Raw genomic sequence first — 124,868 nt, 5'->3', positions numbered from 1 at the left:
CTGGGATGCACACCTGCCTGGGGGGGCTTTGGTCTCTGTGCACCCCAGCCAGGCAGCAGGGATGTGGTCTCCTGTCCTGCCCTGCCAGAGCACCCCGACCCCACGTGTCCCATGCACTCCGCTGGGATGCTCGTGCTGCCCCCAAGCCCATCCTTGCTCTGGGGATGCCTGTGCCACCCCCTGGCACATCATTGTCCCATGGGTGCCCCTGCTGTCCCCACAGCACATCCCTGTGCCAGGGGTGTCTGTGCTGTCCCCGCAGCACATCCCTGCCCTGGTGTGCGCTGCCATCCCGGCAGCCGCTGCCCGGGGGTGCCTGCCACCCTGCTGACCTCTCGCCCCCCCCAGGAACGACAAGCTGAAGATCCACATGCGCAAGCACACGGGCGAGCGGCCCTACTCCTGCCAGCACTGCAGCGCCCGCTTCCTGCACAGCTACGACCTGAAGAACCACATGCACCTGCACACGGGCGCCCGGCCCTACGAGTGCAACGTCTGCCACAAGGCCTTCGCCAAGGACGACCACCTCCAGCGGCACCTCAAGGGCCAGAACTGCCTGGAGGTGCGGACGCGCCGCCGCCGCCGCGACGAGCCCCCGCCACCGCCCGCCGGGCCCCCGGGGCTCGACCTCTCCAACGGGCGCCTGGACGGGCTGCGCCTCTCCCTCGCCCATTACTGGGGGCCGGCGAGGCCCGACGAGGAGGAGGAAGAGCCCGAGCCCGAGCCCGAGCCCGAGCCGGAGCCCGACGAGGGGCCGCAGCCGGACGGCGCCGTGCCCGTGGAGTCGGCGTAGGAGCCGCCGCGGCCGCCCCGACGGAGCGCGCCGGGGGGCGGCGGGCCGAGCCGAGCCGAGCCGTGCCGAGCCGGACCGGGCCGGGCCGGGCCGGGCCGTAGCGAGCCGAGCCGAGCCGGGCCGGGCCGTACCGGGCCGGGCCGTGCCCGCCGGGCGGGGGGGGAGGCGCGGCGCCGGCCCGCCTGGGTCCCCCGGGCAGCCCCGGGCGCGCTGCCCCGCCGCCGCCGCGCCCCGCCGCGCCTCCCGACGGGGTTTCTGTTCCTGTTTTTCCCGTCACGGTTTGTTCTGAATTATGCAAAAGGGGGAAACTCCCCCCCTGGCGGATTTGCACAATGGGGCGGGGGGGGGGCCCCCTCGTCGCCGCCCCCCTCCGACCCGGGGCGCCCCCGCCGCCGCGCCCCCCTCCGAACCCCGACTTCCCGGGGCGCCCCCGCCGCCGTTCCCGGGACGCCGGAGCCGCCGGGAAGGGACCGGCCCCGGGCCGGGAGGGGCCGCACCGCCCTCCCCGGGGCCGCCCCCCCCGTCCCCAGTAACCGGGAGCGCGGCCGGGGGCGGGACCCGGCCGGCGGGGGGGCGCCCCCTGGCGGCCCCCCCCCCCCCTCTCCGCGGCACCGGCCGGGGGGGGTCTCCCCGCCCGCTCGGCCCGCGCTGTACATAGCTTGTCCCCGGAGCCCCCCCAGCCCACCCCCGCAGGCCCCCGGCCCGAGCAGCCCCCCCCTCCCCGGCGAGCCCCCTCGCCCCTGCACTCCCGGCTGCTTTCTCTGGTTGCACTATTCCGGGTGAGCCCCCCCCGGCCCCCCTCCCGCCTTCCTCTCCCCCCCCCCCCGCGACGCCCCGGCCCTGTGGGACCCCTTCCCCGGGGTGGCCGGGCTCCCGCGGTCACCCCTCTGCCCTTTGCACATGCCCCCAGGGCGCAGACCCCCCCGGCACGCCCGGGGGGCAGGGGACCGGCACTATTTGCCTAAAATAAGAGTTTATCTATATTTAAAAAGATGATGTAATATATTCCCCCCCCTTCCACCCCCCCCTCCCCATGCCCCTCCGCTGCTGCCCGCCAGCGCTGCCTGGCCTCTGCGTGTCTGTCCCTTGCCATGGGGTGACGGGAGGGGTGATGGGGACGGGGGGGGGGGTTGGCTCCTGTCATGGCTTTAAAGTGCCTTATGGTGAACTTGAAATCTTCGGCTACTTGAACCTCTCTGGTGTAAGAAACCAAATGAAATAATCCGCGGGCGGCCGCGCCCCCCGCGCCGCCGGGTCGCGTCTTTTTGTTGTTTGTTTGTTTGTTTGTTTTTTTAAACGAAGGCTGCTTGATAATAAACAGAGAAGCAGGGATCCCGTGCGCCCCGTCTGTCTGTCCAGTCCCCCCCCACACACACCAGTACAGCTCTGCATGGGGTTGGGGACACCACGGGGCACAGTGGGGCTGGAGACATCACCGTGATAGGGCTGGGGACATCACGGTGATGGGGCTGGGGACATTACAGTGATGGGGCTGGGGACATCATGGTGATGGGGCTGGGGACACCACGGTGATGGGGCTGGGTTCACTGCAGGGATGGAGATGGAGCCATGATAGGGCTGGGGACACTGGGGGGACACAGAGGGGGCAGGGGGCACTGCTGGGATGGAGGTGGAGGCACGATGGGGTTGGGAATAGCGTGGGGACAGGGGCACCGTGCGGCTGGGGACATCACGGGGACAGAGGTGGGAGAGCCACCAGGATGGAGGAGGGGGAGCAACAAAGTTGGGGACAGGGATGGGGCTGGGGGCACCATGGGGACAGGGCTGGGGGCACCGTGAGGGATGGGGACGGGGTTACAGCAGGGCTGGGGACAGCGCAGGGCTGGGGCTCGGAGCTGGGGGTGCAGTGAGGGGGGAGGACGGGGCCACTGCAGCGGTGCCAGACACCAGCTCAGGGCATGAGGACACCGGTGGCTTGAAGACCGGGTGCTTTATTCACCAACCCCTCCCCATCTGCCTCGGCAGCTCACGGCTTCCACTGCACTGCTGGGGCTCCGGCCACATCCCCAGAGCCTTGCGCCGTGTCCCCGCAGCCCCCGAGCCGTCTGTGCGGCACCGTCCTGCTGTCACCCGGCCCTGCCCTCGCTGCTGGGCGGCTGCAGGACCCTCACCTCCTCCAGCTCGCTGCCGCTGCCCTCAGGCTGCTCCTGGTAGCTGAAATCAAGGCTGGGAGGGGATGGGGGTGGCAGAGCAGCATCAGGGACCCGCACCCCCGTGCCCCCAAGGCCACCTCTCCCAGTCCTCACCTGGAGAAGGAGCTGTCCTCACCAGGCACGCCGTAGCTGTCCCCATCGCTCTCCTCGCTCGCCTCCTCCTTCAGCCGGGCTCGCAGCTGGGCCAACAACTCAGGGGGCAGGCGGCGGGCTCCCCCCCGGCCCCCCGCCACCTCCTGGATGCGCTGCCTCAGCAGCCGCCCTTGCTCCCGCAGCTCCTCCTGCTCGTGGCCCCGCAGCGTCTGCAGCGCTCCCAACCACAGCCCCACCGTCTCCTCGTCGCTGGAGTCCCTGTGGGGAGAGGGCAGAGAAAGCCCCCCCCATCCCACAAGCCCATGGGATGTCCCCAGCTCCGCGCCTCCCCCCGTGTCCCCCCCCCCAGCCTGCTCACATCTCCTCGTCCCCCATGTCCTTGTAGCTCAGGGGACCCATGCAGATGGAGCAGACGTTGTTCAGGGTCTGGTGGCACTCTCTGCAGTACAGCCCTGGAGGGACATCGAGCAGGGTGGGGTAGGTGTGTGTGCGTGGGGGGGCTCCTGCCCCTCCTCCCACTGCCCACCTTTGCAGTCGGGTGTGATGCACGCGATGAAGTCCTTCTGCTCCGCCATCCCGCAGGCCAGGCAGTGTTTCCGCTGGATGCCCAGGAGCTGAACCAGCCGGGCAAAGGCGGGCACCCTGCAGGAAGGAACGGGGACAGCTCAGCGGGGACAGGGAAAAGCCACCCTGGGGGTTGTCACCGAGCTCCAGCAGTGCCCAGCAAGGTGCGTAATGGGGACACTTGCCTGGAGGTGAGGAAGAGGAGCAGATTGCCTTGCGCAGCATCCCCTGAGTTCATCCTCACCGCCTCGCGCAGGGCACACACCAGCCCTGCCCGCCGTGCCAGGATGGTGTTGTAGAGGAAGGACGTCCGCTCCTGGGCACGAAGGTGACAGGAGGGTGAGGGCGAGCGGCTGCTGGGGTGGGAGCGCCTTGGTGGGGGCTTCTCACCTGCTCACGAGCTGGGTAGTAAGCGGCACACACCACCCGCCGCAGGCGTCCCACGTGGTTGCCGAAGATGGCAACGAAGAGGCAGATGCCGTACAGGATGCCTGCAAAGAAGGGATGGGTCATGCCGTGGTGACCCCCCCCCACCTCCGTACACCCTGCACGGGGTGCGGGCACTCCCTGCCCGGCCCCTCGGTCACCCATGCTGATGTAGGCGCCGTAGTCGGGCTCCACGGGCTGCAGGAGGCACCGCTGGGAGAGCACCGAGACGTTGCCCTGCTGCAGCACGTCGAAGGCAGACACCAGGTCCTGGAAGATCTCGCTGGTGTAGCCCGTCCCGTCCACGCTGATGGCCAGCATCGCCGGGGCTGTGGGGTGGCTGAGTCAGGGGCACGGAGGGACCCCAAAACCTCATCCCCGAGCCAGCAAAGCAGAAAGGGGGAGGGGGGGGGGGCAGGGAAGGGCTCAGGCCAGGGACACCCACTCACCTCTCGCAACGATCTCACCCTGCATCTGGTGCCGCACCAGGTCGAGCAGCCAGAAGAGGCTGTAGTCGGCCAGCACCAGGCTCAGCCCCAGCAGCACGTGCCGCAGCACCCCCGTCAGCTCCAGCACATAGCGGCGCCGCTCCTGCTGCGAGAGCCACGGCATCCCTGGGCAGGCACGGGAGCACCGTGAGGCTGTGCCATGCCGGGACCCCCCTGGCTCCACGGCACAGGGGGACCCTCCCCACCTTAGGGCTCACCGGGGTGGATGTAGCGGTCGCTCTCCCAGAAGTTCAGGGGCAGCACGGTGGGTTTGCCCTGCTCAGCTCGCTGCACGTCCATGTCCATGAAGCGCTGCGTGATGTAGACGTTGTCGAAGGTGTCGTCCCGCAGGTACCGGTGGCGGTACCGCAGTGCCCTGGGGAGGGTGTGGGGTGCTGGGCACGGCTCGCTGGGCTCCCCGAGCCCCCGGAGCAGAGCCCCAGCACCCTCACTTCAGGTACAGGTAGAGGATGGCGCAGGAGGAGGCGTATGCAAAGAGACCCACGACCTGGCGGGTGGGCTCCAGGCGCTGGCTCACGCCCTCCATGATGTCCAGGGCCACATCAGCCAGGGTCTTGCTGGAGTTGAGGCTGATGTCGAAGTGGTGCACGGCCGAGATGTTGAACTCGAACTCCCTGCGCACGCGGTCCAGCGCTCTGCTGAGGGCTGCGGGGGTGGCAAGGAGCGGGGCGGTGCTGGGGGTCAGGGTGAGAGAGACAGAAAAGGGGAAATGGGGGGCACTGGGGGGTCCCCAGCCCCCCGGCAGTGCTGGGATGCTCACGGGCTGCGATCGTCTTCTTGAGGAAGGACTGGATGTACTGGGGGATGATGCAGAAGAGGAGGCCAACTGCGGAAAGGAGAGGCTTTGCCAGGGTGGGGCCACAGGCAGCGGTTGTGGCTCTGCCCTGCTGTGCCCCCCTCACCACAGAGGGGCTGGGGGGGGATGTACGCACCGTTGGCCAGGCCACAGAGCGGCCTGAAGGTGATGATGATGTAGCAGAGGAAGAAGAGGAAGGAGAGCGCGCGCTCGCAGTTGTCCTTGGCCTCCTCGAAGAGGCGCAGGCAGCGGCGGAACGGCGTGCCCAGCTCCTGGTTGCACAGCTCGCCCACGCTGGCCAGCCAGCGCCACACGTTGCGCAGGGCTCGGGCTGCGGGCAGGGAGAGGACAATGGGGACGGGGACCGGGGGCTCGGGGGGTGATGAGGCTGGGGGCAGCCCGGGAGCCCCCACGCACCGACGTGGCTCACGGAGTCCATGATGGAGCGGAAGAACTTGCGCACGCGGTCGCCCACCACCTTGGCTTTCTGGGCAATGTCCTTGATTTTGGCCAGCACTTCTGCGGAGAGCAGGGCCCTGAGCGCACCTCGAGGGTTGTGGGCAGCCCAGGACCGGCCAGCACTGCCCACCTCCTCCCACACCCTGGGGAAAGCCCCCCCCGTTCCCCCAATCCCCCTCCCATCTCACTCAGCAGTGGCTCCCGGGCACGTTGCAGCCTCTCGGCCGTCTGGTTGAGGGCGAGCTCAGCACCGCACGACAGGGACTCGGCGGCCCGGGAGAAGTTGTGCAGGATGTTGGTGCAGGGCCCCTGCACAGCCATGCCCAGCGCCAGCAGCAGCAGCAGCATCTTGCCCTCCCCTGTGGGGACAGGGTGGCCCTGGGGCTCTGCGGGGGGCCGGCACCTCCCGTGCCCCCAGCTGCGGGACCCCGGCTGCTTACTGGTGAAGATGTGGGGCAGCGTGAGCAGCACGGAGACGCGCACCTTGATGGAGAAGGCCATGCCCAGCCCCAGCGCCGTGCCCAGGCTGATGGTGGTGACCAGGCAGTACCAGAGGTTGCCGCTCTGCGCCAGCAGGACCAGGGCCCCGTACAGGCTGGCCAGGGCCATGCCCAGCGCGAAGCCGGCGGAGCTGCGGGCCACCTCCCGCACCTTGCTGTCCTCCTCCAGCCAGCGCTTCTGCCGCGGCTTCCTGCCCCAGGCCCTCTTTGCCCAGCCCCGGAGCCTCTTCAGCCCCGTGACTGGCTCCATGCTCGGGTCTCTGAGGCTCCTGGTGCGGTTCCTGCAACCGATGCTGCCGGTGGAACGGCAACGGGCGGCTCACAACACAGCGGTTCCATGGGAGCACCCGCCCGTTGCTGGGACGAGCACCGAGCCACGGAGCTGGAGAGCATGGCTGGCACGGAGGCACACGGGAGGCAGAAGCCACCCAACACGAGTGAGGGCCTCTCCTGCCCGGCTCCTGGCCCCACGGGATGCGGGCGAGGGCAGGGCTGATGCTTCCCTCCCCACCCAGCCCTGAAGCGAGCAGCGGTCACGCTGCTGCCCACCTCGTGCAGCCAGTTCCTCTGGAGCCGGCCAGACCAGCACCGCGGCACCAAATTCTTCCTTGGTGCCAGCATCGGGAGCCTCCTTGGCCTTGGTGAGTGTGTCCTGGTGCAGGGCACAGAGGGGTTTTTGGCACTGGGGACTCAGGGCACTGTGCGGGTGTTTCAGGGCTCTGCCAACTCCTCATTGTCCCCATGAACCTCTCGGAGACGCGCAAGGTGCAGCTGACGTGCGGGCTGGCAGGTGAGGATGGAGCTGGGGGGAGGCACGGGACAATGGGCGCTGTTGGTCCCCCGTGGGGCCGTGGGGACAGCTCTCTGCTCCCCGCAGGGGTGACTGCACTGGGCTGGGCCACGTCCCCACACATCCGCTGTGCCAGCCTGCTGGTGGCCCCCAAGTTCCTGGGCAAGGAGGGTCGGGTCTTCGTCCTCTCCTTCGTCCTTGCTGCTATCTACAACGGTAGGGGCCCCCACCCGCTGCCCTCACGGGGTCCCTGGTTTTTGGGGGGGGGGGTGTCTGAGCCAGCCCTGCCTGCACCAGGGCCCGTGGCCAACGTGTGGCACAACCTGGACGAGGTGATCCGCGCGGTGGGCTGCGTGACGGAGCTGCAGGTCAACCACAGCCGCCACCTCTGGCGGGTGTCCACGGTGCCGCTGCGCATGGTGATGGAGGACATGGTGGTGAGGCTGCGGGGCGGGGGGCGGCGGGAGGGGGCCGGGGGGCACGGGGCCGAGCTGCTCCCCCCTCCTGCAGCGTGGTGGGCAGAAGCTGGATGCCGAGACGCAGAACATCTCGCGTGCCTTCGTGGAGCTCAACGAGGAGGTGGCCAGCGAGGAGGGGTACGACCTGAAGCAGGGCGAGCACACGGACTCGCAGGCCGGGCTCAGCACCCAGAAGCTGTACGAAATGAAAACCAAACTGCGCTGCACCTGTGAGTGGAGCCCGGTGCTCACCCCCACAAGCCCTGGGTGGTTCACGGCTGCAAGTGAGCACGGGTCGGGGTGCAGGGGAGCCGTGCTCTGAGCTGAGCCCCCCATATCTGCCCCCCCAGATGTGGTGGACCAGGCCATGCAGCGGTGCCGGGACTGGTTTGACAAGAAGCACAAGGCTTGCATGGCGCTTATCGTCGTGCCCCTCATCAGCCACCTCCTCTGCTTGCCCATGAAGTTCAAGTTCCTCTGCCACATCGTCAAGGGTGGGTGACGGGGGGGGCCCAGCCCCGGCCTCCCACGGAGGAACTGCTCTGGGAGCTCAGCCCCCTTTGCCAGACCCCTTGGATGTGAGCCCCAGCCCGTGCCGGGGAGGCGCCAGGGGGATCCCCCACTGATGCCAGCGCTGTCCCCTCCGTGCCCCCCCAGTCATGCACAGCTGGTGCTGGGACAGGATCCCTGTCGAGGGCAACTTTGGGCAGATGTACGACATGCTGAACAACTCCGTCAACAACCTCAGCCAGCACTTCAGTGCCAAAGTGGTTGTACAGGTGGGCGCCCGCCCCATCCACCCGGTGCTGGGGCCGGGGCAGGATGGTGCCTGACCCCATGGCCCCCTCCCTGCCGCAGGAGGAGCACCACGAGATGCTGGTGGGCATCAACGTGTCCGGGGAGCAGATCGTGGAGGAGGTGACCTCGCAGATCCGGCAGCACAGCGCCCGCCTGGGCCAGGCCTTCTCCTTCTTCCGCCTGCTGCTCTCCTTCACCTTCCTCCTCGTCTTCATCTCGTGAGCCGTGGGCTGGGCTGGCTGAGCCCTGGGGCTGGGGGCTGGGAGGGCTCCGGCTGTGCCAGCCGCAGGGCACAGAGGGATGGGAACCTCCTTTAAGGACAGGAATGGTGGGTTGTGAACACAAAGGGGGTGCTGGGGGAGGGGTCCAGCTGCCCCCTGCCTCCCTCGGGACCCCCTCTCTTCCCAGGGCGTTCTCCTACACCAAGAAGTACTGCCAGGACATCTGCTTTGACAACCTCTACATCACCACCTATTTCCGCCAGATCGATGCCCGTCGCAAAAAGCAGGTGAGGGGGAAGATGGGGCAGGGGGTCCCCCCCGAAGATGGGGCAGGGGGTCCCCCCCACCCAGGGGTCCCCGCCACCCCCTGGTCCTCCCACACCCCCCTAGGGCTGTACTGAGCCCCCCTGCTCTCCCCTCTCCCAGAACAAGCGGACGCTGCTGCCGCTGCGCCGGGCGGAGATCCCCACCGTGATCTTTCCGTGCCGCCTGGCCATGCAGCCCCGCGAGCTGCAGAGCGTGGTGAGGGGCTGGGGGGGGGGCTGGGGGAGTGGGGTTGGGGTGCCAGGGGCAGGTCGTGGAGGACCCCGCTCCCCACAGGTGCTGGAGCTGCTGGAGTGCATCCCGCCCCTGCTCCTGCTGCTGCTCGCCTGGGGCCTGGACCACACGCTCTACACCATGCTGAGCATCATCCACCAGCACTCCTTCGTGCAGTACTCCTTCCGCAGTGAGACCCGGCCCCACAGCCCCCAGGGGGCAGCTCCCAGCCCCACAGCCCCATGGCAAAGCCTTTACCCCCCCCCCACCTGCCTCCCCAGCCCCCAGCCTTGCCACACAGCCCCCACGTGCCCCCGTTCCCCCGCAGGCAGCCACCACTTGTCCGTGCACGTGACGGGCACGTCCCTGATGGCTCGGCTCCTGCGGAGCACCATCGGGTCCCTGAACACCTCCTCCGACACGGAGCTGGAGACGTCCAACTTCGGTGAGGCCCCCCCGGGGATTTATCCCTGGAGATGGGGCGGGGATGGGAGCCCCCCTAGGCTCCCTGGCCTGGCTGCTCCTGCCCACGAGAGCTGCTCAGTGCCACTGTCGGTCTCCAGTCTGCCTGCCGCAGCCCCGGGGCATGACGCAGCAGCAGTACATAGACAGCTGCCTGCCCCTGGCCGTGCTGGTGCTGCTGTGCCTGCTCCAGGTCTACATGTACCGCCTGCGCCGCGCCATCGCTGCCTTCTACTTCCCCAAGGTGAGCGGTGGCACCGACCCCAGAACCCCAGACCCCGCTCATCCCCAGGGGCTCCAGTTTTTTTGGGGGGACTCACAGCCTGTGCCCAGCACAGCGGGAGAAGAGCCGCGTGCTCTACCTCTACAACAAGCTGCTCCGGCAGCGGCACTGCTTCGTCCGCCTGCAGAGGAAGCGCATCGCCCGGCGGGCACGCCACTACCCAGCCCTGGTGAGCGGGGACGGGGGCACAGGGCTGGCACCACACCAGGGAGCTGGGCCCCCCCTGCCTACGCCAGGATGGGCAGCGCAGGGTGTCCCCCGCTCCCCGGGTCCATCCTATTTGCCCCATTGGGGTGGCTGGTCCTCCCCACGGGGCAGCTGGAGCCCCACGTGTCCCCGTCCCTGCTGCAGGGGACGTCCCTGCTGGAGTGGTGCTGCCGGCGCTGGCCGCGACTGCGCCGCTGGGTGCGCCGGCCGTGCACGGTGTGCGGGGAGCCCGAGTCCCCCCAGGACCACCAGGCCTGCCCCTCGTCTGCCTGTGGTGCCACGTACTGTGGGCCCTGCTGGAGGGACGTGGGCCGTGTGTGCCCCGCCTGCACCCCCGGGGACCACGGCCTCTCCGAGGACAGCAGCGAGGAGCAGGAGGGGTACGCAGCCTGAGGGCGCCCGGCACCCTGCAATAAACACTGAGTGTCCCCCCCCCAAAGCGAGTGGTGAGGTCTGTGGGGTGACGTGCTCTGAGGGTGGGGGGCCTTGGTGTAGGGGGTGGTGAAAGCGGGGGTCTCTGCTGTGCAGGGTGACAAAGGTGGGGGGCTCTGGGGTATGGGGTGGGGTGGTTGGGAGCCCACAGTGCATGAGGTGGTAAAGGTGGGGGTCTCCAGTGTACAGGGTGATGAAGGTGAGGGTCTCCAGCATGTGAAGTGATGAAGGTGAGGGTCTTCGGTGTACGGGGTGATGAAGGTGGGGGCCTCTGCTGTACGGGGTGATGAAGGTGGGGGTCTCCAGCACACGGGACGGTGAAGCCGGGGGTCCCAGCCCACGGCACGCTGCAGGCGGAGACCCTGCTGCGCACCGGCACCGAAAGCGAGGGGCTCTCCGGAACACCGGGCAGCCGCACCGAGCTCCCCGGCGCGCCCGCTGCCGCCGCTGCGCGGAGCCCCGGAGCCGCGAGCCGAGGCGGAGCCGCCGCCGTCCCCCAGGCACCGGCCGGGGCTGGGCGTCGCCGGCGGAGCGGCGGCGGCGGGCGGAGCCGGGCGGCGGCGGGCAGGAAGTTCCTCCTCCCGGGCCGGGCCGGGCCGCTGCCGGTGGAGGCGGTGGCGGTGCAATGCGCACCGGGAGCACCGGCGGGGGCGGCCGCGCCGGCTCAGTTCGGGAGCCGCCAGCCCGGGGCCGCGGCAGCCCGCACCGGCTCCGGGACGGGCCCCGGTGCCGGCAGGGCGATGGCACGGGCGCTGCTCCTCGCCCTGGGGGTGCTGCTCGCCGCCGCTACCGGGGCGCACGGGAGAGGCGCAGGTGAGCGGGGACCGGGAACCGGGGACTGGGACCGGGCGCGGCGGGGTCCGGCGGCGGGCACCGGGCTCTCTGCCTCCTCTTCATCATCATCATCATCTTCCTCCTCCTTCTCCTCATCTTCCTCCTCCCCCTCCTCCTCCCGGTACCCGGGAGCTGCCGTACGCAGGGGGCTCGGCGTTGTCCGTGCCGGGCGGGGGGGCTCGTCCCGGTTGGGACCGGCTGCCGCGTCACCTCCTCGGCCGTGTGTCACCAGCCGGGGCCGGGCCGGCCGTCTGTCCGGCCGTCTGTCTGTCCCGCCCCCGCCAACCCCTCCCGGGGGGGCTCCCCGAGGTCTCCGCTCGGTGCCAGCGGGCACTCGGCATCACTCGGGGACCACCAGCTCCCGGGGGCGAGAGGGGCTGCGGCAAAAGGGAGAGGCTCCCGTGGGACCGGGACGTGGGGAAGGCTGTCACAGCCTTGGGAGATTTTGGGGACAACGCCACGGCCCGGGCGTGGAGGGGTCCAGCCCTTGCCCGGAGTGTCAGGGCGGTGGGGATGGGGGCGTGCAGGTGTCCTGCCGTGGCCCCGGGCTGTGCCCAGAGCCCTCTCGGAGGGTGGGGAAGCGTCGTGGGGAGCTGCAGGGGCGAGGGACACTGAGTCAGCTGGGGCCAGGCCTCCCCGGTCCCCAGGCGGGTTGTACGGGGCGGCTCGGTGCCGGCAGTTGACGTAAGAGCTGGCAGGAGACCCCAGGAAACCCATCCCACCCGGCCCGGGGCGTGCTGCGATGTGGGGCCACAGCCTCCTTCGTGACCCCACGTGCCACGTCCCGGCTGCAGGTGCCACGTCCAGGCACCTCCAAGGCTCAGTGCCCTGGTCCCTCAGGACCGGTGACACTCGGGGGCTGCACCCAGTGGCAAACTGGGAGCTGCTGGGGTGAGCCTGGCAGCCCCGGCTCCTGTTCCCCACCCTCCTGCCCATGCTGGGGGGGTGGGACACGGACTGTGCTGGGTGACCGAGCTGTGACAGTGGCTCTGGGCCCTGCACAGGTGACAGCTGGCAGCAGCACCCTGCAGAGCTGGGACACTACTGGCACGTGATGCCGCGGGTCCTGCGGGGTGAGCGGCCGCTCCGCCTGGAGGAGGCGATGCAGGTGAGCCCCCACCGCCTCCCTGGGGTGCCCGTGCCACGTGGGTGCTTGCCTGGCTCGTGACAGTGGGATTGCGGTGGGGTGGGGGCTGCCCGTGGCCTCGCCACATCCCCCTGCACCCTTCCTGGTGCAGGAAACCCAGCATCCGAGTGCCCCCGACCCCAAATCCCCCAAGGGATCGAGCACCCGGAGCCTCCGGGCGCAGCTGCTCAGCCCCGAGGTCAGCGGGGAAGGGTCCGGTGGGGTGTGGGAGGGGGTTTGCTGTCCCCTTCTCCTCTCCTCTCCCGGTGCTGGGAGGGACCCTAGCAGGTCCTGGCACCCACCGTGCGCCCAGCACCCCTCCTGGCCGGGGCGGAAGGGCCCAGCCCACCCCATGGCCGTTGGGAGTCTCTCCAGCGTTTCCGCCGCCGCACCAGGCAGGAAGCGAGGGGGGCGGCCGGGGGGGGGGCTGGGGGTGGTGGCGGCGGCTCCGTCCGACACCCCCGTCCCCGCACAATGCGCTGCCGAGGGAGGGACGCTTCCTGCGCGGCGTGAGGGCGGGGGCCGGGGAGCACGGGGGGATCCCTTCCGCCCCTCCCTGGTGGGCACGCGCCAGGCTCAGGCGGGTCCCCGGCCCTGCTGGCACCCAGCTGGGGGACGAGGCATTTCGGAGGGCACGTAGAGATGGGGTGGGATGGGTGGGGATGGGTCCTTGGGGTGGGGGTCCCGCTGTGACCGCTGCCTGTCGCAGGGGGGGTTCCCCAGCCGGCTGCAGGTGATGCTGGAGCTGGAGGGAGCGCAGCTGGTGCTGGAGCTGGAGCAAAACTGGTGAGGGGGGGGCTGGCGGGGGCATGGCGGGGGTGGGAGGAGTGGGGTGGAGGTCCCACGGGCCCTGTCTCCATTTGTGGTTTGTGTGGGGTGGGGGTCCTGTATCCCCCGAGGAGGGTGCAGGGTGGGGGATTCAAGGGCCCTGTCCCCACCCGTGACGCATGTGGGTGAGGGTCCCGCCTACTTCCATGGTGTGTGCAGGGTGGGGGTCCCATGAGCCCCGTCCCCATCTGTGATCCACGTGGGGTGGGGGGCTGGGGTTGTTGTCTCCATCCACAGACACGGAGCAGGATTGGGGGGGGGGATGCCGGGGGCCCTGTTTCTGTCTGCAGTGTGCTCAGAGCAGGGCGAGCTGGGGGACCCTGGCTTGGGGCTGACACACTCCTCCGGCAGGGATCTGGTGCTGGGCACCGGGGCGCTGCTCTACTACCTGCCCAACGGCACGCGGGTGGTGCAGGAGGCCAGCAGGCAGGTAGGACCTGGGTGCCCTGTGCCCCCGAGCCCTCCCCGTCCCCAGAGGGCCCCCAGCATGGGGCCAGCCCCTAAACCTCTCTCTGCTGCAGGAGCACTGCTGCTACCGGGGGAACGTGCGGGGTTTCCCCAGCTCCTGGGCCAGCCTCTGTGCCTGCTCCGGACTCAGGTGAGCCCCCAGCCCCGGTGGTCCCCGAGCCCGGGTCATGCTGTGCCGCTGACGCCTGGTCCCCTCCTGGTCCCCTCTTTGCAGTGGCCATTTCCGAGTGGCAGAGAACAGGAGCTACGGGCTGGAGCCGGACACCAGCGGTCCCCCAGGGAGCCACATCTTGTACCGGCTGCGGGAGGTCCGGCTGGCACCGAGGGCCTGTGGGCAGGGCCCCCCGGAGCCTCCCCCGGTGGAGGTGGAGACGGAGCCGCCCCGGCTGCAGAGGGTAAGGTGGCCCTGGGGACCTCCCCCACCAGATCAGGGTCCCCTCGCTGCTGCCCTGACCCATTTTTGTCCCCCAGGGCAAGCGGTCGGTGGCGGAGCCGCGGTTTGTGGAGCTGGTGATGGTGCTGGACCACGCTGCAGTGAGTGCAGGATGGGTGGGCGCCCGGTGCCAGGGGCTGCCCCCTCCCCTGCTGATGCCCTTCCCTGCGCCCGCAGTTCCAGAACTACCCCGACCTGAAACGTGCCCGCACCCGGACCCTGGAAATCGCCAACCAGGTGGACACGGTGAGTCGAGCTGGGCCCCTGCCATGCTGTCTGTCCGTCCTCGTGTCATCCCCTTGCTGCTGCAGGGGTCCCTGACCCCCCCCCCCCCTCTGTGCACGCCAGTTCTTCCAGCCGCTGGGCATGCGCGTGGCCTTGGTGGCGGTGGAGGTGTGGAGCGAGGGCGACAGGTTCGAGGTGGGGCGCAGTGCCCGGGCCACGCTGGAGCGGTTCCTGCGGTGGCGCCAGGAGGAGCTGCTGCCCCGGCTGCCCCACGACAACGCGCAGCTCCTCACGTGAGTGACGGGGACGGGGACAAGGGGACGGGGATGGACGGGGCAGGGCGTGCAGGCGGTGTCAGCCCTGCTGAGGCTCGTGCTCTCTCCCCAGGGGCTCCAGCTTTGACGACGTCGCGGTGGGGATGTCGGTCCAAGCCTCCATGTGCTCACCCACGCGCTCTGGGGGGGTCAGCATGGTCAGTACCCCCGTGTCCCTCTGTCCCCCTGCTGCTGCCCCGCCCTGAGCCCCTCCTGTCCCACAGGACTACTCGGTCAGCGTCCTCGTCATCGCCTCCACTGTGGCCCATCAGCTGGGGCACAGCCTGGGCATGGGCCACGATGGCGTCGGGCGCTTCTGCGAGTGCAGCAACCTCTACCACGACCACGGCTGCATCATGGACTTGCCCACGGGGTGAGAGCCGCAAGGGGGGCTCTGGGAGAGGGTGGGAGGGTGGTAGGTGCCCCCCTGCCTTCCTCACTGTCCCCTCTGCGTCCCTGCAGGCTCACACCCGGCTTGAGCTTCAGCAACTGCAGCCAGCAGGACCTGGAGCGCAGCCTGGGGCAGGGGCTGGGCTGGTGCCTCTTCAACGTGCCCGAGCCCCAGCAGCTGGCCGAGAGCCCCCGCTGCGGGAACCGCTTCCTGGAGCCGGGCGAGGGCTGCGACTGCGGCCTCAGCCTGGTACGGGAGAGCGGGGGGCACCGGCTGAGCCCCAGCTGCCCTTGCCCTGGCTTAAATCTGTACCCAGGAGCTGCACGTCCCGGTCCCGCTGTGGGGTTGGGGTGGCAGCGGGGGGTCCCACCGTGTGCTCAGCGCAGTCCCTGTGCCCGCAGGAGTGCACCGACCCCTGCTGCAACAGCAGCACCTGCCAGCTGGTGCCTGGAGCGCAGTGTGCCACGGGGGACACCTGCTGCCAAGACTGCCAGGTACCTGGGGAGGGGTCTGGGACCACCACCCGCCTCCCAGCCCCTCCGCAGGGATGGTTTTTCTTGGGGTGCCACCCCTGGGGATGCAGTGGGATCCCTGCCTGTCTGACTTTGCCCCTCTGCAGCTGCGCCGTGCGGGACATCTGTGCCGGGAGCCTCTGGGGGAGTGCGACCTGCCCGAGTTCTGCGACGGGGTCTCACCTCACTGCCCACCCAACGCCTTCCTGCAGGACGGGCAGCCCTGCGCTGGGGGGCGGGCACGCTGCTACGGCGGCGCCTGTGCCACCTATGAGGGGCAGTGCCAGCAGCTCCTGGGGCCAGGTATGGCGGGGACGGCGTGGGGACAGTGGCCTGGTGTGGGGGGCTTGGGCTCACTTCTTCCTGCCGCAGGTGCCAGCCCTGTCTCCAGCTCCTGCATGGCCTCTCTGAACGCGAAAGGGGACGAACGTGGGCACTGCGGGCAGCTCGCCAATGGCTCCTACGTCGCCTGTGCCCAGCAGTGAGTGCTGGCCCCATTTTCACTGTCCCCATCCTCGCTGTCCACACCCCTGACCCTTGGTCTCCGCAGGGATGCCGGCTGCGGGAGGCTGCAGTGCCGGCGTGGTGGTGCCCGTGGGGGCCGAGCGGAGGGCTCGTGCCAGGGAACCACGCTGCCCGGGGTCGAGGACGTGAGCGACGCAGCCATGGTGCTGCCCGGCACAGCCTGCGGCCCCGGGAAGGTGAACGTGAGGGTTGCGGGGGGTGCCGGGGGTGTTCTCCGTGCCCACGGGTCCTGACGCCGTGTCCCACCGCAGGTGTGCCTCCAGCACCAGTGCCAGGATGTCTCGGTGCTGGGCGACCAGCAGTGCCGGAGCAAGTGCCACGGGCACGGGGTGAGCTGTGGGACTGCAGGGGACGCGGGGGCTGCCAGCAGCTGGGGGCTGAGGCTCGGTGTCACCCACCCAGGTGTGCAACAACCACGGGCACTGCCACTGCGAGCCAGGCTGGGCGCCCCCCACCTGCGAGAGCCCCGGAGCAGGGGGCAGCCAGGACAGCGGCCCCGCCGCCACGCTGGAGCGAGGTGAGGGCACGAGCTTTGGGGGGTGAGCAGCGGGGAAGAGAATGGGGCTTTGTGCTGCCCGAGGCGGCGCGGGGCACAGCCGGGCACTGACGTGTGGCTCTCGGCAGGGGGGAGCGCCCTGCCCACCGCCCTGCTGCTGAGCGCGCTGCTGGGGCTGGCGCTGGTGCTGGGGCTGTGCTGCGCGCGCCGCGCTGGGCTGCACAAGCACCTCTGCCAGCTGGGCAAGGGGACGTCGTGCCAGTACAGGTGAGCGCCAGGGGTAAGCACCGGGGGCGGCCACCCAGCCATGGTCGTGCACACGCCTGTGGCTGCATGTCACGGGGCTGCCTGCATGTACGTGGGCACGTGCGCGTGGCCGCGGCGGGGACCGGGGCGTGTGGGCTTGCATGAGCGTGTCCGTGAGCAGGTGACCGAGCCGTGTCTGTGCACGTCCCCCCCGGCAAAAGTAGCGGACCCCGTTGCACTTCGTCGTCCCATGTCACTGCGGTTCCCCCGCCTGCCCTCCCCACCTCTCCACCGCGCTGCAGGCGAGCCCCAGCCCCCCGGGCTGAGCCCCCCGGTCTGAGCCCCGACTCTTCTCCCCACAGCGCTGAGACCCGGGTCCGATTCCTGGGTCCAGAAGCCCCAGACGGCTGGAGCGGGTAACGTCACTGCCGGAGCCTGGGTCTGGGGGCTGTCCCTGAGCCGTCCTGCTTCGCAAGGCGTCCGGTGCTGCGATCTTCCCTTGGCAGTGCCCTTGGGGTGTGGGGACGGCCCCGGGCTCGGGGGCGCAGGGTGTCGCATCCTCCGGTGCCGAGGGGTTCGTTTTTCTTCGGCTTCTGCTTGGTGTTGGTGTCGCTTGGTTGTCGTGTGGGGTCCAACCCAAGGGCCAGGAGCGAGCGGGGCCTGATCCTGCCTCTCCCCTGCAGGATCTCGCAGCCGGAGCCCCCCTTGGCCGGGCAGGGCCCCCCGCAGCGCCCCCGGCCCCCGCAGTGGCGCCAGGCCACGGAGCTGCAGGTCATGCACAGCAGCAAGGTGAGAGGCGGGGGGGGATTGGGGACGTCACCCCGACGGGCACCGGCCTCCCTGGGGAGGGGGCTGCCGTTGCCGTGGTTATGGGCTGTGCCGCCAGCCTGCGGTGCGGTTGCCTTGGGTACGGGGGTTTTGTGCGGCTGTTGCTGAGGAGATGCCCGGCAGGGAGCAGCTCGGAGCGTCCCCGCTGCCCGCAGCCTCCTGGGGCTTCGTGCTTCGGCTCCGTGACTCCCTGAGCCTGGCACCGCCCGGCACAGCCCCCGGCCGCTGTCCTGGTGTCCCCGTGCCCGGCACGCTGTCCCTGTGCCCATGGGGGCTGCAGGCAGGGCCCCCGTGCACGGTCCCGCAGCCTGGGCTCCATGCCTGGCCGGGGGCTGCGGTGGCCACCGTGGAGCGGGGCTGAGCCCCGGATCCCCCTGCTTGTAGGGTGGGGTGGGGGGGGTCTCTGCTTTGCTGGGTCGGGGGGGGGTCTCCGCATGCTGCACGGCTTGCACCAGCCCCGTGCACGGCTGCATGGCGTGCCTGCCCTCCGCCGCCTCTCTCTTTCTGCAGCCGGCTGTCCCGGCGCGGCCCGATCCTCCTGCGCGGCCTCTCCCGCCCGACCCTCTAACCAAGGCCTCCCAGGTAACGCCCTGCCTGGGGTGGGGGTCCCCGGGCCCCCCCTTTCTCTCTGCCCTCCTCTGCCACTGCTGCATGCGTCTGTGCATGACCTCAGGGGCTCAGCCTCCAGGGCAGAGGCTGGGGCTCAGCACCCAGGCGAGCTGCGCCCCCCACCCCGCACCCACCGCCCCTGGGGGCTGGCACCCCCCCGTGCCACAAGCCCCGACACCCCCCCCCAACCTCTACACCCACCCTTCCCATACCTCAGAGCCCTGCCCTGGGAGGCTCTGCCCTGTGCCCCCCCCCTGCTCGCCAGGCTGCGCTCACCGTCCCTGCTCTTTCTGCCCAGGCCCCCCCCTCGGACAGGCCGCCCCCCCCCACCCGCCCGCTGCCTGCGGACCCCGTGGCGCCAGGCACTCAGGTAACGGCAGCACGGCGGCACCCGGCAGGACAGCGGCCCCCTGCTCCCCCCGGGGCAGGGGAGGTGGTTGGGGCCCCCCCAGCCTCCTGGGGGGGTCGCTCCATACCGCAGCGTTGACGCCCCCGTTCCCCCGCAGCCCCCAGGTCCTGCCAAGCCCCCCCCGCCTCGCCGGCCCCTGCCCTCGGACCCCCCGGGGCCTTCACTGCCGTGCAGCGAGAGCCCCCCCGGCCACCCCCACGTCACCGTCATCCCTTCCAGGTGAGTGGGGGGGGCAGGATTTTTTTTTTTTTGGGGTGGGGAGAGGGTAAACTGAGGGGCTGCAGGCAGTTTTGGGGGGGGTAGTAGGGATTGTAGTAGTGGGGGGGGTGGGCATAGGGACTGTAGTGGGGGGGCTGTAGGGACTGGGGGGAGCTGCAGGCAGTTTTGGGGGGGCTGTAGGGACTGTAGTGCTGGGGGGGGCTGCAGGGACTTGGGGGGGGCTGTAGGAGTTACAGTGGGGGGGCTGCAGGGGCTACAGTGGGGGGGGCTATAGGAGGGGCTGCAGGAACTGGGGGAGGACTTGGGGGCCTGTAGGGACTATATGGGGGGGCTGTAGGGACTAGATGGGGGGGGCTTCAGGGGCTTTTTGGGGGGCTGTTGGGGGGCTATAGGGACTATGGGGGGGCTGCAAGGGCTGTAAGGGGGGGCTCAGAGGCTGACGGCGGTGAGGTGGGGCTGGGGGCTGCAGAGGGGCACAAGGGGTGCTCGGGGGGGGCCCCTCGCCGCACTCCCCCCCCCCTCACCGCCCCTTTCCCCTCCCCAGGCCGGCGCCGCCGCCCCCCGCGGGCGCCCCCCGGGAGGCCTGAGCGGGGCCGGGACCGCCGCTGGAGCCGCCGGGCCGGGGGGGTGGGGAGGGTGGGGGGGGGCCTCGCCGCCCGCTTGTCGCCACCGGGCCAATAAAGGGGCCGTGAGCCTGCCTCCGTGCTGCCTCCGGGGCACCGGGGGGGGGGCGGGACGGGGAACGGCACCGGGGGGGTCCGGGACTACAACTCCCGGCAGCGCTCGCGGCCCCCCCCCCCCGGAGCGGCCGCGTTACCGGAAAGGGCGCCGGGGGCCGCCAGCGCCGCCTGGTGGGGGGGGGCACCGGGGGGCGGCCGCAGCGGGGGGGGGGCCCCGGTGCTCCTCTGGGTCCCCCCGCGCTTCTGGGGGGCTGTGGGGGGGGGTGAAGGGGCGGGGGGGGGGGCGGGCAGGGCCCCGAAAGGGCCTCGGGGGTCTGCACTGTGGGGGGGTCGGGGGGCGCCCCCGGACACTCGGCCCTGAGGCTTTGTGCCCCCGGGGGAGGGGGGGTGCAGCAGGAGGGACCCCCTGAAGCTCGAGGGGGTCACCCTGCCCCCCCCCCCCGGGCTGTAGCCCCAAAACCCGACTGCACCCACCGAGGGAGGGGGCGTCCCCCTCTCCTGAGCCCCCCCCCGCAGCGCCACGTCCAGCTCTGGGCCCCCAGCACGAGGTGGGTGTGGGGCTGGGGGCTGCAGCCCCTCTGCTGGGGGGGGTCGGCCTGGGGAAGGCTCCGGAGAGGCCCCCCCTGCAGCCTTCCCGTACACAAAGGGGGCTGTGAGCAACCAGGGGGGCCTTGAGGTCCCCCCCACCCCAACCCAGGGGTCTGCGGGATGCCCTGGGCACGCAGCCACAGGCGTGAGCAGGAGCTGACCCCTGTGTGCAAACACACGGACAGGAGCTGGCCCTGGGGTGCACACGTGCAGGAGCTGCAACGTGCACAGACACACGTGTGCAGGAGCAGCCCCCGTGCAAGCACACGCGTGTGCAGGAGCAGCCCATGTGCAGACACGTGTGTAAATACGTGTGTAAGAGCAGCCCGTGTGCAGACACACCTGTGTGCAGGAGCAGCCCATATGTAGACACACATGTGTAAGAGCAGCCCATGTGCAGACAAGCATATGTAGAAGCAGCCCATGTGCAGATACATGTGTGTGCAAGACCAGCCCATGTGCAGACATGTGCACAGGACCAGCCCGTGTGCAGATATGCGTGTGCAGGACCAGCCCGTGTGCAGACACACGCCTGTGCAGGAGCAGCCGATGTGAAGACACAAGTGTGCAAGACCAGCCTATGTACAGACACATGCGTGTGCAAGACCAGCCCATGTGTGAACACACACATGTAACACCAGCCCATGTGCAGACTCACATGCACAGGAGCAGCCCACATGCAGACACACACGTGTGCAGGAGCTGCCCTGGGTGCAGGACCAGCACCGGACCCCTCTGGGTGAGCAGCACCGGGTGCTGGTGGCCCCCAGCTCCCACTGCACTTGGCTGCAGCCGGGGTGCCCCAGGCCACTGGTACCAGTGCAGGGTGGGGACCAGTTCTGGGCCCTTCCGGTCAGTACTGATCTCAGTGCAGTCAGTACTGGGAGCACTGGGAGAGTCCGCTGGGGCTGGGGGTGGGGATGCCAAGTCAGTACAGGAGGGGGCAGGCCCAGTCCCAGTCGGTACTGGGGATATTGGGCCAGTGCCAGTCGGTACCAGGGATGCTGGGCCAGTGCCGGGGGCAGCAGTCCCAGTCCCAGCTGGTACTGGGGATGCTGAACCAGTGCTGGGGATGGTGGTCCCAGTCCTGATCAGTACTGGGGATGCCAGGGGTGGTGGTCCCAGTCCTGGTCGGTACCGGGGATGATGCCAGGCTGGTGCCGGGGCAGTGGTTCCAGTCCCGATTGGTACCGTGGATGCCAGGTCAGTGCCGTCTGGTTCTGGGGATGCTGGGGGTGGTGGTCCCAGTCCCAATCAGTACCGGGGATGCTGGGCCAGTACTGGGGGCAGCAGTCCCAGTCCCAGCTAGTACTGGGGATGCTGGGCTGGTGCCAGTTGGTACTGGGGACAGTGGTCCCAGTCCTGATCAGTACTGGGGATGGCAGGGGTGACGGTCCCAGTCCTGGTCGGTACTGGGGATGCTGGACTGGTGCCAGTCGGAACTGGGGATGCCGGGGGCGGTGGTCCCAGTCCTGATTGGTACCAGGGATGCCAGATCAGTGCTGCCTGGTTCCAGGGATGCTGGGGGCGGTAGTCCCAGTCCCAGACGGTACTGGGGATGCTGGGCCAGTACCAAGCGGTACCAGGGATGCCAGGTTGGTGCCAGGGGCAGTGGTCCCAGTCCCGATTGGTACTGGGGACACTGGGGGCGACAGTCCCAGTCCTGATCGGTACTGGGGATGCTGTGCCGGTGTTGGGGACGGTGGTCCCAGTTCCAATCGGTACCGGGGGTGCTGGGCCAGTGCCAGGCGGTACCGGGGATGCCGTGCCGGTGCTAGGGGCGGTGGTCCCAGTCCCGGTCGGTACCGGGGGTGCCGGGGGCGGTGGTCCCAGTCCCGATCGGTTCCGGGGATGCCGTGCCGGTGCCGGTCGGTACCGGGGACGCCGTGCCGGTGGCGGGGTGCCGGTGCCGCCCCCCCCTCTTCAAAGGGTTAATGGCACTCGGGGAAGTTGCCGGGCGGCGGCGCAGCGCGGATTGGCCCGAAGTTGTCGGGGCGGGGCGGGCCTGGCCGGGCCGGGCCGTGCCGTGCCGGGCCGCCCCCGGCCCCCGCCCCCGGCCGCCGCCGCCGCCGCCGCCCCCCGCCCGCCGCCGGCGGAGCCATGCGCCCCGCGCCGCTGCTCGGGCTCCTGCTCTGGGCGCCGCTGCTCTGGGCACCGCCGCCGCCGGTGCGCGGCCTCCGACACGGCGTCCACTGGAACGGGAGCAACCCCAGGTAGCGCCGCCGCACCGGGGCGGCCCGGGCCGCCCGCCTTTGTGTGCGCCGGGCAGCGCGGCCGAGCCCGGGCGAGGCACCGGGAGCGGCACCGGGAGCGGCACCGGCCCCGAGCCCGCGCGGCGCCGCCGCTGCTCAGCACCTGGGCGCGGGGCCGCGCCGACGGGAGGGGCGCGGGACCGGGGCGGCGGGACCCCAGGGCGAGGCGGAGCCGGTGGGCACCGAGCCACACCGGGCATCCCCACTGGGCGCCGAGCCCCGGCTGGCACCGAGCCGCTCAGTCCTTCGGGCGGCACCGAGCCACCGGGCACCTCGGGGTGCCACCGAGCCCCGGGCACCTCCAGTGCCACCAAGACCCAGGTGGCACCGAGCCATCGGGCACCTCTGGTGGCACCGGGCACTCCCAGGTGACAGCAAGCCTTTGGGCACCACCGGCTGACACCGAGCCCTGGGTGCTACCAAGCCTGTGGGCACCCCTGGGTGGCACCGTGCCCCTGGTGGCGTTGGGCATCCTTTGCTGGCACCGAGCCCCTGGTGGCAGCGAGCCCTGGGTGTCCCCAGCCTGCCAGCCACCCCTGGGCAGCACCAAGCCCCCCACCCTCGGTGGGGCATCCTCAGGTGGCACCAAACTGGTCACCAGCTCTGGGCATCGTGCTGGTGGGCGCAGAGCCCAGCATCGCCCCCCTGGCCGGGGGTGCCGCCCGCGTCTCTGCCATCATCCCTGGGCTGGGGTCCAGCCCCGCGCTCGCCTCAAACCCATCTCCCCCTCCCGGCCTCCTCCATTTTAGGCAGTTCCAGGCTCGGGGCTGCTCTGGGCACTGGAGGAGGGGAGAGTGCAGGGGGCAGGGTCAGAGCGCTGCGCGGGGGGCCCTGGGGCCGCGCTGCCCCGTGGGGGGCTCCAGCCTGTGGAGCCAGGTTGAGGCAGGTGGGCGCACACCCGGGCAGGGTTTGGGGCACCAATTTGGGTGTGGGGAGCCGTGGATGCAGGAGGTGGGCACCAAAGCCCACAGGCACCCCATGATGGAGGAGGGGGGTTGCTCAGCACAGGGCTGGGGTGCTGAGCGCCCATCTGCAGGGTCAGGGTGTGTGCCCTGGCCCCCGGGAGCCCTCAGCCCTGCCTGGGCTCGTCCTGGCCAGCGTAGCCCAGCGGGAGCAGCCTGGCTGATGCTCTGAGTCAGCTGGGAGCCCACGCCTGGTCCTGTCCTCGAAGAGCCCCCGGCTTGGGGGGGTGCTCACAGAGGCCTGAGCCTCCCAGCCCCGACAGCGCTGCCGGCCCGGTGATTAATGCGCCGGGCTCTGCCACAGCTGCCAAAAATCTGAGCCTGGTGTAAACACTGCCCCGGCCGGGCACTGGGGCAGGAGGAGGGGGGCTCTGCTGGCCGGGGGGGCTCCCCGCTGGCCCTGCTGGGCTAGAAGTGGCCCCAGAGATGGGGCAGCACCACTGGGTTGGCCGCAGCAAGCGGGCAATGGGAGCCCTGGGCTGTGCTGGTCCCAACATCCATCCCACCCCATCAGGCTGGTAAAGGGTGCGGGGCAGCACCCGGTCCCAGGTGCCGGCTCCACGTCCCCATCCTTGTCCCCAGGAGTCCCCCGTCCCACCACGGCTCTGCCAGCACGGCCAGGGCTCTGCCTGCTGCCAGCTCGACGCCCAGCCCTGGGCTTGCCCTGCTTGCAGCAGGATCTGGCTGGGGGGAGACGTGGGCGCAGGGTGGGGGCTGCCACCCTGCTGGGGTGGGGATGGGGAGAGGGGCTCCTGCTGCATCTCCCGCCCTGGGCTGGCAGGACCGAGCGTGTGCACACGTGTGTGCGTGTCTGCGTGTGTGTGTGCACACGTGTGTGTGTCTGCAGAGGTGTCTGCTCCACCCTGGCCTGGCTGCACAAGCTGTTTGCACAGGCGTGAGCTCATGCCGCGTCGCTGCGTGCCTGCCTGCGCAGGTACCTGGGCTGTGCCCCCTCCCCTGCCCGTCCCCGGGCTGGGTTTGCACAGCTGGGGGAGCCTCTCTTTGGGGCCAGAGCCCCCCCACCAACCCCGCCAGCTGCCCCGTTGCAGGGCCAGCAGCACTCGGGGCCACCCCCCGTCGGGGTGTCACCGCTGATCAGCGCTGGGGGTCGTGAGGCTGCTGCCTGGGGCGAGGGGCTTTGTGCCCTGGCCCCTGGCCCCGGCCCGCGTGGTCGGGCTCCTGCGGGCCAGCCCCGGCCCCCCAGCTGCAGCCGCTGAGCCCATTCAGCTCCATCGGGCTGCAGCTAATCGGAGCTGATGCCTGTTTGTTTGGAGAGGCCGGGTGCCCGGTAGCTGTTTCAACAAAAGCCTGGCCACCCGCTCTGCCGGGGCGAGGAGTGGGGCCGAGCGGAGCAGCACGGGGTGGGGGGCGTCTCTCCCGGCCCCCTGGCGCCCACTCCCCAGCTCCCCCCTCCTGCCCGGCAGGTTCCTGCGGGACGACTACACCATCCAGGTGTCCATCAATGACTACCTGGACATCTACTGCCCGCACTACGAGGGGGCTGTGCCCGCCGGCCGGGCAGAGACGTTCACGCTCTTCATGGTGGACCGGGAGGGGTACCGCGGCTGCTACGAGACCCCCGGGGCCTTCAAACGCTGGGAGTGCAACCAGCCCCAAGCACCCTTCGGGCCTGTCCGCTTCTCGGAGAAGATCCAGCGCTTCACCCCCTTCTCGCTCGGCTTCGAGTTCCAGCCGGGGGAGACCTACTACTACATCTGTGAGTGCCCGTGACGGGGGCTGCGGGCACCCCCAGGGCTCTGGGGGCACCCGGGTTGGGGTGCGTGGGGGCTGGTGTGCGCTGGGGGCTGCATGCGGTTGTAGCGGGGTGCAGCCGGGCTTGGGGTACACTGGGGGTCTGGCTGCCCCCCAGGGCCGGGGTGCCTGGGGGGGTCCCAGCTGTACCTGGGGTCTGGGTGCAAATGGGGTTGTGGCGCATGGGGTTGGGGTGCACTGGGGGTCTGGGTGCAGTGGGTGGGGGTCTGGCTGCACCCATACAACCAGGATCGGGGCACATGGGGAGGTTGGGGTGTAGCAGTGGTCTGCATGGAACTGGGGTTGGATCATGCTGGGGGGGCAGGATGCAATCAGGGTTGGGGAGAAATTTTGGGGGAGGGGGTGTCTGAATGCGCCCGGGGTCTGGATGCGATCAGGACTGGGGCACACGGGAGGGTGCAGCGATTGCATCTGGGGGTGTGCATGCAACCGGGGCTGGGGGGGCTCCGGCTGTACCCAGAGCTCTGGCTGCGTGAGGTCTCAGGGCACGGGGGCGGGGGGGGTCTGGGTGCCCCCAGGGTGGGGGTGCACCATGACTTCGGATGCAGCCAGAGGTGCGGGAGGGGTGTGGGAGGCGTCTGGGCACCCCGGGGGCGAGGCGCACGGAGAAGCGGGGCTGTGCGCGGGGGTCTGGATGGGGGGGGGGGGAATTCACGCCCCTCATTCCGCCGGGAGGGGGCGCGCCAGGCCCGGCTCTGGCCCGGCCCGGCCCGTCGGGGAGCCCCGGGGCTCCCGTCCAGGGCGGCGGTGCCGGTGCCGGTGCCCGCGGCAGCTGCTGACCCCCCCTCTGCCCAGCCGTGCCCAGCCCCGAGAGCGCCGGGCGCTGCCTGAAGCTGCGCGTCTCCGTCTGCTGCAGAGCCACCAGTGAGTCCGCGGGGGGGGGGGGGGGCTGCTGGGGGGCACTGGTTTGCACTGGGGCTCGGGGAGGCGCGCACTGGTGCCGGGGGGCACCGGCTCTCTGACACCCTCTGGGTTTATTCCAGCGCCAGAGCCGGTGACGGAGGTTCCCAACTCCCAGCCCCGCGGGCGAGGGGCCCCCGACGGTGAGTACGAGGTGGGGTTGGGGTGGGGGCCCCTCCGGGCCGCCTCACGCTGACCTCTGCTCCTGCTCCTGCCCCTGCAGACGCGGGGACGCCCCGGGACACCGCGGCCCCGGCCCTGCCGCAGCACCGTGCCCAGTGCCTGGCTCTTACGCTCCTCGCCCTGCTCTGGATCTGACCCTGCGGCGCTGCCTGCGGCGGGGACACGGGCTCCTCCGCCACGCTGGCTGCTTGCGAACGTTTTTCTCCTGCCACTGTCCCACCGAGCCCGTGGGGCAGCCCTGGGTCACAACTCTCCTGCCAACCCCCTGCCGAGCTGAGCTGGGGGCCAGGGGCTCCCGGCTGGAAGGTGAGGGGGTCCCGGGGGTCTCCCCGGGCCAGGCAGCTCTGCAGCCCCTGGAGCTGCGCCCCTTGGCCGTGCCGCGGCGTCTCCTGACGGCGCTTTCTCCTTCCTAGGGGCATTGCTTCCCTGCCAGCATCCCCGCGCGCCGGCCCCGACAGCCGCCCTGCCCCGGCGCTGTGGGCTCCCTGCAGCTCCTTGGACGCCTGCTCTGCCCCAGCGCCGTCTCCTCATCTTGTGCCTTCCCCCATGGACCCCCTGCTGCGGGGGGCCGGGGACCCCCAAGCCCTGGAGCAGGGCGACAGCTCCTCCGGGCGCTGGATGGAGGCAGGCGCCCGGCCCCTCCGCTCGCCTTGTCCTCCAGCGAGGACACCGATCTGTCTTCTGCGAAGACGCCCTCCTCCTCCGTGCGGTTCCAGTCCGTACGGTTTGGTTTTAACCCCTGGTAGTGACTGAGCCGAGTAATACAGTATTTGCAAGACCGCCGTGCCCTCGGGCTCTGCGCCGCGGTCCCTGTCCCCGCAGGGTGCTGGGGTGTCCGCCTCGCAGCCTTTGCCGCAACCTTTCAGGCTGGGGGGGGGGGGGCTTTAATTGCAGCGATTGATATTGAGACATCAGCTCATGTGACAGGGAGAGCTTTAATTACAGATCAGCCGCCTGCAATTAGTGCCGGGTGGCAGGGCCCGGCGCCGGCACCTGCAGAGGGGCAGGGGCAAGGGGGTGGCAGAGCGGGGGTCGCTCACCCACAGCTCCAGCCTGAGCGCACTGGTCCTGATCCCTGCTCTTAGCCGAGCTCAGACGCTGGTCCTTGGCCTGTCCGTACCCATCCTGCACCCCCCCCAGCCCTGCAGCAGCACCTGGGAGGCCAGCACGCTGCTGCCATCCGCTCCCTGCAGCGCCCAGGCAGGAGCAGCGCTCACGTATGCCCTGCAAAAAGCCCATGAAATGGATTTATCCCCGGGAGCCGGCGCCCTCCTCGCAGCGCAGCTCTACCCGGCATTAACGGGGGGCCCCCCCTCGCCCTGCATTAAATGAGGCAATTAGGCTCTGCTGTGCGAGGCGGGGGGCTGCGTGTGGCTGCGGAGCCCTGCAGCAGCCCCTCCACACAGCCGTGGAGCCCTCCCCACCCTGCTCTGGGGGTGCCACCCCTCTCTGCCGGAGCACCCGTGGGGGATTTCTTGGCACGGCGGGGCCCAGCACCAGACCAGCAGCATCCTGGGCGAGCGGCACTCGTGGAGGCAGCGGGATGCAGCTCCTGCGCCCCCCCCTAATGTGGGGCTGAACCCAAGGCTGGGGGGTGCCTGGGGGCAGCCGGGCCCCGCCACCCCCCTTCCCGGCGCAGGCGTTGCGTTGCGGCCGCCTGCCGCAGTGGTGCCGGGCACGTCAGACAGGTTTTATGGCTTCTGGAGAGAAACTGCTGGGCGAGAGGCTGAGCGAAAGCAGCGGCCGCCGCCGCGCCCCTCCCTGCAGCCGCTGCGCCCGCCGCACCCTGCGCCAGGGGGGCCCCCGCGCCCCCACCCCGAGGCTCGGTGGGGCAATGGGGCCCGGCCTCCGTGCCATGGGGACGGGGGGGCTGGAGGGGGGGCGTGCGCTGAAGGACCCCCCCCATGTGGGGATGCTGGGGGGCCTGTGCCCTGTGGGAATCCCCTTGCAGAGGTGCTGCGGGGGGGGGTGTCCCAAGAGACCCCCCCCAGTGTGGGGGTGGTGGGGAGGGGGATGCCCCAAGGACCCCCTGTTTGGGGATGTGCCAGGGGCTCTGTGCCCTAAGCCCCCTCCCCCTGTGGTTGCTGGAGGATTCGTACTTTAAGGCACCCAATGTGGTGGTGCTGGGAGGGGGGGCTGTACCCCAAGGGACCCAAAATGGGGATGCTGGTCAGGGAAATGCCCCAAGACACCCCCCCCCATGAGGGCATGCTGGGGGTACTCTGCCCTGTGGGACCCCCATGCGGGGGTGCCATGTCCCGGGGGACCCCGTGCGGGGATGCTGGGGGGATCTGTGCCCTACAGCACCCTGATGTGGGATGGTGGTGCCTGTGCCCCAAAGGACCCCTGCGCAGGGATGCTGGGGTCTGTGCCCCCCCCCATCTCCAACCCAGCACCCCAACCCCAACCCGCTGGGACTTCCCTGGGCGATGCCAGGGGGTCCTTGTGGCCCCAGGGGGACACCCCCCGGTGGGTCCCATGCCCCACACCCCTGAGTGGTGGGGCCCTGTCCTTGAGCAGGGGTTGCTTGGTATGCTGGAGCCACCGCCGGCTTCAAATCCCATCGACTTCCAATGAGCAATGCCATCAATAAAAGCTAATTGATGGCACGGCCGCTCCAAATCAGATTCCCCGTCCCCTGAATCGAATTGATGGCTCCGCGCCCCGCAGCCAGCCGCGGCAGAAATTGAATCTATTAAAGGAATAGGCTCCATTATCCCTTCCCTTCCGTCTCGCAACCCCCCCGCCCCAGGGCTCCCTCCAAATGCCAGCCCCCCCCTGCCACCCACACCCGTGCCAGCCGGGATATTTGGGTGCCAGGGTCCCACGTGGGGAGGGTGAGCACGGCTGTGGGGTGAGGGTGCCCCACGGGCTGCCTGGGTCCTGCTCCCCCTGCTCCAGCCCATGGGGTACCGGGGCTGGTGCTTGGGGTGGATCTGCACCCCCTGAGGCCCATAGGACAGGGGATGCGGGGTGTGCATCGGGATGGCTCCAGGACCACCCTTGGGGCCCTGTGGTGCTCCCTGGCTGGGCGGCAGTGCCACAGCCCCGCTGCGAGGAACTTGGCTCCGGGGGGGCAGCGTCCTGGGTGCTCCCACCCGGCCTCCAGGACAGGAGACCCCACGCACCCCTCGCCAGCCTGGGAGGGGGCTGAGAACCGCAGCTATCTGGGGGGGACAGCAGCAGGGCACAAAGGGCTGGAAGTGGGGCCAGGCAGCACCCCAAAGGCATCAAAGGGAAGAGCATGCTCCCCCCCCCCCCAAGCATACAGGGGGCTCATCCCTGCCAGTCTCCCATGGGCGCAGGGCAGTGGCTGCAGACCCCACCCCGGGAGCTGCTGAGAGCATCCTGGAGATGGGAAATGGCTCCGTGTCACCATGGAAACGGGGCCACCGGCTTGCCATGCCGAGGGGACGGGCACGTGCAGAGCCCCGTGGAGCGCAGCACCGGGGCAAGCCAGGCACTGAGCACCGGGCACCAGAACCGTGCCCCCAGCTGCCACCTCCCCAGCACCCTTTGGCCACGCCACAGAGCCCATCTCCTGCTCCTACATCACCCGCCCCAGCAGGATGCCACCCCAGCAGGACGTCACCCCAGTAGGATGCCACCCGGGCAGGACGTCCCCCTGGCACGACGCTGCTCCAGCTGGGCAGCCCGGCACCGCTGCAGCCGGGTGCTCAGCGCTGGGCGCGCGGGGCTGGAGCCGGCTGTTCCCCGAGCAGCCGAATGATGATGCGCATCGTCAAGGTTATAATTTAGCAAAACACTCAGCAGGGGCTTTGGAGGGAGCCGGCCCGCGCCAGCTAATTATCCAGAGCCGCACGCACCGAGCCCACGCCTGTCATAGCAATGAGGGTGTGTGTGCACCGGGCTGGCAGGTGTGCACGCCGCTTTGCACCAGCACAGTGCACACGTTGCACGGGGCAGGGGCTGCTGCGTCCCAGCCTGCATCCTGTGGGAGCAGGGCAAGGTGCTGGGTGGGCAGCATGGCCACGCAGGGCTTGGGCAGGCTCAGCGTTCCCCTGTCCCCATTTTTCCTTGCTTTCTCCTTGCTTGGAACAGCTGAGCCCCCACTGGGCGATGCACGGTGCTGTCTCTGACCCACACACACACACACACGCTGCTGCCCCCCCCCAGCTCCATCCTGGGCCCAGCACGCCGGGGCGGACACTTCGTCCTGCACCCGCTGGGGAGCTTCTCTCCGCGTCTCCTCCAGCCGATTCCTGCTGACGGGGTCGGAGCAGAGGGCACCGCTGCTTATCTCCGCTGGCCCGCCGCCAGGGCAGCAGCCAGCACAGCGGGGAGAGCGCGCGTGAGCTCGGGGCGTGCTCTCACCATCCCATGCACCCGCCGGGTTTGCACACCCAGGCGAACGCCGCCGGCACGTGCCTCTGCTCCGTGCTGCTGCCAGACATCCGTCTCCATCTGCCCGTGTCCTGTCCTGGCCGCCCCCCAGCCCGCTGTAATCCCAGCAGACGATAATCCTGCTGTGCCCGAGCAGGATGGGCAGGAGCTGCCCTTGCAGCGCGCTTCAGCTGCCAGCTTTGTCGGTGCCTGCCATCACCTGCTGCATACTAAGGGCCCTCGGTGCTGGAGCTGCCTCTGCCACACCTGGGGTCCCCACAGCAGGGACCCCTGCCCAGCTCCCCAGGGATGGGGCTGGTGGCTCGCAGTGGTGCCAGGGAGCACAGGCACAGCCTGCAGGGGGGGATTTGCCCCATCGAGATCTGAGCAGGGCACGGGGCAGGGCTCCCCCCCAGGTTTTAAGCATCCCATCCTCTGGCTCCTAATTGGTTTTAAATGGAGCCGAGTCCATCCTGGGAATCTCCAGCTGGCGCCCGCCCAGCTGGCAGGGGGACAGCGGAGCCGCAGCTCACCCAGCACTCAGCAACGTGGCTGGGAGGAAGATCAGGGAAATAACGGGTTGGTACAAATGATACAGCATCAGCCCCCGGCGTGCTGCATCCCCAGGGACAGCTGGAAGGGGCATCCAGGGCTGGGCTGGGGCTCAAGCTCCTGCACCAAGGGCAGTATTGCCCATGGGTGCACTGTGCCTGGGGTGGGTGCTGCCATGGTTGTGGGGCCAGCTGCCCGGACACCTGGGGTTCACTGCGGTGCTAGCAAGGATAGGTCATGCACAGCCTCACTGCCCCATCCTGCACCTCCTTGCTGCCCCATCCACCCCCTCCACGCACGCATCTGGCTGCTGCCGGGTGCTGGTCCTTCGTGGAAAGCGGGGCCTGCACAGAGCCCCTGGCGAGGCTGGAGGGGGACCCCTGGAGCTGGTGGCGAGGCAGGGTGGGGAGGAGATTCTGCCCATCCCATTACCCCGAGCCCCCTGCCCATCTGGGAGGGATGGGGGCCCTGTGCTGAGGGCTGAGCTGCACAAACGATGCCCGGGCACAGGATGGAGGTGCTGGAGCTGGCAGGCTCCTCTCCATGGCTCCCTGCCAGCCTGCGCAGGGGTCCCTTGTCGTGCCAAAGGCCCCGGCGCAGGAGCCCTGCAGTGCCTCTGTGCCTGTTCCCCGTGTTCATTGATCCGCTCCATGCTCCTTTGATCGTCAAGCTGCTAACGAGCTTCCCTGGCAAAGACCTCATCAGCTGTGTGAGAGCCCTGTGCTGCCCAGCCAGCACTGCTGGGCACAGAGCTGATGCGCCCGGCCCCGCTCCAGCAGCCCAGCACCCGCAGTGCGTGGGGTGGCTTCCGGAGGCTCCCCAGCTCCATGCAGAGCCCCAGCCAAAGACGGGGATGAGGACAGGGATGGGGACAGGCTGGTCCCCCTGTCTGGCAGGAGCGTGCCTTGGCCGGCCCGTGGCCAGGAGCACTTGCAGCAGGAAGCGGATCGATGCGCTGAATTATTTAGCGAGCGAGCGCGTGGTGCTTGTGCGACGGCAACACCCCGTGCGGCGGCGGGGGCGCAGGGCCAGGCTCGCACCCAGAGCACCGGAGCCCAAACACACACATGGGCTGGAGGGGGCAGACAGACACCCTGCTGGGGTGCTCTGGGCTCCCCCGGGTGGCACTGGGCACCCCGCTCCCCAGCAGCTCTCTGTGCGGTGCCAGGCGGTCCCCAGGCGGTGCCACCAGCACCCCAGGGGTGTCCCCAGCTGCTGGGCTGGGCAGGGCTCGCAGCACCCAGCAGAGGGGCCATTGGGGCCGTCCCTTTTCCTCGGGGACCCAGCTGGGCTGCCACAGTCGGTAGGCGAGCACTGATCTATCGCCACCCTCGCCCTGCGTGGCGCTCAGCCCCTCTCAGAGCCTTTTATAAGCGATGCATTATTAAAAATACCCCGCGCCATCACTCACGGCCAGCGTGTCTCTGAATGCGGCACGGGCGCCGCATCAAACCTGATAAATATTTCAGGCCCTGAAATCTCCCCGTGCCTTTATTTTTTCTCCCAAGCACCCCCCACCACTCCCCGGATTTATTAGCTTGTTTGCTTCCCTGCGATTCGGCACCGAGGGTGCGGCAGAGGCAGGGTCACTGCGTGCGTGGTGAGGCTGAGACCAGGCAGTGGGGCTGGGACGGCCCCGCTCGTGTCCTTCCCCCGTGCCTCAGTTTCCCTCCCTGTTTGCAGGGGTGCCTGCTCCCCCGAGGCCGGGAGGATTAAGGCAGCCCTAGAGCAGCTCTTTGAAGGAGGAAGCAGCCCCGTGACCGCAGCACATTTCCATCACAATGCCGGCTCCTGCTCCTGCTGCACCCTGCTCGGCCCCTCGCCTGACCCCTCGCCCCGACCCCTTGCCCCCATCCAGGCCTGGGGGGTCGGCGGCTGCCAAGCCACAGCTCCAGCCGAGCAGCCTGTGCTGCTTGGGCACCTGGCAGTCCCCGAGGCGCAGAGAAGTGACTGAGGGCAGCGGTGGAGCTGGCTGCACATCCCCTGTGCCGATAGAGCCAGAACAGCCCCACTAATCCAAGCTTGGGGCCAGCTGAGGGTCCAGGGGCACTTCCCGTGTCCCCTGGGACCCTCACACACCTCCCCAACCCTCTTCTGGCACCAAGGAGCTGCGGTCCCCCTGGCACCACCAGCCGTGAGAGCAGGCTGGGAGCACGGGGACAGCCCTGGGCACGGACCCCATCCTGGTCACCCCCCCACACCCCTTCCTGCAGCCGCCTGAGCTCCTGGTCCTGGCAACTGCAGCTGCTAATTGTGGCGTGATCTATGTACGGCGGGAGTGGGTTATTGATGCCAGCTGTCACCCCTCTATCGGATTAATGTCACTTAGGCACCGGTAATGGGTGGCTCAGAGCTCTCTGCTGCTGGGCTGGGAGGGGGGCTGGCAGCGGCTCAGGCACCACCGCCCTGCCCCAGCACACAATCCGGGTGCCTCTCGCCACCCCCCCAGGTCCCGTTCCTCGCTCAGTCCCCGCGGCTGCTCTGCTGGTGGCTCCGTCACCCCTCTGCACCCAGGGCACTGCCGGGGCCATGGTGGGGTGCACACGGCTGCCTGTGCCGGGATGCAGCGGGCGGCCCCTGTGCACACCGACGGTGCCGGCACTCGTGCTCCTGCACACACCCACACACGCTCACCCTCAGGGTGCACACGGGGCCCCGGACACGGGCAGAAACCGTGGAGCTGGCAAAGGCCAGGTGTAGGCAGCATTCGGGGAAGGTGAGACGCCCGTCGCCCCCGCGCTGCTGCCAGCCCTGAAGGCAGCCTGGGAGTGTCGAAGTGGGACTGCGGGACAGCACGGCCCTAAAAAAGGCTGAGCTGAGCCCAGACCCCAGTGATGCTGTGAGGCCAAAAGGGAGCTGAGCACCAGGGCAGGCAGCTGCAGGCCCAGCTCTGTGTCCTTGGCCCTTCTGTGGGGAGCAAGGGCTGCTGTGCTGCAGTGGGGGCAGGTGCCAGCCCCCGCCGTGCTCACCCTGGTCCAGCTCCCTCCCGGCACAGCCCTCGCAGCCCCTGGAGCATCCTTGCCATGGCTGTGCTGGAGCAGGAGGGGCTGGGCACAGGCCAGCGGGGCTGGGGCTGCAGCTGGCAGATGATATTGGAGTGATCTTGAGGCCAGGAAGGGAGGTGTGCCACGCAGAGGAGAGGAGAGGAGAGGAGAGGAGAGGAGCTGGCTGAGCCGCTCAGTGCTGGCTGCTGACGCAGGCGCTTCTTGCCAGGTAGCCCCTGCTGCGGGCACGGGGGCTGTGGGGCCGAGGGGTGTGGGGAGAGGGGGCAGGACGACCCCAGCACCCCCCCAGCACCTGGCTGCCACCTGCACCCGCGGTGCTGCCTCGCATTGAGGTCCGAGGCGTGCGCACCGGTGTCAGCAGCGCCCCGGGACACGGAGCCCGGTATTGGGCTGTGATCAACCGCGGCAGCTCCGCCGCGCCGGGGAGCAGCGTGGGGTGACAGTGGCTGTGGCTGCCGGGCCGTGGGAACCCCGGGGACCTGGCCACCACCGTGTGCTTGCTACGTGTGTGCGCACACGGGCGACCCCGGCGCCTCCTGCCCAGCACCTCCGGGTGCCCAAACCGCCGGGTGCTGGTGGGATTTGGCATCGAGGAGCCCGTGTGCTGCCCCGCCGGAGCCAGGCTTCCTGCGAGCAGGCGCCTGGCGCCCAGGGCAGGGATCCTGCGGCTTCCTCTCTCCCAGGGGAGCAGGAGCAGCCGGGCCCCGTGAGAAACCTCGGGGCTGGCAGCGGCGGAGCCAGGAAGGTATGCATGACTTAATCCTGGCGACTTCGTGAGGAAGCTGATTTCCTCCGACAGCCTGGCTCTGCGCTGCCACCGCCACCCAGCACAGGCGCCTGCTCTTGTGGCCGCTGCGAGCGTGGTGGGGCTGCTGGTGGCTGTTTCTGCATCGGTAATTAACCCTCCTCTGCGAGCCTGTGCCATCAAGTTCCCCGTCAATTAACTCAAGCCATCGAGGTGATAATTAACAAATCGCCCCCATGTTCATCTCCCTAGCGGAGCTCACCTCCAGCCCCCCAGCCCCTGCCACGCACGGCATGAGACCACCAGCGAGGTGGCCCCATGGCCCTGCACCCCTCTTCCTTCCTTGGTGCCACCTCCCTGCCCTCGGATGACGCTGCCTGGACCAGCGGCACCTCCACCATCCCAGCTCAGTCGTGGGGCTGCAGTGCCAGCAAGCCACAGGGGGTCCCGTGGGAGGCTCCCAGGCCGGGGGTCCCCCTTCTCCCCAGCATGGGTGTCCCACCCAGCACCTGGCACTGCCACGGGGGCAGCCGGAGCCCGGCGCTCACAGAGATGCTGACGCAGCGCGACCATCCGTGAGGCCTTCATTCAAATTTAAAGACCGACACGTGGACAAAAAAAGGAAGCGGGGAGCAGGGCGCAGGGGGACCGTGCTGTGGCGAGACCGTGCCCCAAGAACACCAGCCGTGTGCACTCCCCGGCGGGCCAACAGCACACACGAGCTGCGGCATGGGGCTGGACGTGGCTGTGCCATTTGTAGGTCTGAGCATGGGGCTGGACGTGGCCGTGCCATTTGTAGGTCTGAGCGCTGCCCAGAGGAGCTGGCAGGAGCTCAGCTCCGTGCAGAGGTGCCCGAACCTTTGGCCACCTGCTCTGCAATCCGGGGGCTGCAGCCGTGGCCCCGCCGCCTGCACTGCGTGTGATTAGCATGTTCTTGCCGTGTCCGCTTGGACACGCGCTGGCGCCTGGCTCCTCCCCAGCAGGTCGGGAGCCCTGAGCTCAGCGTGTTCGGGGACGTGTAGGTGTGGCTGGTGAATATTTCATGCCCGCGTTCACCGAGCCCTTTCTTGGTTACACTCCTGCCTCCTCCCCGCGTTCTCGCCATGTTTATTTATTTAATGAATTATTTATCGGCTCCCCCTCTCGCTTGGCTGGTCGCTGCTCCGCTGCTGCCCCCCCCAACCCCCCCCGCTCCAACCCCCCCGGCGCCCAGCCCAGCGCGATGATTTATTGAATGCTGGCTCTGCTTTGCGGTTGCGACATGCTGTCACAGGAAGCCGTGGTTAAATATTAACCAGAGCAGGCGACGCGGGTCCCCCTGCCCCGCCGGGCACACACGGCCCACAAGAACCCCGTGCCCACCCCAGCCCAGGCACCGCGGGCTCGTGGTGCCCCCCCCAGGGATAGGGCTGTCCAAGGACAGGGTGAGCCCTGCATGGGGCAGGAGCTGCAGTGCCGGTGCCCACATCCACCTGCTGCTCTGTTCCGACCCCCCCCCCGTGCCCCCTGTGTTAACGCACAAATCTGCTGGTCCTCACCGCGACGGGTGCAGGGGGTGGAAGAGCCGGGGGGGCTGTGCAAATGGAAGGGGAGGGGGGACCCCCGGCTGCTTCGTGCCATGGCGCTCCTGGAGCTGCTGGGAGAGCTCGAGGCCTCTCGCATCCTCCCGAGAGCGCAGCCGCCCGGCTGGAAGTGTCCCCAGGCTGTCCCCGCTGCAGCCGCCGTCCCCTGCTGCTGGCAGCAAAATGGAGCCGAGCCCCTCCGCGTGCAGGTCTGGGGGGGGACGGGGGGGTCTGCAGGGTGCAGGGGGTGCTGCCAGGTGGGTGCCGACACCCACCAGTGGGTGCACGGAGAGGGCAGGGTTCACTCGGCCATCCAAGCCCCTCCATCCCCGCACCTGGGCATGACGGTGCCGTGCCCCCCCCTCCCGTAGCGGGGGGGGTAACGGGGTGCGCGGCCGTGCACGGGGTGCTTCCAGACGGGCGAGCGCGTTGCCATGTGCGGGGTGTCTCCATGTGGAGGTGTGTGTTGCCATGGGTTTGCCGAACGATGGCGTTTCCATGGCTGCAGGCGCGTTGTTGGTCGCGGTCCCTTCCAGAGGTGCGCACCCCCCCCCAGCATCGCCCCCCCCCCCAATCCTCCCAGCACCGTGCCCCAGCCCTGGGACAGCGCAGGGATGGAGCCACCGCTGCTGTACGGGGGGACCCGGGTGCCTCGATCCCCCCTGCAGCCCCCGGCCCCCTCCTGTGCCCCCCAGCTCTCCGCCCACCTCCCCCCCATTCTTCCCCCCCCCCCCCCCAGGCCAGCCGGGGCCCTTTCTCACGTGTTGTATTTTCTTCACTTCACTTCTCCAGATGAATAATTAATGGATGCTTTTTTGGTCCTCCCGGTTGTTCCACCAGCACCCTCCCCCTTCCCGGCAGGACTCCACTGGGGGCTTGGCCCCCCAGAGCTGATGGTGTGGGTGGGGGCCACCGGGCTGCGGCACAGCCCTGCTGAGGGCACCACTGGTGGGAACAGGGACCAGGGAAGGACGCAGCACGTGCTAACTGGAAGCGAAACCTGGCAGAAAGTGGGACCAAGTGACCTGCCCTACCCCAGGCACCGCTGCCCTCACCCCCCTCCACGGTCTGGGGCAGCATCCACTCATCTGGAGGGTGCTGGGGAGCCCAAAAAAGGGGCCCCAAGGGGGATGAGGCTCTGCTCCCACTGGGAGGTCCTCATCATCTGGCAGCAGAGCCCCCCAGGTTACACCACGTCCCCCTGCCAGCCCCAGGAGCAGCCGTGCTCGGGCACAGGGGGCATGGGGAATGGGCGCTTGGCCCCGCAGTGCCGCGGCCACGCTCACTGCCTCCACGAGGCACTGGGCCCGGCAGCACGGACGCCAGCGGCAGCACCCAGGGCTGGCTCAGCAAGCTCGGCGGTGGTTTCGATAGCCTCCCGGTTTCGCTTGCAAGCTCCTCGAGCCGCCGAATCCCCAGGTCATGTGCAACGCAGAAGCAAGGGCTTGGGTCAGTGCCGGCAGCGGGCACGCGCACACGCTCGGCCACGCGCCCATGTGCAAGCTCGCAGCGAGCCGGCTGTGTGCGTGCCAGTGCCTGCACTGGTGTGAGTGTGCTCGTGTGTGCACACGTGTGCCGGGGCGTGGAGCGCCTGGCACATGGGACCTCTGGGCGGTGCCGCACCAGCAGTTGCTAAGGGAACTTGCTGAGGACGGGCAGCTCGGAGCTGGCACCCAGCTCGATCCCTTCCCGCACGGCCCCCGGGGGGGACTGGTGCCCAGGGAGCACCTGTGTCCCCCCCCCCAGCTGCGACGGGTGCCCTGGGCACCTCTGCCCTCCACGGACATTTGGGGGAATCGAGCCACGAGCGTGGGGAGGGCGAGGGGATAGGGCCAGCGGGTGGGTGCTCAGCCAGACGGGCTCCTCGGGGCAGGACGGGGCAGAGCCTGGCGCTGTGACCGTCCTCCCCCGGCATCCGGGGTGCCCTGGCTGGGTGCCCTCCTGCTCTCTCCGGTTGCCCAATGGCCCCCGGGCGGCCAAATCTGCCAAACCCCGGCCCCCCCGTGGTGCCAGCAGCACGCCGACACACAGCTCTCCCAGCCACGTGAACTTCTAGGGGCTGGGGTGCTCAGCCCCGGCACCCCCCCCAATTGAGGGGCTGGGATTCAGACCCGGTGCCCCCACCCGTGTGGGTCCCGGTGAGCCCCCCCCCGGCAGGACACGCTCCCGGTGAGCCCCCGGTCCCGGTGGGAACCGAGCCCAGCGCTTCCACCTGCGGGGGTCCCGGTGGGACCCGAGCCCCTTTCTCCCCCCCTTCCACCTCCGCGACCCCCATCCCCGCCGCCCGGTGCCGGTGCAGGCGGGCCCCGGGGAGGCGGCGGGCGCGCGCGCGCGCGGGGGCGCGGCGGCGGCGGCGGGCGCGCGCGGGGCGGAGCTGGGCGCCGGGGGCGCGGGGCGCGGGCGGCTCCGGCTCGGTTCTTCCATTCATTGGGATCGCGGCGGGCTCCGCGGCGGCGGCAGGATGGCTGCTCGGCTGCTGCCCCTGCTCCCGCTGCTGCTCTTGCTGGGCCGGGGGCCCCCGGGGGCCCTGGGCAACCGGCACGCCGTGCACTGGAACAGCTCCAACCTGCAGTGAGTGCGGGGCGGGGGCGGGAGTCCGCCGGTACCGGTACGGCGGGGGCAGTCCGCCGGTACCGGCGTGGTGGTGGGGGGGCGATGTGGGGGGCGGTGGTGGCGGCGGGGGGGTCCCCGGCGCCGGTTTGGGCGGGGGGCGCCGCCGGGAAGGACGCGGCGGGGGCGCGCTGAGGATCGCGCTGAAGGATGCGCGCCCCGGGGGCGGCGGAGGAGGGGTGGGGGGGGTCTGCACCGGGCCGGGGGCGCGTGCATCGGGACCGAGCCGTTCCCCCTCCCACCCCACCCCCGGTACCGGTGCCGGTGCACGCGCGACGCCCCCGTGCGGGCGGGGCTGCCGGGGCACGGCCCCCACCGGCCGCTCCGCTGCCCCTCCCGGGCCGCCGCACCTCGCCCTTCCCGCGGGGGCGGGGGCCGCTCCGTCCCGGTGCACCGATTTTTGTGTGTTTTTTTTTTTTTGGGGGGGGAGGGCAGGTACCCGGGCCGCCCTGACCCGGAGCTGAGCCCCCGGTGCCACGGTGCGAGGCGGCGGGGTTGGGGGGGGCGCGGGCACCGCCAGGGTCGGAGCCCTCCGGCTGCGGACGGGGCTCGCCGCCGCACCGGGGCTCGGCGGCACCCGGTGAACCGGGGCGCAGGGCGGCGGTGCGGGCGGGGGTCGCTCGGTGACACCGGGGCCGAGCCCTCCCCGACGGCGCGGGAGCTGCCGGCGGTGGGGGTCTCGCGGACCCCTCCCGGGGCGCCGTACCGGGCACCGGGGTCCCGCAGCGCCGCCGTTCCCGTGGCCGCGCCGCCAGACGCCCCCCCCCCCCGCCTGTCTGGGCGCGGGAGCGACACCGGCGGTGCGGCGCGGGGGGGGGCTGAGAGGAGAGGGCGGCGGGACCCCGCTGCCCCCCGCACCGGCGGGTGGCGACGCAGCCCCGACACGGTGACATCCCGGCCAAGGTGGATGCGTGTGGCGGGCAGCCCCCCCACATTCCCCCCCCGTCCTACCGGGGCTGCCGGCTCCCCCGGCGGGGGCTGCGGGGGCGAGTGGATGGGATTTGGAAGCGAAGCTGTGGAAATTGCCGTCGCGCCCACGGCTGCTGTCAGCGGAGCTGCAGGGAGCCCGGGGCGATCGATGGCCACGAGCGGAGCCAGACCCACGGCGTGGCCCCCACGCCTCGTTGGGGGGGGGTCTGTGCACTGCCCTCGTCGGCGAGGGGGGGCCGGGTGGGCACGTGGCACCGCTGCATGGGGTGGGCACGGCTGTGCGGGGGGGGCACCGTGTGGGCTATGGGCACAGATTGATCGGGCTCCTCCCTGGCGTGGCAAAAGGGGTTTTGGGGACCCCAGGGGTTTTTGGGGACCCCCTCCATGGGAAGCGGGGGCCTCAGCCTGTTGGGATGGCCCCTCTCCCTCACCCATTCTATGGTGCGAGTGCTCAGAGTTGTGGCTGGGGGCTGCGCCCAGCCAGCGGGACCCCCGCCACCCGTCCGTGCTGGGGCTCCCCCAGGCTCCCCATGACCCCGCACCCCTTTGTGCGGGGAGGGAGCGTTTGCTGGGCAGCTCCTTCCCCTCTCATTGATGCTGTGTCTCCAGGCGGAAGCCCAGGCCCCATAAATCGTGCGTGTGTAAGACGTGCCGTGCCGAGGCGCAGCACAATGGCAGGGCGCTCGGCTCGTCCCACTGCTCTTGGGCACCTTCCCACACCCCGCTCCTCCGGCCAGACCCCGCTGACACCCCCATCCCCGCTCCGTGACATTGCCAGGACCCCTGCGGATGGGCGATTCCTGCGCCCACCCTCGTCCTGCTGCTCCCGAGGGGCTGCCTCTCCCCACCCCATCACCCGCAGCCGGCGCTGTGACCCTGCGCTGCCCTCGCCTCCTCCTGGGGGACGGGGTGGGGGGGTGCCGGGGGTGCCCCCGCCGTGCCGTGCCACGGGCGTCGCAGCCAGCTGCCTGTGCCCACCGCGCACGCGTCTCTGGCGCGGCTGCGAGCGTCCAGCTCAGGGCACGGGCGGCGCGGTGGGGGCGGCTGCGGCAGAGACGTGTCCCAGGGACTCCGGAGCGAGGATATTTATTGTTAGGCAGTGCGGCAGCTCGGCCGCAATTATAGCCGCACGGCAAAGTGTCTGGATTAGATAAATTATGGGGGGAATTAGGCTCCCTGGGCCGCAGCCTGCAAATCCCAGCAACCCCAGTGCAATCAGAGCAATAAACAAGCCCTGCACAGCACCCGCGGGGCTCTCCGGGGAGCAGGGCGTGCGCTGCCAGGCTCGGCTGCAGATCTGTCCTCCAGAGGTGCCAGCTGCGGCAGGAACCCCACAAATGTATCGCAGCTCTGCACTGCTCCGGCCACCGTGGCCGCTCCCCTCGCTGGGAGGATGTCGCTTGTTGCTTGCTGGCGCGCTGCTCTGCTGCTCCACGTCCCCTTGCCACCATGGGAGACAACAGGTTGTGCATGGAGGACAAGGGAGGCAGAGAGGGCAGGGCACCCCTTTATGCAGCGGTTTTGGGGTGCCTGGTTGTGAAGCCTGGGGTGGGGGCGAAGGCAGGAATTGAGGCTCGAAGGCAGCGGAGGCTTCTGGCCGTGCTCTGCGTGCCGTTTGTCTGGGTGTGCTTTCTGTCTGTCACGCTGTTTCTGCTGGTGGCAGCGCGAGGGGTGCGGGACGATCCTTGGTCCCTGCCCTCCGTTCCCAAGTCCTGCCAGGAACGGGCGCGGTGGCACGGGGCAAAGGTGCGGGGTGGCCGTGTCCCACCCAGCGCTGCCATTCGGGGCCACGGCTGCCTCCCAGTGGCACCCTGCGGCCAGGGGCTGGGAGCTCTGCAGGGTGACCCCCAGGGTGCCACCTCCCTGCTGGGTGCCCCATGTGCGAGGGATGGGGACAGCGACACGGGGTTTGTCCCCACACATGGGCACGGACATGGCCAGCTGCCCCCAGCGAGCCCCCAAAACCATCTCTGGGGTCTGCCCCGCTGGCTGTTCCTGCAGATCCGCGTCCCCTAAACCCACGTGCCCTAGGAGGTGGCAGCAGACACATTGCCCCATGCCGGGGGGACACCGCAGGGCCCAAGGGCTCGGCTCGGTGTGCTCAGCACCACGGCTGGAGCTGTGAGGAAGGGGTACGGGAGGTGCCGGTGGCCGGCCAAGGCAGGGGGGTCAGAGCCCACCTGCGTGCAGGGAGCGCCCAGCATCGTGCAGCCCCCCCCAGCCGCCACCGCCACCGCTGCACTCACCACTTCAAGGCGGCTTTTATCTGCCTGACTTTGTATTTCAGGCGGCGAGAGCTGGAGCAGGCTCTTGAGAGAGCCCTCGTGAGGAGCAGCCTCTCCTGGGAGCATCTCACGCAGGAGAGCGGCCGCAGCCCCGCCGTGGGGCAGGGGGGGCGGCACACCCGGGCCCCCCGAGGGTGCTGGGTGCCGGTGCTGCGGCTCCATCCCTCGTCACCTGTGGTGTTTTGGGGTCCCCCCGTCCCCCGCGGGCATCCAGGAGGGGGGATGCTGCAGGTGTGGGGCAGTTACGCCATGCAGGGTGTGGATGGGGGGGGTCACTTCCCACCCCCAGCGTGGGTTTGGAGATGGGGAAAGTGGAGATTGCACCTCTCCGGCTGGTGATGGCCAAGTCCCGGCTGCCAGCACCCATACCATGGCATCCCCATGTGGGCTGGGGGCAGCGGGGGGGGTCAGCCACCCCCACCCGCAGCCGTTCCCCCCACCCATGGAGATCTCCCTGGGGTGCAAAGCCCCGGCTGCCCGTGCAGTGCGGGGTGCTGGCTGTGTAGTAGGAGGCGCTGCCCGGGGGCAAAGGGTGTTGTGCCCCGTGAGTCACCGTGCGGGGCGGCTCCGAGCCCAGGGGATCGCAGGGGCCGTGGCCGGTGCCCCGCGGGGTTCCCATGCCGAGGGAGGGCCCCGTGGGGGCAGGAGCTGTGGCATCGGGGCGCAGGGGCTGAACCGAGGGTGCAACAGGGCTGGGGCCACCCGCTCCTGCCCAGGCTGGTAATTGAGTCACCGGTTGCAGATTGATGGTTTAATTAAAACCCAATTAAAAACCTCATTGATCTTGTTAGCAAAGCAGGAAGGTACGGGCTTTAGCAGGGATTAAAGGGATCGTGCAGCCATCGATACGGACGGGGGGGGCGTGCAGGGGCACCTGTAAGGCAATGCTGGGGACACCGTCCAGGGGCTGCGGCTGTGCCTGCCACCCTGGCATGGATGCGGCCCCATCCGCCCGCTCCCCAATCCCTTCTCCTACTGCCACATCCCCGGGAGATTTATGGCAGCGCTGGGGAGCAGCCCACGGCCCCCCAGGAGCTCCGATCCTCCCCCACGCACGCCCCCGGGGTGCGAGCCGGGGAGGTGGCCCCAGGGACAGGGACGCCGTGTGCTAGCGATGCCTTTTGTGCCTGCACCTTGCGGCTGCGCCAGGCGTGAGCCAGGCGTGCCGGGGAGGGGGGGAGCACGGGGGGGCCGCCGTGGCACCGTGCCACCCGTGCGCGTGGGCTGTGTCGCAGGCGCTGTCTGCCGAGCGAGCGCGCGTGTGCGCGGCCGTCTGGGTGCCGTGACTTTGCAGCGCTGCCTGCGTGGGGAGGGGGATGTCCGAGTCTGTCCCTCTGTCCGTCCGTCTGTCCATTGGGTGGGGGGACCGGCCGCAGCGATCGATGCGCCTTCACCTCTCGCTGTCGCGCGGAGTGACTGGAAGGGGAAAGCATAAATCAATGGCACTTTTTTTGTTCGCCGGCTGATCGATGGGCCCCGGATGTGCCGAAAGGGCAAAGCTCCCAGAGCCAAACAAAGGGCTGGGGGAGGGGATCCGCCGTGGCCCCCCGCACTGTCACCCGCACTGGGGGACGCCCCACATCGCCCCAGTCCCCGGCACTGCCCTCAGCACTGTGGGCCGCCAAGCCCGGATCTGTCCCCAAACGCTCCGGGCCTTTCCTGGGACGGGTCCCGTGGCACGGGGGTCGCCGTGGGGGTCTGGTCCCCCCTCGTGCTGCTCCTGCCAGGGGTGGCCCAGGCGTGCTGCAGTGCACCAGGCGCTCCGTAGCAGCGCGTTAGCGAGCGTGCAGCGCTCAGCCCAGATTTATCGCAGCAGATGGGAGCGGAGCAGCCGCCCAGCTCGCCAGTGGCTGCGGCGTGCCAGGTAGCCGGGGTCCTGCCGGTGCAGGGCCCACGGGCGCCGAGCCCAGCCTGTGCTCGGGATGGTTCTGCCAGGGGAAATCCATCTGCCCAGCTCCGACAGGATGCTGGAAGGTACCACTGCTTTGCGAAAGCCCTGCTCTAAAAATGCAGTCGTGCAGAAGTGATGCTGCCCGTTCTGCTCCTGCGCTTAACCCTTCGGGCCCTGCCGGAGCCCAACGTGTCCCGCCAGCCACAGCAGGGCTGTCTGCACCCAGAAGAGCTGCGGGATCTGTCCCGGACGGGGTCGCCTCTCCCTGGGGCTTCCCGATAACCATGTGGGCCGCCAGGAACCTGGCACCCTGCGCGCTCTCTAGGGTGGGTTTTGGTGGGGAAAGGAGGCTTGGGACGTCATGTTGGGGTCTGTCCCATTCTTCTGCCTGAAAGCAGGGGCTGTGGGTGCTCTGGTGGTGGCACCAGGACTGCTGGGATTCAGGGGCATTGAGCCATGCCCCGCCGTGTCGCTCCTCACCCTGCAGATGGGTCATGGGGGGCTCACACGGTGCAGGAGCCGAGGATGCAGCATCGCAGCCAGATCTGCTGCAGCCCCGGGAAGGGGTGAGGACACCCTGGGGCTGCTCTTCCCCTGGCACCAGGGAGCTGGCAGCTCTCTGGGTGGGGTGAAGCAGCTCGTGTCCCTCCAGAGCCCCTTGCCATGCCCCAGGCCATCACGGCACCCCAGCTCTGCTGCTCTCGGGGTGTTCCCCAGCCCCTTCTGGCTGGGGACGGTGCCCTAATGCCTGTGAGCTCCTCGTGCACAGTGGCCATGGGGCTTGTTGCTGGCCATGGGGCTCGCTGCCATGGGGCACGGAGCCCCTGCAGCACCTCCTGGGCTCCCCTGCACCCCTCTGCTGCAGTGCTGGCATGCCCCAGCCCCATCCCTGCCTGGGGAGCAGGGCCCTTGGTGCCCCAGGGGGAGCGCTTGTTAATTAGCGAGGCTGTTTATCAGGAGCCGTGTTTCCTAATGGGCCCCGGGGGGGGTCCCAGGTGGGGGCTCCCTCAGCGCTGGGTGCACCGGGGAAAAGGAGGGCTTCCAGCCCCGCTGCTCCCCGGCACAACATTTCCCTCGGCACAGCGGGACGCGGCGCCTGTTTTCACTCCCGTGCAGCCCCAGGGGGGGGCACGGCTGCCCCAGCTCCTTGCTCCTGTGGTGCTGAGCACCAGCTACCGCCCCCCCCTCGTGGTGTGGGGCAGCTGGCTCGGGGTGTGCTGGCGTCCCAGCCCTGAGTCCCGTATGGAGTTAATTGCAATTTTCTCCCCGGGGCCATTTCTTTAATAACAAGCTCTCTCCCCCCCCCCTCCAACACCTCCCTTTCACACCACATCAAAGGTGGAACATGAAAGGTCGCCGGCACCGCGCGGAGCAAGGGTGGCTGCCTCAGCACCTTGATGTCGGAGGAGTTGCCCGGCGGCCGGCGGCTTGCTGGGCTCCTGCCTCGCCGGGCTGTGGGGCTGGGACGGGGAAATAGCGGCTGCGCGGTGAGGGAGGTGCCATGGGGGGGCTGCTCCCTGCCCCGAGGGGTCTGGCTCGGAGCCCCCCCGGCACTGGCAGCAGCGCCAGGAGGGCGCCAACGCTGCCGGGGTCCCCGGTGGGTGCTCGGCCCCATCCAGTTCTCTCCACGGTGCCGATTCGGGGCGCTGCGTGCCGGGTGCCCCGGGCCCTGGCCGGATGCCCGGGCTCCCCAAACGGTGCCGGGGGCAGTTTCCAGGGTGGGGCGTCTGCACGCGCAGCCTTGCCCGCTGCCTGCCGAGCCCTGCCGGGCGGCCATGGGAAGCTGCGCTGCGGGCACGGGTGCCAAGGGGTCCCCGAGCTCTTCGCCAGGGCCTCGTGCGCCAGGATTCACTGGGAAAGGAGGGAAAGGGGCCGTGGGGTGGCGGTTCCAGGGGAGCGGGGCGAAGGGGAGGCTGCTCGTCGCTCCAAAAGCAGCGGGGTGGTGGCACCCGGGGGTGCAGGGGGGGTCCCTTTGCTGCAGCGTGGCCACCGGGTGTCTGCCGAGCTGGGTGATGGAGCCGGGTCTGGTCGTTGTCGCGGGGCTGCTGCGGCATCTCGGTGCGGAGCCAGCGCCTCGCAGCGCTGGTTGGTAATTAATTGGCAGGAGCAGGGGGTCAGCGCGAGGCGGCTTGGCTGTGAGGATTACCGCGGCCGGGATTTCAATCGGGCACGGATTAGGAGCCAGCGGAGCCTCTCCTGAGTGGATCTGAGGGGATTGCCGCTCCTAATCAATGTAAATGAGGCTCCCCCAGGGCCACCCTTTACGGCATTAACAAAATAACGGGATTAGCCAGAGCGGGGTGAGAAATCCTCTCTCTGAGCCGCGGCGCGTGGCGGGGCTGGGGCTGCGGGGCCGGGTGCGCAGTGGGCAGCCGCTGCAGCTGCCAGAGCACGGGGAGCACCGGGGCCATCACAGACGGGGGTCCTGAGCCCCTCCTGGGTATCCACGGCCGTGCTCTGCCCCAGGGCTGTGCAGGCTCTGTGTCCTCCAGGGTCCCTGCATGCCTTTGGGACCCTGGTGTCCCGCAGCCCCGCGCACTGCTCTGTCTGTCTGTCTGTCTGTCCTCGTGCTCTGAGGCTGCCTGCAGCCCCCAGCACCCCCGTCTCACACTCCCGTGCTCACACAGCGGTGTCACCCGTGCACGTGGCTTGGCATCCGTAGCATCCTTCCCTGCGTGGCGGCATCGCTCCTGCCTCAGGGTGCCCAGGGGGACGGAGAACGCCCGGGAGCCCCCACCCCAAATCAAGCCCTGGGTCTGCGGGACACCAGGCTGGGGGGAGTGGGATTGTGGGGAGAGGGGTTTGCCCAGCCTGGTGTGGGGACACAGGGTCCCCCCATTCCATATCACAGAGGTGGCCCAGCCCCGCTCTGCCCCCAAACCCCAATGGCACAGCCCTACAGGAGCAGACCTGGCTGCAGCCCCCATGGGCTGGGGGATGTGGGGCAGCCCCAATGTGCCACGAGCTCTGGACCAACATCCCCGTCCGTGCCATCTTACTGCGTTGCTCAGCCCCACCGCTGCCTTCCTGGTGTCCCGTGGGTCTGGGGGGCTCGCAGTTACCCACGGCAGCTGCCCTCGGGTGTTGTGCCCGGTGCTGCAGCGGTGCCTCTGGGGACAGGGTCTGGGGCCTGGAGAGGGCTGGATCCTGCCCCAGGCTCGTCCCCACACAGGGGGTCCATGGGGCTGAGGCTGGGCAAGGCGGGTGCGTGGGGTGGCTCGGATGGGGGGGTCAGGAGGTTGGTGGGGGGGACAGAGCATCCTGGTTGGCATAAACAGGTCAAGCACGGGTGTCTCTAACCCCGTCCCCATCCCTTCCCTTGCAGCCTGCGGCGGGAGGGCTACACGGTGCAGGTGAACGTCAACGACTACCTGGACATCTACTGCCCGCACTACAACGCCTCGGTGCCCGAGCACAGGCTGGAGCAGTACGTGCTGTACATGGTGAACGCGGAGGGCTACCGCACCTGCAACACCAGCCAGGGCTTCAAGCGCTGGGAGTGCAACCGGCCCCACGCGCCCCACAGCCCCATCAAGTTCTCGGAGAAGTTCCAGCGCTACAGCGCCTTCTCGCTGGGCTACGAGTTCCGCGCGGGGCAGGAGTACTACTACATCTGTACGTGGGGCAGCAGGGTGGGACGGGACCCCCCCCAAAAACCCCTCAGCTGGGTCCCCTGAATCCCACCCCAGCTCGTCCCCAGGTTCCAGGGGGGCCTTTCCACACACCCCCAAGCTGGGACCCCCCCCTGCACACCCCTGGCCAGGCAGCTGTGCCCGCCCCTGCTCCGAGGAGGTCCCCTGACCTCAGGGATGGGTCGGAGGGTTTGTGGTGCTGTGGAGGGCTGGGGGCTGGGGAGAGCTTGGGGGTGGAGTTGTGGGGGGTGCCGGTGCGAGGTGGGGATGCCGGAGCAAATCTGGGGTGCTGATGGATGCGGTGTGGGGGTGCAGGGTGGGGGTGCAGCGTGTTTTGGGGTGCAGGGTGGGGATGCAGTGTGTTTTGGGGTGCAGGATGGGGGTGCTGCAACCCCCCCTCCACCCAGAGCCAGTGGGCAGCAGCTCGCTGAGCCGTGGGGTGCCCGGCACTGGGGTCCCCTCCCCAGGAGCCACCCCAACCCGCTCTCGCTTTGCAGCCACACCGACGCACAACCACCGCCGGGCCTGCCTGAAGATGAAGGTGTTCGTGTGCTGTGCCTCCAGTGAGTAACCCTCGTGGCACCCCAGGGTGGGGGCTGCAGGGATCCACTGGGTCTTAGGGGGCTCCCAGGTCCCCCCGTCCCAGCCGGTGGGGCTGCGGGAACGGGGTTGGCCAGGGTGCATCACCCCATCCCCTCTCTCCCTCTTGCAGCGTCGCACTCCGGGGAGAAGCTGGCGCCCACCCTGCCGCAGTTCACCCTGCGGCCCGAGGTGAAGATCGAGGACCTGGGTGAGTCCGGGGCACCCGCACCCCGCAGCCGCCTGGCAGGGGGGGGTCAGGGCCAGCAGCCCCCGCCGCTCCGCTCACCGCCTGTCTCTTCCCACAGAAAACTTCAACCCGGAGATCCCCAAGCTGGAGAAGAGCATCAGCGGCACCAGCCCCAAGCGGGAACACTTGCCCCTGGCTGTGGCTGCCGCCCTCTTCCTAATGACGCTGCTGGCCTCCTAGCTCCGAGCGCGGCGGGGGCCCGGCCAGAGCGGCACCGCGGAGCGGGGACCCCTCGTCCCCCCGACCTGCTGCTGTTTGCCAGCGTGGAGCTGCCCCGGGAGCTGCGCCCGGCCCCTCTGCACCGTCAGCGCCTCCAGCCCAGGGACCCTTCCCGTGCGGGGCAGGGGACGGCGGCACGCGCCTGGCCCCGCTGGGACCTGCATGGGACTCGCCCCCACCCACGTCTCCAGCCCCTGCTGGGGGCACTCGGCTGGGTGCTGCCGCCCGCGCCTCCCACCGATGCCGTCCCGCAGCGTGGAGCCCCCAGCCCTGCCCGGGGGCTGCTGCGGCCCCCCCAGGCGTCCCGTGGCTGGGAGCAGCGCTGGGCCCCGTGAGGGCAGGGCGCCGGGCAGCCTGTACATACCTATATAGAGATCTATACATACTGTACAGAGAGCGACTATATAGATATATCTATAATGTACCATAGGCAGCGGCGCTGGCCCCGGGCTGGCTTGTACATAGTCAAACGTGTTGGATTTTCCTCGTCTTCCGTGAAGACCTGACCTATGCAAACGCACAGACACTTTTTGGGGAAAAAAAAAAAAAACAAAACAAACAAAAAAAAACAATCTCGACCTTTTTTTCAAAGTGCTTTGGCTGGTGATTTTCATATTCTGCTCTTAGTCTATAAAAAAAAAGGAAAAAAAAATCAAATAAAAGGATTAAAAAAAAAAAAAAAGAACGACCCCCATGTCCTGGCCGTGCGCAGCGCGCCCCAGTGCCCAGCCCTGCCGGTGCCCCCGGGCTGTGACCACGCAGCGGGGTTCAGCGAGCGCCGAGTGCTGGCCCTCCTCGTGCAAACGGACCTTCCGCGTGCCCCCCGCCTCGGGCACAAAAGCGCCACTCATGGGGCTGGCAGCAAGGCCCCCCCCTCCTGCCCCCCGGCTCTTGGCTGCCCCGGGGCTCCGCGCTCCCTCCTGGGGGCTCTGCTGCCCCCCGACCCCCAGGCACCGACGCGGAGGCAGGAGGGAAGGATCCAGCTGGGACCTGGCGCTGCAGGAGCCTGGAGCGCGCAGGTAAGGGCAGTGCGGGGCCATCGGGTTTGGGTGACGGGTTGTGTCCCCCAGCCCTGGGGGGGAGCGGGACCAGGATATCCCCAGCCCATCCCTTCTCTGCGGGCTGGATGTGGCAACAGGGGGGAGAGGAGGGGGTGTGCAGGCACCCCCATGTGCGTGGTGGCCCCATGGGAATCCCGGTGGTCCCCTGCTGGTGCCTCTGGCTGTGTCAGGCACACTGGGGCTCCTGCTGGCGCTGGGGGGGTCTCACATGCCTGTCTGCATGGGGGTGCCCCCAGCACTCAGGAAGGACCATCGGTGCCCCCCTAAGGGATGTGTAGGGAGGGGGCTGCACCCTGGGACCCCGTGGGAGGGGGGCACACCAAGGGGCAGTGCAGGGTCTGTTGGGGAGTGAAGTGCACCCAGCCCCACGCCTGGCACCCCACAGACCCCAAAGGGTGAAGGGGAGCAGGCACCTAGAGCAGCCCCAGGCCTGACCCCGCACCCTGCTGCACCCTGGGGGGGGCCAGTCAGCTCCAAGCGGGGGGCAGCCTGCTCTGCCCACCAGGCAGGGCGGAACAGGGCTGCACCCCCTTTTCCTGCTGGGGACGAGCATGCTGTGGACATAACCTCAGGTCTGGGGGGTTCCCCCGGCCACCCCGTCGGTGTGACGTGGCCGCTCCCCCCCCCCAGCCGGCGCTGCTGGGCGGTGGCTGCGCTTCCCGGCCGGCCTGGGCTTGTCTGGGTGCGGGACGAGGCGGCGAACCCGTCCAACGGGTCCTCGCAGCGCTCCCGGCAGGCGCCGCGCTCCCCAGCTCCCCGAGGCCCCGTCGCGCTCGCGCAGACCCGGCCCAGCTGTGGGGCCAGGGCCCCATCCCCCTGGACCCTCGCCTTGGGGGCTCAGAGCGGGGCTGCCATGGCCAAGCTGGGCCGCGTGGCCAGGTCGGGGGCCGTGGCATGCCAGGTTGCCCAGTGCCGTCCCCATGCTGGGTGCTGGATTTTGGGGACTGGCTGCAGCCCCTGTGCTGGTGCTGGCTCCCCGCAGCACACAGCAGGGCGGGCGGGGGAGCCCAGCGCAGCCCCGTTTGCCATCGTGTCGCAGCTGGGGGAGCCAGGGACTGAGTCAGCCACCCTGGCACGGCGAGCTATGCTTGCAAAATCCCTCCTGCCGCTTGCCTCGGCCTTGGCACCATTCCCCAGGCAGTGCGTGGCACCGCTGCCACTTCGCCGGGCACTGGCCACGCAGCCCTGCTCCGCTCCGTGTCCCCAGGCGCCGCACAGGTGCTCGTGTGGGGACCCCCAAGCCCCAGGCAGGGGGGAGCCCTCAATGCAACCCCATCTCTGGGGCTCGGGTGCTCCCCATGCGCAGGGTGGGCTTCCCCAGGACCCAGCAGCAGGTCCTGGCTCAGGCGCAGGACGGGTGCCTGGACCAGCCGCATCGCGTGAGGCTTTGCACCGCCCCGCAGCGCTCCTCCAAGGTCGGGGCTGGCTGCACCGTGCTCCGGCCAAACGTGTAAGGGCCTGGCGTGGCCTGACAGCCTCTGGGACTCCGCACTGCCCCTGCCACGCGTGGGGCCGGCCCAGCCTCTGCCTACCTGCCGGGCTGCACGCAGCCGGCGCGGCACGTCACCGCGGCCTTCGCTCCCCGCGTGGAGTGGACGGCTCCCGGCCCTCCTCCGGCCCCACGGCCGCTGACGTCAGCCCAGGTAGTGGCTGGAGTGCACCTGGGTGTCCCGAGCCGATAAACCATAAACGGTTTGTCACGAGCTCGGTGGCCTCCAGCCAGCCTCACCTGCCCTGCTGTGTTTTGCTTCGAGTGCCTGCGGTGCGTAAAGTTTTCACCTTTGACTGGCGAACCGCGCCTGCGCGGCGGGAGCGCTGCCTGCTCGTGCATCGACACCGTCCCGCGTGATGTGTGCTGGCCCCATGTCCTGCATGCACGCAGGGGGTGGCGTGGCCGTGACCTTGCACCCCCCTGCTCCTTCCTCCGGCGCGCTGCAGGCAGGCGCCCACCCTGCACAAGGCAACGCTGGCTCCAGCAGTCACCACGTGCCTGCAGCAGCCTGTCCCCCCGCTGCTGAGACATGGAGAGCCAGCACGGGGATGTAACGGGGCACCCTCCAGCCCTGGATGTCCCCAGGCCGTCCCCAGCATGGCACATGTGCTTGTGCCCCCTCCCCAGGCCCAGCCTGCCGCTGCCCTTTTGCTGTCAGCCAGGAAGGAACGATGCTGGGACATGGTCAGGTCCCTATGGCCTCGCTTCCATCCCTGTCCCATGTGCTGGGGACCCTGCCCCAGGGCTGGGGACCGCGGCACTCTCACCTCCGGCCATCCAGAGTGGGGGGAGCCCCTCAGCCGACAGCACTGGGTGTCAGATCCCAGCCATGTGTAGTGCTCCAGGATCTGTCCCCGGGATGGATGTGGTGCGGTGCTCTTGCCACACACCAGTGCTTGCACCAGCCCTGCCGGGGGGCAGCCCCGGGTGCTGGGGTTTGTTCAGTGCTGGACGAGTGGAGGTGCCCACAGGGAGGGGGCTGCATGCCCTCCCCATCTCTGCCTCAGTTTCCCTGGGTGTCCTGCCTGGCCTGGGGCATGCTTGGGGCAGGAATGGGGACAAAGCGAGGGGTGGGAAGAGGCCGTGGCGCTGACCCGCTCCACCCTCCCACCGCAGCCTGGCTGCACCCAGCCCAGCTCCTCGCGCGTGACACGCTCGGGCGCTCTGATCCCGGCGGGCCGCGGACCTGAGGGGTGTTCCCGGGAGTTCCTCCCTGTACAAGCCGCAGCAGCGCCGGCTTCCCGGGAGCAGGAGGCCTCGCACAGTCATTCCAGCTCAGGGGATGATGTCAGGCCTGGCCACAAAGAGGGAGGATGAAAGGCAGCGAGCCGGGTCCCCGCTCCCAGGGGAATGTGGGGTGCAGGGACGGAGGGTGGGGAGAGTGGCCCGGGGTGGGACACGGGGAAGGATGCGGGGCACGGAGCTGCAGCCCCACACAGGCCCCGCACCGGCTCCTCAGGCAGCTGAGAGCTGCGGCGGCCGCTCTCCGGTTACAACCGCGGTGCTGCCGCCTGCCCGAGCCCTTGCCGAGCGTCGGGGGAGCAATCCTCGCACGGCTGCAGCCAGCCCGCACCGCCTGGGCTGCGCCGGGCATGCAACATTACCCACAATCAATGGATCATTATGTAATAAACAAGAGGAAAGTTGTTTTGCAAATGCGGCTGAGTTATCGCTCCACAACACGGCGGCGAAGCATCTCTCTGCCGGCCTTAACGAGAGTGGATCTGTGTCGGGGGCGGACGGGAGCAGGGAGCGAGCAGAGGCCAGGCAGCCAGCAGGGAGCCCGAGCCCCCCCTGCTCCTGTGGCGGGGGCTCAGAGGTGGAAATTTCACAATATCGAACCGACAGAGAGCGAATGTGAGCGGGGTGGGGGCCGCCTGCTGTGTTTGTCTGGCAGAGCCCTGGGGAGCCGAGGCAGCTGCTGAGGGCAGGAGGAAGAGGATGAGGAGGGCGAGGAGGGCTGCGCTGGCTGCTCCCCGTCCCTCTCCCTACCCCCACACCTTATCAGCAGCCGCTCTCAGCTCCCAGCCCCCACCTATCCAGGTGTTTCTGATGTCCCTGAACATCTCAGATAAAGGGTTTTTTTTTATGGCAAGGGCTGGAAGGACAACAGCAAGGCCCTGCGTGCCAGCAGCCTGCTGCCTGTGTCCTCAGCAGGGGGGGCACAGTGGCAGCTCCGTGCCCAAGCCCCCCGGCACAACCCGGGTCCCCCCTGGCACAAACACACGCGTGTGCGCACGGGACCCCGGGGCCTCCACGGGTGCCACCGCACCGGGGTGACCCCAGTGACCTCTGTGCCACACCCGTGCCTCCTTCATGCTGCCCCCCGGACCCCCCAGCACAGCCGGGGGGGGGGGCTGCAGACCTCCCACCCCCTCCCCACCTCGTCCCGGTGTGCCTGTCCCCTCGTGGGGATGGGGGGCGTCCCTGCGTGGCACCGTCCCCGCGTGGGGGCCGCTGCCCGTCCCCGCGCCGCCCCCGCCGTGTTGTTGTTGTGTCTCGGCCCCGCGGCCCGGTGAGGCGAGGCGGGGCCGGCGGGGGCGGGCGGGGCAGCGGCGGGGCCGCATTTAAGGACCGGGAGCGGGCGGGGCGCGCAGCCCGGCGGAGCGCACCGGCGGAGCGCATGGAGAGGCTGCGGGTGGCCCTGGGGGCGCCCCTCTGGGTGCCCCTCCTGGGGCTGTGCTGGGCGGCGGCGGCTGAGCGCCACACCGTCTTCTGGAACAGCTCCAACCCCAAGTGAGTCCCGGGAGCCCCCCCGACGCCCCCAAAACCCGGGGGTGGGGGGAGGGAGCGCGGACGGGGCGGGCCCCCGAGGGCGCGGACGGCGGCGGCGGGGCCGTGAGCGGGGTCGCGTTCCCCGGGGCTGCGGGCTTTGTTTGGGGCGGACAGGGGGATTCACGCTGCCCCACTCTTTTTGCTCTTTGCTCCCCCCCCCGTTCTCCTGACCCGACACCGGGGGCGCCCCCGGGGCCGGGAGGGGCCGGGACGGCAGCGGCGGGGTGAAGTCCGCGGAGCCAGGTGCGGGCCGGGAGAACCGGGAAGGGATTGAGGGGGGGGAGGCACGGGGGGGCCCTTTCCGTTCCCAGGGCCGAGCGGAGCGGGGCCTCTTCCTTCCCCGGGGGGGTGGCGCGGCGCCAGCGGAGGCGCCGGGGCTCAGGGAAGCCGTGTTGACAAACACGGGGCTGGCCCCGGGTCCCGCGGCACGGGCAGGATGTGCGCGGCCGGCGGTGCCCCCCCCGGGAGGTGGGGGGGCGGCGGGGGTCGTGGGCAGCCCCCGTGTCTGCCCCGGGGCTCGGTCCCCAGGTAGGGCCGGGTTTGTGGGGTGCCCACCCGAGGTTGTGGGGTTCCCTCTTAGCTACGCGCCCTGGTGTGGTGTAGGGGTGCCCCCCTTCTCTAGGCCGTGCCCCCCCCGCCTTGGTTGTAGGGGTGCTCCCTTACACGCTGTGGGTGTGCCCCCCAGCTGTGTGCCCCCGTGTGCTATAGGGCTTACCCACACCCCCGGGATGTGGCCCCACATGTTATAGGGCTTACCCACACCCCCAGGATGTGCCCCCCAGCCCTGTGCCCCCACAAGTTATGGGGCTGCCCATCCCCCAGCCCTGTGCCTCCACAGGTTATAGGGGTTGCCCAAACCCCCCAGTTTGTGCCCCTACATGTTATAGGGTTACCCACCCACCCCCCCCCCGGGATGTGCCCCCAGCTCCATGCAGGGCAGCTCCCAGGTGGGGTCCCACAGGGGTTTGGGAAGCTGGAGCCGGCCCCAGCAGAGAGGCCGTGCCTTCCCGAGGCTGCCGCAGCCAGCGAGGTGAGGAGACCCCTCCGTGGCCCCTCACAGGCTGCCTGCAGCCCCCTTCATCGCCCCCCCAGCAGCCCCAGTGCCGTGCAGCCTCCCGGGAGAGCCTCGCTGGCGGGCGAGGTGTGGGGAGCAGCATGCTGGAGCCAGGCCGGCTGCCCCCCCCCCAGGCGAGAGCTGCTCACACCTAATGGCTCCCCGGAGCTTTGGGGACAGCCGGGGAGCGCGTCCCGGCCGGTTCCCTCCCTCCTGCAGTGGGGCTGACCCCATGGGGGGAGGGCTTTTTCTTTTCCCCAGCACCACCAAAAAAAAAAAAAAAAAAAAAAAAACAAAACAAAACAAAAAAAAAGCACTCCCAAAAAGCACCGCGGGGCTTTGTGCAGTGCCAAGCAGCTCTCAGGCCGCCCTGTGTTGGGCTCTGAGGGTTTGGGAGAGTTGTGGCGAGTGCTACCTCCGTGCCCCAAATTCCCCCCCCGCCATGTGCTGACCCCCGCCGCCCCCTGCCCCAGGTTCCTTTGGAGCGACTACACGGTGGAGGTGCGCCTCAACGACTACCTGGACATCATCTGCCCGCACTATGAGGAGGGCAGCGTGGCCCCGCACGCCATGGAGCGCTACACCCTCTACCTGGTGGACCTGGAGGAGTACCAGGCCTGCAAGGCCCGCTCCAAGGAGCAGATCCGCTGGGAGTGCGACAAGCCCAGCGCCTTGCACGGCCCCGAGAAGTTCTCGGAGAAGTTCCAGCGCTTCACCCCCTTCACACTGGGCAAGGAGTTCAAGGAGGGGCACAGCTACTACTACATCTGTGAGTGCCCGGGGGGCTGTGTTCCTCCCGCTGTGGGGCTGGGGTCCCTTTGGGGTTTTTCCCACTCTAACTCCTGCCTCCTGCCCGCAGCCAAGCCGATTCATCACCATGGGGAGACGTGCCTGAAGCTGAAGGTGACGGTGCTTGGCAAAGGCAGTGAGTATCTGCGGGTTTCCCCCTGCCGTGTGCTGCTCGCCCTCCTCCCCCCTCGAGGCCTTGGGTCCTCCGCCGGCTCTGCCTTTCCTGCGCTGAGTCACGGCGGGGCCGTGGCCCCCTGCCAGCCCTGGCTGTGGGGCCGGGGACGGTGCCAGCGGCCAGAGCGGGGATGGTACCGGGGAGACCGGGCTCCGTGGTTGGGGGGGTGCCTTTTTGGGGTCCCAGGACACTGGGGCAGCCCCTCACGGCATATCTTTGTGTTTGCTTTGCAGCTCAGGCACCGCCTGCCCCCGCCTCGACGCAGAAGGGGAGGATCCAGGCAGGTAGGTGTTGGAGGACGCGGCCGAGCGGCTGCGGGGCTGGCTCAGGAGCAGGGTGTGGGGCATGGGGGCCACTCACTTTTTTTAATTTTTTTTTCCCTCCCCCTGCAGACGACGCAGCTGCCCACGTCCTGAGGAGCGTGGGGCAGAACTCAGCGATGCGGGCCAGCAGCCCCTTCACCTTCATCAGCCTCCTGCTGCCCCTCCTGGTGCCGCAGGGGCTGTGAGCACACGGCGCCGTGCCACCGGGGATGGAGCCCTGTGGGGTGGCCCCCGCCTGCTCGGGGACCCCCGTGGCCCTGCACGCACACCCGTGGCGGGCTTCCCTGCGGACATCTGGGCAAAGCAAAGGATTTGTCAGTATTACGGGGCCAGCCGGCCTGAATTGGAGCAGCCCAAAGCCCTTGGGGCCTGAACTGGAGCGGCCAAAGCCCTCGGGAAGCCGCCTCACCCTCGTGGGAAGGGCGCTTTTGGCAGCTGGGGGTTGAGCCCTGGACTGGACGGGCTGGGGGCTGGTCCCCTGCCCCAGCAGCACGGAGCTCCCTGCTGGACGTCTCTGGGGGGGGGGGGGCTCAGACTGTGAAGTGTCCCGCGGGCAGGGACACGGTGCTGGCCCAGCTGCGGCCGTGCCCTGGGGCTGGCTTCAGGAGCCTGGACGTGCTCGAGATGCCAGGCAGGCGGCGGAGCGGAGTCGGGGGGGGGGGGGGACAGCGGCTGCAGCAGCGTCCCCTCTCTTGGGTGGGGGGGCTGAGGAAGCTCCCCCCACCTGATGCTGGAGGGGCACGAGCCCCCTGCCTGGGCCAGCACAGAGGCCGTTTTGCCTGCCTCGATTTGTACAGCTTTGTACAGCTTTCTAACACTGGAATTTTTATACGGTTGTCTTGAATAAATAACTGAAACCATGCCGGAGTATTGGGGGGGGGGGAAGGGCCTGTCCCCTGTGCTGGGGGCTGCACCTGGGAGGGGGAATGGCTCCTGGGGGGGTTAATTAGTTAATTGGTGTTTGCACAAGGCTCTGCAGGGGGAGGTGTCCCATGGAGTGGTGCAGGGATTGGTTTCAGGTGGAGGTGCAAAGTCCTCCAGGGCTGGGGAGCAGTTCCCTTCCCTGGGACATGGGGGGGGGGGGGGGGCTGTGGGTTTTGGGGTTCAGCTGGAGCCCCCTGAGCTGCTGGGGGGGGACACAACAACAGAAGGTGGTTATGGGGAGAATCTGGAACCCAGAAACTGGGGGACCCTGGGGAAGAGGGGGTGCTGTGGGGTGGGAGCTGTAGGAAAGGGGGATCCTGGGACGCCAGGAATGGGGGAGGCGGGGTGCTGGGGGGGGGTCACAAGGCTGTGACCCTAATCCTGGAAGATTGGGGGGGGGGACACACACACAGAGCCGCGTGTCCCGTGCACGCCGCACCCGGGGCCGCTGCTCCCGGTCCCTCCCCGGTAGTGCGGCCCCGCCCCGCCCCGAGCAGCGCCGCCCCCCCCCCGTTTCTCTTTCCCCCCCCCCTCCGGCTCCCGGTGCCCGCGGCGAGCATGGAGCCGCAGCCGGTGCTGGCCGCCGCCTGCCTCCTCTTCACCATGGGCATGTTCGGCAGCGGGCTGTGAGCGGCCGGGAACCGGGGGCGGCGGGGGGGGGACGGGGAAGGGAACGGGGGGGGAAGGGAGGGCCTCGGGGGGCCGGGGGGGGGTGCTGGGGGCGGGGCGGGGGGAGGCGGGGAGGGAATGGGAGGTGCGGGGGGTGGGGGGGGGAATGGGGGGGAATGGGAGGCTGAGGGGGGGGGAATGGATAGGGGGGTGCGGTGGGAAGCTGGGGGTGTGCAATGGAATGGGGGGGGCAATGGGGGGGGCAATGGGGGGTGCGATAAGAGGCTGGGGGTGCAGTGGGGGGTGGGGGTGCAATGTGGGTGCAGTGTGGGAGGTATTGAGGCGGGCTGGGGGGGGGCCGGGGGCTCCAGGCTGAAGGCCGGGCGTGCAGGGTCAGGTGGGGGCTCTGGGGGTGCAGGAGGGGGGCACTGGGGGGTGGGAGGAAACGCAGAGAAGGTCCCAGCTGCTGAGGGGGGGCTGGTGGTATTTTATGGGGCTAAGGTTGTAGCCCCCCCCCCAACACTGTAGAGCCTCCCCGTGGTGCTGGGCACCCAGGAGGCCTCTCCCCCCCCGGCCCTAGGTCTGACCTGCGCTGGATGATCACTGCGAAGAGCGTGGACAACATCCAGCTCCTGCCCTTCCTCGCCACCGATGCCAAGTACGCAGGGGGCACAACCTTTTGGGGCCGGGGGGTTGAATTTCGGGGGTGGGCGTAGGCAGGAGCCCCCAGGCTCCAGCAGCGCCTGTGCCGCTCATCCTGCAGCAACCTGAGCTGGCTGGGGTACGGGTGCCTGAAGCTGGACCGGACGCTGATCATCGTCAACAGCATCGGGGCCACTCTGCAAAGCCTTTACATCCTGGTGTACTTCTACTACAGCCCCACCAAGGTGGGTGCCGGCCCGGCTGGGTCGGGGGGGGCACAGAGGACCCCCACGCTGATGGCCCCGCGCTGTGTGCCGCAGCGTCAGGTGCTGCTGAAGGTCCTGATGGTCCTGGCCCTGCTGGCCGCGGCCTATGGCTACTTCACCTGCTACGTCACCGACGAGGACACCCGGCGGAGCCACGTGGGGCTCTTCTGCAGCACCTTCACCATCGTCATGTACGCCTCGCCTCTGGCCGACCTGGTGCGTAAAGCTGGGTGGGACCGGGGGAGGTGTCGGGGGGGCTGCGTGGCACCGGGCCAGCCCCTCGCTCCCCGCAGAACAAGGTGATCCGGAGCAGGTCGACGCGCTGCTTGTCCTTCCCCCTGACCGTCACCACCTTCCTGGCCTCCAGCAGCTGGACGCTGTACGGGCTGTGGCTCGAAGACCTGTACATCATGGTGGGTTGGGGGCAGCGGGAGGCCGGGGGCTGCTGTGGGTTCCCCCCCCCCCCGTCTCCAGCCCCTTTCAGCGGGGCGCTTGGCACCAGGCCGGACCCCGTCCGGCGTCGCGTGTGTCACACAGCAGAGCCCGTGACTAGGCTCGGCGAGATGAGTATTGATTTTAATTAATTAGATGGGATAAGGCCAATAAATCTCCCCCGGCGACGCGGGGCTGGTGGCGCGGGGGAGGGCAGCAGCAGCACCGCGAGCTGGGTAACGCCGCCCGGCCCCATGTGCTCCGCAGGTCCCCAACGTGCCGGGCATCGTCACCAGCGTCGTGCGGCTCTGGCTGTTCTGGCGCTACGCCCCGGGCCGGGACAATCCCTACAGACCCCTGCACGCCTGAGGGGGTCCTGCCGGTGCCGGAGCCCCAGAGCCAGGCCAGTGTCAGACACTTGGTGACCAAGGAAGGCCCCCCCTGCTCACCACTCTGCTCCTGCTGCTGCAGCGTGGCCAGCTCCTGCTGGGTAACACCAGGGCGTCCCCATCGGCTGAGGGCACCCAGCAGGACTGGGGCCCTGTGGGGACGCCTCAGTCCCTCGCCGCCGCGGTTTGCCCTCTGGCAGCTCCTCTCCGTTGTCCCTGGGGCCGTTTTTTCCTGCGGTGGTGGTTGGTTTGTTCGCAGCGATGCCTTGGGGGTGGCGGGCTCCCCCTGCCCCCATCCCCGTGATGTTCTTCCAGGCCCTGCCCCAGCGCCGGGCTGGGTGGGCAGCCCCCTTTTGTACGACTCGAAGTGCCTTTTAATAAATCGCAGACTCTTCCCAGCGCCTGCTTGTCGTCCCCTCCCGCTCTGGGCTGTGCTGGGTGCCGGGGCCAGCACAGCTCCTGTCCCCACAGCACTTTGGCCTCGGGATGCTGGGGCTAATCCTGACACCCTCTGAGCTCTGCAGCTCCTCATCCACCAGCACCCACTTGCCCATGGGGTGCAGGAAGCCCCCACAGGGGGCTCCAGCCTCAGCCCAGGAAGTGGGCAGCAGCACTGGGTGGTAGGGGCAGGGAGCGGGGCACGGAGGAAGGCAGCGCTGCCTGAGGGAGCTCCTCCGACCTCCCCAAGCAGCAGCACAGGGACACCGGTCACGGAGTGGAAAGAAAAGTCCCTTCCGTAGCACGGACACAGGGCTTGCTACCGCCCATTATGCCAGCAAACTTAAAATCAATTAAAATCCTCGCTAAAACCACGACGCTCGAGTGTGCGCATCAAATCAAGGCAGCCGTTGGCGTCGACCCAAGCTCAATTAATGAATTAACAATGATCTGGAATGAAGTTATCAGGCAAGCGCATCAGCAGATGGACGGGAGCGAGCGCGGGTGACCAAGTTACACAACAGATGCCGGAGCCGTGCAAAACCAGGGGCCCGGGGTGGCGGCGGCCCCGCGCGGCGAGGAGCCCCGGCCCTGCCAGCTCCCGGGAGGCCCTCGGCGTGGGCACGGCCGCAGCCCGGCTGACGCAGCCCGGATTAAGGAAGTGTTGACGAGGAATTTGGCCGCGCTCGTGGGCTCAGGCGCTCGCTCACACCTTGCGACGTGTCCTGGGAAAAATCAATACGGCCGCAGCGGCCCCGCCACGCCAGCAACAGAGCAGGGACAGGAGAGGGAAAGATGAACTCCAGCTGTGCTGCGGCACTGCGGGGCGTGCTGCGTCTTGCTGCTGTGGCCCGCGGGGTCCGAGCCCTCGAGGAAGCTCCTTTGCTGGGCTCCCCTTGGCTTTTCCAGCTGCAAGTGCAGGTGTTTCTGCCCTCGGGACTCCCCCACAGGGTTGTGCTCCCCGGGGCCCCGCAGATGCTTTTCCTACCTGGTTGGAGCCACCAATCTGCTCTGGCTGCCCTGGCACTGGGGCTTCAGCTCGTGGCCCGGGAGGAACGTGGGGGGGGACAGGGCAGCTTTTCCTGGTGACGCAAGCGAGCAGAAACCTGGCTGCCAACCGGTCACTCCGGCTGGCGTGTGCCGCGAGCGGCCGTGACGCAGCCCCGCTCGTGAGGCTGGAGGTGAGCAAGAGCAGCCACCGGCTACGCGAGCGCCTGCAGCGGGCACGTGCCCGTGCAGGGAGAAGCCGGGGCCGTGCTGCTACCTGCCAGCCTGCAGGGAGCCCGCCGAGGGCTCCCGGCCTCGTGCCATGCCAGCACCACGCTCCCTGCCCCGTAAAGGCAGCGCTGAAGCCGAGGGGCTGCCACCCCCAAACGGCCGCACACGGGCACGGGGCTGCGGGAGCCGCCCACCCCGCTCCGAGCTGCCACTGTTGCTCAGGAAACAGCTAATTAGTCGCTCCTGCTAATTAGCCCGAGTCCTCCCTCATGCTACCAACTGCTCCTTTTTGCAGAAGGATGCGCAGCCGATAATTAAAAAAAACAAGAAAGTCCTTCGGCTGGTATGCGAAGAAGCCGGGGAGGCTGCCAGCGAGGCAGGCCCCAGCATGCGTCACCACCGGCAGCGCGGCTCCGCCAGCCGGGCCGGCAGCGCGGCTCTCGCGCACCCCCAGACAGGAGCACCCCCGGACCGAGGCCACCCAGGGCTCCCCCCGGCGCGCCAGGGACGGCCCTGCCGCAGGAGCCCCACACGCGGCTCCGGAGCACCTGCGTCCCATTTTCCCCGAGGAGGCGTGGGGCAGAGCAGCAGCCGCAGTCGCTGCTCCGCCGGCATCGGGGAGCAGAGCCCCCCCGGCATGGGCCGCGCCGCCCCAGCAGGCTGGGGGAGACCACAGGCTCTGGGCACTCTGCATTTTAAAGGCTGCGCCAGCCGCTCCACCCAGCCACGCTCTCTCCTCCTTCCCCTGGCAGCAGGCCGGCAGGGCCGGGCCAACTCTTCTCCAGCTCCCACCTGACGGCGCAAACCACATCTGAAGGGCTGCCGGGAGCGCGCCGTGCCCGCAGTGCTACCCAGCGCCGCGGGCTGCCGAGGCAGGGCCCGATCCTGCCCTCCCCACCTCGCAGCCCTGCCCGTGCAGCCGAGCTCGGGGATGCTCGGAGGCTGGGTGGGCCGGCGCAGGCTCCCTGCAGCACCTGCCGAGGGGGGTGGGTGCCGAGGGGGGGGCCGAGCGGACGCCCTGCTCTGCCTGGAGCCCGTGTAAAGACAGCTGGAGCCCGGCTGCACCGGGCAGGGCGGGGAGCAGCCCCAAAGCAGCACCGGGGCCACCCCCTGCCTGCAACCAGGGCGGCACAGCACAGGCCGGGGCCCCCTTTCTCCTCCCCTGGCAGCACAGCACAGCCCGGTATGGCCCAGTATGGCCTGGCACGGCCCAGTACACTACAGCATGGCCCAGTACGACTCGGTACGGCCCAGCACAGCCCTGTACAGCACAGCACAGCCTGGTACAGCCTGGTACAGCACAGCACTGCCCAGTATGGCCCGGTACAGCCCAGCACAGCCCAGTACGGTACAACACGGCTCCATATGACCCGGTACAGCCCAGCACGGCCCGGTACAGCCCAGTACAGCACACTTTGTCGTCTTTATTGTGCTCAGAAGCGCAGCCCCCTCCGCCTCAGGTCCTCCCGCGCCGCGCTGATGTGCTCCCGGAGCTCGGCGGCCGCTTCCTCGCAGTCGTTGAAGGTGGCCAGGCGGTAGCCCACGGTGGCCAGCGCGTAGCAGCCGAAGGCCACCAGCAGGTAGACGGGCAGCGGCAGCAGGGCCTGGCGGCACGGCGCCGGCAGCCGCAGCCCCGGCGGAGACAGCGCCAGCGCGGCCCAGGCCGAGCCCAGCAGGGCGAGGCCGCACAGCCACTGCGCCAGCTTGGTCATGGCGGCCTGCGGAGACACCGACGGCACCGTGAGGGCGGCGCCGAGCCCCCGGGACCGGCCCCGCTCCCTCCCGGTGCCCCCGGGGCCGGCCCCGGTTCCCCCCCCCCCTCCTCCCCTCAGGGCCGCCCCCCCCCCACCTGCAGCGCTCCCAGGCCCGGCGCTGCTCTCCCCGTCGCCAGTGACGTCACCGCGGCGCGGCGTGAGGCGCGGGGCACGCCGGGAGTTGTAGTCCGCCGCGGGGCCCCCTGGCGGCGGGGCCCGGCCCGGGGCCGGCTCAGGAAGCGCCGCGCTTTGTCCGCCGGGGCCGGGCCCGGCCGCAGGAAGCACCTGGCTTCCTCCGTGTCCGGTCGCGGCGGGGGGCGCGGGGCCGGCGTGGGAGCAGGCCCGGCACGGCTCTCCCACGGGCCCGGCCAGGCACCGAGCCCCGAGGGCACCGGGAGCAGCGGGCGGGACCGGCAGCGGGGGCTGGGGGGATGAGGAGGGGACCCCCGGGTGCTGAGGAACCAACCCTGAGGCAGCGGCAGACAAGGAGCTACAAAGAAACGGCTTTATTGCCCGGCCCAGAGTCCGAGCCCAGGCTGGAGGAGAGGGAGCTGCCCCGGGAAGGGGCCCCGGGACATCAATTCCTCTTCCTGCCTTTGCCAGGGGCTTTGGTGGGAACGGCCGCGGGCGCTGCGGACTGGTAGAGCGTGGAGGAGATCTTGTTGATGTAGTAGAGACCGACCATGGAAAAGATGAGGCTGCAGGTAAACAAGAGAAGAGGTTACTCAGCTGCGGCCCTTGTGCTGCAGGCAGGAAGGAATAGGCTGAGGCCAAACTGACAGCAACCCCGTGCTCCCACTGCACTGCAGGGCTGAGCACTGCTCACCCCAGGTGCTCCCGGCCAGCCTTGGCCCCACCGACAGGGAGCACGAGCCACCAGGGCCCCTGGCAGCTGCCCCAGATGGTGACAAGCTGCTTCCCCACCCTCCGGGCCAGGCTCTGGTCTTACCAGGTGGTCACGCAGACTCTGTGAATGAGGCCGGAGGCAAAAAGAGCCAGCAAGAGGCAGGTGAGGACTGCAGGGAAAAACAGGAGAGAAAAGAAATGCAGCCACGCCGTTCCATCAGCTGTGCAGCCCCTCCTGAGAACCTCAGCAACGCGGCAAGACAAACCCACGTAAAGCACAGAGGGGAACGGCAGGATGGGCTCTTCCCCTAGCTGGTGGCTGGGATGCCGAGGTGCCCGGAGAAGCAGAGCACCCGCTGGGAAGAGCCGCGCTGCGTGCCCTCTGCAAACCCAACGTGGGGCTGCACGCCCAGCACCCACAGCTGACGGCGCCTTCCCCTCCCCGCTGGTGGCACTTACTCTCGGGGAATATCTTGGCCTGGAAGCCTTTGCCAAACACCAGGTTCTCGAGGTTGTTGAAGGCCTGCGCAGGGGGTTAAGGCACAGAACCGGGAACCACCTCCCCAGCCCCGCTCCCCGTGTGGCCCCAAAGGATACGGTGAGGGAGCAGACGAAGAGCGCGGCGCCCAGCAGCCCGCCCTGGATGGTGAGCCACTCAGTGGAGGCCAGCTGCCGGCTGTACATCTGCATCCCGGCAAACAGCAGCAGCGACAGCAGCGACGACAGCGCCAGCGACGTGCCCGTGCCTACGGCTGCAGCATGGCCCCGGCTCAGCAGGGCGGGGGGCCGGGCCCCAAAGCCCCCTCGAGGCCCTGATCACCCCCTGAAGCCCCCCCCAGGCCCCGATCGCCCCCTGCAGCCCCCCCAAGCCTCTCATTGCCCCCTGACCCCCCCCAGGGCCCCAGTCTCCCTCTGCAGCTCCCCCCCGAGGCTTCCGCCCCCCACTCCGCCCCCTGTCCCGGTCCCTACAGCCCCCGCCCGGCCCTGATCACCCCTTGAACCTCCCCCCGAGGCCTCCCCCGCTCCCCGAGGCCCCGGGCCCGGTCCCCGCAGCCCCCCCCCGGGCTGCAGCCGCCCCCCACGGGGCCCCCCTCGCCCCTCAGGCCCCGGTCCCGGTGCCTGAACCCCCCTTCGAGGCCCGGGTCGCCCCCTGACGCCCCCCCCAAAACCACCCCCGCCCCCTGCAGCCCCCCCGGTGCCCCCCCCGCCCCTCAGGCCCCGGTGCCGCCCCCCCTCCTCCCGTTCCCGTTACCCATGATGCCCCGCGGCGTCGCCCCCCGGCCCCTTCCCCTCCCGGCCCCGCCGCCGCCGCTCCCCCCGCACTGCGCAGGCGCGCCCCGGACCCGCGCACGCGCCCTGCGCGCTCCCCACCCCCCCCCCCACAAAGCGACACGGCGGCAGCCGCGGGCACGCGCCCTTCTCAGGCGCGCCCCCGCGCGGGGTTCGGCCGGCGCTCGGGCGCCCCCTAGCGGCCGGGCGCGGCGCTGCAGGCCCCGCCGCTCCGCGCGCGCCCCCCGGCGGCGGGGAGCGGAGCGCGGGGAGGCCCCGGGGCACCGGGCGGGGGCGCGGCCGCCCCCCTCCCCCGTACCCGGCCCCCTCCTCCCCACCCCCCATCCCTCCTCCGGGCTCCGTTCGGCCCCTTCCCGGCTCCGCTGCCGGCCCCGGGCCCGGCGCCGCGCTGCCGTCCGCGGGGAGCCGCCGGGGGCCGCCCCGGGGAGCGGAGGGGGCGTCCCGGTACCGGCCCGGTGCCGCCGCCCCCCGCCGCCCCCCCCTCTCCGGGGCGGGTCCCTCGGAGCATGCGCGCCGCCGCCCCCCGCCGCCCTCCCCCCGGTTCCGCCGCTCCCTGCAGCAGAACCGGGCGGCCGCTGCTGCCGCCGGTACCGGCACCGGCACCGGCCCCGGGCGCGGAGCCATGGCCGAGGGCGAGGACCTGCAGACCTTCACCTCCATCATGGACGCGCTCGTCCGCATCAGCGTGAGCGGCGGCGGGGACCGGGCGGGGACCGAGCGGGACCGGGCCGGGCTCTCCCGGGACCGGCGTCGCCATGGCAACGCGGCGGGGCGGCGGCGGGGCCGGGGCGGCCGCGATGGCCCCGGGGGGGGGCGGCCGGGGGTGCCCTTGAGGGCCCCGAGGGCCGCGGAGAGGCCTCGCTGCCTCGACCCCGTTCCCCACCGGGCCCCGGGGGGGGCGGATCGGCCCTCGCCGAGCCCCGGGCGGGGCGCATCGGGCACCGGGGAGCGCCCCCCGAGGCCTCCCGGGATGCTGAGAGCCCGGCGACCCCGCGGGGAGCAGGGCGGGGAGGGCCCGGGGGTGTCCTGGTGCCGTGCTGGGGTCCTGGGGCTGATCCCACTCGGGACCGGATCCCGGTGCTGGCCGCAACCCGCATCCAGGTCCCGGTCCCCGTCCTGGCTCCAGGCCTGGTCTCGATGCCGGTCGCTGTCCTGGCCCTGATCCTGGCCCCGATTTTGGCCTTGATGCCAGTCCCTGAGCCTGGTCCTTGATCCTGGTCTCGATGCCGGTCCCTGTCCTGGCCCCGGTCCTGGTCTCAGTGCTGGGCCCTGATCCTGGTCCTGATCCAGATCGTGATCCTGGTTTCAGTGCTGGTCCTGGTCCTGGTCCTGGTCCTGGCCCTGATCCTGGCCTTGATGCTGGTCCTTACCCAGGCCCTAATCCTAGTCTTGGTGCTGGGCCCTATCCTGGTTCTGCTCCTGGCCCTGATCCTGATCTCAGTGCCGGTCCCTATCCTGGCCCTATTCCCAGTCCTAATCCGGGTCCTGGTCTCCATCCTGTCCCGGTCCCCATCCTGGCTGCGCCCGGTGACGCTCTCCCCCTCTCTCCTCAGACCAGCATGAAGAACATGGAGCGGGAGCTGGTGTGCCCGGTGTGCAAGGAGATGTACAAGCAGCCGCTGGCCCTGCCCTGCATGCACAACGTCTGCCACGTCTGCGCCAGCGAGGTGCTGCTGCAGCACGGCTACCTCTGCTGCGACCCCACCTCCGAGCCCTCCTCGCCCGCCGCCACCCCGGCCACCCGCAGCCCGCGCCTGGGCCGCAGGGGGGTCCCCAAACCCGACCGCCTGGACCGGCTCCTGAAGTCAGGTGGGGGGGACGGGGACGGCGCTGCTGGGGGGCGGAGGGGCTCTGCCGGCCCCGAGGAGCCGTGGGGTGCTGGGCTGTGCGTGACGCCTCCCCGGCCTCCTGCAGGGTTCGGCACCTACCCGGGGCGGAAGCGGGGCACCGTGCACCCCCAGACCATCAGCTTCCCCTGCCCGGCCTGCCAGCGGGACATCGACCTGGGCGAGCGGGGCCTCGGCAGCCTCTTCCGCAACCTGACCCTGGAGCGCGTGGTGGAGCGCTACCGCCAGACCATCAACATCAGCGCCGCCATCATGTGCCAGTTCTGCAAGCCCCCGCAGCTGGAGGCCACCAAGGGCTGCACGGAGTGCAAGTCCAGCTTCTGCAACGAGTGCTTCAAACTCTACCACCCCTGGGGCACCCAGAAGGCTCAGCACGAGCCCACGCCGCCCACGCTCACCTTCCGCCCAAAGGTACGGCCTCCTCCATCGGGGTCTTTGCTATTTGGGGTTCCCCGGGTGCCACAGTAAACGAGCTGGGGAGAGACCCTTGGGGGGGAAGGGTCCTAAAACTCTGCTGAGCTTCCTCGTGTCCGTGCAGGGTCTGATGTGCCCAGAGCACAAGGAGGAGGTGACTCACTACTGCAAGACCTGCCAGCGGCTGGTGTGCCAGCTCTGCCGCGTGCGACGCACTCACACCAGCCACAAGATCACGCCGGTGCTCAGCGCCTACCAGGCTCTCAGGGTAAGGGCTGCTGCGGGGCTGCGCGCTCGGGTCGGGGTCAGGACGCCCACGGGGAGGCAGGGAGGAAGCAGGGGTGCGAGCTGAGCTCACAGCACAGATGGGGTGAGGGCTCTGTTTGCAGGTCGGGGGCGCACGAGGCCAGTGGTGGCTAACCTCCTTCCTTGCAGGAGAAGCTGACAAAGAGCCTTGCCTACATCTTGAGCAGCCAGGACACGGTGCAGACCCAGATTGCTGAGCTGGAGGAGACGGTGAAGCACACGGAGGTAAGGGCACAAGGTCCCCGAGCAGTCCCTAGGTGGGGACCATCTGGCTGGTCCCTCTTTGCCCCGTGGGGGCCGTACAGCGCGCTGACAGCGCCGTGCTCGGCAGGTGAACGGCTCGCAGGCCAAGGAGGAGGTGTCCCAGCTGATCCAGGGGCTGTGCTCCATGCTGGAGGAGAAGCGGGCATCCCTGCTGCAGGCCATCGAGGAGTGCCAGCAGGAGCGGCTGGCCAGCCTGCACTACCAGATCCAAGAGCACCAGGCCATGCTGGAGAACTCGGGCATGGTGGGCTACGCCCAGGAGGTGCTGAAGGAGACCGACCACCCCTGCTTTGTCCAGGCTGCCAAGCAGCTGCACAACAGGTACCGGGCTGCGGGGACCCGCGTGGGTGTCCCTGCGGTGTTGGGGCTGGCCGGTGCCCAAGGCAGCCCTCGCGTGCCGCCCTGACGTCCCCGCTCTCCTGTGCTGCAGGATCCTCAGGGCCACCGACTCGCTGCAGAGCTTCCGACCTGCAGCCACGGCCTCCTTCAGCCACTTCCAGCTGGATGTCAGCAGGGAGCTGAAGCTGCTCACAGACCTGGCCTTCATCAAAGGTAACCGCAGCAGGACCCCGGCACCGGCTGCGGCCCATGTGGAGGCGCAGCCCCTGCGGGCAGAGCAGCTCCGTGCCCGCCCGTCTCCTCTCTTGGAGCCAGAGCTCGGCTCCAGCCACAGAGGGATGCGCTCAGGCAGGCGCCCGTGGATCTGCCGGCCCCCCTCCCTGTCAGGAATGGCCCCAGCAGCCCCCAAAGTGCTCCCTGCCCTGCCCTGTGCCAGGGCTGCAGGCAAGGGGGCAGGAAAGGCAGGGCTGTGGTGTGAGGTAAGGGCAGCAGGAGGGTGAGTACGGAGCGGAGGCTGCCCCAGGTGCAGGGCAGGCGCTTCCCCACCAGGGCAGGTGCCGCCTGGGCCCTGCCGGACCGGCTGGCAACACTTTTCAGACCTGCTTCTACCTCTCTTTGTTTATAGGCTGCGGCCGCTGCTGATCGTCACCGAAGTAACTGAGGCAAGTCACTCCCCTGCCCCAGAGCCACCCCTGCTCTCTCTGTCCCATCCCTCCATCCCCACTCCTGCCCCATTCCCACTCCGCTGCCATCGACCATCCCCGTCCTGCCTGCTGGTGCTGGCAGGTGGTGGCTCTGCCCGCGCTCGCCACCCTTCTCTGCCCCCTCCCTCCATCTGCTGCAGCTCCTCCTGCCATCCCCATCCCCTCCTCACCCCATTTCTGCCCTGCATCCCCTCCTCACCCCCATTTCTGTCTCTGCACCCTCTCCTCACCCCATTTTTGTCCCTGCATCCCCTCCTCACCCCCATTTCTGTCCCTGCATCCCGTCCTCACCCCCATTTCTGTCTCTGCATCCCCTCTTCACCCCCACTTCTGTCTCTGCACCCTCTCCTCACCCCATTTCTCTCTCCATCCCCTCCTCACCCCATTTCTGTCTCTGCATCCCCTCCTCACCCCATTTCTGTCTCTGCATCCCCTCCTCACCCCCACTTCTGTCTCTGCACCCTCTCCTCACCCCATTTCTCTCTCTGCACCCTCTCCTCACCCCATTTCTCTCTCCATCCCCTCCTCACCCCATTTCTGTCTCTCCATCCCCTCCTCACCCCATTTCTGTCTCCTTTCCACCCCTGCCTCCCTGCTCCAGTTACGCTGGCATCTTCGCACCACTCTGCCATTCCCATCTCTTCCTCCTCCTCCTCTCCTGCTGTCTCCATCCTCTCTCTCTCTTTCTTTCTTTCTTTCTCTCTCTCTCTCCCTCCCTCCCCCCGACTTGCACTCAGCCTCTCTGGTCCCTGGAGCCTCACAGCAGCCAGCTCCTCTGTCTCCCCAACTCTCTCCCCCCTCTGGTGCCTACACACAGTCTCTGCAGCCAGATCCCCCTAGACTCCTGCTGGTTGTGCGTCCGTCCGTCCGGAATGCCCCCTCCCTGCGTCTGGCCGCCTCCCCACCCACGGCGGGGGGATGCTGCCTGATGCCTGCCCCCCCCCCCCGTGCCTCTCCCCGCAGTGCCCGAGGCCCCCGTCATCGACACGCAGCGCACCTACGCCTACGACCAGATCTTCCTGTGCTGGCGGCTGCCGCAGCACTCGCCCCCCGCCTGGCACTACACCGTGGAGTACCGCAAGACGGACGCCAAGGCCAAAGGGCTGAAGCTGTGGCAGCGGCGCGAGGAGGTGCGCGGCACCAGCGCCCTGGTCGAGTACCTGGACACCGACAGCGTCTACGTGCTCCGGGTGAAGGGCTGCAACAAGGCTGGCTTCGGGGAGTACAGCGAGGACATCTACCTGCACACGCCGCCCGCCCCAGGTGAGGGGACGCCCCCGGGGAGTAAAAAAAAAAGCCCATCCCTCGGGCTTTTCGCCGTCCCCTTCTCACCTCCTCTGCTCTCCTCCTCCCTGCAGTCCTCAACTTCTTCCTGGACAACCGCTGGGGCTTCAACCGGGACCGGCTGGCTATCAGCAAGGACCAGCGCGCCGTGCGCAGCGTCCCCGGCATCCCCATGCTGTTCGCGGCGGAGCGGCTGATGACCAGCTGCCACCTCTCCATCGACCTGGTCATCGGGGACGTGGCCATCACGCAGGGCAAGAGCTACTGGGCCTGCTGCGTGGATCCCAGCTCTTACCTGGTCAAGGTGGGCGTGGGGCTGGAGAGCAAACTGCAGGAGTGGTTCCAGGTGCCTCAGGACGTGGTGAGCCCCAGGTGAGCGGGGTGGGGGTGCTTCGTGGGTCTGCGGGAGGTGGTGAGGCAGCCTTTGTAGAGCCTCTACAGTGGGCCTCACCTGTCCCCCTGCTGCAGGTATGACCCTGACAGCGGCCACGACAGCGGGGCAGAGGACACAACGGTGGACGCGCCCCCGCCCTATGCCTTCCTCACCATCGGCATGGGCAAGATCTTGCTCTCGCATGGCTCGGCGCTCACTTCTCGTGACCCCAACGGCTGCACCGTGCCCTTGCCACCGCGCATCGGCATCTGCCTGGACTACGAGCAGGGCAAGGTGAGCTTCTACGACGCCGTGTCCTTCCGTGAGCTCTGGGAGTGTGGCGTGGACTGCTCGGGGCCTGTCTGCCCCGCCTTCTGCTTCATCGGAGGGGGTGCCCTGCATCTCCAGGAGCTGGTGGCCAACAAGCAGGAGCGCAAAGTGACCATCGGGGGCTTCTCCAAGCTGGACTGAGCCGCGCGCGCGCTCCCTGCACGCACATCTGGTGTGACCCCTTTTTGTCGAGCGAGCTTCAGGGCCTGGAGGGGACGCGACCATGCAGGGAGCGCAGCTCAGCAGGGGCAGCCCCAGCCCTGCCCGGGGTTTGGAGCAGGCCGGGTGTTTGTTTTGTGGGACTGGGGGGGACGGGGACAGCTCCGCCGTCCCCTCCCTTCCCCATCCACCTGCCCCTTTCACCAGCTCAGCTCTGTGGCACAGACCTGGGGCTGCAGGCAGAGGCTGGCGGCAGGTCCTGGCAGAGGGTCAGCCCTCGAGGTGGAGCAGGGAGGGGGACGCGAGGGGGACGCAGGGCTGCGTGGGGAGGGGGGAGGCAGGAGCTGGTTGGGGTTGACGGTGGGGGGAGCGGCTGGGCAGTGGCTGGGGCGGGGGAGGCAGATGGGCTGGGGGAGAGAGGGAGGGGGGAGGCTGGGCTGGAACAAGGTACGAGGACGTTTTTGTAAAAATGGCTCATTTTTGACACGGCTCATCCGGCTGCAGTGTCGCGGCCAGCCACAGCCGCCGCTGGGTCCTGTGGGGCTGTGGGACCTCGGTGTCCCCCACCCTCCTGAGGGGCTGCAGAGCTCTGCTGGGTTCTCTGCTCCCTCCCCGCGGCGTGGGGCCAGCCCCGTGTGGCCCCCACCCCCGGGACCCTCTCAGTGCCCCCCTTCCACCGCTCAGTGCCAAGCAGCCCCTGCCAGCCGGGGCTTGCGGGGTTGGGATCCGACGTGGCCAGGAGCCATGGGGGGGCTGCCCCCCACTGCAGGGGCCTCGGGGCTGCGGTCCCACGCTGGGAGCCGTGCGAGCTGCTGTAGTTTCTCATGGGTTCTGTTACAATTGCTGTCTTTTCATGGTTTCCTACAATAAACTGCAATGCCAGACTTCTCCAGAGCCCCCCCTAGGGCAGCCGCAGCCCCCTGGGGGGCGGAGGGCAGGGCAGCAGCACCCACCCGTGCCCCGCTGCCTGCTCCCCGTGGGGCAGGACCCTGTGGGGTGGAGGCCGTGGGGCAGAGCTGTCCTTCGGGCTGTGGCCAGCAGAGGCCAATCCTGCCCAGGGACGGCCGGGGCAGCGCTGACGTGTCCGGCACCCGCTCCGGTTGTGCCCGGCCACGTGGCCGCTGCTGCTCAGCCTCCCTGGGGTCTCGCTCCCGTCCCACCTGGCTCCTGCTGGCCCCATAAGGGACAAATCCTGGTAGCGGGTTTAGCGTTAATGGGGTATGATGAGAGGGAAGCAGGGGGGTCCTGGGAGCGCTGGCACAACCTCCTGGGCTCTCCGGCATCCTCTGGGGGTGAGCAGCAGGGGCAGGAACCCCCCTGGGACCATGAGGGCAGGGGGGGAGCTGCTTGTGGGGCTGGGTCCCCTGCTCGGGGCCAGCTCCTGCTGCCGGGAGAGGCGGCACAGGTGGGGCCAGGCAAGGAGCGGGGCCGGAATGGGAACCCTGCAAACAGGAGTTTCATTGTAGGGCCCAGCCCAAATCTCTGTTTCGATTCCTCCAGGCCCTGCCCAGAGCTGGGAAGGGGGGGGGTGAAGGGAAGGGGGGTGAAGGGAAGGGGGGTGAGGGGAAGAGGCACGTGCACAGGGCTGGTGCACCCCTGGGGCTCTGCCCCAGCAGCACGCCCCGCTCTGCTTCCCCGTCCCCAAGGCTGGCTGTGGGGTGGGGAGGGTGGCCATGGCCCCACGCCGCAGCCCCCCCTCCGGGGCTATTTTTAGCTTCGTTCCTTCCTCCCAGCAAATGAGGCAGGATCCGGCACAGCCCCCCCCACCTGGGCCATGCTGCTGTGGCCGTGCACGTGAACCCCCCCCGGCGCTGCCCTGCCCCTGCTGCCTTCTCCCACCGCAGCCCCTCGGCCCCGTGCCGCCCAGCTGCTGGTTTCGGTTGCTGTTGGCAGCTCTGTCAGTGAGGCACAATGGAAAATATAAAGCATGCCCCCCCCCCAGTCTAATCCACACCCCTCGGCCCCATCTCCAGCCTCAGGGCTTGCGTCACCCACCCTCACAGCCAGCCCAGCCGTGCCCCGGAGCCCCCAGCCCCTCGCCCTCACCCCCTGGCACCCCCCGGCACCCATCGGGGTCCCCAGGCACCCCGGTGATGTCCCCCCGCCCGGGGCCCACGTGCTGTGGCCAAGGGGCCTGCGAGCCACGTGCCATCGGGTCACAGCTGGTCCCGGTCCCACGGCTGGTTCCTGTTGAAGCTGCTGGCCCCGTGCCCCATCTGACAAATGCTTTCTTTATATAAGTTGTGTTTCCTTGTTTTTCTGGCTCTTCGGTAGTTGCCAAAATTCTCCCAGTCCCCAGAGCAGGCGCCCCGGCCCAGCCCGAGCCAAGCAGCTCAGCGCATGTCCCCACAGCGGGGCAGGATGCGTCCCCAGCCCCGGGGCTTCCCGCTGCCCACCCTCGCCCCTCCGCACGCCCTGCAGCCCAGCTCCTCTTTCCATGGCCCCAGAAGCAGTTTTGGGGCTCTGGCTGTGCCGGGATGGCTTCAGCCACAGCTTTCCAGGCTCCTGAGCCCAGACGCAGCCCTGGCTCAGGCAGGGGATGATTTTGGGAGCAGCCTGGCTCAGACACGACTGCAGCCCGCAGGCAGCTGTGACAGTGATGCACACGATCGGTCTTCTGCAGCTCTCTCCCCACGGCTTTATGGCTTGACCATCATCACCTTCACGCACGGCTCGTGCAGGGTGACAAGTTGCTCTGCCCGAGCCCCGTGTTTGCACAAAACAAACCCCAGGAGAACAGTGCTGGCCAGGCAGGGGGGGTGTAACAGGGCCTGGAAGGAGCCTGTGTCACACCCCGGGGGGGGGACGGACACCACCCACATGCAGGTGACTGTAGGAAAAGTGACAGAAATGACCTCATAAGCCAGAAACCTGAGAGTGCCTGGAAAGAGAAACGAGAGCAGGCGCCGAGCTGAGCGTCACTCGAGGTGATGGCGATGCCGGGGAACCTCCACCCGCCGCTGCTCCTGAAGGCATCAGCAAAGACCCCCCCATGGGAGCCACCCCGCGGGTGCTGGGGATGTCCCCACACAGGACGCGGTGCCCAGAACTGCCACAGTCCCCCCCTTGGCTGTGCGGGGAACCAAGCCCGACTGTGCCCATCCTTTTATTGTGAAATGCGATAAATACACCACCGCCACGCACCCCGCAGCCCCACGGAGCCCAGCCGCAGAGCCTGGCACCGCCATCCCCTAAATATATATATATATTATATAAAACAACACCACAAAAAGAACAATTAGACCCCCGGGGGCGAGCGCAGGCAGGATGCGAGCCCAGCCCCCTGCCTGCAGCACGGAGCAGGGGGTGCACAGCCAGGCTGGGGGGCTTGGAGTGGGGCCATGAGGGAGGAAAAAGGGGGATGGGGGGGGGCACTCGTGCCCAAATCTTTGTTCTTCCAGTTCTGTCATGCGCACGAATCCGGCTGCTCCAGAACCATCCGGCTCCCGCTGCCCGTGGCGAGGGGCTGAGCGGCGCCGGGGGACGTGCCCAGGGCCGGTGCTGCCGCCCCAGGAGCGGGGGGGTCGCGGCCGTCCCGTCCCCTCGCATCCCTCAGAGGTTGTCGGAGGAGGCAGACGGGTTGGTGTAGGTGAAGGTGCCGCCCCCCGCAATGGTGCCCGCCACCTGGGAGAGGGGAAACAAGGGGGGGTCACGACAGAGCTGGGCTGGGAAGGGCCGGGGGCTGAGCCCCCCCAAAGTCCCCACAAGGCCTGGGGGCGGTGAGAGACCCCCTGGCGAGCAGATCCATGGGGGTCAGCCCTGCAGCAGCCAGTGCACCACGGGCACCACGAACAGCCCGGTTTTAACCAAAAATACCCACGTGGACACCCCCAGCCCCCCGGCCACGGGAGCCAGTGGAGGATCAGCGCAGCCAGAGCAGCCTGGGCCGCTTTTCTCTCCTCCCGCTGGCTAAGCCTGCCCAGCAAGAGCGAAGGTAAATATTTACCCAGGCCCCTGGTATTTGAACAGCGAGAGCTGCTTGCACAGCGCGGAACAGCTGGATACGGCCCCCGCCCCGCAGCACCAGGCACAGCAAACAGCGGGGCCGGGGCCAGCCCCAAAACCCACATTGCTGGGGCCAGCCGCAGCCCCACACGTGTGCACGCGGCGCCCGACGCTGCTGGTGCCAGATCTGGACCCCCTCACCCTCCCCTTTGCCCCCTCGTGCCCCGGCTCCAGGGTGCCAGGATCTGGCCGAGCCTGAGGATGGGGTGCGGGGAGGCAGCGGTCCCGCCAAGCCCCCGCGCACCGGTGAGGGTGGGCAGGGGGGGAGCCACCACCCAAGGTCGCCGGCAGCTTCCTGGCTCCAGCCGGGGCTGCCAGCGCCACGGCTCCATCCAGGCGTGAAAGGTGAAAGGCTCACCTCCCTGCCAGCCGCAGCCCGGGGCAGGCTCCCAGGGACCAGGGCCACCAAGTGCCCGTCCCCACCGGCTGGTTTTGTCCTGCCGGCTCCGTCAAGGGCAGGGGCGAGGGACGCGGCCGCACCGAAAAGCGGCGGCCCCGGCACCACCCCGCTGCCAGGACACCGCGGGCGCTCGGCTCTCACCTGGCTGTAGGGGTTGTGCTTGGTGTTGGGGGACACGTAGCGCCCGTGGCTCTGGTACGGGGGGTACTCGGCCATGGGGTGGTAGGAGTCCTTCGTGCTGAACAGGTCCAGCTTCCCTCGGCTCTTCCGACGGCAAGAGCAGGTGGTCTGGGGGGGCAGGGGGGCTCCGTGAGTGGGATGGGGTCAGGGGCCCAAAGGCAATGGGGAGGGGGACAGGGGCTCAACAGCAGAAAGCCGGTGAGGATGAGGATGGGGACTCACCAGGAGAGCACAGATGAGGATGCTCAGCAGCAGCAGGACGCAGACCAGGACCAGCAGAGCAATGGCCCAGTCCGGAACCTGAGGCTGCTCCACCGGGGCTGTCACTTCCACGCCACCTGAAGAGCAGCAGAGCCGTGTCCGTACCTCCGGGCACAGCCCTGCCAGACCCCCGGGAAGGGGCCAGAAGGGAAAGAGCCCTTCTCCCCTCGGGCCCAGCCCAGCACACTGACACAGACACTCGTCCCACTTGTCCCACCGGGGATAAACCCAGGACAGGTACAGAAGCCACCCGAAGCGGCCGTGCCGGGCTCCCCCTGCTCAAAGCACCCCCAAGGTCCCGAGCCCCCTGCTCACTTTGGATGTCGGCCAGCTGCAGGTCCATGATGTACCCATTCGAGTCCAGCTGGCTTCTCAGCTTCTTCTCGGCAGAGTCACTCGTGATGGAGTCGTCGCTGTGCCCAAACACGAGGGTGGATTGCACGGCCACCGACCCTTGGCTGCTTGAGAGAGGAGGTGTTGGAGCCGGGACCGCCACCTCCCGCTGCCCCCCCGGCCATCCCCCTGCCAGGGGCTCTGCACTGTGCTGGGCTTCCCAGCCCGAGCCCCCCACCCACGGTACCTGAATCGGAGCTCACTGCACCCCTTGTAGGTCTGCCTGCCCATGCAGCTCGTGCAGCCATAGACACTTTCAAACTGGAAAAAAAAAACATTGGGGGGGTCATGACCACATCCCCAGCTCTCACCCCACTGCCTCCCAACCCCAGCATCCTCCCCTTCACCCCAGCATGGCCCCATCTCCTGCTGCCCCCACCTCTCTACCCAGTGGGACGGGGCTGCAGGAGGAGCTCACAGAGCCCAGGGTGCATTTACAGGGAGCCCCTACCCATGGTGGCTCCTTCCTGGCACAGACCACGAGGTCTTTGCTTGCTGAGGGCAGCCAGCGAGCAGGGCTGGCACTCACCATGGTCAAGACAGCACGGCTCAGGCTCCTGTACTCCTTCGACATGGGATCGAGCAGGCTCTGGTTGAAGTTTCTGTTCAGAATGCGGAAGGACAGCGGGACGCGGAGGAGCAGCTGGACCACGGTGGGAGGCAGAGCTGCGGCTTTGCTGGGGTTGGGACCCCCGCTGCTCCCGAGCACGGCCATGGGGGTCTTGCTGTGCGCTGTGCTGCCCTGAGAGGTGACAGAGGCTGTCTTTGTGGGGACAACCTCGGCGCTGCTGTTCACGGTGGCGTTGGTGTTGGACGTGGGAATCACAGAGCTGCCATCGGTTGCGGTGCTGGCTTTGGAGGGGGGGACCCCATTGCTGTCATTTGTGCTGATGTTGTTGTGGGGGAACAGAGGGATAATGGAGACGGACACCACGGTGCTGTCGGTTGTGTCATTGCCAGCAGAGCTGTTGCCTGTTGGAAACGCTGTCACATGGGAGGGGACAGAGCCGTGGGACCCGTTGCCACTGGTGTTCTGGGAGGTGGCGTTGTTCAGGGTGGGCGTCATCACCGTTGTCTCAGTGGTGGTCGTCTCCACAGTGGTGGTCTCGGTGGTGGTGGTCTCTGTGGTGGTTGTCTCGGTGGTGGTGGTCTCGGTGGTGGTGGTGGTGTTCAAGGCGTGCGTACCTAAAGGACAAAGGGGGTCAGGAACTGGGGCTACAGCATCAATTTGGGAAGAAATTCTACACAACGAGGCTCCTTCACGAGACCCTTCTCAGGACAAAAAGGTGCAGAGAAGTCCCACAACCTCCATGAGAGCAATGCCTGCAAGGCCAGCAAGAACTTCAGGAACATCCCCGGTGAGACTCATGCTGGGCACACGTGGCATGAGCAAGGGGTGCCTGGGCGGCTGCCCCGTGCCCAGCCCTGCAGAGCCGTGCCCCGCTCAGGACCCACTGCCACGCCGTGCCACTAAAACCTTTGTGATGAATGCAAACGGCTGGGCTAGGAAGGCAGAAAGCCCCACGGCGCTCACACCCCTGCTCCCCGGGACGTGCATCGCCTGGCTCAGGGCCAGCGCAGGCGGCTCCTCGCGGGCGCTTTCCCAGCAGGTGCCGCAGGAGCCCTGGAGGAGCGCCCGGGGTCCGGACATCTTGCTGAGGCACACGCCCGCATACCAGCCTGCGAGCCCCAGGCGCAGCCTGCTCCATCCAGCCCCAGCACAGCCCGTCCGCCCCGTGCTCAGCCCCGGCCGATCCCTTTGCTCGGCGCTAAAAGGGACGTGGACACCACCAAGGGCTGAGCAAGGTCCCCAGCTCCTGTTGTTTTTTTTTTTTTTTTGGGGGGGGACAATCAGCCCTAGGGCACTGCACCCCGGGGACAGAGCGCACCAGGTGGTGATGCACCCGCTGCTGGGTGCTGAGGGTCACGGGGTGCCACCAGGTCCCTGCTCACAAAACCAACTGGGAGACCCCCCCCCTCGCCTCCCCACCCGGTTACCACCCCGCACACCCAGGTCCCAGCCCAGTTCCCACCAGCTTGAGGTGCCACCAGCCCCCGGTGCTGCCAGCCCCCGCACCTCACCTGCACCCAGCACCACGAGCAGCAGCGGCAGAAGCGCGGTGACCTCCATGGGGCTCGTCCGGGGGGGGCCCAGTGCCTGTGGGGGGGGGGGCTCAGCAGCAGCTGCTCCTCCCGTTAGGCAGCAGCGTTGAGCGGTCGGGGACTGGTGGCTCGGCGGCGGCTGCAGCTTTATAGAGCACCTGGAGCAGGTGGGGAGGCCCCACCCCGCCACCGGCCCCGACCTGCACGTGGTGAAGGGGGGGCCCCTCCACCCTGCTTGACGCAGGGCATGAGGGTGCCATCCCACCACTGGGACCCCTGGGGCACCCTCCGTCCTGTGCTGGGGTCCCCCTGCAGCTCCGTGCCTTCTGTGCTGGGGTCCCCTCGTGGCTCTGCGTTCTCCCAGTTTGGGGACCAGGGAGGGGACACTGCCACAGCATCCCGTGGGACGTGGCCTAGGGCAGGGGCATTGCTTTTGGGGTCCCCGTGCAGGGGGGTCCCAGCTGTGTCATGGCTCCTGGGAGCTGGTGGGGAGCATGGGGCGGGGGCTGGAGCCCCGCAGCCCCCCTGTAGATGGGGGGCCTCATCCTCTCATTCAGCCTGGGGTTAATCATTACCGGCTCGGCCACTGCCTCGCCCTACACTCAAATAAACTCTGGCACCCCCCCACCCCAAACTGCTTACGCAGGTGAGGCCCAGGGCCCCACTAAACCCCAGTCCCTCCCCACCGCCAAATGTCCCCACCTGGTCCCTGGGCTGGGCACAAGGATCCCGGGGGGCACAAGCCCCCCTCTGCTGCTGGAGAAGACTTTTCTGCTCGCCCCGGGGGACACCAGGAGCAAACCCCGTGGGGGGGCCGTGGCCCCCCAATGCCTGGTGCCAAACCGGATGCCTGAGCCCCACCCCAGAGGCACCAGGTGCCACCCAGGCCAGGCACAGAGCCCCCATCCTCCCCCCGGTGCCATGTGCTCCCCCCACGTCTGTGGGGTCCTTTCTGCCCCCCTACCCCTGCCCAGGGGGGAGAGCCCCAGTTCCTGTGGAGGGCTCGGGGTCCCAGCCCCAAACTCCCCCCCCAGCCCCATGCAGGGGGTACTGCTGTGCACTGGGGAGGTGGGGGTGGTCTGGGGGTATTGGGGCAAGGGGGAGGGCAGGAGAGGGGGCACCCCCGGCTGCAGGAGCAGCAGCACAAAGGAGAGGCTGCCCGGGCACCAGCCCAGTGCGTGCGGGACCCAGCTGCATCCAGTGCCCACGATGGGGCTGCGCCTTCCTCACCCAGCCCCTCACCTCTGTGCCCAGCACCGGGGATGGGGGTCCCAGGCTGCGAGCCGTGCCCTCCCCCCCGACTACCCCCCCAACTCAGCACATGGGCACAGGTTTGTGGTTGTCGTGGTTTGGCTTTGTTTTTGGCTTTTTTATGGGCTGCAAAACTCCTCTTAGCAGAAAAACACAGAGGGGGGGGGAGGAAGGGGCCGGGCACCCGGAGCTGCGCCCCCAGCGCCCCCCAGCACCGGGCTCGGGAGCCGCGGGGCCGGGCTCCCCCCCCCCCACCTCCACGCGTGGACGCGGGGCACGAACCCCACGCGCGCCCCCGCCCCACGCGCGCCCCCGCTGCCCCGCCCGGCGGCGCTGGAGCTGCGGCGCCTCCTGGCGGGCGCGGCCCCGCGCAGCGCCAGCACCGAGCCCCGGTGGAGCGGAACGGGACCGGCACCGGCACCACGACCGGGACCGGGGCCGGCAGCGGAGCCCCCCGCGCCTCCGTGCCCCGCCGCAGCCCGCTCCCTCGGGCCCGGTGCCGAGGGCTGCCCGGGGATACGGGCACGGCGCCGGGCGGAGGGCTGGGAGCAGACGGGACGGGACGGGACGGGAGGCGCTCGGTACCGAGCGGTGCCTGCCCCCGTCCCGTCCCGTCCCGTCCCGTCCCGTGCCCGCAGCCCCTCCGCTCCGCCCGGTACCGGCAGCACCGTGCCGGCAGCAAGCACCGCCCCATCCCCTCCAGGCTCCGGTACCACCGGGGCGGCGGCTGCCCGGTACCGGCCGCGTTGCCCTTTGAAGAGCGGGGCCCACCACCTCCGCCGCGGCGGGGCCGGTGCCGGTGCGGGCCCCGCGCGCGCTCCGGGGCGGGGCGGGGCGGGCTCGGGGGAGGCGGGGGGGGGGGGGGGGGCACATTCCGCCGCGTTGCCGGGCCAGCCGTCGCCATGGCGACCGGGCACTGCCGCCGGGGCTCGGCGCTCACGGCGCAGTTCCCACGGAGCGGCCCCGCGCGGCGGCGGCGGCGGCGGCGGCTCCGCTCCGGTCCCTCCGGGGCGGCGGCAGGGCCGGGATGCGGTGCAGTGTTGTGCCCTCGCCTACCAATATTGCACTCGTCCCGGCCTCCCGCCGTCCCGGGTTCCGCCGGTAGGACCGGGTAGCACCGGGCTGCCCCCCCCCCCGCCCCCCCCCCGACGACCCCACCGGGAGGACGGCGAGGGAAGGAACCGGGAGCACGGGGCGGGAGAGAGGGATGGGGGGGGGGGGGAATGGGGGCGGGAGGGGGCCGGGGCCGCCCCCTAGGAACGGGGCGCGCAGGCGAAAATCCGGTGGAAACTTTATGGCCCGGCGGCGGGAGAGGCAGGGCCGGGGGGGGGACGCGGCCCCGCCGCCCACCGGAGCCGCCCCGCCGCTCCCGGCACTGCAAAGTCCGCGGGGCCGCGGGTGGGGAGGGGGCGGCGGCGGGGGGCGGCGGAGCCCGGACCGAGCCCGGGTGCCGCAGGCGGAGGGGGGGGGCCCCGGGCCGGGCGGGGGCGGCTCACTCGCGGCCCTCCAGCAGGAACCGGCGGAAGGGCTCGAAGTCTGCGGGGATCGAGTCTGCGGGGCGACAGCGGGGAGGGGGGGGCGTGAGGAGCCGGGGGGGGCTCGGCGGGGGGATCGAGCCCCCTGCCGGGACAGACGGACCCCCCCCGAGCTGCCCCAGGGAGCGGGACAAACCCCCCCCGGGCACCGGGACAGGCTCTGGCCCACGCGGGGGGAGCCCGGGGGGACTCCCTCGGGGGTGAGATTCCCCCGGGGGGGGGCTTCCCGCTCCCCCCCCTCCGTCTGCCACGGGGCCATAGGGGCGAGGCTGCTCGCTCCTCGCCCCGGTGCCCGGGGGTGTCTCGGTGCCCGGGGGGGTGTCCCGGTGCCCGGGGGGGGTCCCGGTGCCCGGGGGGAGCCCCGTGCTCACCGTTGCAGCGGTACTGCAGGTTGGACCAGATGATGTTCTCCTGGGAGAAGCAGAAGACCCCCAGCCGCCCCCCGCGCATGGTGGTGTCGATGATCACCCCCGAGTCCGCCACCAGCTGCGGGCCTTCGTACAGCCGGACCCTGGAGGGGGGGGCAACAAATGGGGGGGGGTCAGCCAGAACCGGGGATCCCCAACATGGGGGGAGTTGGGGGGAGACACCGGGGCACCGCGACGGGGCCCCCGTCGGGGCTGGAGGCGCACCACCGGGGGGTTTCTGTGAGCCCCCCCCCAAAAAAAAAACAAAACACAACAAAACACCAACCCCGCAGGGATGGAGGCCGGGGCCCCCGCGCCGCCCCCGGCCCGGCCCCGCTGCCTTTGTCGGGCGCTTTGCATGTGAAAGGCCCCGGCGGCCGGCGGGGTCGCCATGGCGACGGGACAATGGCCGCGGGGGCCCGGACGGGGCGGACGGGCCCGGCCCCCGGAGCGCCCCCCCCCCCAGCCCCCCCCCGGCGGCCGCCCCGACGGGCTCCTTAAAGGGGAAAAGCAACGGGGAAGGGGGGGCGCAACGGGGTCGGAGCCACCCCCAGCGGACGGAATCCGCCCCACGGGTCCCATTCCCTCTCCCAGGGGATGCCGCCCTCCCCCCCGCCCCGTCGGTCCCACCGGGGCAGGACCCCCTCCTACGGGATGGCATCCCCTCCGGGTCAGTCCAGAGGGGGCAGGACCCCCTCCCGAGGGACGCCATCCCCACCACCGTGTCAGTCCCACGGGGGCAGGACCCCCTCCCCATGCTGTCACCCCCCCACTCAGGTCGGTCCCACCAGCCCAGGACCCCTCCCCATGCTGTCACCCCCTCCCCAGGGACCCGCAAACTCCGCGCTGAGCCTGGCCGGGCTCCTGCCTTCCCCCCCCCGCGGTGCTGCCAGCCCCAGTACGCCCCCCCCAGTGCCCCCCACTCACCTGATGTAGCCCACCTGGGGCCTGTGCACCAGCTGCCAGCGGTACGAGGTCTTGTCCCTCCAGCCCACGTTGCGGGGGTCCTTCCACAGCAGGCGGACGTGCTCGGGCGTGTGGCCCGTGTGCCACAGTGCGTTGCGCAGGTGCTCCCCGGGGCCCGTGGAGGACTTCACCGCCTGGGGGGGCGTGGGGCATCAGGGGGACCCCACCGGCAGGGCCTGACCCGCTCCGGGGTGGGGGGGACACAGGAGGGTGGCGGCACCCACCTTGAGCTGCAGCCCCGGCTCGGCCACGGCGCGGAAGGGGGTGGCCTGCCAGTACGTCTGCTCCGTCTGCTTCCACATCACCACGTAGAAGCTGGCGCTGTCCTGGTAGCTGAAGATGAAGCCGGCGTAGTCATCGTCGGTGACGGTGTTGACGTGGAAGGTGCCCTCAAAGTCCACCCCGTTGAAAGCCGTGTAGCCTGCGGGTGGGCAAACGGAGGAAGGAGCCCCCTCCCCAGCATGGGGACGGGACCCCGCGCACTGCCTCCATCCAGGGCAGTTTTTACCCCTCTCCATAGGGCACAGAAGTGGCCCTCAACCCCCAGCAAGCAGGGGACAAGGATAAAGGGGCTGTCCCGTGGGGTCTGCACCTCTTACCAACAGCCAAGCCCGGGTCGCTGTTCATGGTCTGCACAATCTCCATGCCCTGTGGATGAGACCTGGGTTAGGGGCATCCCCGGGGACCTCCCGGCCCCTCTCCGCTCCCACCCCAGCAGAAACATGGGGGGCAGCACCCACACCTGGTTGAGGACCACCCAGTTGGGATCAATCTGCGCGTCCCCCTCGGGGTCCAGGATGACGGTCTGGTAGGCGCGGAAGTCGGTCAGCGTCACCTCGGCGCTCTCCGGGCACACGTCCAGCTGGTCGATCACCGTGTCGTTGTCGAAGTCCTCCTCGCACGCGTCGCCCACGCCGTTCCCTGGGCACACACGCAGGGGTCACGGATGGATGGGACCCTCCAGAGGGCTCTGCCTCCCCCTGCCCGCCCAGCGCTCACCATCCGAATCCTTCTGGTTGGGGTTGGGGATCAGGCGGCAGTTATCGGGGCCGGGTGCTGTGTAGTCAGGGATGCCGTCGTTATCATCATCGTTGTCACAGTCATCCCCCAGCCCGTCGTTGTCTGAGTCCAGCTGGGAGCTGTTGGGGATCTCGGCGCAGTTGTCCTTGGTGTCCTGGTGCCCGTCCCCATCACTGGCAGGAGGAACGCAGTCAGGGCAGCACCACAAACCCAGCAACCTGGCACTGAGCTCCAGCACCTTCACCCACCCCAAAGACCCCTGATCTCAAGGACCCTCACCTGTCCTCGTTGGTGTCACAGATGTCTCCTACCAGGTCACTGTCCATATCTGTCTGGAAGAGACCAAAGCCCTAGTTCAGCGGGCACGCTGGGGTGACAGGACCCCAAACCCCGCCAGTCGGGGGACAGGGTCCTGCAGACCCCAGGACACCCCTGTGCTGGCTGCCCCAGGCCATACCTGAGTTGGGTTGCTCATTTCAGGGCAACTGTCACAGGCATCCCCAACGCTGTCCTCGTCCCGGTCTGTCTGCAGCGGGTTGGGCACCTTGGGGCAGTTATCCAGCATGTTGGGAATTCCTGCAAGGACAGAGGCGTGTGGGTGCCCTCAGCACCCCAGCGTGACTGTGACAGTCCTAAATCCGCAAGGAGCCCCTGGCCACATGCAGTGCAGCCTCATGAGCCACTCACCGTCCCCATCGATGTCATTGTCACAAGCGTCCCCCTCGCCGTTGCTGTCCGTGTCCCGCTGGTCATTATTGGGCACATTGGGGCAGTTGTCACAGGCATCCCCAAAGGAGTCAGTGTCCGAATTCTGCTGGTCTTTGTTGGGGAAGAGCCGGCAGTTGTCCTGGAGGGAAGGGAAGGACAGAGATGCCTCCATTGTGGTGGCTGGCAGAGCAGAGCCACGCTCTGGCATGGGTCAGGGCAGGGGGACATCTCCAGCGTGCCCGCTGAGACTGTCCCAGAGCCACAAACCCCGGCCTGCTGCCCCCCAGGAGCAGCATCCTGGGGGCACCAGAATCAAGCCAAAGCAAGAAGCTCTGCCCCTTGCACAGCACGAGCCCTGGAGCCACAGGCATGTCCTGCCCGCGTAGCACAAACACCTCCACGTTCTTGATGCCATCACCATCGGCGTCATCGTCACACTGGTCCCCGATGCCATCGTTGTCGGCGTCCTCCTGCCCTGAATTCGGCGTCAGGCGGCAGTTGTCCTGGAAGCACAGACACCAGTAAAAACAGGGAGGAGGACAGCTCCGGAGCCCAGCCCCACTACAGGCTAGTGAGCTCCCAAGCCCCTCGCGCTCCTCGCCACGGGGAGGCCCACCTGCTTGCAGTGCTTGTTGTTGTCGATGCAGGGCAGGGGCTCATCGGGGTAGCCGTCGAGGTCGGTGTCTTGCCCGCAAACGTTGCCGTTGCCAGCCCAGCCCACGTTGCACTGGAGAAAGGAGGAATCAGGGGCTGGGAAACAGGGAAGAGTCCTGGCAGAAGCAACCGCTGCTCCTGCCAATTCCTCCAGCACCCTCTGCTTCTCGGTCGGCCCGTCCTGGCCTTCCCGCTCACCGCACAGGAAATTTCACCGTTCCTCTCGAACACGCAGAAGCCGTTGATGTCGCAAGGGTTGGAGGTGGGAGTGCTACAGGACCGCTGCGGGATGCAGCCAGACGTCTGATTCCCCACAAACCCTGACTTGCAGGGGCCACATTTGTAGGAGCCCTGGGAGAAACGGGGCACGGGGCAGGGTCAGGAGAGTGAAGAGGCCCCTGACGTCAGGCGGGAGACCAGGGCAGCTCCGCTCACCAGCGTGTTGGTGCAGATGGAGTTGGGGTCGCAGCCACCGTTGTTCCCATCGTTGCATTCATCAATATCTGTGCAAACCTGAGAGCAGGATGGGAGAAACCATCGACCTTCTGCCCCCACAGCTCCTGCAGGAGACCCACCCCATGCCCACAGCCTGCCTTTGGCACTGCTCTCCTTCAGAGCAGGGTCTGGCAGGCTCAGCATCCCCTGCCCGTCCCAGCAGCCCAACAAACCGGAGCACCCATGGCCAAATCCCACAGCACCGCACTCACCTGCTTGCTGGCCTTTGCGTAGTCAGCCCCCACGCCAGAGACGGTGTTGCCCCGATAGCCACGGGGACAGGGCTCACAGCGGAAGCCCGGTGCAGTGTTGATGCACTTTGAGCCGGGGAAGCAGGGGTTGGCATGAGCGCACTGTGGGCACGGGGAGAGAGAAAAGCTTTGCTACGGGTACGGCACCAGTGAGAGCACCCTGGTGGGTCTGTCCCCACCGGGTGGCTTAGGGACACATACGGAGACGGGAAGCATCTCGTGTGTGACACCTGCCCGTGCTGCCTGCCAGCTCTGGGGCTCAGACTCCCCCCCGCTGACAGGCACGAGGCCCGCTCACCTCATCGATGTCGGCGCAGTGTGTGCCGTTGCCCTCCAGGCCCGGCGGGCAGGGCCCGCAGCGGTACCCGGGGTACTCGTACGTCTCCATGCAGTCCACGCCGCTGAAGCAGGGGTTGGGGTTGCAGCGAGAGCGGTGCTCGTGGAAGCCTGTGGAGATGAGGGCCGGGCAGGGTGGTGAGCCGGGATGAACGCACGCTCCCCGGGGTGGGAGCTGAGCCATGACAACACTCACCGCAGACCTGGCACTCCATGATGGTGTTGCGGATCAGGGACATCTCCTTCACCTGTGAAGCAGCAGAGCACAGGGTATTAGGGACAGGGGTGACTTGGGGAACATCACGCCCCTGGGGTGCAGAACCCGCATCCAAGCTCTGCCACGTATCTTCAAGCTCCATGCTGCCCTCACGGTGCCCAGCACCCTGCCCTTGGCCAAGTCCAGCCTGGGCAGTGCCAGTACCACTGCCCCGCCTCACCTGGTCTCTAATGTCTTCTCGCAGGTCTGTCAGGATGCGGTTGAAGAGGGTCAGCTGCGTGACCAGCGCCTTGGTCTGCTCGCCTGCCACAAGCAGGGAGGACAAGGTCAGCCCCAGCCCCAGGACAGAGGCAGCCTCCTGGGGCCAGGGGCTAAGGGCTGCCTTGCCCATCCCACACCGCACCAGGGGGCACAAGGCAACCCCTGACCCTTCCTTCTCCTCCCTCATCAGATGCAAAGCCACCCAGCTCCTGGTCCTTGCACTGCAAGGACAGGTGTCAGCACCAAGGACCTGCCCAGCCACGTGCTAGTTCATCCCCACTGGGGTCCTAAGACCTCACAGGACCCTTTCTGTATAACACATCCCATGCCCCTCTGATCTGCCCCATTCCAGGGTGCCCAGCAGGTGCTAGGGACTCTGGGACAGGCTCCAAAGGGTTTTACACCTCCATGGAGCCCCAACCACCATCACCATCCCCACAGCTGGAAAAAGGGGAAGCGGAGCAGGGACTTACCCAGGATGGAAGCCAATGCGCTTGTCACTGCAGGGAGGAAGACAAGATCTTGTTGAACACTGCTTTGGCCAGCACATGGCCTGGAGACCCAGCACGCCCCCTGCCAGGGTGTGCTCGAGGGACAGAGGAGCCACCAAGGAACAAGTTCCCCCTGTGGAGGACTGCGATGCCACCTGCCATCCCCACACAACAAACTGCTGGGCAGGCTCTTGAGGCTCCATGGCCTTCCAGATCGCAACCCTCACCTTCCCTTGCATGGTTGTTCCTGGCCACCACATTCACAGGAGCTCCCGTGTGCATAGGGCTGTCTGGCATGGGGCAGAGGCAGAAGCTCCCCCTGCACGATGCGGTGCTGTGCCCCCTATGCATTAGCCTGTGCTCTTTGTGCTGCCCACCCAAGGTGCCGTACGACACGTAGCATGCATGGGGGGAACCATGGCCAGCCCCCCGTGCTCGGAGCAGAACACGGACGTGCCGTTACCTGCGCTGTGAATGGATTCATCTCCCTGGAACGGACACTCGCTCAGCGCCCCAACTCGGCTCATGGAGCCTCCCAGAATCAGCTTCATGGACTCCACAAACCCCTGACGTAGCAGAGGAGATGCAGTCAGCCACGGGAGGCTCTGCCTGTCCGAGGGGTACGAAGGACATTCGGCCCCACGCGGGGTCCCGGCACTCACCTGCATCCTCTGGTAGGCCTTCTGTCCTGTGCGCACCTCGATCGACTCCACCTCTGCCAGGGGGATCTCGGACAGCTCGGGCAGCCCCACGCTGGAGTCCACTTGCTTGCAGTCCACGTAGAGCTCCACGCTCAGCATGTCCCCACGCAGCCCGCTCAGGCGCACGATCACTGTGTGGCTCTGCCCGTCCGCCACGTGCGCGTGCTGCAGGTTGACCGAGTGCAGCTTGTTGTCCTCCCGCAGGTAGCGCACCAGCACTGCGGAGGGGTGGGAAGGGGCCGTGAGCTCTCCTCCCCGGCCCCTTGGGACCAGTTGCAGCAGACCTGAGCAGTCCCTGCCGAGCTCGGTCCCTGTTTCTCTTCCCACATCCCCAGCGTGTGCCCTCCACGTCCCCATGCAGCAGGCACCTACCCTTGTTGATCTTCCCCACCACGGACACCTCCAGCCACCTCGTGTTGTCCTTTTTGGAGTAGAGGCCGAAGAGGGTCCCCCCCTGCTTGGGGGGCAGGCGGAAGGTGGAGAGGAGGAAAACGTCGTTCACCGTCAGGAGCTCCATCCGGATCTTGTGCGTGATGCTGGCCATCTGCCGGGCCTCGCTCACCAGGAGCAGGTCGATGACTGCGGGGAGCCAAGGACGGGGGTCGCATCCTGCCCGGCCGCTCGGGAGCAGGGGTGATGCCCGGTTCGGGGCACCGCCGCCGGCCCGACCCGCTGCAAACCGGCCCCGCCGGGCCCGGGGAAGCCCCGAGGACTCCCGGGGAGGCTCCGCACGGTCCCGCCGGCTCCGCCCAGCCCCGACCCCGCGCGGTGGCGCTCCAGGACCGGGAGCGGGAGCGGCCGCCCCTCCGAGAAGGATCCGCGGAGTCCCCGCCACCGGCGGCCCAGAGCCCGGGAAACGGGCGGGGCCCCCGGCTCGGGGCCTTCCCCGCTCCCCCCTCGCTCCGGGGTTTCCCTGCGGAGGCGGCCGCACCGCCCCGAGCATCCCAGCTGCCGGGCGGGGAAGGCTGGCGGAGCCCCCGGCCCGGCGGCCGCGGGGAACGGAGCGGAGCGGGGACGCGGCTCCCGGGGAGGCTCCGGGAGGGGGAAGCGCGGAGCCCCACCGGCGCCGGGCCCCGGGAACCGGCGCTGAGCAGCCACCGCGGCCGCCCCGCCGAGGCGCTGCGGGAACCGGAGCCCCGACGAGGAACGGGCCGGCCCTCAGCACAGGCCCGGGGCGCTCCGGGGGAGCACGGAGAGCCCGGTCCCGCCGGGGCACGGCAGCCCGCTCGCTCCGTGCCGCCGCACCGGGCAGCCCGGGAGGAGCCGCGACCCTGGGGCGAGCGGCGGCCGCGCAGCCCGACCCCGGCAGCCTCCCCTCTGGCCCCACCGCCCCTCGAACCGGAGCCCTCCCGCCGCGGGCACCGCTGCACAGAGCCGGGTACGGGGACCGGCGTCCAGGCGCGGCTGGCGGCGGCCCTGCCCGCAGCTGGCCCCGGGACTGCGGGCAGCGGCGACCCTCGGGGGTGCTGGCGGCCGTCCCGAGCTCCGGGGATGAATGTCCTTCTGTCCCCAGCCCGGAGCGCCGGCTCGCCGCAGCTGCCCGCAGCCCGGCTGCCAGACCTCCCAGGGAGAGCACAGCCGCTGTCAGCGGCCCCGGGCCGGCCGGCGGGGGCCAGCAGCCCCCGGCTCAGGGCAGCGGGGCAAGGAACCGCCGCTTCCCCGGCTCGCAGCGGGCCGGGAACGGCGGGGGCGCCCCGTCCGCGTCGCCCCGTCGGGGCTGTCCGGCCGTCCCCGCGCCTGCCGCTGCCCGGCGGGACGGAGCGGCACCGGGAGCCGCCTTACCTTGCAGCCCCTGGCGAGCCGCTCCGGCGGCGCCCAGCAGGAGCAGCGCCAGGAGCGCGCCGAGCGCCGGGCCCCCCGCGGCCGCCGGTGCCCCCATGCCGCCGGTGCCGCCGGTGCGGAGCGGAGCGCGGCGGGGCGGAGTGGCGCGAGCGGGGAGGGGCCGGCGCTGGCGGCGAGGAGGAAACAAAGAGCCGTCAATCACGGACGCGCATCCCGGGGACCCCGGCGGGCGCTCCGCCGCGGCGGGCCGGCCGCAGCCCCGCCAAGCGGAGAGCAGCGGGGCGGGGCGGGGCGGGGCGCGGTGCACCGGGACCGGCCGGCGGCAGGGCCCGGAGCTGCGGGAGACCCCCGGGCACCTCGGCGCTGCCCGCCCCTGCACGGCTCCCGCTCACAGAAATTGAGTGTGGCAGGCGCCGGTTCACCGGGAGGTCAGGCAGTCTGGGGCCGCCTCGCTGGGAGCCGGAGCGGCCCCGGCAGCGCCGGAGCGTCCGGCCCGGGAGAGACGGGCACCGGGAGCCGCGGGGACAGCGCGGGGGACGGGGGATGGCCGAGGAGGAGCCGCTTGGCCAAGGGTGCCTCGCGGTGGGGTCCCAGCCCCCGGGGCCAGGCGGCGCCCCCCGGGCAGCGGAGCCTCCGGGACCGGCCCCGCTCCCCTGGCCGGAGAGGAGCGAGCGGAGCCAGGCCACCTGGAGCCGGCTCAGCGGCATAAATCAGCCTCAGGAACCGGCCCAAGCCTCCGGAGCAAAATAATGAGCTCATCCGAGAAGCTCCTTCACCTCTGCCCTGGGCTGGGAGCGGGAGCCCTGGGGACGCCGCAGGAGCCTCGACGGCCGATCCCGACGGCAGCGGGGCGCGGAGCTCGGGGTGCGTCCAAGCCCCGGGACCGGCGCTGCTCAGCCCCGGGGGCCGCCTGCGCCCTCAGGCCTCAGCCTCCCGGAGGGCTCGGGCAGAGCCCGGGGCACTCGGCCAGGCTGCAGCTGGAGGCCGCGGGGAGCGGAGCCGCGCAGCCGGGAGGCCGGGGCGGGCCCGGCGGCGGAGCGGCCCCGGCAGCTGGCCCGGCAGCTCCCGCTGAGCGCCGGCCAAGGCGGAGGAGCAGCGCGGCTCCCCGGCCGTGTTTACGGCTGTTTCCCCCGCCTCCATAACAACGGGCCGGGCCGAGCCGAGCCCCGGGGGCCGCCCCAGCCCCGCTCCCCCCACATCAGCCGCTCCGGTGCACGCCAGGGCGGCCGGGGCCACACGGCTGCCTCCCCTTTTCCCTGTCCTGTCCGGTGTGTGCCCGCTCCCCCCCCCCGGGGTTTTATTGATTTTATTTTATTTTATTTTATTTTATTTTATTTTATTTTATTTTATTTTATTTTATGTATTTTATTTATTATATTTATTCTATTTATTTATTTATTTATTTTATTATTTTTATTTAATTAATTAATTTATTTAATTTTCCCATAGCAACGCGCTGGAGCGGCCGGTAACGGACCGCTGTGTGTCGGGGGGGGGGGGCCTCGCTCCGTGCTGCTCGGTACCGGGCTCCGCGCATCCCCCGGCCGCGGAGGGGATCCCGGACGCTGCGGGAGCTGCCCCGACGGCGCGGCCGCGGGAGCCGCCGCCGGTAGCGGAGCCGCCGCCGCCGCCGCCGGTGCCGCCGGGCCCGCCCCGAGGTGGCGGCGGGCGGAGCCGCCCCGCCGTGTGGTTCCGGGTCGGGCGGGAAGATGGCGGCGCCCATGGAGCTGTTCTGCTGGGCAGGGGGCTGGGGGCTGCCCTCGGTGGATCCCGACTGCCTGGCCGTGCTGGTGAGCGGCGGCGGGGCCGGCGGCGGGGCCGGTGTGCGCCTCCCGGCCGGGCCCCCCCCTCCCGTCCCGTCCCCTCTCCTCTCTTGCAGACGTACGCGCGGTTCACGGGAGCGCCGCTGAAGGTGCACCGGGTCAGCAGCCCCTGGAGGAGCCCCTCCGGTAAGGACCCGCACCGGGGCACCAAGCCCCGCCGCACCCCCTGCCCCACTGCACCCCCATTGACCCATCGCACAGCCCTGCTCCGCTGCACCCCCACCCCACTGCGCCCCCCACCCCATTGCGTCCCCCGTCCAGTTGCATGCCCCCCATCACAGCACTGTACCCCAGTTCACGCCCCCTGCCCCACTGCACCTCCCCTTGCCCCATTACTTGCCCCCTCCCCAGCGTGCTCCTCCTGTCCCATCACGCAGCTTTCATCCCCTTATCTGCCCCCCTCGCATCGTCCGAGCCCCCTACCCCTGTGCGTGTGCCCTCCCCCCCATCCTGCACGCCCCTCGCTCTGCCCTGTGTGCCCTCACCCCAGTGTGGGGGCCCTGCACCCCCCACGGACCCCCCCAGCCCCTCATCACCGGTTGCAGGGGGACGCCCTGCAGCCACCCCTCTCCCTGCCCTCAGGGCGCCTGCCTGCGCTGAAGACGCGGGATGAGGGCACCATCTCCAAAACGCAGCAAATCATAACTCACCTCAGGAAGCAGGTAGGGGACGGCGACGGGCACCCCCTGGGTGCTGCAGGGGGCCGGAGCACTCACTGGGATGGAGGGAGCTGGAGCTGGAGCAGCAGCAGCAAGGGCATCCCCGGGGATGGGGCCAGGGCACAGCTCCCTGCTCTGGAGGCAGCGTGGTGTGAACCGGTGCGAGCTTTGCCCTGTGGACCCAGCCTGGCTGTCCCCGTGGTGGTGTTTGTTCTGGGGGCAAGCACAACCCCATCTCGAGCCTTGTGCATCTCGAGCAAGGTGGGCGTTGTCCCCTCCATGGTCTGTGCTCCAGCGTGGCTGTGAGCAGGGAGCAGACCTGCAGGGCCCATGGGACACCCTGAGCTGCCCGCTCCCAGCTCTTCCCTTTGGGCCTGGAAGTCAAGACAAACCTTAACTCTCCTAGCGCTGGGTCTGGACATGGGTGGGTAGAGCTCAGAGGGGGCACAGCACCAGATCCTGCCTGCTCCGCTCCTGGGGTTGGCCGGGTGTCCATCCTGATAACCTCCCAACCTCCCAGCTCACAGAGGAGCGAGAGCAGGGGTGGGTACAGAGCAGGGCTGGCCCTGCTGGCTGATCCCTCTGCACGCAGGCACTCGCTTTGTCACGGTCCCCCGAGGTTGCAGGATGGCTGCTTCCCTGCCAGCTCAGCCCCGTTTCCTTTCCTCCCCAGAAATACAACGCTGACTTCGACCTCTCAGCCACGCAAGGAGCAGACACGCTGGCTTTCGTGTCCCTGCTAGAAGAGAAGCTGCTGCCAGTGCTGGTGAGTCTCAGCGTGGCCGCGGGGAACATCTCAGAGGTGCCTGCGTGCGCTGGGCACGGGCTGTCCTTGTGCCACTGCCATCGGCTGTGCCGGCTCTGGCACTCCCCGGGGCATCGGCACGGGTTGTCCTCTGCTGCAGATCCACACATTCTGGGTGGATGCGAAGAACTACGTGGAGCACACGCGGAAGTGGTACGCCGAGACCATCCCCTTCCCGCTGAACTTCTTCCTGCCCAACTGCATGCACAAGCAGCACGTGGAGCGGCTGCAGCTCATGTGGGGAGACGGCTACATGGAGGATGAGGAGAAGCTGGAGAAGGAGGTGAGGGGATGTGTGGGAAGGAGGTGCCCAGCTCCAAACACTGCAGCTCCTCAGGGATTGCCCGGAGGGATCACGCAAGGCTGAAATCTCAGCCTGGGATCTGGGGTTCCCAGCCTGAGCACCCCCCCCCCCATCGCTGTGACACCGCGACACTCTGCAGCCCTGGCTCTGTCTTCATTCTCTAGCTGTACCGGGATGCTCGGGAATGCCTGACACTCCTGTCCCAGCGCCTTGGCTCCCAGAAGTTTTTCTTCGGAGACTCGTACGTGGCTACAGGGGGAACATACTGCGGGGACTGCAAGCCCCCTGCACGCAGGCAGGACCAAGCCCCCGCGGCTCACGGGGAAGCCGTAGCCCACAAATGTTGCTTTGGGGAGCTGGACAGGCTGGAGGGGATGGAGCGACACGGGCAGGAACGATGCAAGAGCTTGTGGGATTTGCCACCAGCCTCAGCATCGCTTTTCCCCAGCTTCTGAGCACTTGTTGGAGCCAGCAAGGCTGCTCAGAGACAGGACTGTCCTGCATCCCGTGCCCCTGCCCTGTCCCCACTGCTGGGACTGGGAGCAGGGAGCCCTCCCGGCAAGGAGGAGCTACTTGCTGTCCCCAGGAGCACGGCGGGGTGGCACAGAAGGCTGGGGGTGGCCGCATCTTGGTGGCTTCGGGTGGGGATGGGGGAGGGAGGGCCCATGACCCAGTGGCGGATCTCTGTTCCCCAGGCCCGCTTCCCTCGACGCCTTTGTCTTCAGCCGCCTGGCGCCGCTCCTGAAAGCGAAGCTGCCCAACGGGAAACTGCAGCAGCACCTGAAGTCCCTGCAGAACCTGTGCAACTACTGCACCTCCATCCTCAGCCTCTACTTCCCCTGGGATGGAGGTGAGATGCACCCCCAGCCTCACGCTGCACCTTTGGGGTGCCCCCCTCAAAAAAAAAAACACCACTAAACCCAACACTGGTGCCCTGCTGTGCTCTGTTCCCCCCAGGTGACCTCCCCACCAGCGCCCCGCGGGTTGGGGGTGCCGAGGGTGGCGACACAGAGGAGGACCCCCACAAGCGGCGCAACCAGCTGCTGTCGGTGCTGGTGGGGCTGGCGGCCATGCTGGGCTACGCCTTCCTGAGCGGCATCGTCTCCATCCAGCGTGGCGCCGTGGGGCCGGCTGGCCGCCAGCCCATCGCCCTGGAGGAGGAAGAGGAGGAGGAGGAGGAGTGAGGAAGAGCGGCCGCGTTCAGAGCTGTGATTATGTACTCGTCCGGCCACTCGAACTGACTGTTTTTACGCCGGTGGCCTCGCAGCGTTGCTCCCTGCAGGTGTGCCGCTCTGCGTCCCAGCAGAAATTACAGCCCTCGCCCGCCGCACCAATAAACCTCACTCTCTCCACCCGCGCTCTCCCATCCTCCCTGTGGCCTCTCATGGTTGCAGGGCCGGCCACCTTTCCCTTTCCCCTTCTCCCAGGTGCCCAGGCTGGGGGCACTAATGTGCTGCTCCACCAGTGCTCCAATCCTGTCTGCGCCCCCCCCAAATCCTTCCCTTACCCCCAGGAGGGCTGCGGGATCTACAGCACTGGGGAACACGGCAAAGAAGGAAAACTGTGGGTCTTCAAGGTCCTGTATCTGCTCAGCACCTTAGTTTGCATCTGTGGCGGTGCTGGGAGCATCTCCCTCCCTCGGCAGTCATGGGGCTGAGCCCTCTGCCTCTTGTCCTCGCAGCTCCCCTGCCCCGTGGCTGTGCAGAGCCCCATGGCACTGGTGCCCCCCTCCTGCTGTGCCACAGTGTGCCTGGGGACAGCCCCCGGCCAGCTGCCTCCTGGGCAGTGCAGCAGAAAGCAGCAGCGCAGGAGCCCAGGCTGTCAGCAGGACGTGTCCCCGGCCCGGCAGGGCACGAGCTCTCCCCTTGCTGCTGGAGGGCCGCCCGCCAGCCCGGCTCACCGCAGCGGCGCGCGTGGGGCGGCGAGCAGCCACCAGGCCTGCGGCTGCAGCAGGAATTCCTCCAAGGATGACAGCTCTGTTTGCATTCCTCCACGCCTGCCAGGAATGGGGAGTTCCTTGCAGCTGGCACTGCCAAAAAGCACGTAGTGCGGCGAACGTCGCTCCGCAAGCCCTGCAAGACCCAGGGCTGGGATGGGGAGGGGGCTTCTGTCCCAGCACCGAGCGGAGCTGCCGCTCTCAACAGGGGCTGCCCGGCCTCAGGGCTCAGCACCCGGCCCTGGGGGCAAGCGGGGCCGTCAGCGATGCTGCGGTTTCCCCCAGCTGCCGTCAGTTTACGAGGGTGTAAATGGAAAAGCGGTGTCTGGCCAGGCTCGCGCACGCGTGCACCCGCTGCCAGGCGGCACACAGCCCTCGCTTGTTCGGCTGCGTGCTGGGGCTGCCACCCTGGCTCCGGGTGCCCCCTGGGGTGGTGGGGGGACGGGGATGGGTTCTGCACCCTGGGAACACAGCCCCACGGCACACGGGGTCCTGGTGCAAAGGTCCTGCACCGGGCATGGGTTTGCAGGCCGGGGGCCCCCAGGTTTGCACCGGGGCCAGGAGAGGAGCCAGGGTGTGAATGGTTTCCCTCACCCGCGTGGCGGCCGTGGAGCCTCCAGTTCGAGGGGCCCTGCCGGGAGGGGAATGACTCAACGCAGCTCCCCCCGGCCCCGCTCCCCCCATAACGTCACTCGGGAAGTATGCGCCCGACGCTCCAGTTTCCCATTAGCAGAGGGGTTTATGGCTGCTCCAGCAGCACAAACCGCAGTGAGCAGCCTCCTGCTCCTGCCAGCAGGAGAAACTGGGGCTGCTGACGTCAGGCCCCGCGCTGAATCCCGGCGGCCGAGCCCAGCTGCCACCGTCCCCAGGCCCCCGCCGGCTTCAGGCTGCAGCTCTGCCACCAGGACGCTGCACGTGGGCAGGGGAGGGGAGCGAGGTCCCCAAGTCCCCTCGGGCACAGCCTAGGTGGGGCTGCCTCCCACCAAGGTCACAGCTTGGGGGGGAGCAGTGGGGGTCTGGGGGGCCTGTGGGTACAGCCGCTTCCATACCTGCCTCCTCACCCAGCTCCAGCACCGTGAGGAGGCGGCAAGGGAGGGCAGAGGACGCGCAGGCGAGATTGTAGAAAACCTCTTTATTTTATGAAAACATCTAGAAAACAGCAGGCGTTGTGGCCTGTGGATCGGTCAGATCCCCTGGGGTGGTGCAGGGCCACAGGGGACTGTCCCCGAGCCCCCAGGGGGGTGAAGCAGCCCCCCAGCAGCACTGCTGGCCCCGGGACCACCGCAGCCATGCTAGGCCAGCTGCTTCCACAGGAACGTCTGGATGGAGTCGCTGGGAGCTGTGGCCTCAATGAAGCCAACCCTGGGGTCTGAGATCCCAAAGGAGACATCCATGGGGGACCTGGGGGGGATGCGAGGAGGGAAGCAGGTCAGAGGAGGTGGCTGGGCTGTGGGGTCAGGGCGCAGGGCCAAGCCACTCACCGGTTCAGGACCACCAGGACCACGGCGCCGTCGGGGCGCAGGAAAGCCGTGTGCTCCAGTTCACACCTGCGGCACTTCTTGGAGACAGCCAGCCCCACGCGCTGCGAGCCCTCAGGGATGAACTTGCTGCAGGGACAAGCAGGGGCTGGACGCAGCACCCAGGAGTGCTGTTGGGTCCCCTTGTTGGCCGCCCCCAGCCCCAACCCACCTGAAGTGCCCCATGTGGTAGAACATGGGCTGCTTGTAGAAGACGTCCTTGCTGCTGTCCACGATGACGGGGCTGTCCACGTAGTTCTTGCTCCAGTTGGGGCCTCCCTGAAGGTCCAGTGCCAGGTTCCAGTCGGTCCAGCCCGTAACGTAGTTGTTGAGGTCCTGCGGGAGTGGTCGCGGTGCTGAGCCGCACGCAGCCGAGGGGGGCAGTGCGTCCCGTGGGCCCACCCAGCCCTACCGTGAGGATGCTGTGGCTGTACTTGCTCCCGCGGTCCCAGCCACCAAGCACCACCCGGGGCTCCCAGAAGTAGGAGCCAGTGGAGGCCTCCGTAGAGAGGAGGAAGTAATTGGGGAAGAGGTGGTGGGTGATGGAGAGGGTGAGGTCGATGGGCGCCAGGAAGTCCAGGTACCAGTGGATGCCGATGCCGCTGATGTAGCTGGCGGCCACAGGGTCTTTGAGAACCTGGGAGGAGAAAAAAGCAAGGCCCTGAGAGCCGCTGTGGGGCAGGGCAGAGCTGCTGTGGGGCAGGGCAGAGCCACCGTGGGGCCTCACCACTTGAGCCCAGTAGGGCAGCATCACACGCTGGTCATCCAGGATGATGAGCTGGACGTTGCGGTGGGAGCTGTTGGCCAGCGCAGGGCCCAGGTCCTGTGCAATGAAATCCCGCTGGTGTTCTGGGGAGAAGCCCAAGCACTGGAAGGGGTAGAAGACGATCTCGCCGGCCGTGGGCTCGTTCCCTGCTGTCACAGCCCAGAAGGTCAGGTTGTGCTTGGCGTATTCATCCAGGAACCTGGGCACAGGAGCGGCAAGGTGAGCGGCCTCATCACAGCAGCGCCAGCCTGGCTCTGGGGTGCAGCCCCCAGTGCCCTTTGGGGTCCCTTGGCTGCTCACCGGATGAAGTATTTGGCCCAGGCCTTGTGGTACTTGTCCCCTGGGTTTCCCTTTAGTGTCCCCCTCCCCGTCATGGCACCGTTTGTCTTCATCCAGACCGGGGATGTCCAGGGGCTGGCGTACAGTGACAGGGGACGCTTGGCTACCGCCTGGGCTGCCTGGAGGATCGGGATCTGGGGACAACACAGAGATGGCAGCGAGTTCTCCTGGGTCCGTGCCAGCTCCAGCACCACAAGTGGCAGGGTGAGCCCTCTCCTTCCCCCTGCCCTGGGAAGCCACCTTCCTCAGGCCACCCGTCCCACCCCAGACCCAGCCCCAGCACTTCAGGCTTGCCCATCCCATGGCTGCCCCCCATCCACGGGACTCACCTTCATCCGCGTATCCTCCTCCGTCAGGTTGAAGTGCTTCAGCTCAAAGTCACCCTCTGCGTCAGCATAGGTGTAGAGACGCACAGAGAAATCGGTGCTGGCCATGGGGACGCGCACGAGGTTGTACTCAATGCCTGGGGAAGGAGCGGGGGGTGATGGGGGTCCCTGGGAGGCATTTGGGGGGGGTGCAACTCCCCAGTCCCTCAGCTGCTCTCCAAAACCAAGGCCAGGCACCCAGTGCTCTTGCCCTGCCCCGTGCTCACCTTCCTCAGAGAAATAGGAGCGGAGCAGATGGCTCTGAGCCTCCTTGGACAGGGACTGGATGTTTATGGCAGCTGAGTCCGTGACGGAGCCTCCAAAGCCCTTCACCTTCTGGTAGCGCTGCGCCGTGTCCAGAGTGAGGTGGAAATCTGCAGGGATGAGCAGCATCACGGCTACAGCGTGGGGATGGGGACTCTATCCCTGGGGATGCGGCACTGCGTCCGCAGCTGGGGCAGGTACCTGGGGTCTCTGCATTGCTCTGGAAGCTCCCCTCGCTGCGCTCCAGCCGCTTGCCGGCCTTGCTGCTCTCATACTTGACGTAGGTGCCCGGGGCCGGCAGCACCACGGGGTCCAGCGTGTCGCAGTACGCGGCGCTGCAGGCACACACCAGCGAGCCGTGCCCAAAGTCCTTGGCGTTGCAGGGCCGGCCGCCTGCAGTGGGAGGAGAGGGGCTGGCAGAGGTCTGCCACAGACCTTCCCCTGCCAGGAAGGAGCTGCTCCGGCCCCCAGCTCACCCCTTCTGCCCTGCACCCCCCTTGGGGACACAGCCTGGCTACTCACCTGCCACGTGCGGTGCTGATTGCAGCAGCAGGAGCCAGCCCAGGACGCTGGCACACCCAGGCCACATGGCGCCTCCGCTGCCGTGGGACTCGGACAGATGCGATCAGCGAGCTCTGGGGCTGGGAGCAGGGCAGTGGATGTCAGCGAGTGGCTCCTCTGCCCCATCCCAGCCCCACACGGGGGCAGAAACCCCAGGCAGTGACAGCTCCTCATCTGAGACAACGGGGTCTGGGAGCCCCAGGACCCACCAGCACCCTGGCCCGGCACTCGCCCTCCCTCTTGCCTCACTGGCAGCGTGCTGCTCCCACAGGGCTGTCACCCATGGGTGTCTCCAGCCACACTGCAGCCCAGAGCATGCGCACCCCAGCCAGAGGTGCAGCCCCCAGCATGTGCCGCCCTCTGCCCGGCATTCTGGCACTGCCAGCCGCCCACGCTGGCAGCACCCGGTGTGTCGGATCACTCCCGTCTTCGCCTTCCTCCCTCCCCTCTCACAGTGCATGCCTGCCTCCTCCCCACATTGTGTGACCCTCAGCTGTGCCGTGCCCCAGCAGGACTGGGGGCTAGCACATGCTGAGGCCCCACGGGACTGGCTCTGGATGTGTCCCTGGTGCCTCCTGAGCCATGGTCAGGAGCAAACAGCTCTGTGCTTGCACCCCAAAGTGTGGCAGCCAGGGCTTGCCCAGCCAGAGAGGTTTGGGGATGGAGCCCACAGCACGGGGAGGTCCCACGTTTCCCTGCCCTCTGCAGCTGCTCCCACTCTGTCTTGTCCACCCTGCTCTGCTGGGCAAGGAGCATCCCAAAGGAAACACAGGATCAGCCACCCCTGTGCCTCCCTGTGCTGCTGCCACCAGGACAGGGGGAAGCAAGGTTTGGGACAGTGCCACCAAGAGACCCTGCGGGATAGGGACCGGGGCCAGGAGGGTTCTCGTGCACCCATCATCTGCCGGCAGCGACCGGCCGACATGGTGCTCACAGCCTCAGCCTGGTCCCAGGTCCTTGGCCAACCCCATCCCCGCTGTCTGAAAAAAAGCCATTCCAGATCCAGGCTACTCACCTGCTCCCAGAAATCCTTCTCTTGCCGTGTCTCTGCTCGGGAGCAGGGCGGCAAGGCAGCAGGACCTGCTCTCTGGGCTGCAGCCGGGTAGGAGGCAACAGCTTCTGGCTGAGCAGGAAAGGTGAGTCTCAGGAGAGAGGACGGCCCATGGGATTTGGGTGCGTTTGAAGAGGAGCCCGAGGAGGGTTTTGCAACACCGCACCAATGAGAGCTTTCAACACTTCCCTGCAGCGTTTGCAAAGTTCTCCCGAAACCTGTCCCAGCATCTGCAGGGCAGCCAGGGAGGGGGACAGGACTGCCCACCTGCACCTCTCTGCAGCAGCTCCCCTTTATGCCTTGGTCATTCTGGCCACATCTCCCCATGCAGACACCTTCCCTCGGCCCTGACGTGGTTCTCTCCGTGTCTTCTGTGCCACAGACGCAGGCAGGAACCTTCTCTAGCAAGTGCTGTGGCTGAGACCCACGTCCCACTCATGGGTCCACCAGCCGGCTTTCCCCATGTGGCAGCCGTGTGGCCAGGGCTGCAGGGCACCCCTGGGACCATCCGAAAGCAGCAGGAGCCATCACACTACCCCTCACCGCCCCTCCTTGCGGGTGCTGCCGGGGGCCCCAGGCTCTGCCCCGTGCTCCCCCACTCGCCCCTGCCATGGGGTCGCATCCCCCGATGCCAGCCCCTGCCCGCAGCAGCGCTGGGTGGAGCGGGCTGCAGCGCTGCATCGACCGCATCGCGGGCTGCGGAACAAGCCCAGACAGCGCACCTTCTAATTTAGGATCCTTCCTAATTGCCAGCACCTGCCCATCAAGAGAAACAGGATGGGGGCAACACTTGCCCTGTGCCAGCCCCGCTCCCCCCCAGGCTCCCCACTGCAAGGTCCCCAGGGCAAATCCCGCAGCCTGTGCCCCTCGCAGCCATGGCACAGTGCCTGGGACGGCACAGCCCTCGCCTCCTCCATCGGCACACGGGGAAGAAGGCAAGGCACCAGCCTGCGGCAGCCGTGCTTGCAGCTGGCAAGGGAGCACCGAGGCTGGCTGCAGGGGCTGTGCCGAAGTGCTGCAGCGCACGCGTGTGCTTCAGGCACGGCAAACAGCAGCTGTGGGGCTCCAGACATGCCCATGTGTGCCTCCTCTGCATGGCAGAGCTTTAATTTAAATTAGGAAGGGAAGGAATTCCAGCTGCGGTTTGGGTCAGCGCTACCCAGAAGCATCGACAGAAGAGCAGGATGGGCAGAAATGCCCTATGAAAAGGGCTGAGAACCAGCCAGGTGCTGTCTTCTTGTCGAGCTCCAACAAGACAGCTGTTAAACCTCTTTTTTTTTTTTTTTTTTTTTTTTTTTTTCTTTTTCCTCCAACATCAGCAACTCCGCAGCTTACACACAAGTGGAATTTGCTAAGGAGCTCTCTGGCTTTCTAATTCCTGGACTTCAAAGATACTGGTAACCTTCCCAAAGACTGGAGCAAGCAAAAACTGTAACTGGTATTTAAAAAGAGTAAACAGGATGGTCAGGTAATTGTAGCCTGTCAGCTTGATTTCAGACAGAGCCAGAATAGAGGGGAGTCTGTCATGAGGCTCCATTAGCAGAGGATTACTGGAGATGGCAGGCGGTGTGAATTTATGGAAGAGATGGTATCAAATTAATCTGGCTGCCGCGGCTGCGGGGTTTGGTCGATGGGGACATGGCTCCAGCATACTCGGCCTTTTGTGCAGCATCCCCCCGATGCAGCATGACATTTTCATTTAAAAAAAAAAAAAAAAAAAAGCAAGCTAGGAAAACCAACGGCACATATGAAACGAATCAAAAGCTGGCCCACGGCACAGCCTCTGGCTGCAGCTACAAACGAGGCAGCCACACAGAGGACGCGGGGACGGAGGCTGCCCTAGGACCCCCTCGGCACTCTGCGCCTCACCCACGTCGTGGAAGAAAAGGGAGGAAAACGGAACAATTTCCGAGCACGTAGGGGAAACAATGACGGGGAACGGTGCATGCCGGAGGGAGCACGTCAAGGCTTTACTTGGCGTGCGAGACACACGCGAAGGTTTGGAGGGAGCCACGTGTGGAAGCGTGGCCTGGTGCAGGGCATGGTGTCCCGGGGGACGCTGCCGCACTGGGAGGGGGATGCAATGGGACCGTGGCACCCCTGGCACAGGGGTGGGAGGACCCCTGGGCCACCCCATGTCCCTGGGGTGCCACCACCACTGGAGAATGCTGGAAATGGAGAGGGGAGAGCTGCCACCCGCAGCCCCCAGCACCAACCCCCAGCCCTGGGGACAGCCCTGTCACTGCCGCCGCCACAGGTAGGTCTGGATGGAGCTGGCTGGAGCCACGGCCTCGATGAAACCAACAGCGGGGTCCGAGATCCCGAAGGACACATCCCAGGCAGACCTTAGGAGAAAGGCGAGAGGGGCTGAGAAGGTTGGCACCGTGAGCCCCCCTCCCCAGCCCCCACTGACCTATTGAGGACCACCAGGACGATGGTGCCATCAGGGCGCAGCAGTGCCACGTGCTCCAGCTGGCAGAAGAGGCACCGGCGGCTGCTGTGCAGCCCCACGCGCCGTGAGCCCTCGGGGATGAACTTGCTGCAGGAAGGGAATGGGGGCTCCAGGGGATGCCAGCAACCCCGTCCCAATCCCAGTGACCGTGGGGGGCAGGCAGCCTCATCCCAGGCATGGGGCACAGCTCCGAGGACCACTGGAGCCAGCCCCGACCCACCTGAAGTGCCCCATGTGGTAGAACATGGGCTGCTTGTAGAAGACGTCCTTGCTGCTGTCCACGATGACGGGGCTGTCCACGTAGTTCTCGACCCAGTTGGGGCCCCCCTGAAGGTCCAGCGCCAGGTTCCAGTCGGTCCAGCCGGCCACGAAGTGGTTCAGGACCTGGGCAGCAAGGAAAGGGGCTCAGGGCGGCCGTGCTGGGCTCGCAGCCATGCTGGGAGAGGCCGTACCGTCAGGATGCTGTGGCTGTAGCGGTCCCCTCGCTCCCAGCAGCCCAGAGACACAGAGAACCGATAGGTGAGGAAACCGCTGCAGGCCTCAGTGTAGAGGAGGAAATGGTTGGGGAAGAGCTTGTGGGTGGCCTCCAGGCTGCAGCTGGCTGGGACAATGCTGTCCAGGTACCAGTGAACGCCGACACCAGCAACGTAGTGGGCAGCGGTGGCATCGCCCAGGACCTGGCGGGACAAAGGAGATGCCTCAGGGGACGCCCCCGTCCCCACGGGGCTCGGCACATGGACCCCATTGTGGCCCGCCAAGACTACCAGCCTCCCCTCTCGCAAGCACCAGGGACTCCTTCACCTGCACCCTAACCAGCAAGAAGCACCCAGAGGTGGCTCCAGCACCCTGCTGGGCACATGGAGGGACACCTCCCACCCCTCCTTCCTCATCCTCAGCAGGATGGTCAGGCACCGCTCGCCCCCAGGGCCTGCTGCTCTGAAGGAAGGGAGGAACACGCTCACGCTTTGCCCTCCCCCTGCAGCTCCGTCCTTGCTCAAGGTAGAGACAGGAGCAAATTTTCCTTTCCTTGTTCCTAGTCTAGAGGAATTCCCATGACGCCTCTTCAGTAGTGCAAAGGAAGGAGGGCAAGGAGTAAAACAAAGAAGCTGAAACTGCCCGGAGAAGCAGCCGGCGTGCAGGCAGTGCCTGTGGCTGCCCTGCTGCAGGAACGTGGGATGAAGAAGCCTCCTCCTGTCCCTGCCTCAGACAAGAGCGCAGGGGTGGCTGCTACCAATTACCCAGCTTCTGCTCCCTCTGCAGCACGCCTGATTTGCCTTCCCGTCTGTCTAGGACTGGGAGCGGCTGCAGGCTTAATTTTAGGTTAACATTCAATGGTTAGGTGTGAAGCAGAGCAGACAGCTGGAGGGGAAGCTCCGCGCCTCACCACTTTGGCCCAGGCGGGGAGGTGGATGCGCTGGTCGTCCATGATGATGAGCCGGGTGCTGTGCGAGCTCTGGGCCAGCGCAGGGCCCAGGTCCTGGGCCACAAAGTCCCGCTGCTGCACGGCGGTGAAGGCGATGGTCGGGAACTGGGGGTGCGCTAAGAGCGCCGCGAGGGGCTCGTTCTGCGCCGTCACCGCCCAGAAGGTCAGGTTGTGCTTGGCGTATTCATCCAGGAACCTGGGAGAGGGGAGAGTGGAGGGATGCTGGCCTCACCGCAAGTGTCCCCTGCCCCCAACACGCTCCCCCGTTTGCCCCAGCCCCAGGGCATCCCAGCCCCAAGGAATGGTACTTGATGAAGTAGTTGGCCCAGGTCTTGTGGTACTTGTCCCCCGCCTGCCCCTTCAGCGTGCCCTTCCCGCGAACATCCTCATTGCTCTTCATCCAGGCCGGGGAGGTCCAGGGGCTCGCATACAGGGACAGCGGCCGTTTGGCCATGGCCAAGGCTCGGTGCAGGATGGGGATCTGCAGCACGGGGCAGAGAGAGGCTCAGCTCCAGCTGCAGCTCTTCAAAACCCCAACAGGAGGAAGGGGAGCACTGAAGGGCCCTTGCGAGGAACGGCAGCCAGAGAGCACCACCCATGGCACAGAGCCCTGGCTCTGCTCCTTGCCAGCACCGGGCGGGCACGCCGGGACGCACCCCAGAGGAGGTGCCAGCTCCTGCGGGCTGTCCCCACACACCCCACACCGGGATGGCAGTGCCCGGGCACCAGGGTCCCCATGCAGGAACTCCTACAGAGGAGCCGATAGAAAGAGAGGGACCCAGGCACTGGCGGCGGGCTCAGTCTCCTACCTTCATCTTCACGTCCTCCTCTGCCAGCTTGAAGTGCTTCAGCTCATAGTCATAGGGGACATCGTCGTAGCTGTAGGGGCGCACAGAGAAGTCGCTGCAGGCCATGGGGACCCGGACGAGGTTGTACTCGATCCCTGCGGAGAAGGAAAGGCACCGAGCAGCACCGCAACAGCAGCTCAGGCGATGCACGTCCCTGCAGCTGGGACACCACAGCTCCCAGCAGGAACCCAGCGAGCTGCCCCACACTGCTGACACCCTCGCTGCTCACCATTCTCGGAGAAGTAGGACTGCAGCAGGTTGTCCTGGGCCGGCTGCGACAGCCCCAGGATGTTGAGGGCAGCAGCATCCGAGAGAGACCCACCGAAGCCCTTCACGTGCTGGTACAGCGCAGAGATGTTGAGCGTCAGCAGCAGCCCTGCGAGGGAAAACCCAGCCTGGCTCAGCTCACGGGAGACCTGCAGGAGCACCCGCTGCCTGCACACAGCAGGTACCTGGGGCACGGAGGCTGCGCTGGAAGCTCCCCTCGCTGCGCTCCAGCCGCTTGCCGGCCTTGCTGCTCTCGTACTTGACGTAGGTGCCCGGGGCTGGCAGCACCACGGGGTCCAGCGTGTCGCAGTACGTGGCATTGCACACGCACACCATGGAGTCACGGCCAAAATACTTGGGGCTGCAGGGCTGGGCGCCTGCGGGCACGGGCAGATGCTGGAGGGGGACGCTCCCTAAGGGGCTGTGGCCCTTCGAGAGCTCTCCCTGTGCCTTGGGGTGCTCCCTAAATCCCTCCAGCCCCACGCTCCCCACCCTGCTCACCCCACCCCACCCTGTCTCTGCACTCACCTGCAGCCCTGGGCACCGCCTGGAGCAGCAGCAGCCAGCCCAGGACCCCGGCATACTGGGCCCACATGGCACTGCCACGTCCCCTTGGTTCAGGCAGACCTGGGGGAGCAGACTCTGCATTTGGGGGGCATGCTGTTAGGAAACCCTGAGCTGGTGCAGGAGGGGATGGACAGGGCTGCATTGGGGAGCAGGGCTGGGTCGGCTGCTTCGCCTTCAGCTGCTGGAACTGCTGCCTTGCCAGCCAAGACCCTTGCCCTCCTGCCAAGACCCTCATTTGGGGCAGGGGAGGTGGCTCCATCCTGCCCCCGGGGAACCCAGAGCCCACCTGCCTCTGTGCCGCTTGCTGTGCCTTGCTGCCTCCGGCCCCGCGCTGCAGCAGACCTCCTCCTCCTCCCAAGGCAGCTCCGAGCTCCCCACCTTGCCTTTAAGGGGAGCCGAGTCGAGACCCTCCCTTGCAGCACACCCTCCTCTCCCACCCCCACAGCTCCTCCTTGCTCTTCCTCTGGTCTCGGACCCGGACCATCAGGTATATGTCTTGCCACAGGCTGGTGGGGCCGGTGCTGAAGGAAATCAGGTCCTGTTTGCCTCCAACTGCTTCACCCCCAGGAGAGGCAGCGCCAGAGACATTGTGCTGATGGATCCAGCTGTGCCACCAGCCCTGCCAGTATGGGGAGACACAGCGTGGTGCAGCTCTGAGAAGTTGTTGCAATGCTCTGAAGAAGAAACTAATTTCTTTCTTTCATCAGACGGGCTCTGGATGAATCCCCAAAACCACAGCAGAGCCCACAAACGCACTCGGGGACATTTTGGGCTGCCCTGCTAATGATTTCCAACAGCACGCTGGGCAATTTACCCCTGCCCCTCACCTCATTTCCCTAAGAGGTGCCATAGCCACACGCCGGGCTGAGGAGGGTCCTGGATGCCCCGGCAAGGATGGCAAAGGGCAAGGATCCACCAGGCACCGTGTGGGAGCTGGGGCTCCTGCCGTGCCTGAGCCTTTTTGCATCGCTCACCCCCCACCCCAGAACTGCTGGAGGAGGGCAGCAGCAGGCTGCCAAGCGCTGTCGTTCCTCTGTTTCTGCACCAACAAGGTAGCACCGAGGAGCCAGACCCGTGGAGGGGAATCCACTGCGGTGCCAGCGGCACCTCCACCCCGACAGCCGCACTGCCAGGGCGCAGAGCTCAGCTCTTCCATGCCCGCGGGGCCAACTCCGGAACACTCCTGGCCACGGGGCTGCTCCTCGAGCAAAGCTTCACCGTCAAAATTGCCAGGGCTGAAATTGGCACACGGGTACCGCCTGCTCCTGGGCACAGCGTGCGGGACATACACACACACCCGTTTCTGTACGGGCACCCTCAGCAGCCCAGAGCAGCAGGGAACAGCTTGCCCCCTGCCCGAAAGCTGGGGCTGGCAGCAGAGCCCAAGGCTCCCAGCTGCTTCTCCACCAGCACTTGGTGAGGGTTAAACTGCTCAGCCACCCTCTGCGCCGTTAGCTCTCCCTCTCCAGGGTGGAGCAGCAATTTATGACTAATTTTCTCCTTTTCAGCCATATCAGATACAGCTGTAGGGCAACCCGATCCGTCTTCCCCTGCCCTCCAGCACTGTCCCGCTGCAGTGCGGTGCACACCACAGCCCCCCCCTGTGTGCCTGGGGCCAAACCCCAGGGCCACCCACTGCAGGAAGAGGGTGGCTGGGGCCAGGCAGCCCCCGGATAAAACCTAGGGAGCGAACAGGCAGCCCCAGAAGGAAGCTGCTGGCCCGTCCCCTCTGCCCCACACGACTCCCACCTCCAGCTGTGACTAACTCATCAGCCAGGTGCTACACCCAGGCTAATTAGCCCCAGTTTTGGGGAGGAATTAATTGATCAGATGCATCCTGAGGCTGCTGGCCTGCTGCCCCTGACCTGGGATGCCCCGTGCTTGCCCCATTCTTTTCCTCCCTGTTTTGGGGTCTGGCACAGCCGTGGCCCCGTGGCCAGGCTGGGCTCTCACCACAGCCCCAGCAGAGCCTGGCAGCCCCAAAGCGTCCCCAAACAAAAACACCGCGGAGGCTGCCGGGACAGACAGGAGCTCGTCCCTATCAACAAGGGCTGATAAGAGCTTCTTGCTCAGCAGGAAAAGTGAGACCCAGGGGAAGGGCAACGCCTCGGCGCTGAGCTGGTGGCACAGGAGCCACTGGGCAACCCCGTTGAATCCTCAGCCAAGCCGTTTCTTGCTGACGTCCCCAGCACACGGGATTTCTCACTCCTTCTCGGGTGAAGGAGCCTGGGGCACGAGGAGTTTGTCCCTCAGCCAGTCCAGCGCCGTCCTGTGGGGACGGGAACCCGTGCAAACACAGAGCTAGGGCTGAGCTGCCCATGTGGGATTTGGGGTCTGTGTGTGCCCCAAATGGGTCAGTGCTTTGTACATGGGTTAACGAGCCAAGCCCAGAGTGCAGTGATGGGATTTTCCCCTCCTCATTTAACCCAGACTTGTTTGATCCTTTGGGGCCGAGAAGAGGAGCAGGACAAGGGGATGTGCCTGGAGGAGGTGAAGCATCTGGACACTGGCTTTTATTACTGAGGCTGGGAAAACCTCCAAAAGCGTGTAAGTGAGGGACCTGCGAAAAAAGAAGCGGGTGGGAGAGCAGCAGCTGCTTGCTGGAGCCTGGTGCTGGGCTGTGGGGATGCCTGGAGCAGGCTGGGAGCCGCCGCAATCCTGGAGAAATATTTCCCTCTTGTGGACAAACACAAAGGGCCTCTGGGCAGCAGTGGGGTCCAGCAGCCACCCCACTCCCCAAATGGCAGCTGTGCCACCCCAAACACTGGATGGGGGGCTTAAAGGGAAGTCCCTTCACTTCTGTCAGCCCTGACAGCACCGGGAAGCTGCGTCTTGCCTGCCCTGACCCAGCCCCAGCCTCCCTTCCCAGCCCTGCCTGCAATTGTGACCTCCCCTGCCCTAATCCCCCGCACACCCTCATCGCTGCCTCCCTCCTTCCTGGGTGTGCCGGCGCTCTGCACCCACTCCTGGTCCCATGCCTGCTTACTCACCCTGCCTGGCCCCGCAGCTCCGGACGATGCTGAGTCCCACTGGGGACAGCGTGCCCCATCGCAGGGCTGCTGCTGCCTGGCGGGTGCCATCTCGGCTCCTTCCCTGAGGTCTGTGGGCTGAAGCTCACCCGGGTGATTCAAAACCTCAAGTGGCTCATGAGGATGAAAGCCGCCTGTGCTCCAGCAGCATCCAGGGATCCACCTCCCTGCAGAGCCCCACGAAGCTTGCAGACCCGTGACCCCATCCAGAGCAGACTCGTGTCCCAAACCCCCCACACTGCAGCACTCCTGGAGCTGGTTCTGCCTCCAGCCCCGGTGCTGGGGAGCTCCCTGCAGCCTGGGCTAAGACGTGGCCGGGGAACCTGCAGCCCTGCAGGGCTGGGGAGCCCAAGTGCAGAGCAGAGATGACAGGGAGCAAGCCCCAGCTCCACAAGAATGAGGCCAGGCAACATGTGCAGGGGGCTCCCACCCTGCAGGGTGGAAAGCTGAAGCCTCCTCCTGCTCCAGGAGCATGCATGTGCAGGGTAAACCTGGAGCCATATCCTAAATCTGCCCACAGCAAGGCAGCTGGGAAGCATCCAGGCTTGCTCATCCCCCTGCCAAGGATCCCCCGGTACCTGGATCCCCTCCCAGGGCTGCACCCAACCACTGCACCCAGGGAGCAGGGCAGGGACCCGGGCAGGGACCCAGAGGTTTCTCTTCCAGCCACAGACATGGAGCCAGCATCAGCATTTAATGTTGGAGCAGCAGCACCAGCGCTCACAGCCTGTAGGATCCCCGCCCTGGGGGTGCCAGTGCCCCCGGCCCGTGCACGGCGCTCTGGGTCCCATCTCACCCAAGTGCTCGGCTCCACCACGGGGCACAGCACCACGCCGCCTCGGCCACATCTCCCTGGACGGAGCACGCGGGCAGCGTGGGGCCGCACCCCCACTGCCTCAGTCCAGCCCCTGGCCAGCCATGGGCATCTCAGCCTCGTCACTGCCGCCGCCACAGGTAGGTCTGGATGGAGCTGGCCGGAGCCACGGCCTCGATGAGGCCGACCGTGTCGGCCAGCCCGAAGGTCACATTTTGCAGGGACCTGGAGGGTGAGGAGGGGCAGCAGGGTCAGGAGGATCCTGCAGCAGGTCCTGAGCACCAGCAGTGCATGAGGCCCAGCAGGATGGGTGCGCACGTAACAGCCTGGCCGGATGGGGACCCGTGCTTGCAGGCCGGGCTGCATCACTCACCTGTTGAGGACCACCACCACCACGGCACCGTCGGGGCGCACGAAGGCCGAGTACTCCAGGTCGGTCTTCTTGGACTCTTTGGAGGCGACGAGCCCCACACGCTGGGAGCCCTCTGGGATGAACTTACTGCACAAGTAAGGCCAAGAAGCAAGCCCAGGAATGAGGTCAGACCCCAGCGGAGCTCTCTCAAGACGTCCTGCACGGCTCTGCTCCCACCAAGCCGCTGCTGTGACCACAGAGCTGGAGGCCAGGCAGCTGGGGAGCCCTGACCCACCTGAAGTGCCCCATGTGGTAGAACATGGGCTGCTTGTAGAAGACGCCTTCGCTGCTGTCCACGATGATGGGGCTGTCCACGTAGTTCTTGACCCAGTTAGGACCCCCCTCCAGGTCCAGCGCCAGGTTCCAGTCGGTCCAGCCGGCCACAAAGTGGTTCAGGTTCTGCAACAGGAGACAGCACAGATGTCTGCCCAAGCAGCAGGGCGATGAGGGAAGAGGTGGGGGGTACCAGCACCACTCCTCAGGACCCACCATGCGGGGCAGGGCAGGCTCTCACCGTCAGGATGCTGTGGCTGTACTGGTTCCCCCGCTCCCAGCAGCCCAGGATAACATCCCGCTCCCAGAAGTGGGCCCCGATGCACGCCTCCGTGGCCAGGATGAAGTAATCCGGGAAGAGCTCGTGAGTGGGCACCACGGTGTCCTGTATGGGACCGATGAAGTCCAGGTACCAGTGGATGCCGATGCCGTGGACGTAGCGAGCTGCCTGTTCGTCCTCCAGCACCTGTAAGGGACAAGAGTCGGCCAGCGCCAGGTGCTGGGGGGCAGCACACCAGCACCCGCACCCCGGTGCCGCAGGACGGAGCAGCTGAGCCCTCCGTAGGGACGCACGTCCCAGCAGGAAGGGGCTCAGGACCCCCTGTCCTTCGCTGCGCTCACCACTTTGGCCCAGTGCGGGAGGTGGAGGCGGTTGTCATCCAGGATGATGAGCTGGATGTCGCGGTGGGAGCTGTTGGCCAGCGCGGGGCCCAGGTCCCGCGCGATGAAGTCCCGCTGCTGCTCGGCCGTGAAGCCCAGGCACTGGAAGGGGTAGTTGTTGATCAGCCCGGCCGAGGGCTCGTTCTCAGCCGTCACCGCCCAGAAGGTCAGGTTGTGCTTGGCGTATTCATCCAGAAAGCTGAGCGCAAGGGAAGAGGTGTGATCCAGGGATCTCCCCAGCTCTGCCGCCAAGGATCCCCTTGGCGTCTCCCCCCATCTGCGCCTCTGTACCGCACGAAGTAGTTGGCCCAGGTCTTGTGGTACTTGTCCCCCGCCTGCCCCTTCAGCGTGCCCTTCCCGATGAAGGACTCGCTGGTCTTCATCCAGGCTGGAGAGGTCCAGGGGCTCGCATACAGGGACAGCGGCCGTTTGGCCATGGCCGAGGCTCGGTGCAGGATGGGGATCTGCAGCACGGGGCAGAGAGAGCGGCTCAGCTATAAGCCCCTGTGCCCCTTCCTGCATGATCCCCTTGCTCCCGCCCGCTGCTCACCTTCAGCTTCGTGTCCTCATCCCGCAGGCTGAAGTGGGTGAGCTCGTAGTCATAGGGGACATCATCGTAGGTGTAGGCGTGCAGGGAGAAGTCACAGCTGGCCATTGGGATGCGGACGAGGTTGTACTCAAGCCCTGCCAGGCACAGAGGGGTTGGGATAGGCAGCGTGACAGGAGGGCTCCAAGCCCCACCAGCTCCCAGGCAGCAGCTCCAAAGGGTCCCCATCACCAGCCCTCCTGCCTTCCCCACGACTCCTCACCTTCCTCAGAGAAATAGGAGCGCAGCAGGTGGTCCTGGGCTTTCTCGGGCAGGGAAAGGATGTTTATGGCAGCTGAGTCAGTGACAGAGCCACCAAATCCCTTTATCTTCTGGTATCGCTGCGTCGTGTCCACAGTCAGGACGAGATCTGCAGGGGAAGAAACGCAGCGTGACAGAGGGTTGAGGGAAGGGCTAGGCCCATTTCCATCAGCCACAGCAGGTACCTGGGGCACGGAGGCTGCGTTGGAAGCTCCCCTCGCTGCGCTCCAGCCGCTTGCCGGCCTTGCTGCTCTCGTACTTGACGTAGGTGCCTGGGGACGGCAGCACCACGGGGTCCAGCGTGTCGCAGTACGTGGCATTGCACACGCACACCATGGAGTCACGGCCAAAGTACTTGGGGCTGCAGGGCCGGGCACCTGCGGGCACGGGCAGATGCTGGAGGGGGACGCTCCCTAAGGGGCTGTGCCCCTTGGAAGCTCTCCCCGTGCCATGGGGTGCTCCCTGAAACCCTCCAGCCCCACACTCCTCACCCTACCCGCACCCCAGAGCCCCCCATACAGCATCCATATAGAGTCCATATAGCCCCTGCCACCCCACCCCGTCCCTGCACTCACCTGCAGCCCTGGGCACCGCCTGGAGCAGCAGCAGCCAGCCCAGGACCCCGGCACACTGGGCCCACATGGCACCGCCACGTCCCCTTGGCTCGGGCAGACCCGGGGGAGCAGACCCTGTGAGTCGGGGGGCACGCCGTTAGGAAAGCCTCGAGCAGCCCCAGAAGAGCCGTTCGCAGCTGTGCTGGCACCGCGTCCGCGCTCGCTGCCAGGCCGCCTCCGCAGCGCCGGTGCCAGCCTCGCCTTTAAGGGGACCCGAGCTTCCCGTCCCTCCCACGCCTCGGCTCTTCTTCCAGGAGCAGGACGGGGACAGGGCGTGATGGGGACAGGCCAAGGCCCATCCCGCACGCGTGCCTGGCACGGCAGCGCCTTGCTCAACCGGGGTCACGGAATCACGGCACTGCGCATCGGGGTGGCGGGGAGCTCAGAGCCCACCTCGTTCCCACCCCCACCACGGGCACCAGCCCAGGCTGCCCCCAGCCCCATTCGTGCCCCCGACCCCCTCCAGCCCCCAGCCCCCTCCTGCCCCCGGTCCCCTCCAGCCTGGCCCCGGCCCCCCCCCCAGGTCTGGGTCCCCTCATCTCTCCGGGCAGCCTGCGCCGTTCCCCGCCACCCCCCCGGTGAAGGATTTCCCCCCGTTCCCCTCCCCTGAGCCCCCTCCCCCGGCAGCCCCGAGCCTCCTGCCCCGCTCCTCTCCCCGCTGCCCCCGTCGGGCCCGTAGCCCGGTTCCCGTTCCCGTTCCCGTTCCCGTTCCGGGACGCCCGAGGGGAGCCGCGCCCCCCCCCCCCCACCGGCGGGTCCCGGGAGGAGGCTGCCGGGCGCTCACCCACCGCCGGCCCGGACCCCGGACCCCGGCTCCCGGCCCCCGGCTCCCGTCCCCGGGCACCAGCCCCGTCCCCGCGCTCCCGGCACCGAACGGAGCCGCCACCGGGCGCCGCCCCGCCGCTCACGTGACCGCCGGTGTCAGCTGACACACCGGCACCGGGTCCCCCCCCCCCCTCCCCGGTCCCCACGGTCCCCACGGAGCCCCCAGGCGCCCATCCAGGCCCCCCGGCCCCGTCGGGCAGGCGAACACCTTTATTTGGTTCTCTAGCGAGTGGCGGAGCAGCTGCAAGCGCCGCAGCCCGGTGGCAACGGGACGGGCCCCCACCCCCCCCACACCGACACCCCTAAATCTGTGCAGGGTCCCCCGGGGCGGTACCGGGGGGCGGGGGGCGCGGGGACACGCAGGCACGGCCGGTGCGGGACGGGGCAGGGGGGGCCAGGCACAACCGGCGGGGCTGGGACGTGGGTGCAGGGCCAGGGCGCTACCGGGATGGGGCCAGGGCACTGCCGGTATGGGGCCAGGGCGCTACCGGGACGGGGCTGGGGCACGGCCAGCGCAGGGGACCAGGGACAGCAGTGGGGACAAGGCACGGGCACTGCGGGCACAGGCACGGGGTCGGGGCAGGGGACGGGGGCACAGCCCGCTTGGCCCCACAGCGGCCACCCCAGGGGACCAGCCCCTCGCCCCCGACCCCGGGAAGGGGCCATGAGGAAGCCCCAGGACAGCGACACCAGGGCCCGGCCCCACAGGTGGGGAGCAGCGTCCAGGAGCGGGGCCCTCCTGGCACCCCCCAGCTCCAGGGTCTCTGCGGAGGCCGAGGCTGTGCCACGGGGCCAGCGCTGCCCTCAGAGGACGCTCTCCTTGCAGGTCCCGCTGAGGCTCCGCGGGCGGCCACGCTCCAGCCGGCGGGCGGACAGGAGCCGGCGCAGGGACGAGGTGGAGCTCAGGTCCCCGCAGCTCCGCAGGTGGATGCCTTCCTGGCGCTGCTCCGCTCCCGGCCAGGCGCTCCAGGGGACCTGCAACCCCATGGAGACAGGCTGTGGCACTGCTTGCCCACCCTAAGGGACGACTCCCGCAGCAGGAGGGGATGCCTGTGCTTTGGGGGAAGCCTGTGTGCTCCAGCAAGGAGGCTGGAGGCAGGCGGATGTGCTGGGCAGGATGGCAGGAGTGGCAGGGGATGGCAGAGGCGTGCATGACACGCACACGCTGTCATTAAGGACAGACTTGTTCCCATCGCGGCTCCCCGGGCTGCGCAAGGCCTCCAGAGTCCCGCAAGGGACGGCTAATCCCAGAAAGCAGGAAAAGGATCATTACGCTCCCCAGCTGGGAAATCGAGGCTGGGATTTCACAGTGGCTTCCTCGAGGCTGCAGTGACTCAGGAGCAAAGCCAAAGCCATTGCAACACACGGGGCTTTCACACTCACGGCTACAGCTGGCCAGGGCCAAGGGGAAGGGACACATCCTGGCTCAGGACAGGCAACACCCAGCCGCAGGGGGACAGAGGACCCAGGACCCCAGGGAGGCCAGCGCCAAGGTGCTGGTGGGTGGGAGAGGGCATGTGTGGGGCTCCCTGAGGAAGGAGAACTGGGGAAGGGTGGGCAGGGACGCCCCGTTTGTCAGAGCCTACCTGCTTGTGCCCCTGGGGGCTGTGCCCAGGCACCTCCACTGCAGCTGCGGGGTTGCGCTTGGGTCTCTGCAGGAACCTGGCCACCAACCCGCGGGTGCCCCGGCAGACCTTCAGGTCCCCCAGGGAGCGGGTCGTTGTCTTCGACAGCTGCTGCGTCACCTTCTTGGACACCGGCAGCTTGTTCTTCCCCACGGAGCCAGCGCGGAGCAGCGGGGGCGAGTCACAGTGCGAACGGTGGAGCAGGCAGGCCTCCGAGCACAGCCCTGCAGAGATGGAGCTATGATGTGCCAGGCAATGTGGCCCTGTCCCTGCAGTCCCCGTCCCCACTGTCCCTTGTCCCCACAGCTCTGGGGACCCTCTCATATCCTGTTGCCTACCAGTGGGCACAGAAGCACATGCAGATCTCCAGCATCCCATCGCCAAAAAGGGTGATGCTGACCCCTCAAGGGACTGCCGAAACCCTCCCCCTAACCCTCCCCACTGTTTCCCAGTGCCCGCAGAGGACTGTGCCCTGACCTGTATCTGCAGAGGAATTGGACACGTTATCCTCCAGTGCTTTGGTATAAAGTACTTCCCTGAAATCTGCTGGAAGCACAAAGAACACATTCAAAGTTTGGCATTGTCCTGTGCTGCCGTGCAGCCCCACAGTACCAGCCGGCACCCCCACCAGGCCCAACACCAGCATCCCCATCCTCCCGGCCAAGCAGTCCATGTGCCTGCCCCTCCCCCTTCCCCTGGAGCAGCCACCAACCCCAGCCCAGCTTTAACCCTGCCCGGCCTCAAAGAAATGCAGCAAAGCCCACGGAGCATTCCAGCTGCACCAGTCAGAAACTGCTGCACACACGTCCCCGTCTCGGCAGCCGTTCCCACCTACCGGTGTCACCAACCATCAGGACACCGGGGTCGCTGTGCGATCTCACGAGGGGCCGCTGGCTCAGCCCTGGGGCTGGAGACGAGGGGCAGGAGGTCTCGCTGTTGCGCCGCGGGTGGAAGAGGCGCCCGCTGCCAGGTCCTGCGGAGCGGCTGCCCCTCTGCCCCTGTAGTGAGCTCTTGTCCTTGAGCCGCACCTCGGGGAAGCAGGGCCCGATGCAGCGGGCCAGCCCCTCCAGGCGGTTGCAGCTGTGGGTCACGGCTCCCCCCACCAAGATGCCGTTGTGGCCGGGCTCTGCCGTGGAGCAGGAGTAGGAGCGCTCGCCACGTGCCCGGGGCTGCGGCGTCTCCTCGAAGGGCCCCTGCAAGCCCAGCGTGGGGCTGCGCGCGTGGTGGCTGCACTGCACGCAGTCCACGCTCAGGCAGTAGTCAGCACGGCTGCGCTGGATGGAGCGGAAGAGGACGTAGTCCACGGAGCGCATGGAGCCCTGGAGCTCCAGCAGGCACGAGTCCTCCGAGGGGCTGCTGTCCCCGGGGATGTCCACGATCTCGGACATGATCAGGGACCCGCTGTCCATGGACACTGCAAGGAGAAGAGCAGGCGTCAGCATCGAGCTTGCTGCAGAGGGTAGGTCCTGCAGCGCTGGGCCTGGCCCGCTCCCCCCTGCTCCGCACCGGGGGTGCGCAAACAAGGCCGCGCTCACCTTCCCCGCTGAGCACGATGGAGGGGACGCGGTCGCAGGTGCAGGCGTGCGAGCCATCAGTCAGCTGCGAGTCGAACAGCGTGGCCTGCAGGGCAGCGCCGTCAGGGCACAGGCAGGGCAGGAGCGGAGCCACGCTCTGCCCACGGCCCTGCGGCTCCCACCTGGCTGTCCCCGCGCAGCCCCATCACGGTCTCATAGGAGGGGGGAAAGTCGGTCGGGTAGAGAGGCACAGGGCTGTCCATGGAGCCATTGTAGGTGATGCTGAAGAGGCAAGAGCAGAAAAGCCACCTCAGGTGGGACAAGCTCTGTTTGGTGACAAACGCCCCCCCTGCTGCTGCACTGAAGCGCGCAGGCCCGACTACAGCGCCCTTGCTCCCTGCTGGGTACCTCTGCGCGTCGGTCTCGGAGCTGCACGTGTACTCAGGTGGGTAGTATGGGGGGGGTGGCACCGGAGGCACGAACTCCTCGAAGTCCAGCATGCTCTGCAGAAAGGTGTCGGGGGGCGACGTGCATTCCAGTGTCACAGAGTTGGAGCGCTGGGGGACCAGCTGCAGGGAGAGGGAACAAGGAAGAGCTGGCGTAAGGGGCAGACACTCCCTGTCCAGAGATCCGGCAGGAGTACACGTCCTGCTCCTCTTGGTCCCCACAGGGCCCCTCAGCCAGGTCCTGCCCCGGCCCCCTGGTGGCCCAGCCAGCCTGGGGATGCTGCCCAGTCCCATGTCCTTGCGGGTCAGGGCCAGGCCTCACCACGTGGACAATATCCAGGGAGAAGATCTGGATGCAGCACACGACAGCAGAGAGCGTGCAGATGATGGTGGAGAAGACGGTCAAGCCACAAACACTGAAGAGGAGATCCTGGGGAGGAGCAGGACGAGCTATGGGCACCCACAGAGCCTGGAGGGGCGCTCTCCAAGGAGCCCTCACCCACCTTGAGTGCCACGCGGATGCTCCGGCAGTCAGGGTTGGGGAACATGGTCAGCATCTCGCTCTGCTGGCTGCAGGAAGCAGGCGCATGCTCCAGGTAGGTCTGGCAGCAGATGCACGAGTCCTTCTCCTGGGGACGAGGAACGCCATGAGGGACCTCCAGACCCCGTGCTCTCTCCCAAGAGCCACCAGAGAACCCAGCCACCAGCTCCCCACGTCCTCGGAGCCCTGCAGCTAGGGACGATTCGCTGTGCCACGGCCTCTCCGCCTTGTCCAGCCTCACCCTCTCGCAGGCCTCCAGGGACTTCACCAGCTGCGCGTTCTGGCAGGACAGGATGGACCCGGCCAGGCTCAGCATGACGCCCAGCACCGACAGCAGCGTGAAGAAGGTGATCTGCAGCGGGGAGGAGAGGGGCTGAGAGCTGGGCAGGGCTGGCAGGGCAGGGAGCCGAAACGCGGGCACGGCCACGAGTGTGAGGGTGGTGGCGGGGGGCACACGCGGCCCCCTCCAGCCTGCCCAAAGACATCTGCACAGGGGAGGGTCCCCACGACACCTACCACCAGGGTGAAGGGCCGCTTCCAGGAGACGATGCCGATGAGCCCGGACAGCGCCAGCTGCAGACACATGCCCAGCAGTGAGGATGGGGAGGGGTCCCTGCTGGGCAGCGTGGCCCAGAGCAGCCCCCCCCTTCCTGGGAAGAGCCCCCCAAGCCTTGCTGGCCCAGAGCTGGCCAGGGAGCAGCAGGGCCATACGGACTGCTCCTGTGCTGCAAGCCTGGAGAAATTGCTGATTCAGGGCAGCAGAGAGCCCGGGGACTGCAGGCAGCTCTGTGCCGGGCAGCAAGGCCAGGCCCGGCCCGGTGCCGCAGGGTCGCACCGGGGTCCTGCCCTCACCCAGTGTCCATGGCAGGCAGAGTGTCCCGTGGCACAGCTCGGGAGCAAGGCCAGGCTGCCCCGTACCCCTCCACGCTGCCACTGCCGCACCCCACACACCCTTCCCCTGCCCCTTCGGGACAGGCCAGTGAACACATCACCTCGATACATGCCCCCCACCACCAAGACACGGCTCTGGGGTCCCCATCCCTGACAGTCACCCCAGGGGAACCCCCGGGATTCTCCCGCGGTGCCTTGCAGCAGCCCCCCGACACAAGGTGGAGGAACAGCAGGGCCACACTCCCCACGGGGACCGGCAGCCAATTCAGCACGGTGCCTTGGGAGCAGCGGGGACCCAGAGCAGCAGACCCACACCAGGCCCCTCAGCATGCGAGCCCCTGCCCCGCACTCACCGAGAAGCCGGCCCAGGAGGGGCAGGAGTGACGGATCTTGGCGGAGGGCGTGATGGTGGCTGCCACCAGGCTGAAGGTGACGATGAGGACGCCCAGGATGACCTGGATGAAGCCCAGAACCAGCAGGATCTGCAGCCAGGTCCTCTGGACGCGGAGGTGGGTGAGGCTGCGAGACGTGCGGCCGGTCAGCGAGTGGCTGGAGTCGCTGGGGGAGGGCATGGCGGCCCCAGGCAGTGAGCGGGAGCCACCGGCCCCAGAGCCCCCTGGAGCCCCGGGGCCACCGGTGGGACCACGCCAGGACGGGGACGAGCGGCCCAGGGGAAGCAGGAGCGGGTACTCGCCACGAACAGGCCGGGCTCCACCTTTTGTCTCCCGGAGGATGCCGAGGGTGGTTCTTCCCCGCGCTGGGTGCTCCGGGCAGCGCCCACGGCCACGCAGGACCCGGGGCTCCCAGGAGGTCCTCGGGATGTCCCGGGAGGACAACCAGCCTCAGCGGTCCCTGCGCATCCCACTGCTGCCCTGGCTCCGGCCAGCGAGCCCGCCTGGAGCCGCGGGCCTGGGGCTTCTCCCCTCTTGCCGTCCCTCGAGCCCTGGGTTCAGGCCACCAGGCGCTGGGGCTGCTCCGCAAAGACCAAGAGACGGTGCCGGGAGCGCGGCCCCCGGGCCGTGCAGGGGATCCCCGAGGCAGCGGCAGAAGGCAGGGGCGAGCTCGTGGTTGCGCTCCCCCCCCGCGCCCCCGAGCATCCTCCGGAGGCAGCGGGCACAGGGTCCGGGCGCACGGAGCCCCGCGCGAAACCGGCCCGGTCCGGAGCCCTCCCCCCAAAAAATAGCCCCGCTTCCTCCGCTGCCGTTACCGGCGGCCGCGCCGTCCCGGGCCCCCCAGCCCCGGCTGCGGGCGGAGGGACCGCCCGGCCGGCGGGATGCCGCGGGGAGCGCGCCCGAGCATCGCCCCCGCCGCGGCCTCCGGGGGCCGCTTCCCGGAGGGCGGCGGGGCGCGGAGCGGGGTCGGGGGGGAGGCGGCGGAGCGGGCGCGCCCCAGGCGGAGCCGGGCGGATCCGGGCTCGCTCCCGCCGCCGCCCGCAGCCCCGCCGGGAGCCCGGGATGCGGCGGCCCCCCCCCGGCCCGCCCCTGCGCGGCACGCCGGGAGCTGTAGTCCGGGAGGCTCCGGTGCGTCCCGGCCGGCCCCGTTTCCCACCCCCTTTCCCCGTGGCGACGCAGCGGAGGCGAGGAGGAGTCGGAGTCGGTTTATTTCTTAAATTAAACCTGAAGGCGGCGTGGCGTTCGGCACAGCAGCACGGGACAGGCCGGAAGGGGAGCAGCGCGGCCCCGGGGCAGCAGGAGGGGAAGCGGCGGCGGCCGCCGGGTCCCAGCCGTGGGGGGCGCAGAGCGGAGCCCCCCCCCCCCAGCAGCAGGGAGCCGGCCCCCAAGGGAAGGCACGACCCCGTCCCACCACCCCAGGAGCAGCAGGAGGGGAACCAGCCGCATCCACTGGTGGATGAAAGCAGAACTCGTGGTCCCCAGTCCCCTGGTCCTCTTGGGGGCACTGGTGGATGGGGCTGGGGCCAACAGGGGCAAGGGGACACAGGGCACAGTGTGGGCAGTGCTGCACGCAGGGACGGGCTCAGCCCCCCAGGAGGGAGGAGGGTGAAGCCACACAAAGAAAGGACACAGCTGACTGGGGAGTGCTAGGGAGAGGGAGGGGGGCACCGTCCCAACAACGGGCAGAGATGAAGAAAGGAAAAGCTGTTCACATCCCCGAGGGCTGGGAGCAAGGAGGGGCAGAGGGAGCTCAAGCTGGAGAGGTACGAGGAGCCCTCCTCAGCACCCAGCCTGGATTTAGGGTCCACCAAGCACCAGTCCCAGAGAGGGACTGCACGCAGGCTAAAGGCAAAGAGCCGCCATCAGAAGCTGATGCGCCACCGCTGCCTGCAAAGCAGTGCTCTCCTCACAGCCCCGTGCTTGGAGTAGGCTCAGCCCAGCACCATGAAGGACAAAGGAAGGGAACGGGATGGAGTCTGCCTCCCAGCTCAGCACCCTGGGGACAGAGCCAGCCCAATCCCACATGAGCACTCCCCTGGGGAAGACAGGAATGATTTCTGGGCAGGGAATGAGGTCCTGCTTCCAAGAAGAGGCAGGCAAAAGCCTCCAGGGCTGAGCCAGCCCACACACACCCTGGGACTGGACACAGGTGGGAACCCTCTGTGCCCTGGAGCACACAAGTGGCATCACCAGGTGGGGAAAGGGGAGATCCTGGCCAATAGAGAGGAAGGGCAGCAGCCATTTCAGTCCCTGTCACACACCCGGAGGGGACTCCTGCCCCCCAGCAACTGGTGCTGGAAGGAAGGACAATGACTGGGCCACTGCACCTCCCCCCCAGCTCCTTCCCCCAGTCCGCTGAGGGAGGGAAGGGGACCAGCACGAACCAGACCAGCCTCCATCCACGAGGAAAGGGGTTAGAGCAGCAAACGATTCAGGCACCAGCACTTCCAAGCTGGGATGAGGCAGCCTCTGACAGCTGATGCAGACACACGGGGATCCAATGAAAGTGCAACTTGGATTTCCTCTTCTTTACCAAACAGCCCACGTGTGAGGGACAAGCCAGGGCCCCCATCCCGCTAGGGTGCCCGGAAGGCGTTGGTGGCCGCACCCGCAGCAGCGTTGGCCGCCGCTGTGCGCACTGCCTGGTTGGAAAAGACCCCTGCGGCAAACTCCTCCTGCGCCTTCTGGAAGCTGGCACCCGTCCGGCGGTACAGAGAGTGAATCTGGAAGAGAGCAGCAGGCTCAGGAGTCACTGCCCCAGCCCCATTCCAACACCAAGTGAACAGAGCTGTGCTCCACGCCAGCCCAAACCCACGCATCCCGATGTTTTGCCCCAGCGTTCACTCCTCACTCACCTTTTTCAGCATAATGATGCCCAACACAGCCACCGCTGTGAAGAACAAGGACACCAGGATCATCATCACAGCCACAGCCGTGTTCTTCCTCAGCGCTATCAGACTCAATATCCAGCCACTGTAAAACAAGCAGCGGCTGTCCACGGGTTCCCTCTGCCCCACCTGCCTCCCCCTGCTCCGGGGTGAGCGCAGCACGTACCTGAAGCCCCAGTTGGGTATGCCGATGGCCTGCAGCACGTACATCACGTTCTGGGCAAAGAAGACGAAGAAGAAGACAAAGAAGTTGAACGAACTGTCACTCCTGGGAGAAAGAAACAGACGAGGTTAGGCCAGAGAAAGCGATTCTCAAACCTTCCTCAAAAGCAAGGAGAACAGGCAGGCACCAGACGTGCCAGTGGTTAAGGGACTTGTAACGGGGAGAGGGGGGAAGCAAGAAGAAGAGGCACAAGGCAGTACAGGGATGTCCAACAACAGCCACGGGAAAACACTCCTGTGACCTCCTTTGCCCCATCCAGAGCAAAACGCGTTTCTCACAGAGGGGTTCAGCCCAGGATCACATCCCTGAGACCCGTAGGAAACACAGGTACGGCGCTGGGACACCCTCAGTGCGCAGTCCTGTTCTAGCACAGAGCCTGGTTTCCTCCGTTACAAGCACCAGCCTGGCTGACGTCCCACCCCACTGCTTTGCTGGCCCGTGAGCTCCAGCAGATACACACCTGAAGGCTTTGTACATGGGCCTATACCAGCAGACGAAGGAGCAGGGCGTGTAGAGAAGAGCCCAGAGAATGGAGAGGCCGAACCCAGAACCTGATGAGGGATCCACGCAGAACCAGGCGAGCGAGGACAAGAAGTTCAGGAAGAGAGCAATGGTGCTGGCTGAGGGAGAGGACATCGGTCAGGCGCCCCAAGCAAGGCTCCCCACTCCCCATGCCAAGAAATCACCCCCCTGGGCCTAGGCACCGAGTTGCAATCGCAACTTCTCCAGAGCAGCAGCATTCCCTCACGTGCAGGAGGCTCGATCCTCTACCTGCTCCCCAGACCTCACGTTCCACGCGGGGACTCACCCATCCAGAGGTAATACATGGTCGAAACTGTCTTCTGGAAGTCAGCGGGGATCTCCACGGGGATGTCCTGGTAGAAGCAAGGCTTCACAGGGCAGAAGGACGGCAGCGGGGGCCAATTGTTCAGTCTCGCTGCAGAGCAAAAGGAGGTGAGAGGCAGAGAAGCGCAGCACCATGCAGAAGGGGCCCGAGGGGCTCTGGGCACTCACTGGCACCGCTGCCGAGGGCGGCGTTCTGCAGCTCCCGCTCCCGCCGGTCCAGCTCCTCCGCCTTGCGGTTCAGCTCCTCCTGCCGCTTCAGCAGCTCGGCCGTGGCGGCTGCCGCCGAGGCCTGCGGAGGACACGCGGCCCTCAGCTGCCCGCTCCTCCCCCGGCCCACCCGGGCTGCCCCCGCCCAGCCCCGGTACCTGCGTCCCGTAGGAGCCGTAGTTCCGGGGCTCCGTGGGGCTCGGTCTCCTCGGGGGCTGCGCGGTTCCCTGCGGCGGCGGCACGCCTACGGCGGGCGGGGCCCCGGCCGGGGCATGGTACGGCGGCGGTGGCGGCTGCGGGACCGAGAAGGAGGCGCTGAGCCGCCGGTAGAGCCCGGCCGCGACGCGCCGAGCCCCGGGCAGGGCCACCGGGAGGCGGCCCCGGGGCACCGCGGGGCCCGGGCCCACCCCCGGCTCACCGCGCCGTTCTCGAAGGGGTTGTAGGCGTCCAGCGCCGCGCTTTCGGGGCCGGGCCGGTGCTGCACCACGGCGGGGTCCTGCAAGAGACGCGGCAGGGGCTGGCACCGGGAGCGGGGCCGGTACCGGGGCCCGAAGCGAGGCCCGGGGGCGGGACGGGGCCGCCCCGCACCTGGAAGGGGTTGTCCGGGAGCACCGCGGGGCCGCCGCGCTGCGCCATGGCCGCTCCGGGACCGGCACCGGCAGCACCGGGACCGCCCCGCGACGGCACCGGACGGGCCTCGCCGCAGGGGGCTCTGCGCCTGCGCGGGGCGGGGCGGAAGCGAGCACGTGACGCGGCCACGTGGACCTGGGGTCACGTGGCGCCGAGCCCTTTTCTCTCCCCCCCTCTTTTTCAGCCGCTCTACCCCGTCCGCAGCGCAGGGGCTGCTGGGAGCGCGTCTCCATGGCAACGCCGTCCCCATGGCAACGCCGGGATGGGGCCCGGCCTCCCCGGGGCCTACCAGGCCTCACCCGGCCCCACCGGGCCTGGCCCCACCCGCCCTGGGCCCCGTTCAGCCAGGCCCAGCAAAAAGGCGCTCTCCCCTGCGGGTACCCAAAAGGTCTCAGCCCCAAAGCCAAAGATTTGCCCAAATCTCGCCGTTGCAGCCCCGGGGCCAGGCGAGCGTTAGCCCCGAGTGCAGCAAGGCGGCTGCTTCACTGCCCCCCAGCGATGCACGGCGGGTTTCGTGGACGTGAAACGGTCAGGGAGGAATTGGTGGCACGACAAGCGGCTGGGGTAATTAAAGTGGTGCCTCCCGGATGGGTTATTTATGGGGATTGCCGATTCCAGCAGCTACAGGCAGCGTGCCGACAGCCCCCTCCCAAAAAGGAATTCCCCAGCATGAGAGATAAATCCCCACCTGCCTCTAGTTCCCATCCCAGACTTCAGTACTCAGCAGCAACTACACCTCTTGTCTAAAAATCTCCCCTCCTTCTGAATAGAGGAGATTTAAAGTTATGCACAAAGCTGTGAGCTCCCCCCTCAGCCCGGACAGCTGCCACCTCACCGTGGTGCTCTTGGCTGGGAAGTTAAAAGCTGCAGATTCAGATTTTGGACACCACGGTGCTGTGTTTTCTGAAGTCTGACAGACTGCAGATATTATTTGCTCAATTTAATTCCAATGCAGGCTCACCCAGGGGCTGGCTACAGATGCAGCAGGACCAGGTCTTCCCCCCACTCTCATTCCCTGGCACACACCACCTGAGCTGCATGGCTGTCTGCTGTCTGACCGGGCAGTGCTGCAGGAACCAGGTAAAAGCTTCCAGCACAAGCTCTTTAAGACCACAAGTGCGTGGAGATGAGCCAGAGTCATTCCTTTTGTGACACCCCCAACTAACTCCAGGTGAAGCTGGTGTTTTCCTTTATCTCTTTGCATGATGACATGGACAGAGTCTGCCACAGACTGATGGCACAACAACAAAGGGACACACTTGTGTAGAACAGACCACGTCTGCTGTTCCTGATACAAGACTCTTCCAGACACGCGTGGGCAAAGCAGCAAGACAGAGGTCCCATCAGGTCTATGACTTCCCCCAGCAAATCCCATGGAAAAGCCCAAGTCAAGGGCCCAGCCTCACAAAGAGGCACAGGCAGA

General features: G+C 68.2%; 17 protein-coding genes across 32 annotated transcripts in view; 8 read left to right on the top strand and 9 right to left on the bottom strand.

Annotated features, from left to right (window-relative positions):
- The window catches only part of ZBTB7B (zinc finger and BTB domain containing 7B), a 16,209-nt gene extending 14,084 nt beyond the window's left edge, over window positions 1-2,125 (top strand). For all 5 annotated transcript variants that reach the window (XM_082780682.1, XM_082780681.1, XM_082780680.1 and 2 more), the window contains exon 3: window positions 349-2,125. In XM_082780682.1, the coding sequence (XP_082636808.1) occupies window positions 349-793 (445 nt within the window). In that variant the 3' untranslated portion in view covers window positions 794-2,125. The remainder of the gene's footprint in view (window positions 1-348) is intronic.
- A 755-nt stretch (window positions 2,126-2,880) lies between these two features.
- Window positions 2,881-6,564, bottom strand: DCST2 (DC-STAMP domain containing 2; the record flags this gene model as incomplete). Its single annotated transcript, XM_082780995.1, has 15 exons — window positions 2,881-2,980; window positions 3,061-3,318; window positions 3,419-3,512; window positions 3,587-3,702; window positions 3,810-3,940; window positions 4,015-4,115; window positions 4,212-4,379; window positions 4,500-4,664; window positions 4,757-4,914; window positions 4,991-5,204; window positions 5,320-5,385; window positions 5,492-5,686; window positions 5,773-5,874; window positions 6,003-6,173; window positions 6,255-6,564. The coding sequence occupies 15 exons, from the start codon at window positions 6,562-6,564 to the stop codon at window positions 2,881-2,883; spliced, it is 2,349 nt and encodes a 782-aa protein (XP_082637121.1).
- An 87-nt stretch (window positions 6,565-6,651) lies between these two features.
- DCST1 (DC-STAMP domain containing 1) lies at window positions 6,652-10,463 on the top strand (the record flags this gene model as incomplete). The annotated part of the gene is made up of 15 exons (XM_082780994.1): window positions 6,652-6,751; window positions 6,830-6,955; window positions 7,030-7,104; window positions 7,192-7,541; window positions 7,615-7,792; window positions 7,913-8,056; window positions 8,220-8,341; window positions 8,421-8,578; window positions 8,769-8,868; window positions 9,008-9,103; window positions 9,182-9,308; window positions 9,447-9,563; window positions 9,682-9,824; window positions 9,919-10,032; window positions 10,215-10,463. 15 exons carry the CDS (start codon window positions 6,652-6,654, stop codon window positions 10,461-10,463), a joined length of 2,199 nt encoding a protein of 732 aa, XP_082637120.1.
- Window positions 10,464-11,099: 636 nt separating this feature from the next.
- On the top strand, window positions 11,100-27,081 carry ADAM15 (ADAM metallopeptidase domain 15). 5 transcript variants are annotated; one of them, XM_082780617.1, is made up of 29 exons: window positions 11,100-11,315; window positions 12,341-12,444; window positions 13,172-13,248; window positions 13,642-13,720; window positions 13,812-13,888; window positions 13,973-14,153; window positions 14,230-14,292; window positions 14,369-14,437; window positions 14,540-14,709; window positions 14,804-14,888; window positions 14,955-15,103; window positions 15,193-15,370; window positions 15,523-15,615; window positions 15,741-15,936; window positions 16,006-16,114; window positions 16,184-16,334; window positions 16,410-16,487; window positions 16,561-16,675; window positions 16,783-16,921; window positions 17,263-17,316; window positions 17,584-17,689; window positions 18,239-18,310; window positions 18,636-18,707; window positions 18,844-18,965; window positions 24,872-25,164; window positions 26,016-26,084; window positions 26,204-26,263; window positions 26,344-26,609; window positions 26,717-27,081. In XM_082780617.1, exons 1-28 carry the CDS (start codon window positions 11,243-11,245, stop codon window positions 26,436-26,438), a joined length of 3,129 nt encoding a protein of 1,042 aa, XP_082636743.1. In that variant the 5' UTR covers window positions 11,100-11,242; the 3' UTR covers window positions 26,439-26,609; window positions 26,717-27,081. The 5 variants fall into 5 exon arrangements, with proteins under 5 accessions (XP_082636743.1, XP_082636739.1, XP_082636740.1 ...); XM_082780613.1 differs by lacking the exons at window positions 24,872-25,164; window positions 26,016-26,084; window positions 26,204-26,263; window positions 26,344-26,609; window positions 26,717-27,081 and adding an exon at window positions 19,510-19,658; XM_082780614.1 differs by lacking the exons at window positions 17,263-17,316; window positions 24,872-25,164; window positions 26,016-26,084; ... (1 more) ...; window positions 26,344-26,609; window positions 26,717-27,081 and adding an exon at window positions 19,510-19,658.
- An 11,837-nt stretch (window positions 27,082-38,918) lies between these two features.
- Window positions 38,919-49,492, top strand: LOC309888342 (ephrin-A3-like). The gene is made up of 5 exons (XM_082780596.1): window positions 38,919-39,082; window positions 47,553-47,842; window positions 48,357-48,422; window positions 48,572-48,649; window positions 48,747-49,492. The coding sequence occupies exons 1-5, from the start codon at window positions 38,973-38,975 to the stop codon at window positions 48,866-48,868; spliced, it is 666 nt and encodes a 221-aa protein (XP_082636722.1). The 5' UTR covers window positions 38,919-38,972; the 3' UTR covers window positions 48,869-49,492.
- A 4,575-nt stretch (window positions 49,493-54,067) lies between these two features.
- On the top strand, window positions 54,068-57,430 carry LOC309888676 (ephrin-A1-like). The gene is made up of 5 exons (XM_082781148.1): window positions 54,068-54,196; window positions 55,763-56,058; window positions 56,149-56,214; window positions 56,487-56,537; window positions 56,646-57,430. Exons 1-5 carry the CDS (start codon window positions 54,084-54,086, stop codon window positions 56,759-56,761), a joined length of 642 nt encoding a protein of 213 aa, XP_082637274.1. The 5' UTR covers window positions 54,068-54,083; the 3' UTR covers window positions 56,762-57,430.
- Window positions 57,431-58,018: 588 nt separating this feature from the next.
- Window positions 58,019-61,451, top strand: SLC50A1 (solute carrier family 50 member 1). Of its 3 annotated transcripts, none has more exons than XM_082781084.1 (6): window positions 58,019-58,126; window positions 58,690-58,767; window positions 58,873-58,996; window positions 59,072-59,233; window positions 59,331-59,430; window positions 59,717-61,449. In XM_082781084.1, the coding sequence occupies exons 1-6, from the start codon at window positions 58,059-58,061 to the stop codon at window positions 59,872-59,874; spliced, it is 690 nt and encodes a 229-aa protein (XP_082637210.1). In that variant the 5' UTR covers window positions 58,019-58,058; the 3' UTR covers window positions 59,875-61,449. The 3 variants fall into 3 exon arrangements, with proteins under 3 accessions (XP_082637210.1, XP_082637211.1, XP_082637212.1); XM_082781085.1 differs by having other exon boundaries at window positions 59,311-59,430; window positions 59,717-61,445; XM_082781086.1 differs by having other exon boundaries at window positions 58,054-58,126; window positions 58,638-58,767; window positions 59,717-61,451.
- A 1,447-nt stretch (window positions 61,452-62,898) lies between these two features.
- DPM3 (dolichyl-phosphate mannosyltransferase subunit 3, regulatory) lies at window positions 62,899-63,469 on the bottom strand. Its single transcript, XM_082780610.1, has 2 exons — window positions 63,344-63,469; window positions 62,899-63,212 (listed from the first exon to the last, which is right to left on the bottom strand). The coding sequence occupies exon 2, from the start codon at window positions 63,204-63,206 to the stop codon at window positions 62,928-62,930; it is 279 nt and encodes a 92-aa protein (XP_082636736.1). The 5' UTR covers window positions 63,207-63,212; window positions 63,344-63,469; the 3' UTR covers window positions 62,899-62,927.
- A 270-nt stretch (window positions 63,470-63,739) lies between these two features.
- Window positions 63,740-66,156, bottom strand: KRTCAP2 (keratinocyte associated protein 2). 3 transcript variants are annotated; one of them, XM_082780607.1, is made up of 5 exons: window positions 66,033-66,156; window positions 64,692-64,846; window positions 64,554-64,617; window positions 64,198-64,264; window positions 63,740-63,946 (listed from the first exon to the last, which is right to left on the bottom strand). In XM_082780607.1, exons 1-5 carry the CDS (start codon window positions 66,139-66,141, stop codon window positions 63,826-63,828), a joined length of 516 nt encoding a protein of 171 aa, XP_082636733.1. In that variant the 5' UTR covers window positions 66,142-66,156; the 3' UTR covers window positions 63,740-63,825. The 3 variants fall into 3 exon arrangements, with proteins under 3 accessions (XP_082636733.1, XP_082636734.1, XP_082636735.1); XM_082780608.1 differs by having other exon boundaries at window positions 66,039-66,156; XM_082780609.1 differs by lacking the exon at window positions 66,033-66,156 and adding an exon at window positions 65,347-65,400.
- On the top strand, window positions 65,511-71,714 carry TRIM46 (tripartite motif containing 46). The gene is made up of 10 exons (XM_082780612.1): window positions 65,511-66,069; window positions 66,938-67,193; window positions 67,299-67,642; window positions 67,770-67,913; window positions 68,081-68,176; window positions 68,283-68,536; window positions 68,646-68,767; window positions 70,222-70,521; window positions 70,617-70,914; window positions 71,011-71,714. The coding sequence occupies exons 1-10, from the start codon at window positions 66,007-66,009 to the stop codon at window positions 71,384-71,386; spliced, it is 2,253 nt and encodes a 750-aa protein (XP_082636738.1). The 5' UTR covers window positions 65,511-66,006; the 3' UTR covers window positions 71,387-71,714.
- Window positions 71,715-74,475: 2,761 nt separating this feature from the next.
- MUC1 (mucin 1, cell surface associated) lies at window positions 74,476-78,809 on the bottom strand. Its single transcript, XM_082781036.1, has 7 exons — window positions 78,726-78,809; window positions 77,173-77,828; window positions 76,831-76,904; window positions 76,566-76,708; window positions 76,212-76,327; window positions 75,951-76,097; window positions 74,476-75,028 (listed from the first exon to the last, which is right to left on the bottom strand). The coding sequence occupies exons 1-7, from the start codon at window positions 78,772-78,774 to the stop codon at window positions 74,957-74,959; spliced, it is 1,257 nt and encodes a 418-aa protein (XP_082637162.1). The 5' UTR covers window positions 78,775-78,809; the 3' UTR covers window positions 74,476-74,956.
- Window positions 78,810-80,639: 1,830 nt separating this feature from the next.
- THBS3 (thrombospondin 3) lies at window positions 80,640-90,038 on the bottom strand. Its single transcript, XM_082781054.1, has 23 exons — window positions 89,822-90,038; window positions 88,412-88,618; window positions 88,001-88,257; window positions 87,802-87,904; window positions 87,321-87,347; window positions 86,807-86,889; window positions 86,566-86,617; window positions 86,332-86,480; window positions 85,995-86,135; window positions 85,723-85,800; window positions 85,486-85,638; window positions 85,250-85,360; window positions 85,029-85,136; window positions 84,613-84,772; window positions 84,383-84,501; window positions 84,205-84,257; window positions 83,905-84,098; window positions 83,648-83,826; window positions 83,505-83,553; window positions 83,130-83,326; window positions 82,867-83,039; window positions 81,904-82,043; window positions 80,640-81,548 (listed from the first exon to the last, which is right to left on the bottom strand). The coding sequence occupies exons 1-23, from the start codon at window positions 89,916-89,918 to the stop codon at window positions 81,490-81,492; spliced, it is 2,889 nt and encodes a 962-aa protein (XP_082637180.1). The 5' UTR covers window positions 89,919-90,038; the 3' UTR covers window positions 80,640-81,489.
- A 1,074-nt stretch (window positions 90,039-91,112) lies between these two features.
- MTX1 (metaxin 1) lies at window positions 91,113-94,758 on the top strand. The gene is made up of 8 exons (XM_082781055.1): window positions 91,113-91,611; window positions 91,701-91,770; window positions 92,227-92,306; window positions 92,977-93,069; window positions 93,209-93,391; window positions 93,577-93,653; window positions 94,108-94,262; window positions 94,370-94,758. The coding sequence occupies exons 1-8, from the start codon at window positions 91,531-91,533 to the stop codon at window positions 94,594-94,596; spliced, it is 966 nt and encodes a 321-aa protein (XP_082637181.1). The 5' UTR covers window positions 91,113-91,530; the 3' UTR covers window positions 94,597-94,758.
- A 1,882-nt stretch (window positions 94,759-96,640) lies between these two features.
- Window positions 96,641-105,576, bottom strand: LOC309888577 (lysosomal acid glucosylceramidase-like; the record flags this gene model as incomplete). The annotated part of the gene is made up of 19 exons (XM_082780993.1): window positions 105,387-105,576; window positions 105,164-105,310; window positions 104,896-105,029; window positions 104,395-104,567; window positions 104,048-104,282; window positions 103,116-103,340; window positions 102,884-103,047; window positions 102,625-102,750; window positions 102,455-102,556; window positions 99,122-99,198; window positions 98,801-98,992; window positions 98,563-98,709; window positions 98,300-98,433; window positions 97,932-98,104; window positions 97,593-97,830; window positions 97,278-97,502; window positions 97,038-97,201; window positions 96,830-96,955; window positions 96,641-96,749 (listed from the first exon to the last, which is right to left on the bottom strand). Exons 1-19 carry the CDS (start codon window positions 105,535-105,537, stop codon window positions 96,641-96,643), a joined length of 3,042 nt encoding a protein of 1,013 aa, XP_082637119.1. The 5' UTR covers window positions 105,538-105,576.
- A 3,900-nt stretch (window positions 105,577-109,476) lies between these two features.
- GBA1 (glucosylceramidase beta 1) lies at window positions 109,477-113,295 on the bottom strand. 2 transcript variants are annotated; one of them, XM_082780640.1, is made up of 11 exons: window positions 113,202-113,295; window positions 112,379-112,492; window positions 111,989-112,180; window positions 111,766-111,912; window positions 111,507-111,640; window positions 111,248-111,420; window positions 110,918-111,155; window positions 110,538-110,762; window positions 110,259-110,422; window positions 109,985-110,110; window positions 109,477-109,836 (listed from the first exon to the last, which is right to left on the bottom strand). In XM_082780640.1, the coding sequence occupies exons 2-11, from the start codon at window positions 112,443-112,445 to the stop codon at window positions 109,734-109,736; spliced, it is 1,569 nt and encodes a 522-aa protein (XP_082636766.1). In that variant the 5' UTR covers window positions 112,446-112,492; window positions 113,202-113,295; the 3' UTR covers window positions 109,477-109,733. The 2 variants fall into 2 exon arrangements, with proteins under 2 accessions (XP_082636766.1, XP_082636767.1); XM_082780641.1 differs by having other exon boundaries at window positions 113,206-113,279.
- Window positions 113,296-113,449: 154 nt separating this feature from the next.
- On the bottom strand, window positions 113,450-119,666 carry ENTREP3 (endosomal transmembrane epsin interactor 3). 3 transcript variants are annotated; one of them, XM_082780597.1, is made up of 12 exons: window positions 118,613-119,666; window positions 117,885-117,941; window positions 117,610-117,720; window positions 117,331-117,456; window positions 117,150-117,257; window positions 116,790-116,950; window positions 116,564-116,663; window positions 116,403-116,487; window positions 115,703-116,281; window positions 115,345-115,413; window positions 114,829-115,091; window positions 113,450-114,217 (listed from the first exon to the last, which is right to left on the bottom strand). In XM_082780597.1, the coding sequence occupies exons 1-12, from the start codon at window positions 118,829-118,831 to the stop codon at window positions 114,047-114,049; spliced, it is 2,049 nt and encodes a 682-aa protein (XP_082636723.1). In that variant the 5' UTR covers window positions 118,832-119,666; the 3' UTR covers window positions 113,450-114,046. The 3 variants fall into 3 exon arrangements, with proteins under 3 accessions (XP_082636723.1, XP_082636724.1, XP_082636725.1); XM_082780598.1 differs by having other exon boundaries at window positions 115,345-115,410; XM_082780599.1 differs by lacking the exon at window positions 115,345-115,413.
- Window positions 119,667-119,848: 182 nt separating this feature from the next.
- SCAMP3 (secretory carrier membrane protein 3) lies at window positions 119,849-123,541 on the bottom strand. The gene is made up of 9 exons (XM_082780595.1): window positions 123,404-123,541; window positions 123,234-123,311; window positions 122,974-123,108; window positions 122,777-122,897; window positions 122,571-122,699; window positions 122,223-122,382; window positions 121,706-121,807; window positions 121,507-121,624; window positions 119,849-121,374 (listed from the first exon to the last, which is right to left on the bottom strand). The coding sequence occupies exons 1-9, from the start codon at window positions 123,449-123,451 to the stop codon at window positions 121,228-121,230; spliced, it is 1,038 nt and encodes a 345-aa protein (XP_082636721.1). The 5' UTR covers window positions 123,452-123,541; the 3' UTR covers window positions 119,849-121,227.
- Window positions 123,542-124,868: the final 1,327 nt, after the last annotated feature.

The sequence above is a fragment of the Aythya marila genome (assembly GCF_965140915.1).
Source record: "Aythya marila genome assembly, chromosome: 29".
Lineage (NCBI taxonomy): Eukaryota > Metazoa > Chordata > Aves > Anseriformes > Anatidae > Aythya > Aythya marila.
The sequence above is the reverse complement of the archived record's forward strand: the minus strand, read 5'-3'. Positions and strand labels throughout refer to the sequence as shown.

What these genes read in the sequence shown, in the direction of transcription:
- THBS3 (XM_082781054.1), bottom strand. Translation starts at nt 89,918, where the DNA reads ATGGGGGCACCGGCGGCCGCGGGGGGCCCGGCGCTCGGCGCGCTCCTG. An exon ending in ACAACAAGCACTGCAAGCAG is followed by an intron (nt 85,137 to 85,249) that starts GTGGGCCTCCCC and finishes CTGTGCTTCCAG; the next exon opens with GACAACTGCCGCCTGACGCC. An exon ending in ACTGGGTGGTCCTCAACCAG is followed by an intron (nt 83,554 to 83,647) that starts GTGTGGGTGCTG and finishes TCTCATCCACAG; the next exon opens with GGCATGGAGATTGTGCAGAC.
- ADAM15 (XM_082780617.1), top strand. Translation starts at nt 11,243, where the DNA reads ATGGCACGGGCGCTGCTCCTCGCCCTGGGGGTGCTGCTCGCCGCCGCT. An exon ending in CTGGAGCTGGAGCAAAACTG is followed by an intron (nt 13,249 to 13,641) that starts GTGAGGGGGGGG and finishes CTCCTCCGGCAG; the next exon opens with GGATCTGGTGCTGGGCACCG. An exon ending in CGCCGCCACGCTGGAGCGAG is followed by an intron (nt 16,676 to 16,782) that starts GTGAGGGCACGA and finishes GGCTCTCGGCAG; the next exon opens with GGGGGAGCGCCCTGCCCACC.
- MUC1 (XM_082781036.1), bottom strand. Translation starts at nt 78,774, where the DNA reads ATGGAGGTCACCGCGCTTCTGCCGCTGCTGCTCGTGGTGCTGGGTGCA. An exon ending in TGCAGTGAGCTCCGATTCAG is followed by an intron (nt 76,709 to 76,830) that starts GTACCGTGGGTG and finishes TCTCTCAAGCAG; the next exon opens with CCAAGGGTCGGTGGCCGTGC. An exon ending in AGCACAACCCCTACAGCCAG is followed by an intron (nt 75,029 to 75,950) that starts GTGAGAGCCGAG and finishes CCCCTCTCCCAG; the next exon opens with GTGGCGGGCACCATTGCGGG.
- ENTREP3 (XM_082780597.1), bottom strand. Translation starts at nt 118,831, where the DNA reads ATGCCCTCCCCCAGCGACTCCAGCCACTCGCTGACCGGCCGCACGTCT. An exon ending in CCTGATGGTTGGTGACACCG is followed by an intron (nt 115,414 to 115,702) that starts GTAGGTGGGAAC and finishes TTGTGCTTCCAG; the next exon opens with CAGATTTCAGGGAAGTACTT. An exon ending in CAATTCCTCTGCAGATACAG is followed by an intron (nt 115,092 to 115,344) that starts GTCAGGGCACAG and finishes CCATCTCTGCAG; the next exon opens with GGCTGTGCTCGGAGGCCTGC.
- DPM3 (XM_082780610.1), bottom strand. Translation starts at nt 63,206, where the DNA reads ATGACCAAGCTGGCGCAGTGGCTGTGCGGCCTCGCCCTGCTGGGCTCG.
- TRIM46 (XM_082780612.1), top strand. Translation starts at nt 66,007, where the DNA reads ATGGCCGAGGGCGAGGACCTGCAGACCTTCACCTCCATCATGGACGCG. An exon ending in AGACCTGGCCTTCATCAAAG is followed by an intron (nt 68,768 to 70,221) that starts GTAACCGCAGCA and finishes CTCTCCCCGCAG; the next exon opens with TGCCCGAGGCCCCCGTCATC. An exon ending in CAGGACGTGGTGAGCCCCAG is followed by an intron (nt 70,915 to 71,010) that starts GTGAGCGGGGTG and finishes CCCCTGCTGCAG; the next exon opens with GTATGACCCTGACAGCGGCC.
- SLC50A1 (XM_082781084.1), top strand. Translation starts at nt 58,059, where the DNA reads ATGGAGCCGCAGCCGGTGCTGGCCGCCGCCTGCCTCCTCTTCACCATG. An exon ending in TCTACTACAGCCCCACCAAG is followed by an intron (nt 58,997 to 59,071) that starts GTGGGTGCCGGC and finishes TGTGTGCCGCAG; the next exon opens with CGTCAGGTGCTGCTGAAGGT. An exon ending in TCGAAGACCTGTACATCATG is followed by an intron (nt 59,431 to 59,716) that starts GTGGGTTGGGGG and finishes TGTGCTCCGCAG; the next exon opens with GTCCCCAACGTGCCGGGCAT.
- GBA1 (XM_082780640.1), bottom strand. Translation starts at nt 112,445, where the DNA reads ATGTGGGCCCAGTGTGCCGGGGTCCTGGGCTGGCTGCTGCTGCTCCAG. An exon ending in TCCCGCACTGGGCCAAAGTG is followed by an intron (nt 110,763 to 110,917) that starts GTGAGCGCAGCG and finishes TGTCCCTTACAG; the next exon opens with GTGCTGGAGGACGAACAGGC. An exon ending in GTGGTGGTGGTCCTCAACAG is followed by an intron (nt 109,837 to 109,984) that starts GTGAGTGATGCA and finishes CTCACCCTCCAG; the next exon opens with GTCCCTGCAAAATGTGACCT.
- LOC309888676 (XM_082781148.1), top strand. Translation starts at nt 54,084, where the DNA reads ATGGAGAGGCTGCGGGTGGCCCTGGGGGCGCCCCTCTGGGTGCCCCTC. An exon ending in GCACAGCTACTACTACATCT is followed by an intron (nt 56,059 to 56,148) that starts GTGAGTGCCCGG and finishes TCCTGCCCGCAG; the next exon opens with CCAAGCCGATTCATCACCAT. An exon ending in GACGGTGCTTGGCAAAGGCA is followed by an intron (nt 56,215 to 56,486) that starts GTGAGTATCTGC and finishes TTTGCTTTGCAG; the next exon opens with CTCAGGCACCGCCTGCCCCC.
- SCAMP3 (XM_082780595.1), bottom strand. Translation starts at nt 123,451, where the DNA reads ATGGCGCAGCGCGGCGGCCCCGCGGTGCTCCCGGACAACCCCTTCCAG. An exon ending in TCCCGGACAACCCCTTCCAG is followed by an intron (nt 123,312 to 123,403) that starts GTGCGGGGCGGC and finishes CGTCTCTTGCAG; the next exon opens with GACCCCGCCGTGGTGCAGCA. An exon ending in ACCCCTTCGAGAACGGCGCG is followed by an intron (nt 123,109 to 123,233) that starts GTGAGCCGGGGG and finishes TCGGTCCCGCAG; the next exon opens with CCGCCACCGCCGCCGTACCA.
- LOC309888342 (XM_082780596.1), top strand. Translation starts at nt 38,973, where the DNA reads ATGGCTGCTCGGCTGCTGCCCCTGCTCCCGCTGCTGCTCTTGCTGGGC. An exon ending in GCAGGAGTACTACTACATCT is followed by an intron (nt 47,843 to 48,356) that starts GTACGTGGGGCA and finishes CTCGCTTTGCAG; the next exon opens with CCACACCGACGCACAACCAC. An exon ending in GGTGAAGATCGAGGACCTGG is followed by an intron (nt 48,650 to 48,746) that starts GTGAGTCCGGGG and finishes CTCTTCCCACAG; the next exon opens with AAAACTTCAACCCGGAGATC.
- MTX1 (XM_082781055.1), top strand. Translation starts at nt 91,531, where the DNA reads ATGGCGGCGCCCATGGAGCTGTTCTGCTGGGCAGGGGGCTGGGGGCTG. An exon ending in CCGACTGCCTGGCCGTGCTG is followed by an intron (nt 91,612 to 91,700) that starts GTGAGCGGCGGC and finishes CCTCTCTTGCAG; the next exon opens with ACGTACGCGCGGTTCACGGG. An exon ending in AGGAGAAGCTGGAGAAGGAG is followed by an intron (nt 93,392 to 93,576) that starts GTGAGGGGATGT and finishes TTCATTCTCTAG; the next exon opens with CTGTACCGGGATGCTCGGGA.
- KRTCAP2 (XM_082780607.1), bottom strand. Translation starts at nt 66,141, where the DNA reads ATGGCGACGCCGGTCCCGGGAGAGCCCGGCCCGGTCCCGCTCGGTCCC. An exon ending in GGCCAAGATATTCCCCGAGA is followed by an intron (nt 64,265 to 64,553) that starts GTAAGTGCCACC and finishes TTTTCCCTGCAG; the next exon opens with TCCTCACCTGCCTCTTGCTG. An exon ending in AGAGTCTGCGTGACCACCTG is followed by an intron (nt 63,947 to 64,197) that starts GTAAGACCAGAG and finishes GTTTACCTGCAG; the next exon opens with CCTCATCTTTTCCATGGTCG.